Source organism: Mesoplodon mirus (assembly GCF_964341445.2).
Source record: "Mesoplodon mirus genome assembly, chromosome: 9".
Taxonomy (NCBI): domain Eukaryota; kingdom Metazoa; phylum Chordata; class Mammalia; order Artiodactyla; family Ziphiidae; genus Mesoplodon; species Mesoplodon mirus.
Genome location: NC_138985.1, coordinates 108,871,505 through 109,009,308, shown reverse-complemented (window position 1 = coordinate 109,009,308; position 137,804 = coordinate 108,871,505). Strand labels below are relative to the sequence as shown.

The 137,804-nt window shown below is 55.6% G+C and overlaps 5 protein-coding genes across 17 annotated transcripts; 2 read left to right on the top strand and 3 right to left on the bottom strand.

The window, feature by feature from the left end:
* Positions 1-3,396: 3,396 nt before the first annotated feature.
* On the top strand, positions 3,397-6,663 carry RARRES2 (retinoic acid receptor responder 2). 2 transcript variants are annotated; one of them, XM_082631798.1, is made up of 6 exons: positions 3,397-3,511; positions 4,447-4,644; positions 4,877-4,981; positions 5,937-6,032; positions 6,220-6,346; positions 6,536-6,663. In XM_082631798.1, exons 2-5 carry the CDS (start codon positions 4,471-4,473, stop codon positions 6,334-6,336), a joined length of 492 nt encoding a protein of 163 aa, XP_082487924.1. In that variant the 5' UTR covers positions 3,397-3,511; positions 4,447-4,470; the 3' UTR covers positions 6,337-6,346; positions 6,536-6,663. The 2 variants fall into 2 exon arrangements, with proteins under 2 accessions (XP_082487924.1, XP_082487923.1); XM_082631797.1 differs by having other exon boundaries at positions 6,217-6,346.
* Positions 6,664-6,883: 220 nt separating this feature from the next.
* On the bottom strand, positions 6,884-21,360 carry LRRC61 (leucine rich repeat containing 61). 8 transcript variants are annotated; one of them, XM_082631794.1, is made up of 7 exons: positions 21,200-21,360; positions 20,618-20,759; positions 19,114-19,235; positions 18,855-19,009; positions 18,278-18,430; positions 13,273-16,441; positions 6,884-8,392 (listed from the first exon to the last, which is right to left on the bottom strand). In XM_082631794.1, the coding sequence occupies exon 7, from the start codon at positions 8,229-8,231 to the stop codon at positions 7,455-7,457; it is 777 nt and encodes a 258-aa protein (XP_082487920.1). In that variant the 5' UTR covers positions 8,232-8,392; positions 13,273-16,441; positions 18,278-18,430; positions 18,855-19,009; positions 19,114-19,235; positions 20,618-20,759; positions 21,200-21,360; the 3' UTR covers positions 6,884-7,454. The 8 variants fall into 8 exon arrangements, with proteins under 8 accessions (XP_082487920.1, XP_082487921.1, XP_082487919.1 ...); XM_082631795.1 differs by having other exon boundaries at positions 13,273-14,097; XM_082631793.1 differs by lacking the exon at positions 13,273-16,441.
* An 8,016-nt stretch (positions 21,361-29,376) lies between these two features.
* Positions 29,377-34,412, bottom strand: ATP6V0E2 (ATPase H+ transporting V0 subunit e2). The gene is made up of 4 exons (XM_082632201.1): positions 34,209-34,412; positions 32,673-32,720; positions 31,495-31,612; positions 29,377-31,064 (listed from the first exon to the last, which is right to left on the bottom strand). The coding sequence occupies exons 1-3, from the start codon at positions 34,403-34,405 to the stop codon at positions 31,519-31,521; spliced, it is 339 nt and encodes a 112-aa protein (XP_082488327.1). The 5' UTR covers positions 34,406-34,412; the 3' UTR covers positions 29,377-31,064; positions 31,495-31,518.
* A 48-nt stretch (positions 34,413-34,460) lies between these two features.
* Positions 34,461-103,690, bottom strand: ZNF862 (zinc finger protein 862). The gene is given in 92 exon segments (XM_082632269.1): positions 34,461-36,893; positions 37,789-37,975; positions 39,580-41,694; positions 42,541-42,645; positions 55,745-55,901; positions 57,349-58,046; positions 60,832-60,982; positions 71,018-71,213; positions 71,430-71,506; positions 71,695-71,751; positions 72,068-72,285; positions 72,603-72,649; positions 72,754-72,896; positions 72,998-73,377; positions 73,380-73,471; positions 73,566-73,743; positions 74,161-74,277; positions 74,414-74,561; positions 74,780-75,137; positions 75,371-75,412; positions 75,661-75,785; positions 76,060-76,367; positions 76,568-76,718; positions 76,828-76,932; positions 77,182-77,334; positions 77,698-77,879; positions 77,882-77,898; positions 78,008-78,084; positions 78,086-78,108; positions 78,267-78,326; positions 78,458-78,484; positions 78,487-78,663; positions 78,867-78,963; positions 78,967-79,037; positions 79,130-79,321; positions 79,430-79,476; positions 80,021-80,184; positions 81,113-81,192; positions 81,328-81,396; positions 81,428-81,718; positions 81,959-82,011; positions 82,703-82,797; positions 84,364-84,509; positions 85,430-85,472; positions 85,474-85,532; positions 85,535-85,607; positions 85,609-85,673; positions 86,008-86,385; positions 86,633-86,688; positions 87,294-87,411; positions 87,512-87,588; positions 87,773-88,286; positions 88,391-88,666; positions 88,725-88,867; positions 89,212-89,335; positions 89,419-89,767; positions 90,253-90,413; positions 90,545-90,753; positions 90,755-90,774; positions 90,859-90,950; positions 91,044-91,165; positions 91,249-91,390; positions 91,633-92,056; positions 92,378-92,583; positions 92,791-93,024; positions 93,230-93,399; positions 93,486-93,579; positions 93,769-93,790; positions 93,793-93,842; positions 94,185-94,242; positions 94,246-94,294; positions 94,347-94,675; positions 94,677-94,786; positions 95,430-95,564; positions 95,893-96,149; positions 96,380-96,474; positions 96,596-96,785; positions 97,819-98,053; positions 98,288-98,387; positions 98,391-98,453; positions 98,651-98,712; positions 98,715-98,878; positions 98,880-99,152; positions 99,464-99,524; positions 99,702-99,819; positions 100,647-100,791; positions 101,180-101,349; positions 101,351-101,421; positions 101,700-101,823; positions 102,099-102,161; positions 102,502-102,751; positions 103,473-103,690. Coding segments are annotated over 92 exon segments (15,738 nt in total). The 5' UTR covers positions 103,640-103,690; the 3' UTR covers positions 34,461-36,841.
* Positions 103,691-106,511: 2,821 nt separating this feature from the next.
* On the top strand, positions 106,512-114,896 carry ZNF467 (zinc finger protein 467). Of its 5 annotated transcripts, none has more exons than XM_082631712.1 (5): positions 106,512-106,974; positions 108,928-109,003; positions 109,486-109,602; positions 110,419-110,532; positions 113,020-114,896. In XM_082631712.1, exons 2-5 carry the CDS (start codon positions 108,970-108,972, stop codon positions 114,528-114,530), a joined length of 1,776 nt encoding a protein of 591 aa, XP_082487838.1. In that variant the 5' UTR covers positions 106,512-106,974; positions 108,928-108,969; the 3' UTR covers positions 114,531-114,896. The 5 variants fall into 5 exon arrangements, with proteins under 5 accessions (XP_082487838.1, XP_082487837.1, XP_082487839.1 ...); XM_082631711.1 differs by lacking the exon at positions 106,512-106,974 and adding an exon at positions 108,307-108,614; XM_082631713.1 differs by lacking the exon at positions 106,512-106,974 and adding an exon at positions 108,307-108,675.
* Positions 114,897-137,804: the final 22,908 nt, after the last annotated feature.

The window sequence follows — 137,804 nt, the reverse complement described above, 5'->3', positions numbered from 1 at the left end:
ACAAGAGTGTGTGGAACTTCCCTGTGGTCCAGTGGTCAAGACTTCGCCTTCCAATGCATGGGGGTGCTGGTTTGATCCTTGGTCAGGGAGCTAAGATCCCATATGCCTCGCGGCCAAAAAAACCAAAACATAAAACAGAAGCAACACTGTAACAAATTCAATAAAGACTTTAAAAAATGGTCCACATCAAAATATAAATAAAATAAATACATAAAAAGAAACAGAAGGGGGGCTTCCCTGGTGGCGCAGTGGTTGAGAGTCCGCCTGCCGATGCAGGGACACGGGTTCGTGTCCCGGTCTGGGAGGATCCCACATGCCGCGGAACAAGCTGGGCCCATGAGCCGTGGCCGCTGAGCCTGCGTGTCCGGAGCCTGTGCTCCGCAACAGGAGAGGCCACAACAGTGAGAGGCCCGCATACCGCAAAAAAAAAAAAAAAAAAAAGAAACAGAAGGGTGTGAACTCAGAATTCTTTAGAGTAATTCTTCAGGCGGAAACCTGGAATTCCCTCCTGATACCCCTCTCCGTGGAGCCCACGTTTGGTCTATCACCAAACCCTTTTACTTCCCAGGCGCTCCTCTTATCTGCCTGCTTTGCTCCATCTTCACTGCCCCCATTTCTGCCACGTTCATTGACAACTGTCTTTGTCTCCTACCGAGGGCGTCCCGCACCTGGACGTGTCCCCTCTCGTCCACTCTCTACATACTTGCCAGGGTGAGTTTTCAAAAATGCTGTTTGTTTTGTGATTTTTAAACTTCTAAAAACGAATTTTACACTTTAAGCAACAAATTACCCAGACGGTATGAAATTGTAAAAATACGAAGGGCAGGCAGTTTCCTCTTTCCCCTTTACCTCAGCCAGACAGTTCCTCTCCTTAGAGGCAACTATTGCTACAAGTTTTTTGTTTTTCCTTCTAGAAATATCCCATGCATTTATGAACATATATAGACACCATGGTTCATAATGAGCACTTGACATGTGGCCAGTGTGACTGAGGTGCTGGAATTTTCAAACAAGAGACCGATGTTTCCCACATTGCTTCATTCACTGAATACTGAAAATATTTGGGCTCACTTTTCTCAATGGACTCTGTGCAAGTGTCATGGACACAGTTGTTAAAATTGTTCGGTATTTAAGTGCAAATACTATGAAACATCAGCAGTTTAGGGGGCTATTGAAAGAAGTAGGAGACCATGAATTTAAGAAGCTTTTCGTTGCCAACACTTATTGGTTGAGCCATGCAAGGGTTTTACTAAGGTTTACTGCACTGTTAATGCCAAGATTTTCTTTCTTTTTTTTTTTTTACTCCAAGATTTTCTTGAAACAAAAAAGAATGTTAACCAAATATTCAGCAATCAAAGATTTTAAATGTCAGTGTAAGTTTTCTCACCAATATCACACTACGTATGATCAAGGTACATCTGAAGCTCCAAAGAAAGGAAAAGTTCATTTGTGACCTGTCCAGACAAATATAAGAATTTCAAATTAAATCTTTTACTAATAGAGATCAATAATTATGACTTTGCATACTTTTCTCACATGAATCAATATGTAAAGGATTTTAATTAAGTAGACAGCATGATATAAAGTGGCTGCAAAATTTACAAGAAAAATTTGAAGAATAGTTTGTTGATTTGATACATTTATAGTTGCTTTTGAATTTATGCAATATTCTTTTGAATTTATGTCAATTATACTGAGTTGATACAAAAAGTAGTGAATGTACCTAACTCAGACAGGTGTAGTTTTGAAACTGATATGCTTTTGCTTCAAGGTCAGATTGATTCTCTGAGAAAAACATATACTAGTTTGTCCCTGTGGTAGCAAATATTAAAGGAAAATGTTTTGGGTACTCAGTTTGGTTATTGGAAAACTTTGCTAGAATGACTCGGATATGTGAATCTCCACTTTCAACTGTGATGCCCGGGAAGATCATTAACCACTACTAAGTAGCTAAGTGCTGTCACCGCTCCCCTGGGTTGGGACGCGTCACCTGGTGCTGAGCTCATGAATGTGCGTTAAGTAGCCCCTTCATATGTCCCCACCCGTGACTGCCCTGCAGTGGGTTGCCCGCCCCTCACATTCCTTTCTCCCAAAGGGAACTTTGTCTCGCTGTGTGACCTACACTGTATTTGCACCCAGCGCCCAGCCTCCTTCCTTGCCGGCTGCCACCACGCTGCACCAGCCTCCCTGGCTCCCCCAGGCCTCATACAGCCCCTACCAAAGGCAGGAGGACTTCTATCCCAGCTTGTCCTCAGCTCAAAGTTTTCTCTGGTCACCCACCCCCAGGACGTCCCCGGCACGAGGCCCTGGGCTGGGAAATGTGTTCTGCATGCGTATTGTCTCTCCAGCCCCCACCCCAGAAGCTCCTGGAGAACAAAGACCCCAGCGCTCATCTCTGCTTAACGATTGTCACTCACAGATGGGACTGAAATGTTGACGGTGGGATTTCAGCCGCCAGAACCGGCTAATTGAAGCCAAGGATCCTCCTGGCGCCCCCAGAGCACATTTCAAAGGAAGCTTTCAGCTCCACGTGGAGAATCCTGGCAGGGGTACATAGGGAAGAAAACCTTGGGCCAAACACTGGGTCATCTGTCACTTTCCACCTTCCACTTTGCTCGTTTAATCCTCAAAACAACCCCTAAAGGTAGGGTCTCTGACCCCCCCCACCACCACCACCACAGAGAAGGAAGCAGAAGTTCCAGGCATCTGGGCAGGTAACTGAGGTCCTCTCTGTGGGAGACCAGCCCTGGTGACGGACACACCAAGTCCCAGAGCTTGTTCTTATTTGCTCAGGACCAGCAGGAGTTGGACCCCTGTCTTCCCTGACCCCCCATCAGCCTTATGAATCCCACCTCACCCTTCACCCACGTGAGACGCTGCAGTCTGTCCCCACCATGGGTGGGACATGATCCTTCACGACTGGACATGTTTGCTGGTGTTGGAGGTGGTCAGACACCAGAGTCGCCTCTAAAGGAGACGCCTTCCCTCTCAGAGCGGCTTTAGGGAGCGGGAAGCAGGGGGAGGGATAAATGACTCCTCAAGGTCTCATGTGGTTTTGAGGATGTCTGTGTTTCTGGCAAGAATTTCCTGAAATCAGTGTCTCGGGGACGCTAGGGACTGGTCGCCCGGGAAGGGCCTAAGGAAAGGGCAGCCCTACCTGGGGGGCAGGGCAGTCCCACATCCCACTGCGAAGAGGCCTGGCCAGCCAAGCCGAACCGAGAAGGCCAACAGCTGGGGCTCCTCTGCTGGGGCAGCGGGAGGAGAGGGGAAGGGAGGGTGGGATGGGGAGGGAAGTCCCGGGAGGGCTGGCAGCCCTGGCGGGTGGGGAGGAGCCTCAGCTGCTGGGAGCTGGAGGGGGCCCAGGAGGTGGGAGGGGGAGGAGATGGGGGCCGACCGGAGAGAGACGCCGGAGGGGGTGCCGGGAAGAGGCTGACAGCCTGGCCAGGAGTGGGCCTCGGCCGTGGCCTCGGGAGGGGAAGCGTAGGAGAGACCCCAAGGCGCAAGAAAGGAGGTGAGGAGGGGAGAATGGCAGGACAGCTGGACGGGGAGGATGGGGCGGGCAAAGGGCGCAGCTCCAAAGGGCAAGATTGGGCAACTTGTCTGTGAGCCCTCTCTTCAAAGCAAGACCCTGGTAGCTTTTCACTGCGGGGGTCTCAGTTTCCACATCTGTGGCTTTCTGGTCCCAAGAAGACGGTACAGGCAGAGTTCCCGGGGAAGGTCCAGCCCTCAGGAGACCCCAGTCATGGATTGGGGGGGCGGGATCAGAGGGCTGGGAGAGGGCTGGTGGCAAAGGCTCTAGAAAAAACAGCCAGGGAGGGAGGGTCTGCTCTGGAAAGAAAGCCCTGGTGGGTCCGAGGAGAGGCCCCCATTTCTTGGGGGGGGGCTCAGAGGGCCAAGGGCACCGGGCCATTTCAGCACAGGGAGGGTTAAGCATCCTCCCACTTCCCACCGGCTCTTGGCCCCTCCCTCGTGTTTACATCCTCTCCAAAATATTCAGCCTCCAGCTGGCCTCCATTCTGGGTCTGCCCCTCCCCACCTCCAGGTGCGGGCCGCATGCTGACGGTCAGGGCCCAGGACTCCACAGAGCCAGCGGTCTGGGGACTGGGGTCAGAGACAATGGGAGAGAAGATGGGCCAGAAAAGCGGGGGAGGGCTGGAGGGGTCAACAGTGCTGCTCCCCAAGCTGCTGGCCTGAGGACTACAGCCAACTCAGCACCTCCCAGGACAGGGCCAAAGCCGCCCTGAGCTGGACCTGGGAACAGTGGGGTCAGGGGAGGGGGAGGGGAAGGGCTAGGGGAATACCAGGGCAATCTCAGCAAAGCGCCACTCCCTGTCCCTCCACCTTTGCCCAGAGCTCTACCAGATGTGGTCCCCAAGCCGCAGGGCCCGGGAGTTAGTGGCTCCGCGGCTGGCACATGAGCTGAGGATCCGCACATACCCTTCGCAGGGTCAGGGTGACTAAGGTGAAGCAATGTGGCAGCTGTTGCTCCCGCTGGCCCTGTGGCCGGGTGCCATGGGCTTGGGCAGGGCGGAGCTCACGCCGGCCCAGCACCGGGGCCTGCAGGTGGCCCTGGAGGAGTTCCACAAGCATCCGCCCGTGCAGTGGGCCTTCCGGGAGACCAGTGTGGACAGTGCCATGGACATGGTGAGCGACACCCCAGGGAGGGGAGGGGGATGGTCGGCACGTTCCCAGGGTTCCCAGGGAGGAGGTACAAGGGCACTTGGGCCCCGGCGGCACCCAGCTCTCCAGAGAAGGGCCAGCCAGCCCAGCCATCTCCTGGGACGCGCTGTCTCACGGCGGGGAGGAGGGACAGGTCACGTCCAGAAAGGGCGCTGCGTGCTCAGCTGGCTGCTGGCCTTCCTCTGTCTGTGGGTAGCCCTTCCCGGCCGGGACCTTTGTGAGGCTGGAGTTTAAGCTCCAGCAGACGAACTGCAGGAAGAAGGACTGGAAGAAAGCTGAGTGCACAGTCAAGCCCAGCGGGGTGAGTGAAGGCACACGCGTGTGACGGGGCATGTGCTCCGTGCAGGGGTGTGCAACTGGGGTTCAGTAGGAGATCCAGCGAGAAGCCTCAGGCTGGAGACCCCAGGGCGGAGCAGCCTCCCTGGCAGATGACTTGCCTGTCTCGGCTGGTGGTTGTGATGGTTGCAGGTGGGCTGGGGGCCTGGACAGGCAGGAGGAGGGACGGCTGGGCTACCCCGAGGACACATGCTCTTCAGAGTGGGTCCACCTTCCATGCCATCCAAGTTCCTCTCTCAGGTTTCGCATCACCGGTGGAAGGCCATGGTATGGGCTTCGGGTGGTCCCTACCCTAGGCCTGGTGAATTCCCCATTTCCTGTGTTTTCAAGTGGAGATGGCCCAGCCCGGGCTGATTCATAACAAGGCTTCACTGTCATCAGCCACCTTGGGGTCAAAGTCACTGCCATGGGGGCGATCCTGGGGCCGGGAGCGCAACCATCTGGTGTCCAGTCTCAGCTCTGCCAACCACCAGCCCTGTTACTTCCCAGGTTCTTTGAAGGCCTCAGTTTCCTCCATCTGTTAAGGGAGGGACTGGATTATACTAGTGGTTTTCTAGACTTTTATACCAGGACCATTGTGTTCAATTCAAATCTTACAAGAAGATACAAATAAATGTAACAGGACAGCAGAGCGGCTCAGGTGGAAGTCAGGTGGGGAGAACCCACCTGGACGAGGAGTCCCACCTACACACACGCGCACACGCGCACACTCACACACTCAGGGTTCATAGTTTGAAAACTGCAGGGTGGCTTGACTTCCGGAATTTCCCGGTCTGAGGGTGGGCTGAGCCTGGAACCACCTGGCCTGCCAGGGGAACCCCCGTTGTACGCTGCCCCCCAGTTCCCACTCTCACCCTCGGGGCCGCAGGCCTCCCCTCACTCACCCCTTTCCTCTCTGAGCTCTATGCCCCCCTCCCCAGAGAAAGCGGAAATGCCTGGCCTGCATCAAGCTGGACTCTGAAGATAAAGTCCTGGGCCGGATGGTCCACTGCCCCATAGAGACACAGGTTCAACGGGTAAGAGTGGGCGGAGGAGGGACCAGAGGTTGGGGAGGGAGCTGGTGGACAGAAACTGGGCCTGCGGGAGAGGTTGGAGGCGGAAGCCTGCATGGAGGGGCGAGGATGGCTGTGGGCCTGGGCCTCCTCTGGGCCTGGGGGATGGGGGCGTGGAGGGGGCACGGCCTGAGCAGCTCGGCTGCAGCAGGAGCTACAGGAGCGCCAGGAGGCCCAGTGCAGCAGAGTGGAGCGCGCCGGCGAGGACCCTCACGGCCACTACTTCCCGGGGCAGTTCGCCTTCTTGAAAGCCTTGCCCCCCAGCTGAGGCCTGACTGGTAGGTGGCCAGCCAGGAGGGAGGACGAGGCGGAGGACAGCCAGGTGGGGCAGGGATGGAGAGGAGGCTGGAGCTGTGGCTGACCTGCCGGAGGCAGGAGGAGAGAGGCTGAGAGCCTGAAGACAGCTGGGACGGGGCCCAAACAGCCTCCGTCATACCCAGTCTTAGTTTCTCTTCCCTTCCCTCTAGAATTTCACCTGGCTTCCTGGAAGCAGCGTGAGGGAAGTAACAAGTGAAAGCCCGCCCTCCCTTCTCTCCGCCCAGGTTGGACTGTCCCATTGTCCCTAATAAAAGTGCTCTAGAGCTGCGTTCTCTCCTCTCCTCGCATTCCCTCCCTCCCTCCTGAGAGCAGCAGGAGGAAAAGGCCCCAGTGCTCCAGACTCACAGGGAGAAAGCAGAGCCCGGAGTGGGAGCAGGATGCCTCCCATCAGGACGACACCCAGAAAGCTGCGCTCCTCCTTCCCCAGGAGAGGCCAGAGGCAGCGGGGACCCAGGCTTGTTGTCAGGGGCCCACGCGCAACGACAGGCAGTGATGCAAAGGAACACACGCGTATTCAATGAGGAGTGCACGGGTGGGCATGGCAGTGGAGGCTTCAGGGAGACCCGGGACCGGGGGGCACAGCAGAGGGTCACGTGGACAGGTCAACCTGGAAGATGCGGCTTCCACGCTCCGAGCTCTGCCGCGTCCTCTCCCAGGACGGGCTGGGCAGGAGGCTTGCCATCACTGCCTCTCACCTTTAGCCTTAGGACCAAGCAACTTTATTCCACTAAGCCTCAGGCTCAGGCAGCCAGGAGTGGCAGCAGCTATGGACACGAGGAGGCCGTGCCTCCTCCCAGGAGCACAGCGTAGGTACAGGACAGCCTCACACGGTGCCAGCTGCCTGAGGAGGGTCCAAGGGCGGTGTGTCCCTGATGGATGGGTGGGGAATTTTCCTTGAGGGAGGTGTGAGAGGGAGGGGAGGTGTGAGAGGGAGGGGGGCTGCTCTTAGGCAAGGGGGCCCATGTGCAGGGCCCATGTGCAGGGCCAGTGGCCAGCATGATGAAACCATGAAGACAAGCAGGGAGGCCACAGCGTGGCAACCCCAAGGGCCACGGCCACAGGGCACATTCAAAAGACAAAGGAGGTGGCGTAGGCGGGGCTGAGCGCCTGCTCGGCCTGGGCCAGGCTGTCCCTGGCCTGGCGGTCCAGGTCGTGACACTCCTGCAGCGTGTCCTGGAACTGGCGGCAGGCCTCCTCCAGGATGGAGCTGCTGCGCGTGGGCCAGGACTCCCAGTAGCCGGGCTCCACCCAGGGCTGGGCCTCCACGGCTCGTGGGCCGGAGCCGGAGCTGGGGCGCAAGGAGCTGTCCAGGTCCCGGCACAGCTGGTAGAAGTCACTGCCACGCCCGCTCACGCGCTCGCCGTCGATGACCTTCAGGCTGGGCAGCAGCTCTCGGACTGAGGCCCAGTAGGAGGGGCTGGCGCACAGCGGGTTGCTGAGCCGGGCCAAGGGGTCGCGGAGCCGCAGGCGCTCGAGGCCCCGCAGCGCCACCAGACACTGCAGCTGCCCAGGGCCGGCCAGCAGGTTGCCTGCGGCGTTGAGACTCTGCAGGTTCTCGCAGGCGGCCAGGGGCTCCAGCCCCATCAGCCGGTTGTTGGCCACGTTGAGCACGGTCAGCTGGCGCAGGGAGGCCAGCGGGCCCAGCTGGGTGAGCGCGTTGCCCGAAAGGTCCAGCCACTCGAGGCCCAAGCACTCCCCCAGGCAGCCCAGGTCCACCAGCCCCAGGCCCTGCAGCTTCAGCAGCAGGATGGACTCCAGGGCGAACTCGCCTGAGCGCGCCTTGAGCAACTGAGGGGTGACGCGCACCCCGTCGGCCTCCCCCGACTTCTCACCCCGAGACTCCATGAGACGAAGTGGGTCCAAGTGGCCGGGGCCCCGGCAGCTCCGTCACGGTGATGCAGGTGCCACTAGCGGTCAGGGGGCTGCTCACCGCAAAGGACACCCCGTCCACTCGGCCTGGGCTGGATGCCTGTCTCCGACACCCCCGCTCAAGGGCCAGCAGGTCCCTGAGGAGAAACAGTCAAAGAGTAAGCGGGTCTCTGAGCACCTCAGTGACCGCCCAACCTCCACCGCCAGGGCCAGAGACCTAGACGGCCCGGCGGGACCTGAGGACGGGAGTCCAGGGCGCAGGAGGGTGAAAAGCCCCTCCGAGGGAGGTGGGCCAGGCACAGGCCCTTGCCTAAGGGGGTCCTGGCTCGGCCCTGGTGGTTATGGCCATGCTGGGGGGGACTCAGGCCCGCCGTTACCCATTCTTTCCGTCTCCCGAATCTGCTCCGGAGACGCGATCTCACTACTTTCCTTTCTTGGTAACTGCTCACGATTGTCTGTATTAATTCTGAGGAGTTTCCTTCTAACCATTTACACTTATTTTTGAAGAGATAACAGGTCACCATCATCGCCAATCTCTTTTGTTTCCTTCCTGGGAGAGCCATGCATTGGCAAACACAAATGAGAGCACCTGGGCCTTCTTGACAATTTTTTTAAAAATCAGCAATGAATTCAAAGTGGTTTCCACGTTCCATGGGCCAACTTGTGACCTCTGGTGGCAGCTGTGGGGCCTGAGGGCTCAGCCTTCAGTCCTTGATGAGGAAACTGAGGTGAGGGAGGGCGGGGACAGCAGAGGCACGGGGAGTAAGTGGCAACACTCCCAGGCCCCTCCCCTTTGCTCCCCCGACCCTTGCCTGTCAAGACCAGCTCTTCACTGTGGCACCAACTGAACAGCGCCCATCGCTGCCAGCCAGACAGCATGGTTCCAGCTGCAAACACGGGCCAAGGGGGGGTGGGGAGGGGAGGCCGGGCAGTCAAGGAAGCCGTCCTGGAAGGAGGGCAGGGTGGCACCTATGTTGTATCCAGAAAAGGGGAGGGAGGGTACTTTCTAGTCGCCAGTGGCCATGGGGTGGCAGAAACCCAGGTGTCAGTGCAAGACAAGAGCACGAGGCAGGAGGCCAGAGGGAGGGACGCCGGCGATGCCGAGCCAGCGCAGAAGGGTCAGGGTCTAAGAAGAGAGGAAAACAAGCAGACCTCTGCTCCAAGTGGCAGCTCCCCAACCCCACAGACTCTGGCCGGGCCCAGGCCAGGCGGGGTGAGGCCTGCAGAGAAACAAGGAGCCGTTCACTCCTGCTGTTTACGAAACCTGGGGCTCCAGAGCCTCCGCCAGGCCCCGAGGCTGCGTTTCCATAGCAACACCACTCCTCAGGCCCCCTCCAAGGAAATCAGACCCAGAGCTCCTCCCACACGCCCCTGGGAGCTGGGGAGGCTGCTAACACATCCGACCCCCACCCCACCTCTGAGAAGGGGGCCCTACATCCTTCCCCAGCTCCCCTCCAGTCTGCAGCAGCCCAGCTCCCTCTTCACTTCTACCAACGTTTCTGCCCAAAAGGCATGGAGGCACCCGCTAAGAAACCTGGTCACTCTACGGAAGCATCTGCTGGGTTTGTAAGCAGCGAGCGATGCAGTCACCTCCACGTTGGTTAAACCTGCTCTGGTCCACAGGGCACCGGGCACCAGAGATGGGCCATAAAAGCACTAGCCAGAGACCAGGACCCTGCCCGAGGGCAAGGAGCGATGCGATGAGAGGAGGGAGGAGATCCTGTGCCCGGAACCTGGCCATGTGACCGGAGGCCGGGCTCCTGTCTCGCACTTGGGGTGTCCTGTGGCATCGGCCTAAGGAGGCAGCAGCGAGTCCAGGATGACGGGGTCCAGGCACCGTCTGAGAGCGAGGCACAACGGGCTAACCTCGGGGGGACACCACCTCTTCAAGTATCTGCGGGCCTCTCGCCAGGGGTACGCACATCCTCCCAGCCACTATTTTGGGGGTGAAAGCGGTCAGGAAGCCCTGGTGTACAGTCAGGGGCTGAAGTCGGGACAACACCCACATGCCCTGAGGCTGAACGGAGGGTACTGATGAGCAGCTGGGGGTGGGGAAGACAACACGCCAGGCTCCAGGGAAGAGCCACCAGCCCCCCGTGTTCAAATGCCCCTCCTCCGCCGCCGCTGCCCGGGGGACGGGCTGGGGGGGAAGCGATGCCCTGAGGAACCCCGTCAGCGATGGGGATGGAGGTGGTGCGCAAAGGGAGGGAAAGAACAAGGCGCGGGCAGAGAACGGTGCGCGCGTGCCCACGTCCTGCGGAAGAGGACGGGGGAGCGGGAAGATCGCACTGGGACTGGACATCAGGCCTCCTGTGCCCCCAAGGTCCCATCTGGCAGGAGCCACGTGCCCCGCCAGCACTTGGCCCTGTGCCCTCGGCCCTGGGTGCCACGCCCTTGTCTGCAGTTAGATGAACAGCACCGTAGTCACAACCTGATTCTCCAGCGTGTCCATGACCTCTGCTCGGCTCCTGGGCCCCATCTTACCTCAGATCTGCACACTTCAACCAGGCAGGGGCCCACACGCCTGTGCAAACCCAGCCAATGCAGAGGCCAGCAGCGGAGAGCAGGCTCCGCGCGACGCGAGAATGGCTCGTCCACGTGCAACAGCGTTAACGTTCCTCTAAAAAACCAGAATCACCCTGGTCCTCTTCAGGAAATGAGCGAACAGAGGCTGCTGGCCCAACATGTGTCTGTGAAAAGGACTCGGTCACACGGACAAGGCTATGACTAAAACAGGTGACTCCGGATCTCCGGGGCGGGGGGGCCCACCTTCCCCTGTTCAGAGCCAGCAGTTCTGAGTCTCAGTTTACCTATGTAGGGAATGGGCCAGAAGAGGATGCCGTGAGTCGCCAGGGCAGGGCAGAGCTAAGTCTAGGGAAGAAATGGTTCAACTCGGAGCAGCCTCGGGTGGACAGTCACCTGGCCGCTTCGGTGAACTGGGGCCCCTTCCTCCGCCCCATTCCCTTCCGACCACAACCTGGCGCAGGGTGCTTGGACCCGGCACTGCCGCCATCTGGGGCCGGGGTAAGTCTCTGCTGCGGAGGCTCCTCTGTGCGTCCCTGTCTTCCACCCACGAGAGGACAGGAGCAATCCCCCCACAAGCTGTGACAACCAAGACATCTCTAGGCGTTGCCCAATGGCCCCTGGGGGACAAAACTGCCCCCAGTTGAGAACCACCGCTCCAGAGCCCGAGCCCCCAAGCTCAGCTCGGGACCGTCACGCTTCTCAGCCCCTCCCTTTCACTGCTGTCGTCTTCCTCGCACGCCCCCACCCTGCTGCCGCGCCGGTCCAGGCCTCCCCTCTCCGAGAACAAGGAGAGCCGCTGGGGGGAGGCCACACAGCGAGGGGACAGTGCCTCTCCCAGGAGGAGCTCGAGGGGTGGCAGCACTGACCAATGCATGGCCCCCAGGACAGCTTTCGTTAGGGCACGTGACACCCCTGCCCCCACCTGACCTACCACACACGAATCTGCGAGAGAGGGACAGGACGCCTCCGGTTTAAGATGCTCTTAGGCGATTCTCGTTGAAGTCTGAGACCCACATGCAATTTAAGGCAGGGAGGCAGGGAGAGGTCCAGGGCCGGGCCCTGATCTCACCACCCAAATGCACTGGATGCAGAGTCCAGACGTTAAGGGGTCGCAGCCCTAGTCCCAGCCTCTCCCCCAGGGGCGCCGGCCTCTCCTCACAGGGAGCCTGTGCAGACATGCCCTCCAGCAGCCGGGGAAGAAGACATGGCCTGAGCAGCGCGGAGGTGAGACTTCACTTCCTATCGTGGTGCTCCAACCACTGAACACAAGCTGTATAAAGCCTTATTCAAGAAAACGCCATGTTACACTGAAAATACAGCATACTAACTAGCACAGAGGGTATGATCTCAAAGTAAAAAAGGAAGTATGTCAAAGTATTCACAGAGGCTGAGTGAAAGGATTACGGTGAATTTTCCTGCTTCCTTACATTCTCAGTAACTTCCGAACGTCCTACAGTGAATTGGTCGCAGTGACACAGGGGAAGCGAGGGGACAGGCTCCCGGGCTCAACCGCACGGCCAGGGCCAAAGTGCAAGTTAGGCCTTGGTGCCTCTATGCCCCCCCCTCCCCTCTCAAAGTCCCTCTCCCAGCGGCCCAGCACCTCAGCGGAGCTGGACTTGGGTCTCCTGAGTGTGCCGGGCCTCGCCCTTCCTTCTTTTCCCACTGATCCTACCAGAGCCTGGGCCCCATGCCCTCAGGTCCTGCACTCGACCCTAAAGGAACTCAGGCCGGTCTGTCACTGGGATACATGCCCTTTCTTGCTTCCTGAGACTGCTTTCACTGTAGAAAGAAGAAACCCCAAGGCTTCCAGCAGTCTGGAAACAAACTACAGGTGACAACGGCCACGTGATGACTGGGCGTCCCAGCTCTCCTCGATCACACGCCCGCAGGAGCTGGGCGGTGCCCTCCAGCAGGGCTCTTGGGAACCCCGGGATCCAAGGCAAAGTACAGACCCTAAGAAGACCGGTGTGTGTGTGTGGGCCCCTCCCTCTTAAACTGGCTACTCTATCATATTAGGGTTTCTCTCCTGTCCCGGAAGAGCGTCCACGGCTTACCCAGGCCCTAGGTGGCCGAGGATATCCCGCACGGCGCCTGGCTGCTCTGAGAACGCAGACCTTGAGGGCCTGCCGCCCCGACACACACGGACAAGCCGCATGTAGGGCCCCTTGCCCACCGACACTTTAAAGGAGCACCGCGGTCCATACGCTGCGTGGTACAATTCAGAGTCACCGATGACCAGAGCCCACCCTCCCGCCCACCTACCGCCACAGTGACTCCAGCAGTGGGCAGATGGAAGATGACATCTCCACAAAAACAAAAATGACAATCTGTCAAGAACTGAGAAACTGTCCTCATTCCTTTCAAACAAGTTTTGGAGCCTGGCTGTCCCTGCCTAATGTCCCAGGATGCAACACTGTGCCCCCTCCCGTCATCTACGCAGACTTCCCACAGGCAGCTTTTCAGGGCATCGGACCCTGCAGTTCAGACTCACCGGCCTGCCCGCCTCGGCCAGGTCTCTGCTGGGGAAGACAAGGGGCGCGGGTGTAGCTCGGGAAATGCTCCAGGTTGGTCTTCAAGAAGAGAAGACGCTCAGCCGTCTCCACTGGGAGAGGGCAGTCATGCTCCACGATGGCGGGGCCGCCCAGGGAGGCAAAGACACTTGCAGAGAAGGCCCGTCAGGGGGTAGGATAGATAAGATGGTGGCCAGTCTCGCCAGGTCGGGCTGGACGTCCCGCCACTTTTGCCAGTAAGCAGGGAGTCCTCCTGGGCACCCACTGTCTCGTTCTCACGCAGGTACTTCTTGTGGATGATGCTGGCCAGGTGGCTCTCCGTGGAGAGGGAAGCGCCGCTCCGCTCCGAGACCAGCAGCGCTCCCTGCTCTCCACCTGCTCCGGGAGGCTCCACTCCCTCTGGCCCAGCAGCAAGGACCCAGAGGTCCCGCTTCTCTGCTCGGGTGCTTGCCGGCCCTTCCCTTCGGCCCCAGGGCTCCCGGCTCCTGTGCGGCTCAGGGGCGTCCACACGCACAGCAGTGGGGCCCTGCAGGGAAGGGGAGGGCGGCAGGAGTACTCAGACACCACGAGCTCCTTCACCTCGTACACGAGAACTTGCTTCCAACGGTTGATGTCGGCCCCCTCGGGGAGGGTGGCCTCTATCCTGCCCTTGAAGCGGGGTCCAGCAGGGTCGCCAGCACGAACTGCTCACGGTGGAAGAGCTCAGGGAGCTGGTGGTCTGTGGAGAGCTGCAGGGCCAGGCCCTCGGCCAGCTGCACGGCCGCGCCCATCTCCCCGCTGCTCCGCTCCTCAAAGCACCCGCGAACCTGCGCTGGCAAGACGTGCAGGTAGCGCGGCTGGGGCAGCACCAGGCTTAAGGCGGCCTGCGCGGTGCTCGCCTCCCGGACCACCGTCTAGAAGGGCTGCGGGAGCTTGACCAGACTGTCCGTCAGGCTCCGCAACACGGCCGACAGGGCCGCCCCTGCCTTCCCCAGCTGCTGTTTCTCCAGCCACTCCAGCAAGGGGTAGGCGGACACCCAGGGATGCGAGAGCCCCAGGAAGGGCTGGTGAGCTGGGAGGAGCCTCCGGGCTTCCGCAGAGCCTTGGAAGTGGCTGCAGATGGCCCTAGCCGTGCCCAGCATGATCTGGACACTATGATGGTGACAGAAGTTTCCCACCAGGGAGTCGAGGCAGTGAGCAAAGCAAGGGGCGTGGGTGTAGCCCCCCATCCTCACGGCCTGCTCCAGGCTCGGGCAGCCGCCCGACACCAGGAAGCCCAGGTGCAGAGAGCTGTGGCCAAGCCACACGCTGAGCTGCCCCTGCAGCTCCTGTGGCCAGTCTCTGCAGCCCTGTCCAGGGGCAGGCGTCGGACCCAGGCATGACCTGCCTCCTCGGGCTGCCTGACGCCACCTGCCGGCCACCCAGCTGCATCACCCCACAGTGGGTGGCGACAGCCGCGTAGTCCACGTCCGCGACCCGGGCTGCCACAGAAAGTGAGGTGGACGCGGCTGCTCTTGGCCCACTGCATCCCCTGACGCACCTGCTCGCCCATTGCCCCGTGCAGCAGGGGCAGGGCTTCACGGGAGAAGGCGGCTGGAGATGGCAGGCGGTAGCGATGGTCCACCTGGGCCATAAACCTCCTGAAGAGCGGGGCGAAGACAAAGAAGAGGGGCCGCGCCAGGCTGCAGAGCAACTCGGCAGTGCTCTGGTTCCAGGCCCGTGCTCGGAGCTGGCTGGGGGCACATACGCCACCTCAGTCCTCCCCAGCTGCCGTCGGTGGGAGTAGGCAGGGGAGGCCGAGCCTGTATCAGCTGCTCGGGCCCGCCTGTCCGTCACCATCTTCCAGAGATGAGGCTTCCTGCGGCAGCATGGTGATGGCCGCTCCTTGGGGCACAGCTGGTGGCCCCCGTGGGCAGGCCCTTCTGCTTCTTTTCGGGCACCCCTCCCCGCTCCTCCCCAGGGCCGGCTGCAGCTGGCTTCCTCCCCACCTCCTGCCCGTGCTTAGATGCCAAGTGACGGACCAGAGCTGAAGGTTGGGACCACCCCTTAATTTTGCCCTGTCTGATGCTCGGTGGCACAGAGTGCACATGACACGGCAGACATTCCTGCAGTTGATGGTAAAGAAGCATCTCACGTCAGGCACGGGTCTCTGACCCAGGGTGTCCAGGGGGCCCGGGGAGTGCCCGGGACCCCAGCCTTTGGCCTCGGCCTGCGCGGTCCTCACCAGCTTCTTCAGGCAGAGTGGCTTCTGGAGGCTCAGCAGGGGCGGCTACTCACCCTCACCAGGAAGCAAGTGCCTCCTCTTCCGTGTCTTGAGGTGACGCACCTCTCTGGCCAGATGGGCTATGAGGATGTCGGCTGGCCTCGCCTCTTCATCCTCGCCGGGCTGGCCACTTGGACCAGCAGCAAGTCAGAGGGGACCTGACTGGAGCTGCGCACCGGGTCCCTCGACTTCCCTCCTGCCAGCTCCCCCTCCTCTCGCCGTCCATGGGCCTTCCACTTGGACACCTTCTTCTCAGGCTGCACAGGGCACTCCTGCCCCAGCACGGATTGGAGGCCACAGGGTCCGGAGTCTCCCTCTGGCTTATTCTGCCCAGCACCGGGGTGGCAATTCTCACGGGGGGCAGCCAGGCCAAGACCAGGCGTCCCCAGGGAGCAGGCTGCTCTCTTCTCACTGCAGCCCCGCAGCCCCAGGAGGCCTTCCTCCTGCTCCTCCAGGAAAGCCTGGTCAGGTGCAGGGACCCACAAGCTGCTGTGGAGGCGCAGGGTGGTCTCTTCCCCTGCAGGGATAGGTCCCTCCCACTCCTCTTTTGGGAGCCGGGGCTTCTGATTTTCCCGGGGCCACTGCGGCCTCCTCCTCTACGCGTACAAACTCAAGTTTGACCTCAGTCTCTGGCAGGTGCTCCCTGGCGCCCCAGCCAAGTTCAGAAGGGGTGTTGATAGCTCCGGTGTTGAACCTGGAGCCAGGAGAAGCCAGCGTGGCAGGCGGGGTCTTGGCTCTGATCACGGAGGAGTCAGCACACACAGGGGGCTCTTGCCCCCTGGATCCTGAGAGTGTATGTTTCTTGTGGGGCTTTTTGACTTTTCCGACTTCTGACGTGCTTAGCTTGGGGCAATGAGAAGACAGGCCCAGGCTGTCCTCTGGCAAGATGACAGAACACACGGCAAGATCTAAGGTAAGATGAAGAGAATGGCTCTCAGCCAGCTGCCTACTCACTTTGGGGCCCGCTGACGGGACAGTGAGGCCGGAGGGGAGAGCAGAGAGCAGAGGATGTAAGGCGTAGTAACCACGTGAAATGAATCCCAGACGCCGACCTCCCGGGTGAAGCCTGATATTCACTCCTCCAGACCCAACGGAGCAGCCCTTGACCGGAGCCCCCAGCCCTCTGCACAGGAGTGGTTCCTGTGTCCATCTTCTTTGCCACATTAACTCACATCTTTTTTCCTTCAATGCTTATCCAGAGCCTAGTAGGCACTGGCAGTCTTCCTGTGCGATGGATACAGTATAAGGTAGGCCAGGCCCATGTGTGCACGTGGCCCCCAGGCTGGCAGGGGGCAGATGAGAATAAAATGCTCCCACACACACGGCAGGGGAGACGAGAGCCAAGGTGCAGGGCGTGCAGGGGCGCTGCAGGGCTGGGGGACCCCGGCGGGAAGGACCTCACCAAGACGTCAGGCAGGCTTCCCGGGAAGAGCTGCAGATGCTGGGGCTGTCAGCACAGGCCACGGGGGTGTGGAGGCTGGTCTCTGCGTCCTGGGCACCTGGGCCATGCCTGGCACCCGCAGGGCCTCATAAACAGGCAACGTCGCTCGGTACCGGGGAGCGACGCGGCCCGAGGCTTCCTGAGCCTCTGTCAGAGCACGTGGTACGGGGCAGCTCCTGATGCCAGTGACGCAGGCCCCCGCGCCCCCTCCCCTCAAAGCCCACTCCTCTCTGGCTCCGGCCCCTGCTGCTCCCTGGCAGTGCCCCCGCCAAGGCCCCAGGGACCCCTGGTGCCCCACCTCAGCGCGATTCTCCGCACTACAGCACCTGCCCACGCCCCCCACCTCGAATGCTGCTGCCCGCAGCTACGGGACAGCACATCTCCTTGGCTTTCCTGTCACCTGCGACTCCTTTTCAGCCTCTGTTCCAGTCCCTCTTCCTCTGCCCGCCCCTTAATGGTGTTTCCCGGGCTTCCTCGTCTTCAGGCCTCGTCTCTCCTCCCACACCCTCTCCCGGACCAGGGCCACCTTCACCGGCTGAGCACTGCCAGCCCCTCTCGGCTCACGACTCCCTCGCAGGCTTCCCCTCACCTGCTCGGCCTACAGTCAACTCGAGCTCAGTAAACAAGACTCCTGTTCACCCAGATGCTCAGACCGCAAACCTCAGCACAACCCTCGACTCCTTTCCCCACCCCCGTTCATTTTCCTGCAGATAAGGTCAAATTCAGGGCTCTCAAAAGAAAAGACACATGAAGAAGTCAGAGAAGAAACATGCGGAAAGAAGAAAAGAAAATGAGAGGGAAGGAAAAGCCCAGTGAGCTAGGCTGTGTCTCCTTGGGAAAGAGAAGATTCAGAGTAAGATGGCATAGATCCTGCCCCAAACAGCTGAGAGTGAGGAGTGTGCGTCTCTTCAGACCAGAGCGAGATGCAGCTTAAATGAGGAGGTTTAAACCAGAACATTCTGACACTGAGTGATGTTAAACATTCAGAAGGATCACCAGGGATGGCAGGACAGCCTTTACTGGGGACGAGCCCGCTGGGCGGCTCAAGCGAGACTCGGCTGTGAACCAGGGTGGACAAATGCGACACCGAGGAGCCCCTTCCAGCCACAGGGGCCTCCGAAGAACCGAGAGGCAACCACCGAAGCCCATCACTTGACGACCCAGTCAGCCACCAACGAACCAGGGGTCTGAAGCTCAAGGGAGGTGACGTGGTGGAGGGGCTGGATCAAGGTGTAAATGAAGTACAAGACACTGTCGTGGTCCAGGGGAAGGGCTCTAGATGTCAGAGCCAGAGGGGACTAACCTTCGCTCTTATTTTGATTGAAGAAACAGAAACCCAGAGCAGCAACGTGATGCTCAGTGGCAGAGCGGAGGACCAGAGCAGTCCATAGGCTTCACTGCTCCCGAGAACACAGAACAGGGTACTGAAACCAGGCCTGTGTCCCACCTGCTCTCACTGATGAGGGCAGAGAAAAAGAAAATACCTGTGAGTTAGGCTGCAGCCTGGGCTACACCCCAAAGCCTTCGCCTGAGGATGCACTAATTGAACCCAGGGCACCAACCCTGTGCTGTTCCCTGACCAGACTTGTCCCACCAGTCCATCTGTATTCTGCAGATACCCTTGAGCCACATGACCATTTAACAATAATTCGTCAAATATCTACCATGAGCCAACACCGTGCCCTAAACATACAAACACAGGATAGTCACTGCTCAGCTGGCACATGGGGCTCAGGATGAGAAGACAACTTGGAAATGGCTACCGACACCAGGGCAAGGCAAGCAGGGTAAGTGCTGTGGAGCCAGGCCACGGGCTGACCGAGAGGCAAATCGAGTCTATGACACGGGAGTTTAGACTCTGTCTTGGCAGGGTCACTTACCCCACACTACTGCTTGAGGAACCTCATCCCCTGACAGTCCCCGGGGCAGGTCCGGTATCTTGGGCAATGACTGGCACCCCTTGCTCTTCACTGAAGCACACCAGGATGACAGCGGGGTGGACGCTGTGGAGAGCCAGCCTGGAGTCTACACGAATCTAAAATGTAAAATTTAAAAAGAAAATCACCCACAGAATCTAGGACTTTTGATTATTAGTAAGAAGTTGTTTGTGACACTTCTCATAACAGGTGATACACGCACCTGATACAGCGACAAGGTGGAGACTCGGGGGCCACATCGGGTGGGACCACACGAGGCAGGTGGCAGGTGCAGCCCTGGGAAGCAGGCGGGGAGGAGGGCAGGAGCAGGTAACGGAGGCGGGACTGGAGGGGAAGGGACACTCTGGAGAGCCATGCAGGGGGCAGATGATACTTGGGTTGCAGTGTGGAGGAGGAGGGGATACAGAGGGACATCCCAGTCCCTGCTAAATACAGTTCAGTTACAGATATAGTGATTTTGAGGTTCTTCTGGAACAAATCTTCAGGAGTAGATGTGACAGATACAGGGTCAGGGGATAGAAGTCTGAGCTAAAGATACAGATCCGTGTAAAAGTCTCCATAGAAACTGAGGGGAAACACCAGTGGGAGAAGAGAGTGGAGGGTGGTTGCCCAGGCAACACTGACACTGTGGGGAGGGTAGAGGATGAGCAGACTCCAAAGATGCCTGACAGGCAGAGGACAGAGACACAGAAAAACCTAAGTGATGTTAGGGAAGCCAAGGGAAGACTTTCCAGAAAGGACAGACAGGGTCCCTTCAGCAGATGAAGCAAGTGGAGCCCCGGGGCTATGCAATGAGAAAGCAGGGGACACAGGCACTTGCAATGTCAAAGGGTCACGCTTTGGGGTGGGAGGGAAAATGCTTGGCTCTCTCTCAAACGAGAGAAAAGGTACAGTGGGAAAAAAGGGAGGACGGATGGCAGGAGTTCCTGAGGGAGAGGGACTCAAGGCACAGGTGGGTGGGTTTATCCTTGCAGATGAGAAAGAAGCCTTTTTTTTTTTCCCCTGACACAGCAAAGAAGGACGGCTATGGTGGCAGGCAGGTCCGTGAGTGTGGGCAGGGGGAGGGCCCAAGGCAGTTACGCCCAAGAGCCTATAGATTCCCGAGGGGTTAGCAACCGGCTGGCTGAGCCTGAGACAGGAAGTGCCTCAGCACTTACACGTGTGCTGGCTCCATGGCTTAAGAGATTTCCTCCTCACTACACTCGCCAGGCCTTTTCCCACATGCATGCCCAGAAGCGCAGTGGTCACTTTTCGGTTTCTCCTGGGCCTGCGTCACCCTGGGGCCTCGTGCAGAGCTCAGTCCACCCTGGGCATGCGATACCTATGCCAGACCTTTCTCCGAGTTTTCCCTCTGCCCAGTGCCACCAGCCCCCTCTTTTCTCAGCCCCTGCACTGGGGGAAGAGGAGGTGGTGCCTGTCTGTCCATCAGACCCCAGGAGGCTTCAAAGCACTTGGTGAGCCTGCAAGTCCTCGGCTTCTCATTCCCCCACCCGCTCACCTATGAGGAGATGGAAGATGAAGAAAAGCATGGGACCAGAGGAATGTGTGGAAGGAAAAGAGTACAGCAAACCACTACACGGTTCGGGGTTTTGTCCCACATGCAAATTTGGCTACTTTTAAACCCTCAGAGATTTTAAATAACCAAGCTTCGTTAGATTTCACAATATGCAAAAGTGACATAAAATGAGATGTTTTAAACTACACACCAGCAGAACCCTTTGCTCTTTTCTGCGAGGCTGCTCTCCACAATGGATTGAGACCATGAATTCCAGAGCCGGTCTATGGGGTTTAAATTCTGGCTGCCACCCACCAGCTGTGTTCGTCTGCTACGTGTCTCGGTTTTCGAGCCTATACAACAAGGATAAAAGCATCCACCTCGCTGGCTTGTGAAAGATTAACGGAGTTAATGTACGCATATAGCAGTGTTTAAGGGCACTTCTTGGCACAGAGTGAGTGAAGGATACGAACCGCTGTCCAGTTCTGGCCTCACCGGGTGTTTCAGGTGCGGGGCACTGGGAAGGGGAGGGAAGCTGGGAGGGGGACACCTGGGCCGCCCGATGGGCAGGGCAGGTCAGGGAAAGCCGCCTCGCCCCCAAGTCTACGTCTGTGACCACAACGCCCCCTCCCCGGCTTACCTACGGCCAAAGGTCTGGCTGGCTAGTGGGGCTAGCGAAGCTGTGAAGTCGGCGCAGCTCCCACGCCGGCCGACCGCGCCCCCGCGGCGGGTAGTAAGGACGTGCCATCCGCCGTCCCGCTCGCTCCCACCCCCGCGCCGCAGCGGGACCTACCATGAGGCGCCAAGGGCCCTGCAGAGCTTGGTGGCCGGCCCAGGTTCCGGAGCGACCTCCGGAAGCGACAGTCAGCGGGTCCTCCGCGCCCACTCCTCTCCAGCGGTTGGTATGTTCCTCCAGCAGGCAGGCAGCGGCGAGTGCGCAGGCGCAGTGCGCAGTGCACAGCAGCCGGAAGCAGTGGTGTTACACCGCCTCCTCCGCCGGAAGTTGTGCGCTTTTCTCACCGGACCGGGACTAGTTCATACACGTTTAACAGCGCTGGGGTTTTTTTTGTTTTTTGGGGGGTGCGTGGGTGTGGGACTTTGTTTCTTTGTTTGTGTTTAATAGTGCTAGTTTAGCTGTGTGGCCTGGGAGGAAGCACTCGCAGGCGCTCCGGGCCGACGGTGGCCTAGTCTTCCTAGGAGGCCCCTTCTATCCCCGGCTCTGCGCTGCAGCAGCCCGACCGCCCGAGTGCAGCCCGGGGCTTGTGCGCACGTGCGGACGGAAGAGACCACGGTAATGCTAATGATCCGTGTGTCGGAGTCTCTTCCCGCCTTGAGGGCTCACCCAGCATTTCATGACACCCACCCAGGGTATCTCCTGGGGCAAATTCCCGGTGACACCGCGGGGGCCTCGCCGACAACCCAGGGGTCGCCCTTGTGCGCCTCCACCGAGGTGCTCTGCCAACTCCCCAAACTGAATTGTCCCGGGGCCAAAAAGGCGCGTTTCCCGGGCTGAGCGGAGAATGCCTCTCCTCACCTGGTCCCACCTGGACACCAAAGTAGCCAACTCTTGTTTCATAGGCTACCTTGAGCTGCTTTCCACCGCCAGAGTCAGACAAATCCAAGGCTTGGGCACCAGCGGGCCTTGAGCAGTCCTCCCTGCTCACCTTCCCAGGGCTGATCTCAGTTCTCTCCATCTTCCAGCGCCCCCGCTCTGGGCCCATCAACTCCAGGCTGGTGCAGTCCTCCAGCTTGAGCTAAAACTAGGACCCCTGAAATGAGAGTATATATCTTTGCCCTTTATCAAAGTTATTTTTAATCTTATTTGATTCTCTCCACGCCTCAGAGATGGAGGTATTGGTTTCTCCATTATACAGATGAGGAAACTAGACTCAGTCACACGGAGAGTTAAAGTAAGAGATGGAGGGAGCCACAGATGATTTCACAGTTGTACTGTCGCATGAGGGTCCGTATAAAATGGGCTCAGCGGGTCCCTTTGCAGTGTTAACCCAGAGGCACTCTAGAACCAAGGATGACTTGATTGCAAAACTGGGAGATACAAATAATAAACGGAAAAAACTGCTGTGAAGTGTGGGATCAAATTATTTGCCCACTTTTAAAAACTGGGTTTGTCTTATGGTTGAATTCTTTATATTCTTTATATACTTATATTTTGTTCAGTCCTTTATATATATTCAGGATACAAGTCCTTTGACAAATACGTGCGTTGCAAATATTTTTTCTTAATTTGTGATTCTTAATTTGTGATCCTTTATATATATTCAGGATACAAGTCCTTTGACAAATACGTGCGTTGCAAATATTTTTTCTTAATTTGTGATTAGCTTTTCATTTTTTTAACGATGGTTTCAAAGAGCAGTAGAAAAGATGGGGCTGTCTGATCTCACCACCATCCCCTCCAAACACACCGTCTTCTTCCCTCTCTCTTCCTGGCACTAGATTCTCTAGGATTAGGGGGACTTGCAGCTAAAATACATAAAGAAATTCTATAAACCAATAGGAAAAATATCCCCCCCAAAAAAATAATAGAAAAGCAATCAAACAATATGAATAGGCACATTAGAGAACTGGAAACCCAAATGGTCAACAAACATGAAAAGAGAGTCAGGCTCACCAGTGATTATTAGGGAAATGCAAGTTAAAACAAGATACCATTTCACACACATTATCTGACTGAAAAAATAAAAAAGGCTGAATAACAGATGAAGTCCAGGAGTTCATATAATGTTAGTAGGAGTGTAAACAATCGCTTTGGAAGGCCATTGGGCAATATCTTGTGATGTTGAAAGTAAACGTCACCCAGAACTGTGCTCTTTACATGGAGACATACATCCTAAAGAAGTTCCAGCACATTTGCACAGACATATATAGGGATGCTGATTGTTTACAACAGGAAGACCTGGAGTAATGCAAGTGTCATCAACAAGGGAGTAGAAACGTAACATGTATATCACCCTGGGCTAGATCCATCTGTCATAACACTGCATCAGTCAGCTACGTCACCATAATCCTGCATAATAAACACCTGAAAACCCTGACTCGGAACAACAAGCATTTATTTTTTGGCTCATTTGACTCTGCTTCTGCTGAGGTTTGGCCAGACTTGGCTCCAGGTCATTTTGTGATTAGTCTGCTCCCCATGTTTCTTCTCTGGGTAGGCTGCCCAGGGCATGCATTTCTCATGGTGAAGGCAGAAGCGCAAGCCATCTGCTCTATGGGCGCCTGGAGCTGGAGAAACCCTGGGAGCATGTACATACAAGTCCCATCAGTCATTGGTTGAGGAGTGTGCTTTGCTGATGGCAATAATTTCCTGACAGCACTTCCAGCCTTCGGCACAGGACATGAAGACAGTGCTGGCAGTTGGAAGTTGGCTGGTATGCATGCAAGTATTCGGAGCATGGGGAGATGCAGGGGACGTTGACTATGGCTACTAATATATGTATCTACTCTAGTCTATTACCAGTTTTGATCTTTGCTAATATAATAGGTACTGATGGGGTTACATTGTTGTTTCAATTTGCCTTCCTTGATTATAAATGATGAGGAGCATCTTTTCATGCTCAAAAGTCATTTCTACCACTTCTTTTGTGATCTGTCTGCTTGACTCCTTTTCTATGTACCTACTCTGTCCTTTTTATCTTGTTGATGACCTCTGTGTCTGTCATGAGTTGTAAATCGTTTCCCGTTTGTCATTTATCTTTTTTATTTAATTTTTTTCTTTTTGCCTTGCAGAAAATCTAAATTTTAATTTAAGTTTATCAAACTTCGTCTTCATCACTGCTGGATTTCTTGTTTCCCCTTCTTAGTTAGATCTTCCCCATTACAAGATAATTTCTTTTCTTTTTCTTTCTTTTTTTAAGCAAAGGAGGAACAGGTTCAGAGCAGTTATTTGAACTGGGACCCAAAGTCGCAGTTAGCAAGTTGGAGGGTCTGGATTGAAGATTTTACCCGACTCCAAAGCGCATGTATCCTATTCAGTTTATATGATTAAAAATTCAGGGGTCCAATCTGTCACGGTATCTTCGACTCAAACAACAAACAAACAAAATGCAAACTTTAACATACTTGTTAATCACATTAGTGTACATGGTCGCCTTGCTCTCACCGTAATTTTCACCCTTTCGTCCACCCTCACCACCAGAAATCATTCAGCGTCTAAGGGTTAGCAATTATGCTAACAGATGATCAGGAGAACAGGCTGGCTTCTAAATAAAAATAAACAGTTAAAACCTGTGGTGTGGGACTAACTCCGAACACCTCAAGAAAAAAAATGAGCTCTTTGGGATGGTAATCCCTCATTCACGGCTGGGCGGGAGGGAAGCTCCCCACACGCTGGTCCCGAGGATTCCCAGCGGGCGCGTCCCTCCGTCCCTCCGAGCAGCCCGCGGGTCGGCGCAGACCGCGCAGGCGCGAGCCCCAAGATACTTTCTTTTTAATTCCCCTGTGTTTTCTTCTGGTACATTTATAGTTTCATTTACATTTGTTAAATCTCTGATCCAGCTGGCATTTATTTTGTTGCCGGGAGGGAGAGAGTCCCGACACTGTTCATTGCCTTTATTCATCTTTTCCTCACGGATTTGCTTTGCCATGTTTATCAATTTGAATTTATTTCTGGACTCGTTTTCTTCCATTGATGTGTCTATTCATGTCCCAGCACCACTGTCTTCATTTCTGTAGCCTTTCATATTGTGACTTTATAATACTTTTAAATATCTGGGAGGGCTAATGTCCCTGTAAATACTCTGCTTTTGTCAGAAATTTCCTGTTTATTTCTTTCTTTCTTTTTCTTCCTTTCTTCTTCTTCTTCTTCTTTTTTTTTTTTTTTCGGCCGTGCAGTGAGTCTTGCGGGATCTTCGTTCCCCAACCAGGGATCGAACCTAGGCCCTCGGCAGTGAAAGCTTGGAGTCCTAACCACTGGACCGCCAGGGAAGTCCACCTGGTTCTTTCTTACATGTTTATTTTCCCTGAGAAGTTTAGAATTCAGCAGATCTAGTCTAGTACCCATTCTCTCTTCTCCCCTCACTCCCCCAAAGCATGTTTTCATCAAGAGATCACTACATTTATGGATTACATTAAGGACATTTGACATGAAGCGTAGAAATACAGATGCATACACAGGCCCCATGTATTTTTCATGGCACTTATTTCCCAGGTCCTATCGCACGTCAAAGTACTCAGGGGGCTTGCCACTTCCTTTTCCACAGGGTGGATCAGTGTGGTGTCCATGGTGGCAACAAGAAAGGGTGAAGGAAGCTGAGATCCTGGCAGAATGAAGGGTGCCACAGAAGTAAAGAGTTACTATGTAAAAGTCGTGTGATTTGTTGATGGCATTTTTTTGGACGAGGCAGGCACTTTAATCCATTCCCTCAGCTCACAGTGAAAACCTCTACGAAGCAGGCACTAGTGTTCTTATAAAACTGAAGCTCAGAAAGACCAACTAACTTTCACTCAACTAATAAGCAGAAGGAGCTGGACTTTGAACCCAGGGAGCCCAGGGCTCGATTCTCTATCTCAACCTCGAATCTGAGCTGAGGCTGTTCAGTCAACAGCTCCTGGAAGGCCGGGCAGAAAGAAAAAAGAGAAAAATATGTTTGCCAAATCAATTGCTGCAGACCAAGGGCACGGCCGTTGCACCTAGGATCACGACGGATCAAGGCTGCAGCCTCTGCAGTAACCCTTCCGGCCTCCCGTATTCCTGCTTATGAGACGGAGAGTGGGTGGGCGCAGAGAATCATCTCCCTAATGTCTGCGGGGCTTTGTCAGGGGAAGAAAGGCTGACCTTTGCAGCAGGGGGGAAGCCATGCTACAATCCCGGCCCTTAATCCTGAGGTTAGGAAGCTGAGGTGGGGCTTCTGCGGGTTTCTGAGAATATCTGTCCCAGCCCCTTTCCGGGCAGATGCTTGCAGGGTGAGCCAAAGTTCTACTGGGCTTGCGCGATGCTTCCCCCCCCCCCCCCCCGCCCTGCCGAGCCCCACCCCCACCCCGCCATCTGGCCTCTGCTGGACCACATGGTGCTGGGATTAGAGTCCGCTCAGGCACCCAATAATCCTCTAAAGCTTTGGTGTTTCCTTCTCCCCAGGGCATGGTCTCCAGGTCAGAAGCTCCAGGTCCTGCTGGGAATGGCTCACAGGGAAACCTGGTGCTCAGGATACCAGCTTCCCTCAAGGTTCCCCAACCTCCTGTCTGGGTTGATAAACTGATTAAATTTTTATCAATCACTTGAGGGGTTGAGATTCTAGAGTAGTGATTCCCAACGTAGGGGTGGGGGAGAGGGACTTGGACCCCCAGAGAACATTTCAAAATGGCTGGAGACATGTGTGACTGTCAGAGCCAAGGGCAGGGAGAGTGGTTCTGCTGGCATCCACTGGGCAGAGGTCAGGGGTGCTGCTCAACATCCTACAGTGCACAGGACAGCCCCGCCCCCAATGGTGCCCAACAGAGAACTATCCAGCCCGAACTGTCAGCAGTGCCGAGGTAGGGAACCCCTGTCCTAACAGACGTGGCTTTGGTCCCAGCATTCTATGGGTTTGTTTGCTCCGAGTGATTCTTACGCAGATTCGTTACATGGGGTGTGGCCTGAATGAGCATAGACTTTGGTCACCTGCCCTCACTCTTCTGGTTCCAAGTCAAGCAAAACGGTGGTGGCTGCCAAGTGACTTCATTCCTGGAAACCCCAAGGTTTATAAACAGACGTCACGTCCAGCACATGGCCAAGCCCCCTTTATTTCTCTGCTTCTCGTATTTCCAATGTTATCAACGAACCGACTTCTGTACAAAGCAACCCAAAGGTCCTCATCAAGGGCGTTGCTTTAGGTGCTTTATCAGGGAGGGGTGACCTGCGGTCTGCAGTAACAGCCATCTTCTGTATGTAACTTTTTCTCTCCATTGAGAATCTGGGCTGATGGGTGTCCCTATTATAGACTGGAATGTACCAGATCTCAGGATGTTGAGGTGGGAAAAAGTCATGGAAGATTGTTGGGAAGCCTGGCCTCAGAGCAGCATCCAGTTGGCAAGGCCCCTTAGTTCTTCGCCCTTTGGATTCCCCGAGCAATACCTGGCCCCTTGCTGTTGTCATTACACATCCTTCAAGGAGGTTTCATCCAGGCTCTGGTACCACCTGGAAAACCATCCCAATAAGGGCCACGCTCTAAGGCCACAACCTCCCACATCAGTGCAGTGCGTTGCCCTCCCAGTGGCGGCACCACCTGGTCTGGAGGTCTCCGTCCCTTGGGCGGCACTGCCCTCTGTCGGCCACCTTCTGTACGTGCAGCTGAGCTAACCCCACCTGCCTCGTCTTCAGTCTTGTCCGGTCAGTCCCAGGATGGTCTCCCAGGCTGCTTCCCGCTCTGCCACTAGGGGTGGTACAGGGATATCCCACCCCCAGCCACTGCCCATCTTCAGGGATCTTTTGCTACTTGTAGTTGCTCTGAGCATCTATGTCAGAGGCTGACATTTACTGATGTGCCTCCCACTTGGCAGGGGAAGTGGGGGTGGGAGATACTTCTTGCCTGAAACAAACAATGAGTCCGTCCACACCAGGCACTAGGAGACTTGACCAGCCTGGCCTGGCTTCTGGCCGCCTAAGGCCGTAACCCTGGGACGACCTGGCCCCATCGAGTTCCTGTCTGACCAAGCTCTGGGCTGTCAGAATTTACTGTTTGTTCTAGCCAATACCTGACCATAGGCCTCTGACGCCTAGCCCCTCCACCCTTTCTGAGAGCATTTACGACTGTGAATCTTTCCTCTGTCCCTCTGGGATGTAGATGTATCTCCTGCAACCCAGGAGTGGCTCCCAAGGACCCTTCCTCTGAGATGAAATCAGGAAGGCTAGGATCTCTATCCCCCAGTCTCTGTGGCCTACTCACACTTACGCCAACCCATCCTTTGTGACTTCTCACTCTCCTGGCTCTACTTGGCCCCGCTCACCCCTCCCCTCCACTCTCGTTCTCCTGTTAAAGTGCCCAGTCACCCTGCAGGGGCACGGACCCCACGGAGCTCACATTTCCCTACTGTCAGTCGTTTCGGAAGAAAACCTGATTTCCCCTCTGTAACTAATGTCTGGCTGTGTTCACTTCTGACAAGACCTGCTCACCCTGCAGTCCCCCTCGGGGTGGGGTGAGAGCTTTGAGAGGAGCACCATCCACGCAAAGCGGGTGGGCACAGATCCTGGGAGGGCGTCCCAAGCTCCGCCTCCCTGAACGGCTGCACAGGCAGAAAGGGAGGATGGGAGATAGTGTGCTGGGAGGGGGTCTGCCAGCCCTGAGCTGCAGCAGCTGCCCAGAGAGCAGGGGGCGCGCCCCAGGACCTGGGGAACAGAGGCCGCCACCAGTGGTTCCATGAGAACTCAGGGACAGACATACACCGCGTGTCTTCAGGCCGCATCTTCCTCCTGAAGACCCAACCCACGTATCTGACCACTAGCTGGGCGTCTCCATGGGGATGCCCCGGACACCACCAGCTTACCAGGACACACAGGAAACCCCAGGTCATCACGTGCCCTCTGTGGCCTGTCACTGAGAGGTTCCAGCCACCAGGTACTGGGCACCGCATTTGCCCACTGCTCACCAGGGTCCACCCCGCCTCACCCTCCCCCGACGACCAAGGCACTGGCCCCCTTCAGCTCCTAACTAGACCTTCCATGTGCCCACTCGTCCCCATTCTCACCACCACTCTCATCTGAGGCCCATTATGCACCCTGTAGAGATCATCCTGGAAACCAAGTTGGGTCACATCACTCCCCTGCTTCAATCCTTCTGTGGCTCCGCATTCTCTCTGGATGCACTCCTCAGGGCTCAGGGTCTCTCCTCCAAGCACCTTCCACCCCCAGCTTCCTGCAGCTCCTCCCAGGAGCTCTCCCCTCCGCTCACTCCATCCCCCTGCCCCAGGCAGGAAGCTGATCCCCGCCCAGGCCAGGCACGAGCCTGTAGGAAGGATGCAGGCCACGCTCTGGAATGTTGGGGGCCGGCTTTATTGCAGAGCCCCGGGGGCGACGCACTCTGTAATCTGGGGCACAGATGGGTGGTAGGCAAAGTTCCACTTGAACGAGTCCTCCGTCTTCCTCCTCCTGCCTGGCCTGGTTCTGGGCAAAATCCCGGACAGTGGTCTTCTCGCTCAGGTCTCAGGAAAATGCAGTCTCAGTGTCCACATCCCAGAGCTGCAGCTCCAAGCAGCTGCCAGTCCCCTTTCCTGGGTCCCAAATCCACCCACCGAGGAAATGGGAATCAGGTGGGCAGGGGAGCGGCAGCCAGCAAACTTGGCCTCGGCCAGGACTTTGCCACCAAACAGGAATTTCCTCACCGCTCATTAGTCACTAGACACGGGTCAGGCTTCTGGCCGCCAATCGAGACTCAACAGCCCCACTCCGGGGGGGCCACAGAGGTCAGCACAGGAAGGGAGTTGGAAAGGGGGTGGGTGGGATGTTAAAGGGAGGCCCCGATCTGAGCAACAGGCCAAGCCCAGAACCAAGAAATCCAGGTGAGACATAGCACGTTCTGCCACCGCTCCCAAAACGATGCCAACTAAACAGAATGCAATCAACTCAACAGGCAATAAATACAAGAGACTGGCTTCTGCCCCAGGGAGGCAACGTGGCACAGCAGAGGGGGAACTCCAATTAGCTCTGGGGTTGCGGGCAAGTGTCTGAGGTCTCCACCCCCACTCTCCCAGGAGAAGTGAGGCACGGCTGGGGCCCCAGGTTCCCTGCGCTCCGAGGCCTGCAGGCTCTCCAGGCGTCACCAGGCCGGGGGCTCCCCCGCCCTGCAGCATCTCAGCGTAGCCCAGCCCGCACCTCGCCCACACCTGGCCCTCCTCGCCCTCCCTCGCTCCAGATGACCTACGTGCTGCTGTGAGGGGCTCTGAAATCCACCCTCACCGCTGCCAGAGTCTAGGCCTGGCCTCAGCAGGAGCTGCCTTCAGTTTCTTCAGCTCCTGCAGTGCTCAGGCTGAGCCTCTGGGAAGGGAGGGAGGTGATCCAGGTGGGGAGGAAGGGGGAAGAGGGTAATCTGAGGAGATACCACTTCCTGAGCAAGCCAGTATAAGTGACTTCGTGACTATAAAGGGTGCGACACATACATGTTTCGATCCTGATCCAAATTACTGTGATGCTTTGGATCGTAATGTTTTGTGGGACTGGTTTTCCATTTCGCCAACAATTCCAGAAATTTCACATCGAAACGTGTCAAAAATTAAAGGAGAACTCCAAGAAAGGCCTTTGCCACACCTGACCGAGCCCCTCCGTCTCACAGGTGAGCAGGCCCACACGGGCAGACGCTTCCTGGGTCACACAGGAGGACAGTGGCAGGGCCCTGCCTCTGCCCCAGGGCTTCCTCCCTGGCCTGGCCCACCCGAGGCTCGGAGCATCCTGGGCTGAACGGCCTTCTCCCGTTGTCAGCTCCACCCTTGTCAGCTCCTGGCCTGGACACTTGGGAGCGGGCAGTGGGAACTTGAGGGCTGGACATCTGCTCCAGCCTGGCTCTGAGCTCGGGGCTTCCTGATGCCCAGACTGGCTGGGGAGGGCGGTACTTTCCAGAACCAGGCAGGTCTTGGGGGAGGGAGCACGGAGGGACTGGGACACAGTTGTAGGGGTGACAAAAGGGTCATCAGGGACAGTGGAGCCAAGGTCATCCAGAGAGCTGGGGCACCTGAAAAGCACATCACAGAACAAGTCACGGCCTCGCTGTGGAGACCCTTCTCTCCCAGCCCCGCCCTGGAGAGCCTGTGCCCGTCACCCAGCTCACCTCAGACAGCCCCCTACCCAGTCGGCGTCTCACCGCTCCCTGCCCCCGCCCTCCCCTCACTCAGAACAGATTCTGCAGCCGGCCGCCTCCTCTGGGGCCTGCAGACCCACAAACAAGGCTGGGCCCACATGCTCCCCCCAGGACCCCGGGTCTTCCGTCCATCCCTGCCGCCCAGCGCAGCACTGCGTGGGAAGGGAGCAGGTGCTCAGTACTTTTTTTTTTTCTTAATAAATGAATGCCTGAATCCACATGCAAAGTCTTACAACCCTGCCTGACCTCGTCCTCCCCCCGCACCCTGGGCCCTTCCCCACCCCTGCCCGCCGCCCAGCAGTACCTGGGGCCGAGGAGGCGGCAGTGGTCACTCCCACAGGAAGTGCACATACCAGATGGTCTCATTCTTCAGCTGGGGCCCGAACAGGGGGTTCAGCTGAGCCAGGATGGCGATGAGCCAGCTGCCGGGGACAGCACCGTGAGGGTGAGCCCAGACACAGGGAACTCTGCCCTGCACACCTCACCCCACGCCTTTGGTCACATGACCGACCCAGCAGCAGGGTCTGGGTCCTGGAGGGAAGGGTCTCACGGAGCCATCCACACTGTGGCCGGCACGGGGGGCTCAGTCTGGGGCGTGTGGGTTTGGGTTTCAGTTTGGTTTGATCTGATGTTTTGTAGATTTATAAGATCCCTGTGCTGGGGCTGGACCCTGGGATTAGGGAAGAGGTAAGACGGTCTCCAGGGGCACAAAGGGAAGCCATGCCAGCTTAACTGAGCATGAGAGAGGCCTCCCTCAAAACCAGAGCTTGGAATTATTCCTCAGTTTGGCAGCCAGGGTGATTTACCATGGAGCAACCTAACATAGGAGGACTGGGGAGGGATGGCAGAGTGCCTTTCTTGTAAAAGGGGAGGGGCGACCACGAATGGCAGTTTTAGAAAGAGAACATCTAGACACGACGGACCTGGAAATTGATTCCCTCACACTGTCCAGGCACTCGCATCTCTTGGAATGTTTTCTATATCCCAGGGACCTTTTCCAAGTTTGAAGACTACTGCTCATCCAGTGGTTCTAAACTGGCTGCATCACTATCACCCAGGGGCATGCATTAAAAATATGGATTCCCAAGTGCAGATCATGAGAATTGTGATCTAGTGGGTCCAGGGTGGAGCCCTAAAAGCTGTGTTTTTACCATCTCTCCAGGAGATTCTGATGTCCCATCAGGTACAAAAGGCACTGAGCTGGCCCAGCTCACTCATTTTGTAGATGAGAAAACTGTAGCCTATGAAAATGACAGAGCTTGTCCAGGTGCTACATTCAGAACCAGAACCCAGAGTTCATGACTTCCAGCCCATCGCTCTCTTTGCCTCTCCAACTGCCTCCTCTTCTGTGCTTTACAGCCTCAGCCTTTCAAGAGCTGAATGTGCCAGTACCAGGACAGAGGAGAGAGCAGGGCAGGGAAAGGAAGAAAGGAGGGCGCACAAAGGCCCCAGCTGACGTTGAGCTGGGAGAGCAGTACTTACAAGAGGTAACAGCAGACAGCGGTGGCCACCAGCATGGTGATGGTCACTCTGCAATGGAAGAGGACGTCAGGTCAGGACGGATGGAAGCATGCCCTCAGGAGGCCTGGCCAAGGCCAGAGAAAGAGCTCCTGGTGCCAGCCCCTTTCCCGTCTGATGCCACCTGAACACAGGGAGGCTGAGTTCTACTCAGGGTAAGAATTGCTAGATGGAAAATAAAAACGCCAAGTGTCACCTCTTGGGGAGGCCAACCTTGATCACATCCAAGTTACATTATGAATCTTTCCCTTCACCTATCTGCCTTCTCAGTCACCCACTGTTTCTCCATCTTAATGCAAACATGTTGGGAAAAGACACTGCGCAGAGCTGCATTTGCAGCCACCCACCATGGAGTGGCCTCTGGAATCCAAAGTTCATCGGGCAAAGGGAAGGAAGACAGAAGACCAGAAGACAGGGCAAGAGGCAAGGAGACCGTGAGCCATCTCTGAGGCCCAATGAGCAGTTATAATGAGAACAGCAACTGGCTACCTTGAATCTACTCAAACGCTGGAGACAGAGGCTTTAAATGCAGGAGGAAAACTTCAGAAGGAAGAACTCACCAAGGTTTGCAGGAGAGGCGCAGCATGCAGGATCTTAGTCCCCCAACCAGGGATCGAACCCGTGCCCCCTCCAATGGAAGCCTGGAGTACTAACCACTGGACCACCAGGGAAGTCCCTAGCCCTGCAGATCTTTAAGAACAGAGGCAACACCCAAATGCAGCCTCCAGCCAAAGCTAAATCTAACCCAAACCAGGCCCTAGGACCTCTGATCTAAAGTACTTGAAGTTGGTGCCAGAGCAATTAGCATTTGATCCATTCTTTCAACATGACCAAGCACCGTGGGCCAGTCCTGTACTGGGCAATGGGGTCTACAGTAGTGAACAAGACAATCTTCCACCTCGAGGAACTTGTAATCAAGGGGAGAGAGCGCTTTACAGCTGAAGATGATACGAAGCAGAAACTGGTAAATGGTGCAAGAGGTAGAGAAGCCTCTTAGGGAACCTTCAAAAAATAATGATACTGGCTAAAAATTATTCAATACAATATGTGCCATGCACTTAAGAGTCTTATATACATTATTTCGTGTAATCCTCAAAGCAGCCTTAAAAGGCAGGTATCATCATCACCCCCAATTACCTAAGAAGAAATGAGGCTTGAAGGTGTGACAGACGCTCAAGGTCACAGCTGGGCAGGAGTGGACAAACTGCATCAGTGTCTAGCCATAGCCTTTACCTTTACAGGCTGGAGGGGGTGACCCGTTAACTGTCTCCACATTTCTAAAGCACGACCATCTCTGCCCTTTGGCCCCAACAGTCTGCCTGTTCCCTGCTGAACGCGGCCCAGCACAGACCGGGGAGGAGGAGTGGGGCGCCGTGCGCGCGCCTGGACAGTGCTCGCTGCACCGCGGGCCACCGCCGCCGCCCGCGCAGCCGCCGGGGGAGGGGGCGGGCGCGGCCGCGAAGGTGTCCACAGGGAGGCCGGGCCGCGCGCGATCCTTACCCGCGGTTGGGTCCTTTCGGCACGAACCAGGGCCCGGCGATGCCGATGAGGCCCCAGAACGTGGTGAAGATGATGACCGGGAGGGCGAAGGAGTGCGCCGTCATGGCCCGGCGCGGGATGCCCAAGCCAGGATGCGAGTCAGAATTGCAGATGCTCCGGTGCGCGTTGGTCCGGCCGGGGCAGTGAGCGCCGAGCATGCGCAAAAGGACCCGGCCGCCTAAGAGAGCCCCTTCAGCGAGGCCGACCCGCGCAGGCGCTCCAGCGCGTCACTCGGGGTGAGGGCGTGGGCGGGCTTTGCTCTGAGCCAGAGATAAATTAGCTTTGCGCAGCTCCTCCAGTTTGCTACTTTTGGTTACGGGATTAACAAGACAGAGGCATGTGTCGAAATAAACTCTGCTTTATTCAAATAGCAAAAGGCTGAGAATCAGACGGTTTTTTTTTTTTTCTTTTTTTTTGCGGTATGCGGGCGTCTCACTGTTGTGGCCTCTCCCGTTGCGGAGCACAGGCTCCGGACGTGCAGGCTCAGCGGCCATGGCTCACGGGCCTAGCCGTTCCGCGGCATGTGGGATCTTCTCGGACCGGGGCACGAACCCGTGTCCCCTGCATCGGCAGGCGGACTCTCAACCACTGCGCCACCAGAGAAGCCCCAGACATGGTTTTTTAAACCATGTTTTGAACATCTTTGAAACCAGAGGAGGAGAGAACATCCCTGGGCCAATCACCTGGGGTGACCTCGGCTGACAGACACTTGGATGAGAGAAACGGCCCATCTTCACACTGTCCTGCTAAATGCTTAGCGCCCTAGTAAGTAACTGAACCTGGGCTTCGAGGGAAGCAAAGGGTCTGGAGTAGATTACACTCCAATGTGTCTGGCTAGAACAGGGGGTCGGGGGTCCCTCCTTCCCGCCTGGTCTCTATGGTTACTGAACTCAAACTGTCAGTTAAAATGCTGGTCACTCAGAATGTCAGCCCTGTGGGCAGCAGTCTATGGAGATCACAGGTAGGGAACGAGGGTGGAGGCATGGCTAGGACTCTGGCCAAAGGCAGAGAGCTTGCTCCTTCCATCCCCAATGCCCTTCAGCTTGTTTTTTTGTGAGGCAAAAATAGGAAGGCTATCCAACAACAGGGTCTCCAGGCCCTGGGGTCTGAAATGCTGCAAGTCTCTTGAAACAAAACAAGATGTCAGCTTGGGCAAGGGGTCTCACCACAATTCAGCCTGGGGTCCTGCACAAAAATGGTTAGCGTCCTCTCTGCCATTAGTGAACAGAGGGAACCCAGGGCATGCCTGTGCCCCTCGAGAGAGTGGACAGTGCAAATCCCTGTGATAAATAGCATTTTCAGTCGCCCCCCCAACAAGGGGCCCAAGTTTCTCACGAGCTGGCATCAGAGGCTTCCTCAGAGCACAGATGTGGAGAGGCAGGGGCGTCCCTAGCTGGCCTCCACCTCCACGCCTAGATTCGCACAGGGAATTGTGCGTGTGGCACTCAGGCATGGCGCTGCTCACAGGACTAGCCTCTTGCTCTGAGGATTCTTAAAGGATGGAAGGTGCCATGGGGAGGATGCCTGCGAGAAAGTCACCTCAATTTGAATCGCTATGGATAGGGTGGGGACTATAACCCCCACTTTAAAGGGCCCTCCTCTCTTCCATCCCACCAACTCACACCCGCGGCGCCTGGCCTAGTGCAGATTCCTGAACTCCCCACGGTGACCTATGCGAATGGGGGAGGGAGGCCTGGGCTCCATCTTGGCCACGTGGACAGTAACACCGCCAGGGTTCAAGCTCCAAGGGCCCGTGGTACACCTCAGCCCCCAGAACACGGGGCTGTCAGGGAGACAGTGCCACAGGTGAAAAGACAGAAAGCGAAAACGGAATTCCTGGCTCGAAGCTGAAGAAAAGAGGAAAGCGATGGCGCTAAGGCTAAGTGCTAAGGGTGGGGTGCTGGGAAGGGAGAGTCAGAGACACCGGGAACCAGGGGTTCTGCCAGACAGTGAGACACTCGGTACCAGCATCTCAGGGGCTCTCGGCACCTTCTAGGAGTGGGAAGTGGACAGATGGCTGCTTGAGGGCCAGGCTGGAGCACTACTTCCTGCCCGTCTAAAACAAGAGAAAGGCAGCGGCAAAGAAGCCCGTCCCTCTAACCTCCCCTCGTTTCCCACCTGTGGTTAGGAAGACGGGACCCAGACACTACATCATCCTCAGCCAGATGAGCAGCCTAGGAGCCTGCCCAAAGCAGCTGCCCTGGAAGGAAAAGTGCTTTACTTCAGGGTGGAAGAGGAGATGGGGTGATGGGGAAAGGGCAACGGGAACCAAACAGTGTGGGACACCCTTCTGTGCCGCCAGGGTGGTGGTTCTCATGCTTGGGTGAGCCCACGAAGTTCCTGGGGGGCCCTGCTGGAAACAATCCCGGGGATCTGATCAGGTGGGTCTGGGGTGAAACATTTAAACAGACACCCCTAGTGATCCTCAAGCTGGTCCCCAGAGCAACTCTGGGAAGAGTGGACTGGACCATTATGCTGAGGGCATGTCGAGAGAGCACCTCTTCCCATAATAAGGACTCTGGTGGCAAGGGACAAGGACAAGGGCTGAAGGCAGCCTGAGGGTCGTCTTTCAGAGCTGGAGGCGCTGTCATCCATCAGTCCTGTGGCAGCTGGGGTACCAGCAGGCACTTGGATTCTCTCCTGCCACTTCATGGAGAGGGACACCAAGGCACAGAAAAGAGGAAGGGATTAATCATGGTTGAACCACTGCCTGCAGCAGAGTTGGGACAGGATCCCAAGCCCCCCAAGTGCAAACTTGTCCTGTCCGCTCTGCTCTGTAGAACACCCGGGCTCAGCACAGCACAAGGGCTGCGACTGGTGGAAAACGCCAGGCCCCCTCCAGGGAAACACTCCTCCCCTGTCTGGGAGCTGCAGGAGGATAACCTTTCTTGATTGCTCTGTGCCAAGGGGTTCTGCTTGCCTCATCCTAAAGGAAGGCCCTGGGAGGAGACAGAGAAAGTCTCTGATGCGAGTCTCCCATTTGAAGTTGAGGCTCCCCTGCTTCTGCCATGGAGCCCGGGGATAGATCCCAGAGCCAGGCCAGCTGTTCCTAGACCTGCTCATCCCATGTCCCTCACCATGTGTCTACCCCACGCCACTCAGGCTGTGGGCAGCCCGCTGGGATGCTCCCCAGCTACCCAGGGGCTGGAGTGCTCCTTTAAGCCCCTTACCCCCAACCGTCTCTCCCACTTCAGAAAAGTCCTCCTGACACCAAAACATGGGGCAAAATCTTTCATGATGGAACTATCTCCTGAAGCACCTTAAAATGAGCTTGAGATGCGAACCCTTCTGCATACTTAAGTGCTGTGAGGTCGGGCCCAGCCTAGGGGGGGCCTCGGTAAGCAGGCTGTGCGCCTCCTGACCCCCTGCCTCCCTGGGATGTGGGCTGAATTATCTTGTCACTGCCGCTTCCCAGTGCTTAGAGAGTCCCCACCAAGCGAAGACTCTAGGGCAGCCTAGAATCCCAGGGCCTGTTACCATGATCACGAGGGCCAGGGCATCAGGGGGTCTCCAAGGCAACCCCTCAGGGTCCTGCTCTTACAGGAGCGCTTTATCAGGACAGCCCAGGGCCTCTTGGCTGGGGTGGGGACACAGGAGTCCGTGGCGCGGCTCTAGGACGCAGTCCGTCAGGACCTCCACGGGTTCCCTGTAGGACGGGATGGGCGGCTTCTGGGTCACGGCCTCCTCCACGCGGAGCGCTCCCATCTTCTCCTTCCTGAGCTCCGCCCCTCGTGCGGGAGGAAAGGGAGGGTACAGTCAGACAGAGGAAACAGATCAGGTGATAATCCCCTCCCCACAACCAACTGCACCCCAAGGTATGTTCGGTGAAGAACCCCTGGCAGAACAGACTGGAGACGGACAGGGACTGCTCTCCGTAGGCCTGAAGGAGTCCCACTCTGCTGACTCTCACCCTGGGGCAGCAGAGCTCATGGGGGGGGGCAATTTTGCTCCCAGGGGACATTTGGCAGAGTCGGAGACCTTTTTGATCGCTACAATGGGGAGGGTGCTACTGGTACCCAGTGTGTGCGTAGTGGGAAAGGCCAGGGGTGGCCAGGCGCAGGACAGGCACCCACAGCGAAGAACTACCTGGCCCCAAACGTCAGCAGTGCTGAGGCTGAGAAACTGCCTGGGAAAGAAGGCTTTATCATATACAGTCTGGCCGTGTTCTCTGTTTGCTTCAAACGTACTAGTCCCATCGCCCTATGATTACAACTTGCAGACGCGCACAGCTGATGGTGTGTTCTTCCACCCTCACAGGTCGGGCGCTGAGAGCAATGCGCTCACCAAATGCGCGGGTGAAGGACTCCCACGTTGGAATCACCCTCGTTCCTTCTCTCCACTTCTACTGCCCCCGCCCTGCACCCACCCCCCAGCTGCAGGTCCAGGGCCACCATGCTTCCTACAGAGCGTCTGTCGACCCTGAGGCCAGTCCACTGCTGATGATCACAGACCCTGGGGTAAGATGAAAGCAGAAGCAAGAGGACAGAGACCCGCTATAGGAAGACGCCAAGAGAGAAAAACCAGGGCTCTGTCACTGTTCAGTGACACAGGAGCAGCCTGGAGAAGCTCTGGTTTTCTGTGGTGTTCAGTGACTACTTGAAAAGAGGAACATTTCTTACTTAAGATTTCCAGTAACTTGGCCCCTGGGATAATGTCACTTCCCCCTCAAGCCCAGTCCCCACCTGGCCTTCCAGGCTAGGTGGGAGGCTTTCCGCATGGACCCCTCTTCCCTGCCTGACACCCCCAGCCTTCTCCTCCACACAGCACCGTCCTCACAGCCCCTGTGACCTGCACCGACCTCTTCCCTCTGCAAACAGGGTCCGCACAGCCCCACGGGAATGTGGCGTCTCTGCTCTCACTGGTCCAGTCCCCGAGTGGTTTCTGGTGGTCGTCTGAACCTTTAAAGAGCCATGGGCACTACTCACCAGACGCTGTTCTAAGCCCTTCACATCTATTAATTCGCTTTACAGGTGAAAAACCACAGCACAGAGAGACTAAGTTGCCCGAGGTCACATGCTACACAGCGGCAGGACGAGAATTTGAACCTGGGCAGCCTTGCTCTGGAAATTCCTGCTCTTAGCTCTATGCCCTGTGCCCTGCAGCATGGGCGTCCTGCCTTCTAGCTAGATCATAATCTCCTGGAGGGTAGGTGTCCCGTCTTGAGCACCCACTGGTCTAGCAAATGGTTGGGCACGTGACACCCTAGAGCAAGCCCACTGTGACAGCTGACCGGAGCAGACTCTACCAGGCTGTGAGCTCAGCATGGGGCTGGGAAGCTAAGATTCTCTTCCTTTGCTTCCCCATGTCCGGGAACTCTGCCACGCATACTTACTTGTGTGGGAGCGGGGTGGCACTTGGGCACAGGTGTAGACGTGGCTGAAACGCCGACCTGAGGAGGTCAGGTACCAGTGCTGGATGGCGGGCTGGGGGTTGTACTCTGTGACCGCCACACCATTCACCGCTGTCATCATGAGCATGTTGATCACCTCGTTGGAGAGCTTGGTCCTCTCATCGGTCCTGATCCGGTTCATGGCACTGAATCCGCGCTCACAGCAGGAGGTGGAGACGGGCACACAGACCACCACTGCCACGAGCCTGCTGAGCAAGGGGAAGCGGCAGCCCTGGGCCAGGGCGTTCCTGCACAGCATGGAGAATGGCATGTTCTTGGCGATGGCTTTCAGGCCCAGCCACTCCTCCAGCAGTGCTTCCTCGCTGTATCCTGGGGGCAGTGAGAGTTCAAAATATCTGGCCAGGGCAAGAATATCATCATTCCCAAAGCCGGCCAGTTCCACCCCACTTGGCCAGGCCATGGCGTCAAACACCTCCATGTTCTTGAGCTGCGGGGGGCGGTCCACGTCAAACCTCTGCTGGAGGTATTGAGTCCCAGTCAGGATCATCCTCTCCCTGTCCGCCTGGAACCGCTGCTCTGCCATCTCCATTCTGTCCAAGAAGATGCCGTGGAGCCGCCCATCCCTGAAGCCGGCATTGAACTCTTCCTCTTTGGGTCCTGCCTGGTGACGGAGAGTCTCCAGTGCTACGTAGGCCCGTCCCAGCGTGGAGTTCACCTCCGTAATCAGCACGATCTCCTTCTGGCACACTTCGGACAAAGGCCTGTAGACGCTCAGGAAGTCCAAGAGGAAGTGGCAGAACTTGACGAAATGGAAGCCCTTCATCAGCTTCAGCATGCCTCTGGCCCTGTGCCCGACCTGGCCACCTGCTTCCGCCACGCTCTGGAGGTGCCTGGCCAGGGCGGGCCAGCTCACGATGAGCGCGTGCAGCGTGCGCCTCTTGCTGGCCACCCACCTGACAGCATTCAGGTCCTTCAGGCGGATGATTTCCTGCTCCAGGGGGGCCGCGCCTTCCTGCAGCTCATTCAGCCTTTTGTTCGAGGACTGATAGAACTTGAAGACAGTTCGGATGTGCCGGTCACACTTCTTGACCAGGTCGATGCCTCCACAGGCGTCAACCACGGCCAGGTGCAGCCGGTGGGCCACACAATGCACCGGCAGCAGCTGGGGGATGATCTCCTGCAGCTTCTCCACCAGACCTCCTCTGCAGCTCAGCATGGTTGAGCCGTCGGTTCCCAGGCCCACCACCCAGCCAGGCTTCCGGAAGGGGATGTCCAGTTCGTCCAGGGCAGAGATGATGGTCTCAAAGTATCCATCCACCGTCTCGCTGTAGAGTGGGGCCAGAGTGATGTAGGACTCCTTCACCTCCATTCCCTTAAAGTAGCGGATGTAAATACCCACACAGGACTGGTCGGAGGTGTCTGTGGCGCTGTCCAGCAACACGCTCACACACGGGGAGTTCCGGACGTCCTCAAGGATCTCCTTCTTCAGAGTCTCGGAGATGTATTTGATGAACTGAGTGCAGGCGGTGCGATTTCGGTACTTGCCCAAAATCATGGTCCCAGTGCTTTGGAGGAGTTGCAGGATCTTCTCAAAGTCGTTCAGGGGCCTCGAGTGGTACGCGATGGAATAGGCGGCGTTGAAAAAGTGCTCCATGTCAGCCATCAGGTCACTGGAGATCTCGGGGACGAGGGCGGCCTGCGGGGTGTCTTCCTTGACTTCCAGGGTGTTGACACAGAGCTTGTGTGCTTTGCTGACTTCATGGTACTTTAAAGTCTCCACTTTAAAAGGACCCGTGTAACCTCGGACTAACCGGGATGATCTGTCGTGGAGACTAGGTCTTTCTTTGCAAGCTGAGCAGAAGAGCTTGGTCTCTTTGGGGTCAATTACTAACCATGGGAACTGCCCAAACCATGACCTCTGAATTGAGCGGGGTCTGTAAGTCCTCTTGATTTTCCTCCGTCCATCTGCTTCTACTTCACAAAGTCTGGGATTGCAGGAGGAGGTGCACGTCTCCATGGCAGGAGCTGGGAGCAGTGCAGATTCTACAGCCGAGGCCTGTGTGTGTGCCTCTCTAACGGCCACCGTCGTCTTCTTCCCTTTGGAGCAAATCAAACTGTGTTCGGTTTTGCTGCCCAGAACTCTGCAGCCTCCTATCAGCTAAGACACCCCAATGCAATAAGTACCCCTTATGCAAAGCAGAGAAGATGAATGTGACCCACCTTTCTAGAAGTCAGCAGTGGCTTCTATTTAAACCCTTTCCCATTAGTTTCTCTGAAAGCCAGTCTGTCTCACCAAGGGTTGTCTGCTAATCCTTGTGGCTTCTTCAGCCAGCCTCCCCATCCCTATCCACATAGCTACCCTGAGATCATGTGACATCAGGTGCTAGTAAGCTTAATTAGCACCTTGGCCACAGATGCTGTTGGATGGTTTTAATCCTCTTTCGAGGCACCACAAAGAAATGAGGCTAAACATCCAAAAGTCTTCTCATGAGCCTTGGAAACAAGGGAGGCACAGAAGTGTACACAGTAGCTACTAGCCAGTAAGTTACTGACAGAGTTCCACGAACTGCTAACTCTCACAGACCAACAGTCCTGTCACTCAACACCAGAGGAGCGGGGAGAAGGCAGCAGAGGCTCCAGCCGTGGGTCACGGGGCTCCTCATGGCCAGCGTCCACTACGCGCTTCCCCCATCAGCTCTACCACAGTCTCCCCATTTCACTTCTGCTCATCAAAGCTCCTTATTTTTCCCAAACGGTCCCAGTTTCTCAGATTCTTCTACACTGTGAAGGCACAGTTAGTTTCTTATTCACGTTTTTCTACCAATACAGGGCCTGGTGCACAACAGCTCCAGCACGAGGATGGCGGAACGAGCACTGTGTGACTTGCCACAGCTGCCTGGGCCCCCGGACATACCCTTCAGAACCCAGCAGGTCAAGACCCACCTGGAGGACGGCCTTTCCCCCACTTCGGCCCGTCTGGGTCCTTGATCCAGGGTGCAGCTCTCCGCTCCAGTTTTGAGATCAAGTCTGGTTTGGCAGCAGCAGGCCCTGTTGCAGGGATGAAGAGTCACAGCGACATCACAGCTCTGGACTGTCAAGTCAAGCAGCCCATCTGAAAGGTCCAGGGAGGCCTCCGGGTGCATTTCCTCATAAAATCTTTCCAACCAGGGGCGCGATGAAAGCATACCCATCTAGGGTGCCAATTTAGTCTTAAAACCCAAAGAGGCACCGAATTAGGGTGTATCCCTTAGCTCCATGGCTCATCTATGGGAGCATGAGTCAGCTAAATGAACCTAGAGGGGAAAGGGTGAAAACAGGAAGAAATACAGAAGACAAAACAGAAGGAGAGAGGACAGGGATGATAAAGAAAGCCACATGAGGAGTGGGAGAGGGCCACCAACAACTGTCCCATGCATGTGCCCCTCAGCAACACCCACAGCTGGCCTTGGTGCAGGTGGCTAACTACACGGGGCACCTGAAAAGCCCCTTAACACTGTCTGCCACCTGCAGCGGAACCTGAAATCCGACTAGAAGAGATTCGTGTCTTTGGGTTAAGCACTGCCCTTTACTGAAAATATGAATAGTCTTCAGGGCTATGCGAAGAAATTGCTTTCTTGATTTAAAGTAAAATCCATTCATCTCTACTTACATGCTTTGTATGTATCTATGTGAATGGGTGCATAACCTTTCTTTGGAAAGACATATACAAGCCACTGGTAACTGTGGGCACTTCTGTGGAGGAGCTGAAGGACAAGGTAAAAGGGAGATTATTTTCACTATTCATCTTTGGATCATTCAAATATATTTATATGTTCATGTGTGTGTATGTATCCACATATTTACTACTAATAAAAACATAATACATTATCAATCTGTGGTAGATTGAACACTTATTCATCTTCAAACATCTCTAAAATGAGGGCAAAGGGATAATAATAAAAAGAAGCGTAAGCCCAAGAGAAACATTGTACTAGAAATGTTAACACATTTTTACAAGAAGGAAAGGAGATAAAAGAGAAGAACTAACAGAGCTGGACACCAAATGCCAGCAGAGCAGGTAATAAGGAGAAAGAAGTGAACCTGACCCCAGAATCCCCAAAAGAGCCAGGACCTGGAGGCACCAGGTGCAGCAGAAGGTGGTGGGTAAGGAGAGACCGGTTCAAGGCCAGGTCCGCTCACCTATTCCAGGAAGCCAGAAAATACCACCACCCTCCCCCAAGGAGGAGAGAGAGGTTGGTCTACAGAAAAACTTAACCAGAAAGGTTCTGGGCCCTGGGATGGTGGGGTGAGTGAAAGATGAAGGAGAAGAGCTGCCATGCAAACAGATGAAGACAGTCTACAGACCAGAAGCTGTGTTACCCAGCTCCAAGAACACCAGCTTGGTGTACAGCCAAGCAGGAGACCAGAAGTTTTCTTTGGAGAAATGGAATTGCCCCTCCCCAACCCTCCTCCCCAAAAGACCTACGGATCCAGACTTTGCCGAGCTCTTCAATGAAACATCCAGGTTCACAGCTGGTCACCCTACAATGTAACCTACCCCTTGAGTCCCAGGCATGCACACAGAGCTTCCAGCCAGTTTTTAAGGCTTTACTCTTAAATGTGAATGAACCTAAAGATATTTACTTAAGACAAACTGCTAACAAGTAGGAAAAAGGATTGAAGGAACTAGAGATACTGCAGGAAGCAAAACAAAATTTCAACCCCCTCCCCTCAAAACTAGAACATTCCCACAGAGAAAAGTCATGATAGTTATCCATGAAAAGAGCAATAAGGGCTCTTAGTTTAAAATATGACAGAAAAAAATGTTTTAAATTAAATAGGATTGTTAGAAAATAAAACGGAGGAAATCTCCAGGAAAGTAGAACAGAAAAGACAGAAACAGGAAATAGGAGAAAAAGAAAAAAATAAAACAAAACCAGAGGCTTAATTTAAGAAGTCTAATATCTAACTAATAGGACTTTTTGGAAGAAAGAAAAGAGAAAATATAAAGGAAGAAATAATACAAGAATGTTTCCCCAAAATGGAAACTGTGAGTTTCCACGTGGAAGGGAAGCACCAGATATCCAGAACAAAAGATGAAAAAAACATCCGTATCATTAAGCACTGAATACTTCAAAACACTGGAATAGGTCTTAAAACTTTTCAGAGTGTTAAAACAGGCTGCATTCAAAGATTTAGGAATAAAAATGTATTTAAACTTCTCAACAGCCCCTGTAAAACCTAAAAGCAATGCTTTCAAAATGCTGAGGAAAGTCATTTCCAACCTGGAATTCTATACCCAAACCAAATTATCAATTATCAATTCTGAGAGCAGAATAAGGGCATTTTCAGATATACAGTCTTTAAAAAACTTCCTCCTATGAACCCTTTCTTAGGAAGTTACTGAAGGATGTGCTCCAACAAAATGAAGATATAAACCGAAAAGAACCAATAGATCCAGGAAATAGGAGAGAGACGAAGGAAAGTCTAAGCCCACAGCTGTGCAGCAGGCCTAAAGTAGAACTAGTTTAGATAGAGCAGAGGAATGGAAGACCCAGTGAACAGAAGTTTCCAGAAAAAAAAGTGAAACCGATAGGTCACAGGATGTTTGATCATGTGGAAAAGACTCTTCAAAGGAGTTATATAATAAATACCATGGAGAGTTTGAGAAGAACTGGTGATAGTACAGAAAACTAGCAAAGTAAAAAAATAAGAAAAAATTTCAATTCCTGGGGGGAAAAATCCTACAACAAAGGAAACATCATCATAATATGTCACTTTGATTAGAAGTAAATAATACATAATCATAATTAGGCAAATAATTTATATTGAATTAACCAAAAAAGTATGATATACCTGTTCTGACAGGATGGAGGGAAGAGAAGTGGGGGTCTGGGGTGATGTAAGAGGGCCATATCTTCATCCTCCACAGTAGGAATCAATAGATAATATCTAAAATCAATAAATCAGGAATAGCAATAAACATATGCAACAGGATATTAAAATGTGATTCTGTCTGCCTGTTTTGGCTGAAGGCCCCCCAAAATAGGAGCCAACTCTCCCCCATTCCAAAGCTAGACCACCGAAGCCAACTTGGAAAGAGTGGCTGACACACTGGGCTGTAACCCAAGCACTTGCCACTAAGAGGGAGTCAAAGCACTGGGAGTGAGGAGGTCAGGAAGCTGGATATTAGAGATGCTTTGGAAAGAGCTGTCAAGTGTACTGTGAGCCATCCACACCACCATGGGGAGGGGTGGGGTGGACTGGGCTACTTTCCTCTGACCTTAAGCCTAATGGGAATGACATCCTGACCTGTATTTCCTGGAGCTGTGGGGCTGCTCAGGAATCCAGGCCTGGAAAATACTAAAGGCATAAACTGACCGATGGTTCCTTGGTGGTGGCCATGTTGGGAAGAGCCTACATTCACAGGGCTTGTCAGAGCAAAGGATATATAAGTGTTTTCCATGGTCCAGATGTGAGCCCTGGAGGGAAAGAGAAGAGGCCCAGAGCCACTTAAAGGGACCGCCCCTGTCTGCCTATTGGTGATGCTCCCCTAAGGAGCCCCTATGGGGCAGACTGCCAAAGCAGACACTACCCACTGTAGTGAGAGATCTCCAGTAACGGGGGTTTGGGGGAGTGCAGAACCCACAGACACACTTGGAGAATCAGCTTTCAATTATCCCAGCTACATGTAACTGGTATCAGATTACATGGATGTAATTCTTGTACGTCTCCTCCCCACCTACACACCACCATTCCCAGCCAGGATGGAGGAGAAATCCTGGGACAAGCTGGGAGGTAGGAGGAGAACTTCTTTCTTCCTGTCACAAGATTCCAGATTCTAGACCTAAAGCAGGTTGAGGTGGGAGAGGCAAGAAACTTCCGCTTTAAATGAAGTCTAGATTTTTAACCACGACACAAGGACTGGACTTTTGTTTCCTAATTTTTTTTTTTGGTCAATTTTTGATATCATTTAAAACCTATAGAAAAGTTTTAATAATAAAACAAGGAACTCCAATCATTTGTATTTTGTTCCACTTTTGCTTTATCATGCCCATGTGCCCTCTCTCCCTCCTTCCTTTTCCTCTCTATATATGTATAATATATAAATACATATATATGTATATGTGCAGGCTGCGCACTGGAGTTACCTGGGAAGCTTTAAAATATATAAGTAATATATATATATATATATATATATATATATATATATATAATATTTTTTGGACCATTTGAGGCTAAATTGTTTTCATTCCTCCCTTTATCCCTAAATACTTCTGTGTGTATTACTCAAGAAAAAAGACATTCTCTTAACCGGGTTTGCAAAATTCTAACACGAGCTCCATGACCCCAACCCTTGCCTAATCCCTGCCCCTTGGAGTGTGACTGAAATGTGTGAACTGATATCACACCCATAATTACGTTACATAGCAAAAGAGATGTTGTCTGGGTGATTACTTAATGTAATCACACTAGCCGTTTAAAAGCAGAGGAAGTCAGAGAATCAAAACACCAAAAAAATTCAATGTATTATTGCTGGCCTAAGGATGGAGAAGGCCATGTGGAAAGGACCTGGGAGCAGGCCCTAGGAGCTGAGAATGGTCGGCAGCCAGAAAGAAAATGGGGACCTCAGTCCTACAACCACAAGGAACTTGATTCTGCCAACAACTCAACAACCCAGTGATTCAATCCAGAGCCTCCTGATAAGAGGCCAGTCTGGCACACTTAATTTCAGCCATGTTAGACCCTAAGCAAAGAACCCAGCTAAGCCCACCTGGACTTCTGAATTTCAGAACTGTGAGATAATAAATGGGTGTTTTTTAGCCACTAAATTTGTGATAATTTGTTATGTGGCAACTGAAAACTAATATATCTTATATAGTCAAAGTATAATGATCAAAATCAGAAAAGTTAACATTGATATAACACTATAATTTAATCCACCATACTGTTTTCCACAGTGACTTACCATTTTATATTCCCACCAACAGGGCATAAAGGTTCTATCCTCAGCAATAGTTGCTGTTTTCTATTTTTTTGATAGTAGGCATCCTTATGGGTGTGAGGTGGTATCTTATTGTAGTATTGATTTACGTATCCCTAATGATTGTGATAGAGTATCTTTTCATATGCTTATTGGCCATTTGTACATCTTCTTTGAAGAAATGCCTATTCAAGTCCTTTGTACATTTTTAAATCAGGTCTTTTGTTGTTGCTGAGTTTTAGGAGTTCTTTATATATTCTGGATAGGAAACCCTTATCTGATATATGATTTGCAAATACTTTCTCCCATTCTGTATGTTGCCTTTTTATTATATTTATATGTATGTCTTTTTTTTTTTTTTTTTTTTGCTGTACGCGGGCCTCTCAGTGTTGTGGCCTCTCCTGTTGCGGAGCACAGGCTCTGGACGTGCAGGCTCAGCGGCCATGGCTCACGGGCCCAGCCACTCCATGGCACGTGGGATCTTCCCGGACCGGGGCACGAACCCGTGTCCCCTGCATCGGCAGGCGGACTCTCAACCACTGCGCCACCAGGGAAGCCCCATGTACGTCTTTTGATGCACAAAATTTTACAATTTTCATGAAGCCCAACTTGTCTATTTTTGCCTTTCTTGCCTGTGCCTCTTAGTCCATCTAGCTAAAGGTTTGTCAATTTTGTTGATCTTTTCAAAGAACCAACTTTTGGTTCCATTGATTTTTCTCTAGTTTTTCTATTCTCTATTTATCTCTGCTCTCATCTTTATCATTTCCTTCCTTCTGCTAGCTTTGGGTTTAGTTTATTCTTCTTTTTCTAGTTCCTTAAGTTGTAAAGTTAAGTTGTTGATTTGAGATCTTGTTTTTTTTTTAGTAAATTTATTTATTTTTATTTATTTATTATTTTTGGCTGTGTTGGGTCTTCATTGCTGTGTGCAGGGTTTCTCTAGTTGATTCACTTCTCTCTTGCTGCTTCCACGATTCTGTCTTTGAAATTCTGATTATAGTGTGTCTCAGTGTGGGTGTCTGAATTCATCTTAACTGGAGTTTGTTGAGCTTCTTGGATGTCTATATTCATGTCTTTGATCAAATTTGTAGAGATTTTAGCCATTATGTCTTTCCCTTTTTCTCTCTCTTTTCCCTCTGGGACTCCCACAATGTGTATGCTGGTCCACTTGATGGTTTCCCACATGTCCCTTGGGCTCTGTTCACTTTTCTTTGACCTTTTTTGTTTCTGTTTCACAGGCTCCATAATTTCCATTGTCCTATCTTCAAGCTTGCTGATTCTTTATTCTGCCTGCTCAAATGTTTTTGTATTCCTCTAGTTAATTTTTCATTTCAGTTATTGTAGTTTTCAGCTCTCAGTCTTCTTTCTAGATCCTTCTTAGGTTTTCTCTCTTTATTTATATTTCCATTTTATTCATATATTGCTGTCTTGGCTTTCTCCACATCTTTCTAAATTTCTTTGAGCATTTTTAAGACAGTTGTTTTAAAGTATTTATCTAGTATACCTGCCATCAGGTCTTCTTCAGGGACAGTTTTTATTGATTTAGTTTCTTCCTTTGAATGGGTCATACTCTCCTATTTCTTTGTATGCCTTGTGATTTTTTGTTGAACACTGGATATCTGAATCTAATAATGTGGTAACTCTGGAAATCAGATTCTCCCCGATCCCCAAGGTTTGCTGTTTTTATTGTTTTCGATTATTGTTATTATTTTAACATTTTTAATCATTATAGGCTATCTCTGTGCCAAGGATCAGCCTGAGGTGTAAGCTTAAAGTCTTCTCAGATCTTTTGGAGTCTTTCCTTGGGTATGCAAAATCACTTTCTAATTTTCCTCCTATATGTTTTTGAATGTCCTAGTCTTTAATGTCTGGTTTTCAAAAGGGGGAAAAGAGAAGAATTCAGAGGAGGGGGAGGAACTTGCAAAAATGGGGGAGGTGCAACAACACTGGCTGCTTACTTCTTTGTCTGCACCTCTGTGATGAGAAGCAGAGATCGGTGATCAGAGCACTGATCCCTGATACTTAGAGGACAGCATCCTTTTTGCCCACCCTAATTCCTGCAATCTGTGTGCAAGCCGCTCCAGGAACATGGCGCAGCATGGTACAGCTGCCTGCACCATTGTAGGGGTGGGAGATGGGCAGCTGCTAATGTGTTAAGAGCTGAAATTGACCAAACTTAACCACAACTTACTTTCCAACTCTCCTCCTGTAAGTTGCAAGCCTTTGACAGATTCCAGAGTTCCAAAATAGTTACATCAGACAGATTCTACCAGTGTAACTGTTGTCTAGGTGAGGAGACAGATGCCTGGTGCTCCACCATCTTCCCAGAGTCCTCCTCCTAATCAGGAAATTTTTGAAGAGTACTGGACTGGACATTTTATTAATTTTATTAATTGAAATTAATGTGACTAAAAAGTGACTGGAGGACTTTCTGTTTACCTGAGTGTGACAAGTCAGGCGCCCTGCCCCAGGTTTCACCCTGTAAAGAGAAACCAGAATGGAGGCCACAATTTGAACAGACCCCTGGACCAAACACTCATAATCACATAACCAAATCTTAATCTGTCCTGATTTCCTCAAAATGCTGACTCTGGTCTTAAGCAAAATTTAAGTTTCCTTCATGTCAGTGTGACCTTACAGCTTCCAAGCCAATCAGCTACACACAAGAAAAGGTACACAGTGCTATGACCCTAAAGAGAATATAATCACAATTAAAAAACAATGTACTTCTTCATTCATGCTTTACAAATTGAGCTTTAACTGCTGAGAGCCAAGTTTTTAACCACTTTGGGTTTGAAGTCTCCCAGTTCATGAACAGTTTGTTTCTTGCTCAATAAAATATTCATATCAAGTAAAGCTCTTTGAATTTTCTTTTGGCAATCCAAAGGGTGAGAAAGAAAGAAAATCCCCAAAGAGTTGCTCCAAACAAGTGGTGATGGAAAAGAATGAAGCTGTTTTATGACTAAATACTACTGAAGTTCATGCTTTTAAAAATAATGTCTACATGTGTTACTCAGAAATAATGAAACAAGTTACTGGAAGAAACAGCTAAAAAATTTTGGGGAGGAGGACTTGGCAACAGAGAATGGTAGGACAGGGAACTGTCATTTTTTGTTATATGTCTTATGAGAACTACTTTGATTAAAGAAACATAATTATGAAGAAATATTTTTAAAGATTTACTGAAAACATACGTGATACTGAGTATCTCTGGATGTGTTTGCCTAAGTTATATTACCCTGGGGATTGGTCACCTTTGATTGCCCCTAGCACCACCACACTGGCCCCAGAAGTGCTGTACCCCAATCACACCTCTCTGAAGCTATGGCTGAAATGTTGCCAGAAACCTTTTCTTCTTGTTCTCTTCAGAACAAGTGAAACAGAAGGGAATTTTCAAACAGATTTTCCTATGTCTTAGTAATGGAAAAGTGACTAAAAAGACATAACTATAGCACGGCCATACACACACACACACACACACACACACACACACACACACTCTCTCTCTCTCTCTCTCTCTCCATAAAAGCCCATAAAGATGGCTTGGCCTACAAAGACAGATTCTGATCCTTCCAGGCTAAATTCAGCCCAAGGTTGGCAGGCCTGCCAATGAATCAGTTTGGAGACGGTCACTCTGGCACCTTGCCTTGGTTCTTCTCTCTCTAGCTCAGCACGGCCCCCACTTGGAGGCCGTATATGGCTCACCATATAGCAGCTGGCCTCCTAGACATCATATGAGCCATTCTAACTCCTGTTCATCTCACTGAGGGCTCTCCCGCTTAGTTTTGCTTTCCACTTAGTGACATGACTTCTTCCCCCAGCTATGTGAGGTCTAGCTGTAGTTGATGACCTCACATGGAGAAAAGACACTGCCCACCTGAAGTGAGTGACCTGCCACTCAGCAAATGATGACACCTTTCCTAGTAAAAACGAGGGTTACCACATAGTCCCTATATTGGCTTTTCTGTTTCTGACAAATATTAGTTTCTTAACAGTGGAATGTAACTGAGTTTTCTTTTTTTGCAGGGGAAGAAAGAGACATCACCAAATATGGCCAAAGTTTGAAACCAGAATTTAAAGTACAGAAATAAAAGAACAGTTGGAACTCTACAGAGTGATAAATAGTTCTGAGCAAAAGCAAGTCCACAAAAGTAGAGGTTGACACAGGAAAGCATTAAAAACAACATAAACCTCTTCTTTTCTCCATAATCAAAATGACTGTCCTCTGCAAGTTCAGCCCTATTGATAAGAGAGCTGGTGAGGCCAAGGAGGCTGTTGACAGGTAAGTGGACCTAACCTGGAAACTACCATCAGTTGAAAAGCTTTAGTCGACGCAATTTAACTGCCACACAACCGACAAATTAATATTAAATTTGACTGCATCAAATTGAGACTGTCATTTTAAAAGCAGGTACAATAATTATAAAACCTAAAAGAACAAATCTACTAGTTGTAAATCCTAATAAGAGCAATGGAAGAATTAGCTGGGTTTCCTCAAATGATAAGAGCAAAAGGAAATCAACGGCATGAATGTGCTGCAATGTAGCGTGATGACCACCAGACCACAAAGACCCATGACCTGACCTGAGCTGGGCTGAAGCAACCACAGCCTCTCACCCCAGGGCATCAGCCCCTTTCTGCATCTCAGTTCTCGTGGAGGCGGAGGCAAGAGCACTAACAGTGACCTACAGGGACGGTCTGAGACAGCCAGACCAACTACTAACCCTCTTGCTAGGGGGACTGGGGATAGGAGTGGAGACTTCTAAAAAATTCTAATACTGCTTGAATTTTTAAATAATCTTTTATTATCCTTGGTGCTATTGTTATTTTAATATTAACAATGATTAGCACAAATCTTGAAACTAAAAGAACTGGAGTCCAATTGGTAATAAACATATACAAAGCAGGAATTTTAGCCGAGTCCAATGCACATGCAATGGGTGGAATAGTAAGAATTTCAGTTTAGCCATTTTCCAGCTAAATGGGTTGGATTCTCAAAGCTGTTGGGCTGTTTTCTCACCTGAAAATACTACTACTACCTGCTTTACAGGTTTCGTTTAAGGATTAGAGAGCAGATATGCAAGACACTCAACATAGCCTTTGGTAGGTGTTCAGTCAACAGCAAAAGCGCCTATTATTATTTCCAGACATAAGAATAAAAGAAAACATAAAGGCTTCCTGTAACACCCAATATAAGCAGATCACAGTACTTCAATTAAAAGATAATAAATGTTAAAAATGGATGCGAGTGGACTTCCCTAGTGTTCCAGTGGTTAAGAATCCGCCTTCCAATGCAGGGGATGCAGGTTCGATCCCTGGTCAGGGAACTAAGATCCCACGTACCGCGGGGCAACTAAGCCCGCGCACCTCAACTACTGAGCCCACGCACTCTGGAGTCCGTGTGCCACAACTAGAGAGCCTGTGCGCTGCAACTACTGAGCCCACACGCCACAACTAGAGAGCTCGCATGCCACAACTACAGAGCCCACATGCTCTGCAGCCCACGGCCACGACTAGAGAGCCCACACACTGCAACTACTGAGCCCGTGTGCTCTGGAGCCTGTGCACCACAACTAGAGAGCCTGTGAGCTGCAACTACTGAGCCCATGTGCCACAACTAGAAAGCCCACGTGCCGCGACTACAGAGCCCACGCACTTTGGAGCCCGCAGCCACAACTAAAGAGCCCACACACTGCAACTACTGAGCCCGCGTGCTCTGGAGCCCCTGCGCCACAACTAGAGAGCCTGTGTACTGCAACTACTGAGCTTGCGCCGCCCCAATTAGAGAGAAGCCTGTGTGCTGCAACAAAGAGCTCGCCTGCCACAATGAAAGACCCACGTGCCGCAACTAAGACTCGATGCAGCCCAAATAAATAAATAGGAAGGAAGGAAATTAAATAAAAAAAAACAAACCAAACAAACAAAAAGAGATATAAAAATTGGATGGGAGATTTTTTTTTAAAAGGCTAATAGAACTTTTCTTGGCTGCAAGAATTATGATGAGGTTTTCTTTTCCAAAAATTGAGGTCACTCCAAGGAGAAGTTCTATTTACAAAAAATAATTAAAAGATAATGCCAAATAATATTAGACTTTCAATTTTTAAAATACTTGTCACAGGAGGATAAAGTATTGGAGGAAAAAAACCTTGTCAAAGCAAAAATAATAATTAGGTCCACTATATTTCAACACTGTTTTACATCCCAATTATCAGCTTGAGGCCCTTTAAAAGGTTATTTTTAAACATACAAATCCTTTACGTTTGGCCCCAGTTATATCCTCAAGGCTCCTTAAAACGCTTTTATATCTCAAGCATGAAAAATCATCTCAACTGGAGGACAGGTGAAGGATAAAAGCTGCAGACCTAATTAAAGTAGCGAGAAGGACTCACACACACGCAATTCCGTCCCTAGACCCCTGTACCCATTTTAGTTCCACGGACAACTGAAGAGGACAGCCCCATCCTCTGTAAAGCCTTCCCTGACTCCTGCCCTCAACCCTCAAGCAAAATTAGTTACCCCTCCCGTGATTATACTTATTGTTCATCCAAACAACACTTAACTGAGGCTGAACTGTCCCTTAACTTCCCCAGTTAGTTAAGATTTCCCCACTTCCTAACATACAGAAGTTAAAAAGAAAATGCTGCTGTCTGGCTGAACAGTCCAAGTCAGGCCCAGGATGTGGGAGACACACTGTTACACCACTATCACCCACCACTCTCCCCATGACTTCCCACAGGGGTCCAAAGGGCAGAGGGCATCACTGCCGCTCACTCCTTCAAAGGAGAACCAACCTCTTGTAAGTGGGTATGTATTTCTTAAAAACAAATTTCCCTCTCGCTCTTTCTCTATTTTTATTTATTTATTTATTTTTGGCCGTGCCACATGGCATGTGTGATCCTAGTCCCCCAACCAGGGATCAAAGCTGGGCCCCCTGTACTGGAAGTGTGGAGTCTTAACCACTGGACCACCAGGGAGGTGCCTCTCTCTCTTTTAAACACTGTCAGTGGTAGTGATGCTCTCTGAAGGTGCACTTGGTACAAGTGCCCCGGCCCAGAACACGATTACAGCACCTCTCTCCTCATAAAAGAAACAATTTTTCACAGGCTTTCTGAATGTTTGGGGAGCCATTTAAAAATTGTGAACAGTGATAAAAACAAGTAGTATATAGGTCAGGTATGTTCAGAAAATAATCCATATCTCAGCTGCACATGAAAGGGCAGTGTGTAAGCTGGGGATATGACATCAGGTAAGCCACAAATACCCCAATTTCCTATTCTGTAGAAGTCACAATATAGGTCGCTGTGGGAATTCCTAAGTTATGTACAGCAGCCTGTTCTGCAAGGTTTCTGTTACAATATATGCTAGTAAAAAAAATAATAAATAACAGCTGTATAAGATGAAAAGTTGTCTTTTTGGTGCCACATGAAAATCCTGGGTGTCTGATGGAAAAAGGAGGCAAAGAGAAGAACAAGAAGCAGATGCAGGAGAGGAGCCTCTTCTGGGAAGGTAATGAACAGCACATGCTGTTCTTCATTCTCCAGCGCCTATAACCTAGCGACACCCAGGCCGAGACCGCCCACCATGCTGGACCCTGATGAAGCAGCCGTGGCACAAAGTAGAGGGCGGAATCCAGGAATCCTCCCAGAGGCCCCTTCTTGCCTCCCTGCCTTTGCTCACGCTGTCCCCACCTCTGACACGTCCAGATGCCTGTCCCTGTGCACCTGGTTTCCAACTCAGTTAAAATATTTCATACTCTGTAAAGACTGTCCTTATCCCTCCCTCGGATGCCTGGCCAAATTAAGTCACTCTTTTCAGCAGCCCCAGGACACTTTTCCTGAATCTCTAATGGAGCTGGCGTTACTGCATAGTTTCTTGTTAAAGTGTCTGTCTCTCCCACAAACCTGCCAGCCCCTTGAAAGCAGGGACCGTGACTCGTTCACATCCATCCAGCACGTAGTAGGTACTCCATAATGTTTGGTGGAAGATGGATGATGGATGGGTGGATGAAGAGGAGATAAAGCACAGTATCCCAAAGCAGGGAGAGTTCTGAGACGCAAAGATATAAGCACTCTCTGCCTATGCACAGTTGAGAGGGCAGAAATGGGAAGACGATTACAAGCCACAGCTGCCCTCGTGGGTCCCCATGTCAAGTGACGGTGGCGAACAAAGGTCGACACGGATCTTTACCCAGGGATGCTGACAGCTCATAATTCATCCGCATCACGTCTCTGTACAGCTCCTTCTGCTGCTTGTCTAGCGTGCCCCACTCCTCCCGGGTGAAATACACCGCCACATCCTCAAACACCACGGGGACCTCCTCAAACAGCCCCTCTTCAGAAGGATCCTGCAACAAAGAGTAGCAGTCACTCAATACTCCTCTCACGTCAGACACCCAGCGGGATACTTCCGGGGTCCTGCTCAAGGCCTTTTTCTCCTGGGAAGCCTGCCAAGAGGCCCCGATGCACTCTGAGGAATTCATTTATCCACCAAAAGTCAAAGAAGCGAATGTGTGCGGCCCAGAATGAGCAGGTAAAAACCAAATGAACCTCAGGGTTATTCCAAAAGGAAGGAACGATCCTTCCTCTTCTTTCCTGGAAGGAAAGGAAAACGCACTGAGGAACAGGGGTCTTGCAGAGCCTCATGGCTGCACCCTGTCCTTTACAGCCCCAAGGGGCGCCTTCTACTCATCCACGACGGCAAAGGTGGCCAGCTGCCTCTAGAAGCCCCTGCTAAGGTTCCCCACCAGGATGGGAAGGAAGAAGCAGTGAAAAAGAACTAAAGATGCTCATATTCAGTGACTAGGTTAACACACACCTTACTGCTAAAGGAATTCAGATTATAAAAGGTTAGACCTGTTTATTAGCTTCTGATACTAAAAATTAGAAGGAACATGAACATGCAGGGAAATGAGCTTTGTCACTTTTCTGGATTCCATAAGAATTCGAGCTTACTAACTTTATGCATGATGGTTAGGCACGCGGAACGTCTGAGCTCTTCTCAGCGGAATACTGGAGGGGCTGCTCAAAATGATTTGTAGCAAAATCCCGCTTACGTGCAAGAGTTGAGAAAAGGGGCCAGATCTGGTTACTCAAAGATTCCAATTAATACAGTTTCTTTGCAGGCCAATTTTCCAAAGAATTAGAAAACAAACCTATTTTATTTTACAAATTAAACCTGAGGTGAGAACTAGAGTCTGTGAGGGTCCACCAGCGCTGCAGGGAGTAGAAGGAAAGCACTGGGCTGGCGGTCAAGGGCTCTGGGGGGAGGTCACTGCCACAAGAGCCCTTGTTCTCTGGCTGCGTCACTCCCCCCTAAGTCTTAGTTGTTCCCCAACAAGATGAGTTTAACTAGGTTTGCTCCACCCACCTCAGAGCAGCATTAAAAACATTACATAAAAGAACATGTCTGAAGAAACTGCAGTGTTTAAAAGTGCTACATGATTTTGAAGTTAACGTTGAAAAAATTTTTTTACATTGATTATTTAAGAGCTCTGTGGCTGTTTTGTGGCTGTGGATTATTTCTTGAGTTCTGTGGTCATTCTGGATTCTGGATAAAGATTACCGTTCTGGATTTAGGTGTTCTCTTTATATCAGAAGTTAGAATATTCTGGTCCACTAATTATGCTTTGTTATCTGCCACAAGGAGATGATGATAGTAGGGCTCTTGTCATAAATAGAGGAGATAACACACGTAAGGCACTTCAAACAACACCTAGCACGTTATGAGCATGTCAGCTTACGGTAACATTATACCGAATCCTTCCCCTTGGGCAATCATTATAAACATATTACCTGGCCACGGGGTTCAGCAGAGTCGTGACACAAAATGGTAACGTCTGGGGAGCTGCGGATGTCATCAGCAATTTCTTTTTGCCTGAAATCGGGAATGCAGTCTAGGTACAATGCAGGCATTGCTCCACTCCCTCCAGGGGCCTCCAGTGCAGCTCCTGAGCTGGGCAGGAGCTGGGCCATGTTATCGTAGACCCCCAGAGGCCCCGGGGGGTAAAATATGGGATAATCTGCAGTGAAGAGGTGCCCCGGACTGGCCAGTACCTCTCTAGACACATCGCGGATGCTCCGGAAACGGGCTGCCCAGCTGGGGTCCCGAGCTGCCAGGGCCTTGACACAGAGCACGTGGGCCTTGCTCTTGGCGTGGTATTTGAGAGTCTCCACCTTGAATGGTCCTGTGTAACCTTCTATTAACCTTGACCGCTTGTCTCTGACGGACGGGTACTCCCGGCAAGCAGAGCAAAAGAGAGCCGTCCGCTCCTCATTCACGACCAACCACGGGAACTGCGCAAACCATGACTTCTGGATGGACCGGGGCCTCAACGGTTTTCTGCTTCTTCCTGTGCAGTCTCCCTGGATGCTGCCAACCTCTGAGCTGAAATGGGAAGGACAAGCTTTCTTCTGAGGAGGCAGGTAGAGTCCAGCTTCTCTGGCAGGACTTTGCATGTCCATTTCTTCTATGAAGCCCATCTTGCTTTTTCCTTTAGAAAAAAGAAACAAATGGCATTTTCTCTGAAATCCTATAGGTCGAGTCACTGCAACTCACAGAGGTGCTTAGATCTATGGACCGTGAAAGCTGGAACCACACCCACAAAGTGACAGCCTGCACCCGTGTTCTCTTCTCTCCAGCCCCCAACCCCCAGGCCCACCTTGCCTAACACAGAAGAAACCAAACGGGCTTTAAGAAAACAGGTTTTTTTTTAATATAAAGGACAGATATACCTGGCCAAAAAGAGATCTCTGTAATTTGATCTCTGCAACCTAAAACAGTGGCACAATCTTCCGGAGAGCAGACTTATTTATGGATGAGAACACTGAACTAAGAGAAGGTAGGGTTAAAAAGGTAATTAAAGCAAACAATGCAGCTGCACACTTGGCAGGAATCCCCCTCCTTGGTACCCCTGCCAGACAGGCACCTGCACTTTGCTCATGTACCTTTAGAGCAAGAGAGCAACCTACCTTCCGGGCAGACAGTTTGGTCCCCAGAGTTTTCCTTGAGCTGCAATCCACCTCTGAGTACCTTCCCCTCAGGAGTGCTACTTCAGCCCTCTCCCACACCACAACCCTTCCAGGAAGTGAAAAATCCCATGACGTCACTAAGACTTTTCTTCTTTAAGCTAAACCAGCAGTTTCTTTATTCACTCCTTGGTTGAAATGCAGCTTAGACAACTCTAACTCCTCTGGAGCCATTTATTATGCACCAACAAGTTCAGATGCCCAGTGGGCAGGGACTCAACAGTATTTGCTCCGGGCCAATGGACCAGTCAGTCTACGAAACTGCAGCCAACCACGGAAGCACAAAGCTACGAGTAAAGAGTCAACAGGCTCAAAGTTAAGAGCCAAGCACAGGAAGAACAAACCAAAACAAATTCGTATCTGTGAAGTCTAGGGCTCCTTGTGGTCCATCTGAGATAAATCACAAGGGAGAACAAACGTCCGCAATTCGATTCATCGGGAAACCTGTTCCACCTCCCTTTTCTCCTGTAGAAGGGGCTGGGTTAATGCGGTCATCTTACACAGTGACAGAGGCCATCTGGCCTGGCTCTGGGCAAGCCAATCCCTGAACAGGACATGCTTATCAAAGGAGGAAAGCAAACATCAGTCCCTAGGATTCAGCAGCCATCTGTTTATTCACCCATTCATTGCATGATTGTCTACGACGCAACTACGTGCCAGGCATTGTTCTTGGTACTGGACTACAGTAGTAAGTAAGACCAAGTTATGCCTTCATGGAACCTAGAATATATAATTATATATAAATGTCTACTCTCAGGTAGAAATAAAATAAAGGGAGATGAGAGTTTGGAGCATGACATTGGGGGAGGTGTGTATATCATAGACGGGGTGACAGGTGGGGGAAGAACAGCATTCGTGTGTAATTGCTGGGGAACAGGGAGAGGCAGAGGATGAGACTGGAGCCTTGGGACCCAGCTTCCTGCTCCCTACCGCCAGCTAAGGACCCCTCCTCCCGGGCGTAGGTCCGCACTCACCTTGGTGGAGGCTCAAGAGGCTCCTCTGGCCCTGGACATTGGCTAGCCACTGCTCTGGCCCTCACTCAAATTTATAGAACAGCTCTGGGTTGGCAATAGTTGGTCCTGAGTCAGGAACAGAGAGATGCACTATGAGGTCGGATCCAGGTCACGCAGGCTAAAAAGGTATGAAAACTATTGGTCCAGAACAGAGGCTCAAACTCAAATGCTGAGGGGGACCAGACAATAATCTGAGGAAACCAGGCAGGGGTGGGAGGCTGTGGATCTGAACCCAGGTGTGGGGTGGCTACTCAACTCCAGGAGGGGCCGCCAGCTGAATACAGGGTCAGCATGGCCAGACCATCCCAGTTTCCAACAGAGGCCAGAAATCATATTTCTATGTGAAAATCCCCCCATGGCGAAATATTGACAACTTATTTAAATATTTTAAAGAAGCCAAAGAAAAGAGATGAAAGAAAGAAAAAAAAAAGGTGTAGGCCAAATCTGGCCCACAGCTGCTACTTTGCAACTTCTGGTTTAAAAGAATCATTGGTTTTCAAACCATTTTTAGTAGATGGTAAGAGCACAACCCCTCCATCCACACAGAGCTGAGACTGTTGCCCCCAGAACCCTGAGGGGTCAAGATGAAAAGAAGCAAAGAAAGGCATGGCGGATGGTCATCAAATTGAAATCCGAAAAGAGTACATATGCACGTACACACGATGAAATACAATCCTCTCTGTCCATGGTCTAGGAAGTCTACCCACAGAAGCAGAGAAAGGACATTCAGAAAATAGAAAAGATGAAAACTACCTACATGGGCACAAAGTTTCAAGTTGTTTTATTTCATTGAACCTCTGTGACAAGCCTGTGAAGAAAGAAACCAAGGCTTGAAAAGGCTAATGGGCTTGGTCCGTGCCACATGGCAGAGCTGGGACTGAGACCAGATTTCCAGGCTGCAGATCTGATGCTCGTTCCACCACCACCCACCACCTCCAATGTCCTCTGGGCACTGAAACAAAGTCCACCCTGCAGTGCCACAGTCCACAGGTGGGGCTGCCCTTCTGGCACGCTGGGATATTCTGAAGCATCCAGGTCTAGCCTTGACACGCCCAATTTCCCCACTTCTCTTGGCTAATTTAAGTGGAAAAGAGAAAGGGTGATGTGAGAATCCGTGTGCAGTTAAGTCAGATATGGGACTGAGTGGATAAACAGTATAAAGATGCCTGGAAAAAAATGGTCAGATTCCAGAAAATTCTCAAGTATGTCATAGTCAGACACGGTCGGGAATACTGACCTAGATTCAGGCAGTGGGGAGGTGAACAGGAGTCCATACCCAGTGGTGCCACCAGCTCGCCAGAACCACAGAGCTCCTTCTGTTGCTGACTCAGCAGCATCCACTCCTCCTGAAGCAAATACACTGTGATGTCATCAAACGTCACAGGAGCCTGCAAGGAAAAATGACACCAGCTAAGCACCAACTTCTTCCTTAGTCTTCCACACCTCAGCTCACAACCACCTGAGGACACCCCTACTCTGGGAACAGATCAGACTGGGGGAGGGGGCATTATCAATCTATGTACAAGACCTACACCGCATTACTCGCACCCCCTGGGTGCAAGTCACAGTGGGAATGAGACCCATTCTTCTAGGAACAGCCACACACTGAAATAGAAGTGTCATAAGGAAGGCCAGCTCTGGACTCTCACACTCCTCTCCCTGCACGTTCCTCACCAGCCTTCCCACGGGATCCATTACTTCTCAGCCAGTGCGTCAGCAACAACCAACAGCACTTCTTTTGCAAAATCTTCAACGTGGTAAATCCTCACTTAGGAAGATGTATCTGATTTCTGGAAGTAGTCAACCGTCACTGAGAACTATGTCTGTGGATGTGGTCAATTATCAAGACAGGCAAAGCTTTAGAGCTGAGAACTATATTCCACGGGGCTTATAAAGGAGCTCTCTCTGTCCCACCAAAAAAGGGCGAGGAAATTCAGAAAATGTTTCGGGGAGTTCTGGATTAAGATGGCAGATTGAACACATACACTGAATTTTGCTTCCTCCTGTGAGTTTAAAAAGACACTCTCCCCCTGAAAAAAACTCCAAACAAAGCACCCTCTAAGGACTTCCCTGGTGGTCCACTGGTTGAGAATCCGTCTTGCAATGCAGGGGACGCCGGTTCGATCCCTGATCAGGGAGCTAAGGTCCCACATGCCACGCAGCAACTAAGCCCGGGAGCTACAACTACTGAGCCTGCACACCACAACTGCGCACCGCAACGAAGAGCCCACACACCACAGCGAAAGATCCTGTGTGCCGCAACTAAGATCCGATGCAGCCAACAAATAAATAAATAAATGTTTTTAAAAATTGTTTAAAAAAAAAAAAAACCCGCTAGGATGGACAACACAACAAGGGGACAATAGCAATACAATTTTGTTAACTGAAAAGCAGATGAAAAAGTAATAACTGAGCAGATCCAAGAAAATCATACCCTCACCCAGCAGTGGGCAAATGGAGAAATAACCCCATTTACATTGCTAAATCCTCAAAAGACTCAGGATCTGGCAGCCCCAGGAACCTCTGGCCTGGGAGTGAACGCAGTGAGGCTAAAATAATAAGAATTTGGGGGAAGCTGTTCGGAACAAGTGCCTGCCCAGATCCCCTACACAGGCTCCAAGTTGGCAAGTCCCTCCCTTCCACACGCTCAGAGCTTCCAGTTAGAATTCTGGTTTTCCACTGTTAAGCGTCAGCAAACAACTGGACTACCAGACATCTGCGGAAAGGCTCTAACAGGTCTGATAGAGATCAAAACAGATAGGAGGTGAGCGAGGGTGAGGAGGAACTGAGGAAATGGAAGTGGGACATGGAGAAAAAAACCTTTAAAACACAAAACTATCATCAATAGCCTCAGAGAGGTAAGACATTGCAGCCATGAAAAAAGCGGTTATAAAAGAAATAATCGGAAAACAGAATCTGTTGCTGTTTACCCTTTTAAATTTCATACCACCACCATTTATCAGCTAGTCAAAGAAATAAAAAAACAAATAAAACTATCAACAAAAAGGAAATCCCTGGGTTTCCCTGGTGGCACAGTGGTTAAGAGTCTGCCTGCCAATGCAGGGGACACGGGTTCGTACCCCAGTCCGGGAGGATCCCGCATGCCACGGAGCGGCTGGGCCCGTGAGCCACGGCCGCTGAGCCTGCGCGTCTGGAGTCTGTGCTCTGCAACGGGAGAGGCCACAACAGTGAGAGGCCCACATACTGCAAAAAAAAAAAAAAAAAAAAAGGAAATCCCCGAACCCCCCAGAAAACAACATTTTGGGAAATAGCATCCTTGGAGTAAGTATAAGTCCTTCCAAAGTGACAACTCTGAAGGGGACACAGTCATTTCCATTTGTAACAAGTTCTAGTACGTTTGTTTAAAATTGCCTGTAATTTTATACTCAAACTTAAAGCACATGAAATATCTACTTTAACTTCAACACAGAAGCTTCCTGAGAAAAACAATACAGATAATTCTTATCAGTCACTATTGATTTGTATATTTTAAAATAAGTTGAGTATTTTTCTTACGAGTCAATATATGTTTACTGCAGAAAATTTAGACAATAAGCAGAAAAGATGTTTTAAGATCACCCACAATCTCCTTACTGAAAAACAACTACTATTGACATTTGGTATGTAACCTTCCAGTCTTTTGTCTATGAATATGTATAAATGAACAGTCTTAAAAACAAACATGGAATTGTACTGCCAACGTGTATGTGCCAATTGTATGCCAATGTGTATTTTAAATAACTATTTGCTCTCAGAGTGTCTTCCAAAGCAAAATGTGATTATAATTCCAGAAACCTGCTGCAGGATGGGCTCCCCTGAGAGCGGGCGGGTGGACAGGAAAGAGGCACACACAGGGCTTCCCTGGTGGCGCAGTGGTTGAGAGTCCGCCTGCCGATGCAGGGGACACGGGTTCGTGCCCCGGTCCGGGAAGATCCCACATGCCGTGGAGTGGCTGGGCCCGTGAGCCATGGCCGCTGAGCCTGCGCGTCTGGAGCCTGTGCTCCGCAACGGGAGAGGCTACAACAGTGAGAGGCCCGCGTACCGCAAAAAAAAAAAAAAAAAGAAAGAAAAAAGAGGTGCACACAACATATGGCCTAAGGAGAGCCAATGTGGGGAGGGGGCAAGAAAACCCTCGCGATTATACTGAAGGCAGATCCTAGCAGGATGACTGTATACCAGGACTACAGGGCAAGTTGTTCCGATCAGGGCAGGTTAGAGTTTGTGACCAAGGGCAAGCAGGGTTCCCTATTCATTCCCACCCACACTGTCTTCCTGAGGGAACAGGTGGGCATAATGAAAGCCAACAGACCCATCACTTTATGAGTGCCACAAGGATGAAGAGTATGGCCAGGGCTGAATGTTTAGATAATGAAGAACTGTCTCCCCAACGAGTAACTACGCTAAGCCTTGCACCTCTCTTTTAACCAGTATCATGGCAAGAGCCTTCAGATGACTGCAATGTAAAGAAAACACAAATCTGCTTGAATAAGAGGAATTTCTTACCTACACAGAAAGCAAGGAATATCTCTGGATGTTCTATTTTACTGATTCCCACTGTCTATAAGGTAGAGCTCCGAGTTCTCAGCCCAGCACCAAGTCCCCTGGATCTGAACCTAACTTACCTTCCTAACCTCTGCTCTGGGTATTGCCCCACCTGGAATCTCTACTACAGCCAGATTAGTATAACTGCAAACACTCGGGGACTTCCCTGGTGGTCCAGTGGTAAAGAATCCGCTTTCCAATGCCGGGGACGCGGGTTCGATCACTGGTCTGCACGTTAAGATTCCACATGCCAAGGGGCAACTAAGATAGCGTGCCACAACTACTGAGCTGGCGCGCCTCAACCAGAGATGCCGTGTGCCAAAAACTAGAGCGCACAGGCTCTGGAGCCCACGTGCCACAACTAGAGAGAGAAAACCCCCACGCCACAACTAGAGAGAAGCCGGTGCACCGCAACGAAAGATCCCACATGCCTCGATGAAGATCCTCCGTGTGCTGCAACACCCGACGCGGCCAAAAATAAAATTAAAAAAATTAAAAATTAAATTGCAGCCACTCAACGTATCTTGTACCTTTCCTCCCTCTTCATACCCAGTCTTTACATTCCCTGACTCTGCCGACTTCCTCCCACTCACCCATCAAGTTCCTACTCACATTCCATCTTTTTCTCACAAGGGACTTGCTGCCCACCTAGCCCAAGCACTTCTACTTCTCCTGAGCAAGGAAGGCTTTATACCCCTCACGGTGCCTGGCCCACAGGAAGCCTATGCTGATCATCTTATTTTATAACCCCCTTCACCATCACCACCCCTTTCCCCACCACCACATTATACAGAAAATATTTCATAGGCATTTAATTCATTTTTTCATTCAACGTATTCTATTTGTTTCTGTGTGCTTGGAGATCCTAAGATATAAAAGACACTATCTCTATTTGTCAAGGAGAAAAACCCATCAGGAGCTGAAAGACAACTGTGATATAAGTGCAATAATAAAACTGGGTCAGGGCTTCCCTGGTGGCGCAGTGGTTGAGAGTCCGCCTGCCGATGCAGGGGACACGGGTTCGTGCCCCAGTCTGGGAAGATCCCACATGCTGCGGAGCGGCTGGGCCAGTGAGCCATGGCCGCTGAGCCTGCGCGTCCGGAGCCTGTGCTCCGCAATGGGAGAGGCCACAACAGTGAGAGGCCCGCATACCGCCCCCCCCAAAAAAAAACTGGGTCAAGAGACAAACGAGAAGGGAACGATCGCTTCTAAGGGGGGTGGGGTGCCAGCGGTGGCTAGGAAACAGAGATGTTGAGGCAATAAATACATACACAGTAAATACTCCTATTTGGCAGCAATGACAACAGCCTCCCAGAGGGCACATGAGGTGTCAGACTGGTGTTCTTCACAGCACCCACACCTATAGCAAAAGGGCTCCTGTAGAGAAGCTATTTAGAGTCATTCAGAAAATACTGAGAACCTATTACATGCCAGATACTGATCCACTAGCCTAGCTGGGGATAGAGCAGAGAGTGAAGTCAGCAAACAAATAAATGTGAGAACTTTATACAGTGACAGGGCTGGGAAGAAAATAAAACAGGATAATGGGTTAGAGTGATGGGGAAAGGTCTTTGTCCTCTATCCATCATTCTGCCAATGGCAAGCAAGATACCCCACACTTAATCCAATAGGCTAAGACCGCTTTTAGTTAATAAATATCACAAAATAGCATCAAAGGAAGATTCTAATAATACACCAAGCTACTACCTCAGGTGGACCCCCAGTCTTCCAGCTTTGAGAGAAAAAAGTGACATTCAGAATGGAACTTTAGAAGAGCACAGCTATTCCACCCAGGCCTTAGTTACTGTCACTCATCTGCCATACCGCTTACACCGCTAGCTTGTTTTGCAATTACTTTATTTCATCTTTGGATAACACCCTCATTCCCTAGGTTAAAAAACTGATGTACCTGGGAAGGGTGTCCTTTTGAGACACCTTACAATCCTGATTAGAATCAAGGGTGAAATTTCCAGTCCCCAGTGTTTTCAATTAATGATTGGGCCTGAAATGGACATAAAATTTTTCCTCTACCTCCCAAAATATTTGTATTTCACTCTTCTCACACCAAAGGCTAAGAAAGCCTACAACTGAACAGAATACCTTGAAATCAACCTCAAATCACTAATTCCAATTTTCAGTGCCAATTGTTTTTTTTGTCTGTTTTGTTTTTGTTTTTGCGGTACGCGGGCTTCTCACTGCTGTGGCCTCTCCCGTTGCGGAGCGCAGGCTCAGCGGCCATGGCTCACGGGCCCAGCCACTCCGCAGCATGTGGGATCTTCCCGGGCCGGGGCACGAACCCGTGTCCCCTGCATCGGCAGGCAGACTCTCAACCACTGCGCCACCAGGGAAGCCCAGTGCCCATTGTTTATAGCCCTTCTTCTACTGCATTTTGCTCCCCCTCTGTCCAAATTCAGGTTCAGTCTAAACTAAACCTCAGGATATTACCTGAGGGTGTGAGCCATTTCCTTTACTTTTTTGGTATCCCCTAAAGTGCTTAGCATGAGGCTGGCATGCAGTTCACCTTCAATCTTTCTCTGGTTAGGTTCTGTTGAGCTTTATTGTCTTGGACTGTTTATAGGTTGTTTCATCTGGAAAATGCATCACTGTAGCTTGTGGAGAGGATGGAGTACGGAAGAGATGATTAAGCAAGGAGTAACTTCTTTTGTAATTCAGAGTCCTTCCCAGTCTTTCCAGGAAAAAGTACAGCATCAAAATAACCTCACTATCCTTTCTGTCCTTTGTCTGTTGGACAACCCTTCCAGGCTTGTCCATGTTATTGAAGTGAAAACTGCAGGAAAGCTCCTGGAGGAAAGTAGTCATTTCATATTTATCCTTGTACTCCCGGCGTCTCCATCAACTTAAGTCACAGATCACAAATGTTTATTAAATGAGCAATTTTTTTTAAAGGAGAGACTCAGTATGCACTCGAAAACGTTTGTTGAGGAGATTCCCTTTGTGCCAAAGAAGAAACAATCCTCAAGAACTGGTATCAAATATATCCAGAAAGATCTCGGTCCCCTAAGGCTGCCAGTGTCTCCGAATCAAGTGCCTGCGACCACGCTCGTCTTTGCTGACACTGACTCCGAGCTCTAGCAATCCTGTCAAACCCATTTAACTCTAAGTTCAAGCACTTTCCCCCACCTTTTCTTTCAATTCACAGCCTCTTGCTCAAAGCCTGAAGCAAGTTTATGAAATGTGCTTCTAAGCAATACTCAGAAACTCCACGAAGTAGAGAAGCTAGAAACAGAAATCGGCAAGAAATATGCCAGATGCCTTGTCTTTTTCTTCTCAGCCCTTTCTTGGGAAGGGGGATCCAGGCAGGGACAAGCCCTCATCCTGCCTCTCGGTGACCCCTATGCCTGGCTCCCAGTGGGGTCCGATCCAGCCTCAAAGCCTTAAAACACGCTGGGCCTCTCCCAAACGCCAGTGGTGGTGTGGGAAAACAGGAAGCACTTTCGCACTACTACACTGAGCGGGTCACCCACCCAGCGTCAACCGGGCGGCGGCTCGGCGGAGGGCTGCTAGGCCAGCCGCGTGGGGAGGGAGCGGAAGGCTGCGCGGGACTCGCCCGGTGTCGGCCGCCCAAGTGCAGAGCAAGAAGCGGGCGAGCGGGCGAGTCCTTCCCTGCAAGGCTGGCTCATCGGCGAGGACTCCGCCTGTACCGCCCGCCTCGCCCAGATCAGGGATCTACGGGAGGGGAGTGGGCGGCCCCAGGGCCCTTCCAGGCCTACCTTCCCCGACTCCCTGGGCTCCATGGCCCTGCTTTCGGTGGCCCGTGCTGACCCCGCCACGGCCTCCAGGCCGCCCCCTTCCCCCGCGGCCTGGCCTGAGGATGCCGTAGCCGCGACCACCTTGGGGGCCGGGACCCCCGGAAAGGAGGGCGCCCCGGCGGGGAGGGAGCGCGGCCCGTAACCGGCTGTCCCTGGTCAGAGGGGGAGGTGGCGCTCGCGGAGCCAGGAGAGGCGCGCAGCTGGTACTTGTGTCGCGCCGAGCGAGCCGCTTTACGGCAGCAGCCTAGCCCGAGGCGGCGGGGCATCATGGGAAGCGCGGTCCAGGCTCGGTATGCGGCTCCCAAAGCTGCTATTGCTCCGGGAATACGGGGTCCCGATTGGACGAAGCAGCTAGCTCTCCGCCCTTCCCGCCTCCCTCCCCCGGCGATGGTTACTAGGTAGCGTACCCACGACGCTCTCCCAGGCCCTATAGGAAGGGCAAAGTACTCTGATTGGGCTATAAGATTGCTCGTGCTTGCGTCTATTCCCTCCCATTTTTAGGGCGAATGTCAACCTTGAAGATTCCAGACTGTATCTAATCAAGGAGGTAAATACTTTTTGTAACATTCATTCACAAAACATCATTGGTTGCCCGTCATGTTGCCAGGCACTGTGCAAAGGTTTGGGAATGCTCAGTTGAGTCAAACAGAAACTTGGCCTCCAAGGAATTCAGTCTATTGAGGAAACAGACCATAAACATAACTACAAAATGAAGAGACAGTTCAACGAAAGAGGTAAACACAAGACTCTATTAAAGCACACTTTGTCACCTTAGGTTGCGGTCGTGGGATGATATGGGGTAGTTAGTCGAGGATTTCCTGAGGAGGTGCTGCCTGAGTTGAATTAAAACAAGAGGTAGGAGTTAGCCATGTAAAGAAGATGCTATGGTGTCCCCTCCAAATTCATGTGTTAACTCCTATGTGATGGTGTTTAGATGTGGAGCCTTTGGCAGGTAATTAGGTTTAGATGAGATCATGGGGGTGGGGCTCTCATGATGGGATCAGCGTCCTTATAAGACGAGACACCACAGAGCTTGCCCTCTCTCTCTGCCATGTAAGGACACAGAGAGAAGGCAGCTGTCTGTAAGCCAGGAAGAAAGTTCTCACCAGAACCCGACCATACTGGCACCTTGATCTTGGACTTCCAGCCTCCAGAACAGTGAGAAAATAAATTTCTGTTGTTTAAGTCACCTGGTCTATGGTATTTTGTTATGGCAACCTGAGCCAACTAAAACGGGAGGAGGAGTGTTGCTAGGAAGAGCAATTGGGCATGAGAAACAGCCTCAGCAAAGCCAGGGAGGTGAGCAAACAGTGTGTGTAGGGAAGGTGTGTAAGACAGGAAGTGGTGGGAAATGATGCTGGAGAGACACGAGGGATGGATGTGGAAGGCATTGTGTGCTGCCTTTAAGGGCTGGAAGTAAGTTTTTAGCTGGTGACTGGTGTGGGCAAATTGCACTTTAGTTATTGCAGAGGAGAAGGTGAATATAAAGGGGAAAAGATAGAAGAGAGAAAACCAAACTCTAAATACATATATTTACTCTCCATTCTCTCATCTTTAAAAGTTGTAAAATTATATAAAGTAATAGTAACAATGTGTTGTTTTGCTTGTAATATATATGGATGTAATATGTATAATAATAATACAAATAATGGATAGTAAACTGCAGAAATCTTAAATGTACAGCTCAATGTATTTTTACATGTGTACCATATAGTCAACACCCAGAGCAAATATAAAAAATTTCCAGTACTCCAGAAAGTTTCCTTGTGGCCCTCCCACTATGTATACATAGGGGTAAAACTGCAGAAAGTAAGGAAATGACTATCATAAAAGTGTTGTCCCACTTTTGCACAGCAAAGGAAATCATAAACAAGATGAAAAGACAACCCACAGAATGGGAGAAAATATTTGCAAACGAAGCAACTGACAAAGGATTAATCTCCAAAATATACAAGAAGCTCATGCAGCTCAATATCAAAAAAATAAACAATCCAAAAATGGGTAGAAGACCTAAATAGACATTTCTCCAAAGAAGATATACAGATTGCCAACAAACACATGAAAGGATGCTCAACATCACTAATCATTAGAGAAATGCAGATCAAAACCACAATGAGGTATCACCTCACACAGGTCAGAATGGCCATCATCAAAAAATCTACAAACAATAAATGCTGGAGAGGGTGTGGAGAAAAGGGAACCCTCTTGCACTGTTGGTGGGAATGTCAATTGATACAGCCACTATGGAGAACAGTATGGAGGTTCCTTAAAAAACTAAAATTAGGGGCTTCCCTGGTGGTGCAGTGGTTGAGAGTCCGCCTGCCGATGCAGGGGACACAGGTTCGTGCCCCAGTCCGGGAGGATCCCACATGCCGCGGAGCGGCTGGGCCCGTGAGCCATGGCCGCTGAGCCTGCGCGTCCGGAGCCTGTGCTCCACAACAGGAGAGGCCACAACAGTGAGAGGCCCGCGTACCGCAAAAAAAAAAAAAAAAAAAAAAATCCAGAAGTGATTTGGAAGGCATTCCCAGGAGGTTCCAGGAGCACCCAGAACGGAGCCAGAACCACAGCTCTCCAGGCTCAGGGCTGGGGGAGTCAGGGTGGGCACAGGGCCCCCGAGGAGGTCCGCACCAGGAGAGCGAGCGAGGAAGGGAGTGCCATCAGTCTTCTGGGATAAGGCTACGTTTAAAATGTGGAAAACCTCCATCCCTCGAGCCTTCACTCGCTGAACGGTGGGTTAACTTAGCTCTTCCGCGCCTTTCTTTGTCGTCCTGGCTTGCCTGCCTTGAGGGGTGCAATGGGCCGAGGGGCAGGCACCAGGAGCCGTGTGGAGCCACAGCAGGGAGAAGCAGGACCAGGGCCCCGTGGCAGGGGTGGAGGCAGGCCGCAGGCTCCAGAGCCCAAGCCCCTCTGCCGTCACCGGACCAGATGGCAGGTGTGCCACCACCTTGGTGAAAACTCACCCCTGGCTCTGATCAGCTGTATGCCGGTGAGATGGGCTTTGTCCCTTGTGTCCTCTGGGCCTTGGCTGGGTTCTAGGCTCACAGCCACAGGCCATCACGCACCACCGCTCGACCTGACTCCCCCAGGCCGGCAGCCCCCCTCTCTGCTCACCTCGGGCAGGACGTTGATGCTGGACGGGCAGTGCCCACTGCAGTAGCTCACTTCCACCTGGTCCAGGTAGCAGGGGCCCTTGGTGAGGTTGTGGAGCTCGTGAGGCACCAGCAGGAGGGCTGCTCCTCTGTGGGGAGGGGCACGTGAGTGGCAGGAGGTGAGGGCAGGGCAGGGAGAAGGCCGTGATGAGGGGATTCTGTGAGGGCAACAAGAGTGTGGCCTGAGCAGAGCAGGTCGGGGAGGGGGTGGCCAGGCGTTTCGATGCAGCACTGGGGGGTCTTCACTCTGCTGATCCCCATGGTGGGCAGGATTGGAGAAGGCGGGCCTCCGTGGGCAGGCATGGGAGTGGTTTGGGAGAAGGGCCCAGAGCAGGGAGAGGCGCGGCAGGAGGTGCCCGAGGTCCCCTGCATACCCGGAGTCTCCTGGCGGCAAGTGGAACAGCAGCTCCCCAGAACAGCAGCTCCCCGGCTCCTGCACGGCCACCTCACCCTGCAGAGGGAGTGGTCCCCAGTGCTCTCAGGAGGATGGCCCAAGGCCCCACACCACCTGCTTGAGGCTCCGAGACCAGCCTCTGGGGAGGGACCCGGGCAGGAGCCCGGGGAGCCCTCTGAGAGGGCAGCAGGGCTGCAGGTGGGCACCTAGGCACAGATGAACAGGGGGCAGTGCTGGGGGCAGACGCTCCTCCTGCGGATGCAGCAGCAGCTCTCACAGGCCTCCTGCCTCTCGGATCCGGGCTGGGGAGAGTGGGGAGAGCCTCTTCTCCATCCCTCCCCTTGCAGACTTTTCTGTTATCCCACCCCAGCCCTGAGCCCAGCCTGGGGGCCTGGCCAGGGCAGTGGCCTGAGACTGGCGTCGGCAACAAGAGTTTCCAGAGGGGAGGTGGGCCTCCGGGGGCCAGAGACTGTCCCAGTGTGATGGCTGATGGCCAAGCTGCCCACTGCCGCGCGCCCGGGTAGAGGGGAGGAGCCAGTGGGGGTAAAGGGACAAATCGGTGGACCAGAGGCCTGGGTCAAGAAGGGCTAGGGGGCATGGAGGGCCGTGGTGTCTCACCGGGTGGGGACGCCCCTGGTGCCAGCACTCGCAGTGGTCTGCAGGCACGCAGGGGCCCTCCTGGCTGCGGAAGTGCCCGCGCCGGCACACACAGCCCGGGGCCTGCCCCGCACTGCAGCTGCCCTGAGTCTCCGTGGCGTTGGGCTCCCAGCACGTCTGCTCACAGGGCCCCAGCTCCCCGGGGGCCACCTGCTGCCACATTTCTCCGGGGGGGCCCTCTGCCAGGGAAGACCACCGAGCCCACCACTCGGGTCAGCCCTGGGTACAGCCTCAATTCTCCCCCCTCCCACACTGGGCACCCTTGGGTCCCTGCTCCTGTCCCCAGCGCTGCCCACTTGGCTCCAGCAGCCTCAAGACTTCTGGATTTCCGAATATACCTCTCTGCTCTTATCCACCCTCCCAAATACTAGTGGGGCCCAGCTTGGTAAGTGGAGGTAGCACCGCCTAGGACATGCAGGCCCCTCTCCCCTTATCAGGGCCAGCCTGGCCTTGGCTTTGGAGGGACCAGCAGGGATCTGGGCAGCCCACATCTCACCCCGACAGTCAGCGAGGCGGCAGCTGAAGGCTCCACCTTGGCAGACACTGGGACGACAGATGCTCTTGTTCAGATGCCTGCCGTGCCTTCCTCCCCACGCCCGTTCTCAGCAACCCCTCCCTCCATCCCCACCCACGCTCCCAGCCCTCACCAGCGGGTGCAGTTCTGGGTGAGCAGAGTCCCTGGGGGCAGCTCCCGGCCCTGCTCTTCAGGAGTCAAGCTGAGGTCCCAGGGCAGAGAGAGCTGGGTGCAGGAGCACTGGGTGGGGCGTACACACGTGCCATTGCGCAGAAGCTGCCGGGTGGGGCAGGCTCCGGTTACACTTGGACCATCCCCCCTTCCCCCCACCTGCCTGCTCCCTCACAGGAGAGTCAGGGCATGGTTCCCACACCCACCTGCCCTCCAGGGCAGTCACAGCCAAGCTGGCAGGGTTCCTGCATGCAGAGGGTGCCAGGCTGCAGATGATAGCAGAGGCGCGGGCACGAGGTCACACAGGGGCTGAGCACCTGGCCAGGTGGGCGCTCTGGGGGGAGCGCAGAGAGTGAGGTGGTGTCCCAGGGAGGGGGCTGCCTCGGGACCTGCCGCCGGCCGTGGCGATCAGCTGGGACGGCCCCGGGCTCGGCAGCACAGCAGGGAACAGCAGGCACCCAGCGCCCTGGGTGCTCACTGGGGCAGGGCTGCAGGTTACATTCCTGCCGTTGCTCCGTGTCCTGGGCCTGGCACGGTGCCCCCCCAGGGCCTTCCTTGCAGCTCCGATGTCTCTGGGTGGTGCCCCAGCACAGCGAGCAGAGCAGCTGCTCCAGGCTGACCAGGGCCCGAGGGCTGGACACTCATGGGGGCGGCACACCAGGGACCCGTTACCACAGGTGCTGTGGCCGCGGAGTGCAGGAAGGGCTCAGACCCTTGAGAGTCCGGGTGAACAGAGTCTCTGCTCCCCAGCAAGGCCCATAACCCTGACCTGGCCCGAGCCTCCCATCCAGAGGCCGCTGGGGGGCAGCCACACCAGTTTTTGCTGTCCAGCCACCCGCCTCGGCCGGGGCCAGCACCCATGAAGCACTGGGACTGGGGAGGCCACAGCGGCAAGAAGACTTGGGCACACAGTGCCCATCCTGTACCAGCTGGCCAGGGGGACAGCGGCAGCCTGGGAGAGCAGGTGGGGAGGACGAGCAGGGTTCGGGGCTGGGGCAGGCGCACGTGACAGATCCCTCTATTAGCCAGTTGGAGTCCAAAGCCTCAGGCAGCCCTGGAGCACCCTTCCTCCCACCCCTCCCCCCACGTGACCTGTTCTCCACCTGCCCTGGGTGTGGGCACCAACCTGGGAAACTTTGAGGCTTCCTGAGAGCATCCTTAGGACGCAGCCTGTCTTGACTAAGGCTCACTCGGGCAGGACCTCCAGCCGGTTGCTGAAAGTGACCCAGAGATCCACTCTGCTGCCCTATAACTCATGACCCAGCCGTCTGCCCGCCCCAGGTCACAAGCTCTCTGGGAGCAGGAGGCAGCGAAGCAGGCGCGGGTTCCCCAGCGTTCCCGGGCTGGGCTGGGGGCGTGGCCTGGCTACCTGGGTGGCACCATCCCTGCAGACACTGCACGGGGACCCAGAGGTCGGCACAGCTTCTTGGGCAGTGGTCGGCACAGTCCAGGGTGGGCACGGGGTCCCGGGCCTCGCAGCCCTCTCCTGCGGACCAGAAGGTAGGAGTCTGTGTCGGGACTTTGTGAGTCCCGAGCCTTCCCTGGGCACCTCCAGGGCCAGAGGCAGCACTCCCCTCAGGAGCCATAGCCCTGGCCCCTCCTCCGATGCTGGAGCCGGCTACCCGGGCAAGGCCCCGTGTTGCAGCTCTCAGTCTGAGCCCATGGCCCCTGGCAGCCTCCTCCAGAGGGGCCCCCAGCCTCTCTCCAGCACAGCTGGAACCCTCCACTGCAGGGTACCTGGCAGCGGCTCCAGGCCCCCCAGGGACTCCACTGGCATCAATCTGGGGAGAAGAAACGGAAGTCAGTCCCCAGGCCCGGCTCCTGCCTCCAGCTGAGCCCCCTTCCTCCCCTTCCAGCTGCTGACCCTCCAGCCTCAAATCCAGCAGGCCCTGGGGACTAGCCGGAGGGCGAGCGGGCCAGCTAACTGCTGGGACGCTGGAGTGAACAACGCGGCCCAGCCCTACCTGGCCAGGCCCGAATCCACCTCATTCCAGGCCCTTCTCCCTGTGGCCTCCGCCCCTCCCATCATCTTGGCAGGCTCCAGGGTCTGGGCAGAGACGCTGCTGGCTGAGTGGCACAGTGCAGAGGTCTGGATCCCCGGCCCGTGGCCTCCCCGTCTCGGGGTCCAAACAGAGGCGGCGGCGGTGCTGCTCTGAAGCCAGCGTGGGGACCGAGGTGGAGGAGGGGCCAGCTGGGTCCCCGGGCCAGCGCTCCTCTAGGGCAGTCCTGGAGGCAGAGGCCAGCATGCCGGGGAGCAGGCAGGGCCCACAGGGTGACCAGTCGGACCAGCGGCTCAGAGGCAGAAGACCTAGGAAGGGCGGCACGTGAGCAGCCTTCCCAGGGACCCTCCCCCAGACCCAGAGACCACAGTAGATAGGGAGGGAGGGGCTCAGGTTGTGACCAGGAAGGTCCGGAAACAGGAGAGGCTGAGGGAGGCGTAGGGGGCCAGGGCAGGGTGACCAACCATCCTGGTTTGCCTGGGACCATCCTGGTCCTAGAAATGAAAGTTTCAAGTCCCAGAAACCCACCTCTCCACCCTGGGCAAACGGAGTCAGTTGGTCCCCCTGGTCCTGAGTTACCTTGACAGCCTGGTGTGCTGCAGCTCCCCACGCTGGCATTCACTGTGGGAGGGGGCAGTCAGGGTGGGCTCGGGAGGCAGGACCCAGCCCAGCACGGCGGGCAGGGGGCTCACGGAGGGGTAACCTGGGCTCTGGGCTCATTTGGAGCAGGAGGAAGCTGGGACCGGGCCTGTGGGGCTTAGCTTGGCCTTCTCTGCATGGGGCAGGCTGCCCTGGGGAACTCCTCCCCCTCCCGTTCCACTCTCTGGTCCCAGTGCTCTGGTGCCACCTTCCCCGCCTCCAACACTCACCACTCTTTGCAGCCCAGCTGCAGGTGGTCCCTGGGGGCCAGGGTCACCCCAGCTCCTTCTCCTGAGATGTGCTGGCAGTTACACTGCTTTGGGGGAATGCAGCCGCCAGCCTGCTCCAGCAGCCCCTGTGCAGAAGGGGACACAAGGACAGGGCTGTGTGGCAATCATTTCGTCACCCTAGTGCCAGCACCGTGCCGGGCCCACAGCAGGTGCACGTGTGTGGTGCGGAGCCAAGGCATGGCTGAGCGGCCACGAGGCAGAATGTGAGAGCTGTCAAGGCCCCGAGTACCGCAGGTTTGCAGGAGAGGGGTTCATCTTGGACGTCACGGAGGGAAGGAGGCGTGGGGGTGGACAGGGGATCCCTCCTCCTGGGGCGTCTCCCCTAGCTCCACGCCTCACCTCGGGGCAGTAGCAGCCAGGCTGGCAGGGTGGCAGGTCCTGGCAGAGCCGACGGCTCAGGTGTGTGGCACAGAGCCCAGCGCGGGGAGAGCCACAGGCCTGGAACTCAGAAGGAGGTGCGCAGCTGTCCTTGGCGGGGAGAGGCAGGCAGGCTGGTGGGGGGCAGCCCAGAGACACCCTCTGCTCCCCAAGCCCAGAGAGCACAGCGCATAGTCCCATCACATCCCCTTGAGGTGACCCAGTAAGAGTGCAAGATTGTCCCCCTGCTACATGTAAGGACAGACCAGTGTCGCCCCGTCCAGCACCCACTCAGCCCCTGTGGGTGCCTCCAGGGATGGGTGAGAATGGTTTGGACCGTGGGGAGCCAGGGAGCTGCATGGGGTTCGGGGCCTGGCACTAGCAGGTGCTCCAGGGATTGGCAGATGGGAGGCAGAGGGGCAGAGACGGAGGGCAGCTAGAGCAGGAGGTGGGCAAGACCCACTGTGCCTGGGGGCAGCTACAGGCGGACCTGCGGCTGCAAAGTGGGAGAACTGTGACGGCTTGGGGGCGGGGGGCCGGGGAGGAGCAGCTGTGAGGAGAGGGCTGCTGAGGGCCAGGCCGGGGGTAGCTGGGCTGCCGAGGGCAGGCTCAGTGCAGGCGCGGGCAACCGCTCTGGGGTCCTGGGGACGCTGAGAGCATCACTCTAAGGGGAGCCGGGCGGCCCAGTGGGGAGCCCGGGAGGGCCCTGTCAGCGTTCAGCTCCCTGGCTTCTTGCTCCTGGGGCCTCACCAGAGCAGTTGCTGATGAGGCAAGGCCGGAAGTGGCCATCCAGTCATGTGCGGGGGGCCCTCCGGGCGCTGGGCCCTGGTGTCGGTAGCAGTGCTGGACCAGCACCTGGCGTGAGCATCGCGTCCAGCGGGGAGCGAGGGAGGAGGAAAGGGCCTCAGCGCGGAACCAGGACACCTGAGTCTAACTCTGCCGGTAACTGTCTCCTGACTTGGAGTGTCCCTTCCCCTCCCTAGGGTTCAGTGTCACAGCTCTAAGTCAGGAGGCTTAGAGGATGCCAGAGGCCACAGGGTCTGCGGAGGTGAGAGCTGACAGGGAAGGGGAGGGGCATGGGCTCCAGGCAGGGTGAGTTCTAACCTGGACATAGTGCAGGAAGGTGCCTTCGGGGCAGTGACAGCCCTGCTCGCAGCCAGCGGAGAAGTAGCCCACCTGCCAAGTGATGTGGGCGCAGGAGGAGGGGCAGCCCTCGCCGGGCTGGCACTCCCGGTACGGACGCCTGGCTGGGCAGCCTGTCTCTGAGGCAGCACCTGCGTCAGTGCCCAGCTCCAGCCCCGCTGCCCTCGCTGCCTCCTGTGCCCACCCCGCGGCCTGCCTCTACTCACCCCGGCGCCAACCCCCAGACAGGCCAACAACACCCTCCCGGGCCTGCCCCTCAGGGCCCGTGCCACGCTCACTCCTGCGGTCTCCCCACACCTCGCGCAGCCTGAGTCTGCTTCCTTCCTCCTTCACTTGTCCATCACTGGCCTGGGTAAGGGGCAGCCTGTGGGGATGGCGTGGGAGAGGTCAAAAGGCACCTGTGAGTCAGGGTCAAAGGCCAAAGTGGGAATCAGCTCAGTTGGAGTGTCCAGGGCAGAGCCTGGGCTGGGGCTCAACTCTGCAGACCTGGGTGCAGCAGATGCGGCTCTGGCAGGCGGGCGGCCTGGGGCAGGGCGGCCAGGCACAGCGCCGGGAGCACAGCTGCTCCCCTCCTCCGCACGAAACACTGCCATCCTCCCAGGGGCCCCAGGAGCCCCGCACCCTGGGCCCAGGGCAGTCGGGCACCTCCCAGCACTGAGGATGCCCACCACACAGGTGCTGGGGACAAGGAAAGCGGCTTCAGAAGACAGGGCCCTGCCCACTTCCCCGAGGGCCCTACTGCCCAGCTGGCAGTCCACCCCCTCCCTGGCTCACCCTCCTGGCTCACCAGTTGTCACACGGTCCAGTCGCCACCTTCCCGGGCTCCAGGCTCTCCCAGGAGCTGAGCACAGACCCTGCGGACCAACCGGCTCTGGTTCTCAGGGATCCCTGAGGACACAGGAGTGGGGGCGGGCACTTCAGACGGCTCAGCCCCATCAATCCCTCCTTGTACCCTACTGCATCCTCCCTCCCTCCCTCCCTCCCTCCCTACCAGACTCCACCCCATGGGGACCTGGATCCTGGACACAGGAGATGGAAGCCCCAACCTGGACCAGCCCAAGGATGCAGGAGTTGCCCATTCCCATCCCACAGCCCCAGGTTGGCCCCTGTGGGCAGAGCGGCAGGGGTCAGGTAGGCGGGTGGTGCCATGCTCGGGGGGGCCGTTGGGAGGGGGAGGGGAGGCACTGACCCATGGCTCCGGGGTGCTACTGGCAGCGGCATTGGGCTGGGGACACACAAAGGCCGTCCCGGGACAGCTGGCCAAGGGGCACCCACAGCTGGGCTGGCAGCCTGTCGAGCCTGGCTGGCACACGACCCCGGGGGACAGGTCCCGGCAGGAGAGGGGGCAGGGCCTCCCACAGGGGAGAAGCCACCTGCACAGTCTACAGCAGGAGGGAAGCAGAGAGGGTGGGTGCTGAGGGGGTCCACCCTGGGGGATCCCGACTGTCGGGCGATAAGCCCTCCTGCTATGCCCACCACCCGCTCGGACCTTCATCCTGCCCCAGTTCCACGGGGTGAGTGACCTAAGGGCTGTCCCTCAAAGAAAGTGACACGCAAGTGTGTATGTGGGGGGTGTGTCAAAGGTCAGAGGCAGCATCTCCTAGCCTTACAAGGGACCCCCCCCAGAGCTCCACAGAAGCCCTCACCTGTGCATTGAGTAGAATTGTCCTGGCAGGGGCGACTCTGCCTGTGGCCCCCAGGACAGGGCTGGCCTCCCTCAGAAGTGGGGGGCCAGCTACATGCTCAGCTCCGATGGGACTGCCCCAGGCAAACGTCACAGGGAGACCACAGTCCCCATGGGCCCCAGGCTCCATCCACTGTGCCAGGAAGACAAAATCATCCAGCTGCCTTAGGAGGCCCAGGGGGTCCCAGCCTATTGGGATTGGAGCAATCTAGTGGGGGATCTCACCTGGGCACTCAGAGGGGCTGGTGCAGGTCTCCCTCTGATGCTGAGCCCCTGCCTCCCCCGACTCCCCGGGGCACGGGACCCCTCCATGCTGAGGAGCCAGGCAGGTGCAGGCCCTGGAGCGGGTCCTCGTCTGGCCCCGGCAGGGCTGGGAGCACACCGTCCTCTCTGACCACAGGCACCAGCCTCCAGGCACTGTGGAGGCAAATGGCGGGCATTGGGGTGCAGCCATCCCTCCCCCAGACCCAACCCTCTCTGCGCCCCCGGGCTGCTTCTCCTCACCCCCCGGAGCGGGGTGCATACCTGGGCAAGGCAGGTCTGTGCAGGTCAGCCTGCCCTCTGAGCAGGTGCTGGGCGGGGCCCGCAGGCACAGGAGGGAGAGGGCAGCTCAGTCCCGCCGGGTCCTCCTAATCAGCCTTCCCTTCCCTCCGCCCGGCCCCATTTCCCTCTGAGGTCTCAGTCACCCTCCCCGTTCTCTAGCGCCTCCAGCCCCTGCTCCCTGTCCCACTCAGGGCCCTCTCAGGTGTCCTACGGACTCTGCCCTATGGGGAAATGATCACGGGTCGCTCAGGGGCCAGACAGTGGGAGGAAACACCACACCGCCGCCCCCTTCCCCCTCACAGCACACGCCCAGACCTCCAAAGTCTCCCAGAACTGCGGAGCTGGCTGCCTCAGTTTCCCCACCTGTCAGACAAGGGGTTAGGGGGCCTGCCACATCTCCTCAGGGCTTGTGGGAGCCTAGCGTGCATCCGCTGAGACCGGGAGAGCTCAGGCGCACGAGACACAAAGCGGACTAGTCCTGTCCTCACCCCTGCACCTGTCCCTGCATCCCGCATCCTACCCACACGGTGCCTTCACCCCTGCGTCTGCGTCCTGCCCACACGCCCGCCTCACCAGCAGTTGCAGCCATCGGGCCTGGCCAGTTGAGCGCCGGGACGGTGCCGCTCCCCGGTCAGCAGGCCCAGGCAGCTGCAGTAGCCGGGCTGCACGCAGACAGCGCTGTGGGCACTCAGCACCTGGCCCGGCGGGCAGTAACCGCCTGGCTGGCAAACGCAGTGCTGGGGGACAGCAAGGGAGGGCCCCTGTCAGCGGAAAGCAGGGCCGAGGGGACCGGGAAGGGGCGCCCGGGAGGGAAGATGAAGTGGAGGGGGCGGGGGGCAGAGGGGAGAAGGTGCGAGGCTCCAGTTCAGAACTGCTACGTTCTACGCTCAGTTTGTCCACCGGAGTTTCTCCTCCAGGGGAGGAGGGGAGGAAGAGGAGAGCCTGAGAGGAGCTTCCCTGGGCGGAGTGGCCTCCAAACGTGAACCCCATGGAGGGCTGAGTGGGGACCGAGGCATCTCCCAGACCTCCTAGAACGTACGGAGCAGGCGACTGGAAAGCTGGGGGGAGGGGAGCGTTTGGGAAGGCGCTGGGGCTCCCTGGGGGAGGCCGGGATCCCGCACCGCCTCCCCGTCCTGGGAGCCTCCCGACCTCCCCGGACTGGTCGAGCAGGGCCTCCAAGCGCTTCCCTTCTCCCCAGCCCTTCTCTCAGCATTTTTGATTCGGGTCGGCTTCCTCACCACCGCGCAGGCGCCGTAGGACACAGACCCCGGCGGCCTGCCTGCGTCCCTCTCCATGGTCCTGGGCGGGTGCTCAGAGGATAGCCCCACACCCCGCAGGCGCATGCGCACACGCGCGCGCACGGAGGCAAAGCCCGTGAGCCGATACGCCCCTGGGGTTTACGATGATATAACGGGATGATTGCCCTTTCCGATATGTTTATGCTGCTTCTGTCATAAAACGTTTAAATTGAGAAACGTATGCAGTAAGGAAGGCAAGGGCTGCTGGGTGAGGCTCGCTCCCACTTCTCTCTGGAGTAAGTGGGACCCTGATGGGCGCTGACCCCGCCCCTTCCCACCACTGCGGGGCAACCCCAGGTCAGAGGGGCCACACCCCAAAGCCACACCCTGCCGTCCCGCAAAGTGACCCTCAGGAACCCAGACTCACCACGAGGTCCTCACAGGAGCGAGGACAGGGAGGGCCACAGGGGCTGTACTCGGCCCCTTGGATGGCGGTGCAGTTGGTCACTGGGGGTAGGGGACAGGATAGGCAGAGAGCTGGGTGGGTCGCCCACCCCGGCCCACCCCGGCCCGTCTCCCCGTCATGCTCCCTGCAGCTTTCCCGCCTCTGCTCCTCGACCCAGCCCCGTCGCCGGCAGGTACCTGGGCATGGCAGAGCCTGGCAGGCGGGCCCCTGGGCCCGAGGGTCCTCGCAGTAATCCCCCAGGCCCCCGGGTGGGGTCCGGCTCCGGAGGCCGCCCACACAGGAGTGGCGAGGGCTTGGCTGGTGCAAGGCGGCAGGCATCCACGGGGCGCAGAGGCCACATCGGGGCTCCACGGGACTCACGGTGACACCCCAGCAGGAGGTGGGGCTCCTCCTCTGCCTCAGGGCCTGGGCAAGGAGGTGGGGCTGAAGCCAGTGGGGGCAGCGGTGCCAAGCAGGATGGTGTAACGCCGGGGGGCCTGGTGCAGAAGCGGTGCCGGTGGCGTCCGGCAGGGCCACAGGAGGCTGAGCACTGGCTCCATGGGGTCCAGGGTGACCACGTGGGCTGACCTGGGGGTGCACAGCAGAGAGAGGCAGAGAGAGAACAGAGCAAGCGGAGGCTGGAGGGACCCAAAGGGCTGGGGGCAGAGTGTGATGCACAGGACAAGAGCATCCCTCCCCCCTGCGCCCACCTCTCCCCAGGGCTTTCCTCCCCAGCCCCCAGCCCCGGCCCCATGCAGACCCACTGCGGCAAGCAGGGGGTACAGAGGGAGCTTGCAGGGGCGAAGTCAGGAGAGACCCCCTTGTCACCCTCCTCACAAGGCCAGGAGGTGCAGGTGGTGATGAGCCCAGAGTCACAGGAGCTGGAGGAGGAGAAGCAGAGAGTCAGGGCGCTGTTAGAGGCTGAATGTGTCCCCTCAGATTCATATGTCGGAGGCCTAACATGTGAATGTGACCGCAGAGTGTGACCTGACTTGGAGAGAGAGTCTTTACAGAGGTAATCAAGTTAAAATGGGGCCATTAGGGTGACCCTAATCCAATATGACTGGTGTCCTTATACAAAGGGGAAATTAGGACATAGGTGCACACAGAAGAGATGATGTGAAAACACAAGGAGGAAACGGCCACATGAAGGCAAATTGGAGGGATGCAGCTACAAGCCGAGGAACACCAGGAATTGCCCACAAACTCCAGAAGAGGAAAGGGGCCTGGAACAGACGCTTGCTCACAGCCCTGAGGAGGAAGCGGCCCTGCCGACTCCGGGATCTTAGATTTCTAGACTCCAGAACTGTGATAGGACAAACTCTGTGTTCAAGCCACCCCGTCTTCGGTGTAGCTGAGGCAGCCTCAGCAGACAGAGACGGGAGGGAAGAGGGAGACTGGAGGGGAGGGCACGGGCGAGGGGCACAAGCAGGCTTGGCCCCGGAGAGCTGGTCGCTGTGCCTGCAGGAAGGGGTGTCTCCGAGGCCCATGGAGGCCAACACCCCCTGCCGCTTAGGAGAGACAGAGGGGTCCTTGGGGTCTTGGGGCCGTTGCAGGGGGAGGTGGTCTCACCAGTTCTCACATGGACGAATCACAGCACTGCCTGGGGGGTGGAAGCGTCCCCCACGGGCAGAGGAGCAGTTCTGGGTGGGCACACACACGTTGTTCTGAAACCAAAAGCCCTCCATCACCTTCCGGTTTCCAGCCTGGCCTGCTCTCTCCCCACCTGCCCCCCACCATCAGAGCTCAGCGCCCACTTGGCAGGCGCCCTCCCTCAAACACCATGGACCCTCCTTCCAAACATCAGTCTCTCCCCACTTCCCAGCATCAGGGAAACACAGACCACCAGGTTCAGGGGCCGTGGGGAAGGGCACAGACCCCCGATTTCTGGGAGAAAATACCATCTCTACCTGCAGGACACAAGACTGAACTGTCAAATCCATGAAATCAACTAACAAAGTATGAAAAGTGCAATTCATACAAAACGACGTAAAAAGAAACAAAACAAAATCAGATGAAACCACATGCACCCGGGGTTTGGACAAAAGCTGCTAGGGTCTCAAATTGAAAACCGCAGCCATCCGCCAGCACACGATTCGAAGTCAGATGTCCTGAAAGTAGCAGCCCTGGGAAGCAGTTTACCATCTCACAGACTCCCATGACCAGGGACACTATTACCCCAGTTTTACAAGTGGAGGAACTGAGGCATAAGACTACTCAGCCCGAGGTCATAGAGCTGATAGTGGAACAGCCTGAGCCCTCACTGGAGTCCGTCCCTACCAGGCCCCATGCTTCAGCAGCATCTCTGGAAGCCCTCCCCACTGCCCCGTGAGCTTTTGTCCAAACTCCACCATCCCCCGCTGCATTTGCCCGCCCTGGTTCCCACCACCCTCCAACTGGAGTGGCTGCCTCCCTGCTCTCTGACAGTCTAGTTGGACCGCCTCCTCCGGGAAGCCCACCATCCTGGACCCCATCCCCACCAGTCTGCATCACGTGCTCTGCAACATGCAGAGCTCACTTCCTCTGTATCACGTGGGTCTGTCTTTATTGTAGGGGCTCTGGGTCTGCTTTCCCCAGACTGGAGTCTCCTTGGGGGCAGAGCCTGCTCTTCCTCACAGCGTAGCCCAGCCCAGGACTGAGCTTACAGTAAGTGCTCGATAAATAACTGGTGATAACGTGGGAGGACAGAGCACGCAAGCAGGCACGAATCTTAAAGGATTTCCAGACCGGGCTTCCCTGGTGGCGCAGTGGTTGAGAGTCTGCCTGCCGATGCAGGGGACACGGGTTCGTGCCCCGGTCCGGGAAGATCCCACATGCTGCGGAGCGACTAGGCCCGTGAGCCACAACTACTGAGCCTGCATGTCTGGAGCCTGTGCTTCGCAACAAGAGGCCGCGATAGTGAGAGGCCCGCGCACCGCAATTAAGAGTGGCCCCCGCTTGCTGCAACTGGAGAAAGCCCTCGCACAGAAACGAAGACCCAACACAGCCAAAAATAAATAAATAATAATTAAAAAATAAAAGGATTTCCAGACCAATCACCATTTTACAAACAGGAAAACAGAGGCCCATACCTGAATGCCACTCGCCCGGGGTCACGTGCTGGTCACGGGGCTGGCGGAGCCGAGCCACGCGCCCTGAGTTCTGTCCGCAACCCTGCAAGGCTTTCCCCGTCTCCAGACCCCCACCCACTACCCCTACCCAAGCCCCAAGGAGGTCAGGCAGAGAACACTCACCAGAAAGAGCGTCCCAGATGGGCAGCAGCAGCCAGCGTGGCAGGGCTGGTCAGTCCCTCTCGGGGCACTGAGCTCTGCACAGGAAGCAGGGCCCTGTGCACAGTCCAGCCACTGCTTGCCCGGGGGACACACACTAGGCACTGGCCCTGGGGACACAGAGATTGACAGCTCAGCCTAGGCACATTCACTTCTCCCCTGGGGTCCCACCTGGGAGAGGCATCAGCTCCGGGCGCGGCTGGGAAGGTCACGGGGCTGCATGGGAGCTCAGGGAGCAGGGTCCCCGGGGTGACAGGGAGGGGTTGACAGGGCCGTGGGTGGTGTGGGGATGAGAAGTAAGGGCAGGGCGTGGAGGAAGAGGTGGGTGCCTCATCTGTTCAGAAGGAGTGGACACTAGCTTGAGTCTCCTGGATCCTTCTCTTGAGTATTTCCTCCTTGTTAGTTTTCTCCAATAAAAATGTTTTAAAACCCACTTGTCAAATGTGTGGACATAGCAGAAAAAAAAATCGAAGAGAGAAAAGGCAAAAGAGAAAGGGGCAGGGGGAGAGGAAGAATGAAGGAGGGAATTGGGGGAGGACCAGGGGACAGAAAATAAAAAGAAAGAACTGAAAGGAAAGAAAAAAGAACGGAAAATTGAAAAAAACAGAGGGAACGGGGTTAGCGCGCCCTCTACTGGCAGATCCTGGTATCAGTTTTGAGTGTTGGGTGCTTCAAGGTTTCTGAGCAGAAAGCAAGTGCACCCCAGGAAGTGAATTACACTCAGGAAAGAGAAACAGAGGCAACTGGAAGGAGAACGTAGAACGCCCCCACTCCAGGCTCTAGTTCCATCATAAATCGCCTGTCCCAGCTGAGCCACAGTCTCCCCATCAGTCAAATGAGCACGAAGGTCCCTACAGAGGCCTGCCCCTCCAGGCCTGGCAGCATCCAGTTCACTTCAGCATTCCCACGGCCCAGGCCTGGCCGCACAGAGGCATGCTGAGCCCCCCGGTGTGTGGGAGTCCACACCCGTCCACCTCTGGAGCCACCAAGCCCCACCCCCATCCCGACGCTGGTACCCACCAGTAATTGCAGGAGTCCAGCCGGGCCACTGCTCCAGGTGTATAGAGCTGCCCGGCGCAGCTGGCAGGGGCACTGACTCAGGGACAGGCAGCTGGCGTCATGCAGGAAGAGGCCGGGGGACAGGCGCAGCCAGGGGTGCAGACGCTGGTGCACTCCACCCCAGGGCCCTGCGCCAGGCACAGCCGAGGGCGTGGGCCCCCCCTCCTGGTGGCACTGCTCAGCTGAGCAGAACACCATGTCGCCTGGGCACTGGGCTGGACGGGAAGACAGAGCGGGTCTCGGCAGGGGCAGGCGGGAAGGCCAGCGAGGTGGAGGGCGGGGGGGAACCTGCACGCAGGGGACAGGTGGCAGTCAGTCAGAGGGACTGAGAGTCGGATGAAGCCCCCTCCCTCAGGGCGTAGCCCTGCCTGGTCCCCGGTGGCTGGGGGCTGGAGGAGACCCAGGAAATCGGGCAAAGTCTCTCTTGGCTCAAGGCATGGCCTGTCCTGGAGGCAGGGCTCGGTGCCTTGCAAAGGTAGGTGGCGAAAGGTCAAACCCCCAGGGGCCGGCGGGACGTGCCCGGTGGGAGGATGGGAGGGGACTCGGCACCTGTGCAGGGCTGCGTGCTGCAGTCCCTGGTCTGGCTGTGGGGTCCCTGGCACCCGGGGTCCCCAGGAGCTGAGGCGGAGCACCTGTGCCCACGTGTCTGGACGCCTGCACCGCAGGGCGCTGAGCAGGTGGACCAGGCGGCCCACAGACCCCAGACGCCGGGTACTGCCAGGAAGAGTGGAGTCGACCGTGACGGACGCAGGAAAGAGGGGGCCGAGGATGGCCGTGCGAGGGTCTGGCGCTGTGTGGGCTGGCACCGTGCAGGGTCCTGACTGCAGCTTCGGCCCCACCAACATCCACTCCTCCAGAGAGGCCCCCAGCACTCCCTCAGGCCAGGCCCACCCTGTTCATCTCCTGCTGGGCTTCCTGGGGCTGTGACTGGGCGCCGGGAGAAGCTTCTGGACAATAGCTAGGCTTGCCCCCGCCCCTCCCGAAGGGTCATTGTCTTCAGTGGCTGCTCACTCCACCCGAGGGCCCCAGACACACCAGGGACAGAGGGGGCCACATCTGGGTGCACAGAGGGGCTTCATGGCTCCTCCTGGGTGGCCTCTCCTGGGCAGGACGTGTCCCCAGGGTTGGGGCAGAGCCAGAACAGCTGCGCCAGCCTGGGCCCCCCTCCAGGGACGAGGGAGCTCCGGGAGCAGGCGGACCAGGGACTCCAGGGTGTCCAGCTCAGCGCCCCTGCAGGGAAAAGGGCAGGACACTGCACGGGGCCTTGCAGGGCGGGGCGGCTCGGGGGACCTGGGTGAGCTCCGAGAAGCTATGGGGGCGACGGAAGGGCTCATGAGGATGAGTGTGGCCTCTGCCCCTCGGGGACCTCCACCGTCAGCCCAGATCTCCCTCTCGGAGCAGAGCCTTCGCTGAATCTGGTTCACTGGGGCCCCACCTCTGTCAGTGGACCTGGCTGGCACCTCGACATGTCCACTACCCATCCTCACATTTTCTCCCAGATCAAAACTTCCAGAGCCTTCTAAACAACTGGCCTTCGTTCAGCCTCAATGTGGAAACCCAAGAGTCCCCTCAGACACCCAGCCGCCCTTCTCCACCGGCCCCTCCTTCCTTCTCCTGCTGCAAGAGCCTGGCCCAGACCCCCCGTGGACCCACGCCTGCACCCCAACTCCCCTGCTCTGCCCGCTGCCCCGTCGCCCTGCGCACCAGTGGGACGCAGAGACCTCTGCTGGGACGGCTCTGCCTGAGCGGCCCCAGCAGCGGAAAGAGAACAGTCCTGGCCCCTAAGAGCTTCTGACCGGCCCCCTCCAGGCCCCCGCTTAGCCTCATGCCCACACCTTGCTCTCAGACACCCTGCGCCCCCCAGGCCAGCCTGGGTCCAGGCCCTCGAGTCCTCCCCCCACAAAGCGCCACACGTCGAGGCCAGCTCCAGGGCCACCTCCCGGATGGGCTTTGCTGACCACCCAGGCAGAGACATCAGCAGGCAGTGCTCAGGGCGGGGGTCTGGAGGAGGGAGGTGGGTGCCGGCAGGGCCGGTGGGCTGCTGCGTGCACACCTGCCCTGCACGCTGGCAGCTCCTGCCTCTCGCCTTCACACGGGCCCCCGGAAGCGGCCGGAGGGCTGGAGGGAGACCTGAGGAGAGCGGCAGCCTGGGCACCTGCCCTCCTCTCCCTGCCCCTCAGCCCCGCCTCCATCAGCCTGCATCCTCCAGCCACCACCCTCTCCCCTGCAGGCCCCTCAGCTCTCCCCGCTCCACACCCATCCCCTTCCCTCTCCCATTTCCCTTCCTCTCCCTCACTGGCTCTGTCCTGCACGCCTGAACCTGGCTCTCAGGCCAGAGCCACAGGAGCGGTCGCAGGGACCCCAGGAGGGCCAGGCTGACCAGCCGCAGGCCACGGGGCAGCCCCCTGGTTCACACAGCAGAGCCTCCTTCCCACACACACTGCAGGCGGGGAGAAGCCGAGGCAGGGGGTCAGGACTGGGGAGGGAGGGGGAGGGGGAGAGGAGCGTCCCCTGACCCGGGCCCTCCCCACGGGGCGGAGGCCCTGACCATGGGCTGCAGTCGTCCAGGAGGAAGGGCACCCCCGGCTGCTTTGCCCAGCCGGCAGCAAGACTCCTGGAGGAGGAGCCCCGGGGGGCAGCGGCATCCGGGGTCGGAAGGGGAGGTGGACGCCCCACACTCCCCTGAGGGCTCTGCCCACAGCACCCCGGCTTGCTGGGCCCGCCGCAGCTTCTGTTGGTCTCGGGATCCAGGCAGGAAGGTGGGCACGGGTGCACCAGCCCCATCTGGCACAGCTCAGCACTCACACGCAAACGGCCCAGCCCACAGTCTGGGGGGGGGGATGGGCACCCGGTAGGGTGGGCAGTGGGAGGCCAGCCTCACCCCTACAGGGCTTCCCCCTTGGATGCGCCCACCCCAGCCCAGCTCCCTTACCTGTGCCACCTGTGCAGGACTGCAAGCCACAGGGTGCCCTCTCTTGGGAGGCCCCAGGGCAGGGGGCACCACCATTCTCGGGCGGGGGGTCCACACAGCTCCTCCGGAGACTCCGATGGCCTCCCCCACCAGAGATGCTGCAGGGCCCCCAGGCCTCCCACACGGCCCACGCCCCGGCCACTGCGGGGGACCAGGTGAGCCCAGGGAGGTGCGACCGTGCTAGAGGGAGCAGGGCCAAGGGGCAGAGAGGAGCCCGGGCAGTGGCCAGCGGGGTGGCTTAGGGCAGCACCCGGGGACTCCGCAGCTTCCCTTCCTGTCCCAGGAAACCTCCCCTAGGTGGCGGTGACCTGTGGAAAGATCTCTAGGGCTCTGGTCCCTGGAAAGGGTCTAGGATGGCGGGAATCCTGGGGCAGGGCGCCCGCGTAGCAGCAGATAGAAGGCCAGCTGTGGGGCGGAAGAGACCCCGGGTGGGAAACCCTGGATGGAAGGAGAGGCAGGGTGAGGGCCCCCGCCTCAGATCCACAGAACGAAAGCGCTGCAGGGCCTCCGGCTCAGAGCCCAGGACCAGGGGCGCAGCCTGTTTACACCCTCGCTCTGAGGAGGACCGGCCGCTGCTCCAGTTCCCACACTCAGGAAGGAAGAGGGCAGGGCTGGGGCTTCAGACAAGGCCTTCGGGAGGTGCGGGGCTGGGACGTCATGGGGGGCTGTCCTCCTAGAGTCCCGGAGCCTGGACGCGGGTCTCAAAGGACAGCAGGGGCACTTCCCCGGTGCAGGTATCTCACCTGGGGGGCTGGGGAGGCTTGGGAGGGGATACCTGTTACCTGGGCAGGCAGCTGCCCCGAGGCAGGGGAGGCCACAGCAACTCCCGGCGCTGGAAGGCGAGGCCCAGGCCACAGCTACGGCTGCAGCTGCTCCAGCCAGACCAGGGCGCCAGCCCACAGTCCACTGCAAGGACGGGTGGGCCGGGTTCAGAGGGTGCTCACCCGGGAGCACGGTCCTCGGGGTGTCCCCTGCAGCCCGGCACATACCACAGCCGTCCTCGTCCGAGCCATCCTGGCAGTCGGGCCGCAGGTCACAGCGCCGCTCGGCTGGCAGACACTCCCGGCTGCTGCAGCTCAGCTGACTCTGTGAGCAGAGGCCTCTGGAGGCCGGCAGCCCAGGCAGGGCCATGGTGGGCACCGCGAAGGGCACAGTGCTCGGTGCCCGTGCCAGGGGTGGGGGAGGGGAAGAGAGCCACACAAGTGATTCTGGCTGATAAACCGAGGATGATAAACCGAGCCCCCTCAACCCCAAGCCAAGCGCAGAACAGAACTTGCTGAGCAAGGCTCTGGCCTCCCTTTCCTCCTGATGCCTCCTGCACCCAGCACAGGCTTCCCTCTACTATATGCAGGTGAGATCACGGGTCTTTGGTCCACACGCGATCTCACACAGTCTCTCTCTTTGACAACAGCTCTTGGAGTGTCCAGAGAGAAGCCAGAGTGTCTAGAAGAACAGTTCACTCCCCCAGGTATCCCTTCCTGATGGGTACCCTCTGGAGTGCCCCTTCCTATGACTGGTTAATGCTTGATCTCTCTCCTCTTGATTGGAAGACTAGGCTTTGAGCACAGTGATCTACCTTTTTTTTTTTTTAGAAGATGTTGGGGGTAGGAGTTTATTAACTTATTTATTTATTTTTGCTGTGTTGGGTCTTCGTTTCTGTGCCAGTTGTGGCAAGCGGGGGCCACTCTTCATTGCAGTGTGCGGGCCTCTCACTATCGCGGCCTCTCTTGTTGCGGAGCACAGGCTCCAGACGTGCAGGCTCAGTAGTTGTGGCTCACGGGCCTAGTTGCTCCGCGGCATGTGGGATCCTCCCAGACCAGGGCTTGAACCCGTGTCCCCTGCATTAGCAGGCAGATTCTCAACCACCGCGCCACCAGGGAAGCCCCGTGATCTACTTTTGAGATCTGCCGCTGCCGGGTCATGGTGCCCCTGCATGGCTCAGAGCACGGGGACCAGGGAGACCAGGAGGTCCATTCACCGTCCACTGTGAGGAGGAAGGGCCGACCAGTGGGGCGGCAGGCCGTGAGGTTGGGCCGGGGACCAGTGCCTTCCTCCCGCCGGCTCTCTGTAGGCCCCGCCCACCCCACTGGCCTCCTGGTGCCCGGGACCCCTCACCTGGGCAGGCGGCCGTGAAGCAGGCCTGAGTCTGGTGCTCGGGGCCCGGGCAGTGCCGCAGCACTGGGAGACTGGGCGGGGAGCGGCGGCGGCTGCAGCCCTGCACCTCGGGCCCACACACCTGGCTGCACGGCGCCCATGGGCTCCAGGGGCCCCAGGCCTCACAGCGCTGCTCTTCCCGGGAGGGCCCTGCCTCCCCCGCCAGTTCAGTCAGGCTGCCCATCGCACACCTGGGGAGGGAATGGGGTCAGGGTGACTTTCGCTTTGGGGGCACAGTGGCTCTGCCTTCTGCACCACCCATTCCCCACCCTCACCAGCTGGAAACCGAGGCAGAGGCCATCCGGGTAGGAGTATTCTGGGCCGGGAAGCCCTGTCCTGTTGGGGCCTCCTGGGACTGGCAGCCCCTCTGAGGGGAAGAGGAGAGAAAACAGGTGGGAGTGAGGGTCACCTCCCAGGCCCCTGCCAGCCGTGGCCTCCATCAGGGGAACAGTGTGCCTACCAGAGCCCAGCTCATCCTCGCCCTGCGGGCAGTCGGGGAGCCCATCGCAGAGCCGCTCAGGGTTCAGGCACAGCTGGGGAGCCAAGCCACAGGGGAAGAGGCTGCCGCAGTGGGGCAGGAGCCTGCAGAGGAGGGCGGGGGAGACGAAGGCACGGGCTGGGGGTATGAGGTAAAACCCTCAGGGGACACAGCCTGGCTCAGACACCTTTGTGAGGGGTCCAGGAGGGGCAGGCCACGGGGGAGGAGAGGGGGCCTGTGGACAGCGCCCAGCCGCCACCAGGTGGCCAGGCCGTGAAGGTGTGACTTGCGGGGACACAGAGGGGACCCCCAGGCCTCGTAGGGGGAAGCTGGGGGGAGCCCCGCAAACTGCCCCCCCCCCCCCGCGGCAGAGCCACTCACTGCCCACCCTCTAATGCATCCAGTCCAAATGTGGGCAAAGACAAAAGCCCTTTCTTCTCTCCGCCAGGTTGGGCGGCCGCGCAAGTGTGTTCAAAGAGAGTTTCCGGGAAAAGATTCAAGGCGGACAAAACTCGCTCAGACTCGGCGGCCCCCAGACCCAAGTCGCTCGCTAGCGAGCGCCACCCCGAACCGCAGGGGGCGGAGGCCCGTCGGGTGGGGGCGGGAGGAGAGGGCGCCCCGCCCGCTGGGCGCGCGGCCGCGCCGGCCGGGCGCTCACCGCAGGCGCTGAGGTCCCCGTCCGAGCCGTGGGGACAGTATGCGGCGCCGTCGCACAGCTGCGCGGGGGCCACACATAGCGGGCCGCGGGCGCAGGGAGGGAGGTGCGGCGCGCAGGGCCGGTCGCGGCCGTCCTCGTGGTCCTCCTCGCCGTCGCAGCGCCAGCCCCGCGGGGCGCACACGCCGCTGCCGCCGCTCGCGAAGAGGCCGCAGGGCGGCGCTGCGGGGGCTTCCGCGCTCCACCCCGGCGGGGCGCCCGGGGATGGATGCCTGCAGGCCGCCGGGCCCTTCCACCGCCTCCGGCTCCGCTCCCCCTCCAGGCCCTTCCGGCCCCCTACCTGCGCCCGGCCCTCCCCAAGTCCAGCCGCTCCCGCTTTTTGCTGCCCTACTGGTTTTCCAAAAGCTCTCCCGCCGCATCCAAGAATTCCCGTTAGACGCCAGTCGGTTTAGAGGGGGGCCTTGAACTTCTGGGAATAAAGTCTGGACCTTTTCAGTCCCCCGCAAACGCTCTTCACTTCCGGTGTCTCCAGGAGGCTGAGCCTGGGACCTGCTCCTTCCCACCCCCAGCATCTGCCCCAAGGCCTCCCTCCGAGGCGCTGTCCCCTCCCTTCCAGGCCTCCGACCCCATTTTCTCACCCCCTTCCCTCCAGGAGACTCACCGGGGCTGACGCTGGCCCGGGGAGTAGGTGCAGTCTCCCTGGAGACAGCGGAGGGGCCAGGCAAGGCACCAGCCGGGGGAGTGGGCAGTGCCCAGGCCCCTCGTCGGCTCCCTCTGGGCAGTCCCAGATTCCATCACACAGGTGGATGGTCCCCACGCAGGCACCATCGATGCAGGACACCTCCCCAGGGGTGCAGTTCACTTGCCCTGTAGCCAGAGAAAGGCGCTGGTCCCAGGGCACTGCCCCTTCTCCTCACTGTTTGGGGTGCCCTCACTCACACACCCACAGGTGCCCATTTCTCAGCTGGAAGCTGGACTGGTGAAGGAGGGGAGGCAGGCAGCTGGGGACCCACAAGATGGGTCTCTCGGAAGGGGACGCCTGGTGGGCTGGAGTCCGGGGTAGGGACCGCTCACCCCAACAGGAATCCTCGTCAGCAGCGTCCGGACAGTCAGGGTGCCCATCGCAGAGCAGGGCGGGGGGCAGGCAGTGCCCGTTAGCGCAGGCCAGTGAGTCCTGGGGGCACGGGCAGCCCTGCTCATCCGTCCGGTCTCCACAGTCGTCCTGCCCATCACAGATCAGGGCCAGGGGCAGGCAGTGGCCGGAGCTGCAAGACATCTGCCCCTCCCCACGGCCTGGGGTGGCACAGCCTGGTGTGGGGAGGGCAGGCAGGCTGAGGAAGCCGACAAAGGGTCCCAGAAAGCCTCCAAACCCAGAAACCAGAATAGCCCTGCACACAAGTCGCAGCTGCTGCTAACAGGAGCAGCAGCTTAGGAAGCCGCCCTAGGACGCATGCTTCCGTTACACTTTCAAGGACTAACCCGCCACTCGGCCACTGCCACCCGGGCCACTCACCCTCCTCGTCTGAGCCATCACCACAGTCATCCTGGTAGTCACAAAGCCACCCGTGGGGCACAGAGTGCCCGCCCTCCTGGCATGGGGCCTCTCCCTCCGCACAGCCAGGCACCGGCTCCTCACCGCGGCTACCGTCATCCCCACAAAGCCACTGACTTTCCTGGCACGTGCTGAGGACACAGTGTCCTGGGATCAACTGCAGCACTGGGCTCAGCCAGCCCAGGGCACAGAGCTCCCTCCGAGGCGTGCCACTCACCAGTTGCCACAGTCTTTCTGCAGTACGGTGCCCGGGGGGAAGAAGCTGCCTCGCCACTCGCAGGGGCAGGAAGCCGGCTCGAGGCAGACTCCTCCTGAGACCACAGAGGGCAGGGCTCCGGCAAAAGGGGCGCGGCAGCCCTCTGTGCCAGCCCTGTCACCATGCCTTGTGGGCCCCTCCCCTCTGCCCACTCTGACCCTACACACAGTGCAGCAGAGTCCCGTCAGGACAGAACAGCCCTCCACGCGGGCAACGGCCTGGCAGTGCCACCCAGGCTCAGGACCGTGGTCATGGCAGGTGGGGGGAGGATGCTGGGGCCACAGGCCTCATACCCCTGGCCCCCTTCACACTGCAGAGCTGGGTGGAGAGGAGAGAGGCTTGGGTCCCTGAGGTGCAAGGGCACCAGGATGCAACAGCAGCAGGCGAGCCAGCCTGAGGCGACGCTCAGGGAGGGCACGGGGGGGCGTGGCGTAGACTCTTGCCAAGCCCCTCCAAGGCCATTTGCAACGTGCACGCTCCACAGAGCCGCAATTTCATCGTGTTTTGTTCATCTAGGGAAGTGTCTGGCGCACAGTACGCACTCCACACGTATTCGCCCTTGAATGAATGAATGGCTGGCTCTCAGGCTAGGAGACGTATCCTAGGAGCTGAACGCGTGGTGGGATTGGGCATCGGGGACCCTGGGCGGGGCACACTCACGGCAGAGCTCCTGGCTGCACCAGTGCACGTGGATCCCGTGCCAGGAACACTCGTCTGCTTAGGTGGCGATGGCCGAGCAGAGACACTCACAGTCGCCCCCTGAATCACGTCTGAGGGAGGGAGCGCTCGGGCCCAGCCCTCCCCCAGGCCTGCTCCTCTCACCCGCGGGTGTCATGCACACACCACTCGAAGTGCTGCTCTGGGGGCACCTCCGCATGGCACCGGGCAAAGAGCGGCTGCAGCATCACCCCGCAGCGGGCGCGGGCCCGGCTGGCCCAGTGGGCATTCACACCACGGTGGACCAGCCAGACTCCTCCGCAGCACCCAGCCTCTCGAACCGCCCCCACCCCGGGTTTCCGCAGCTGCCCCTCCTCCCTTCCCCCTTTCCTGCCCATCCTCACAGCGCAGGGGTGCGGCAGGTCCCCTGGCTCGGGGCAGAGAGGACTGAGGCACCAGGAGTGGGCAGCCAGTTCAGCTGTGGACTCCAGGCAGGACTCCCTGGCGGCTCTGAAGGTCATTACTGGTGTCTCCATCAAAGTCTCCACACAGCCCAGCCACCCGGCCGCGGAACTCGGGGGACAGCTGCACCAGGACCCGGGTGCCTGGACGGAGAGGGCAGCAGGGGGAAGGATTGTGGAGACAGGATCTCGGAGGCCTTCTTTAGGGCAGGGGTCTGGGAGAAGACCTAGGCGCCTGTTATGTGGGCCTGCTTGACCTTCCCAGGTAAGTACCACTACCCACCAGGGAGCACTGGCTCCCTCTTTCGGGGGTGATGGTTGGTGGGGATAGAAGAGACCTACATTTGGGGGGCTAAGGGCAAGAAGTGAGAGCCTACTTTCCTAACTAAACCCAGGTTGGGGGGGTGTAGGGAAATTCTCCAAAGGGCAGGATTCCAGACTCCAGGACGGCCTGTGACACCCACCAGCCCCAGAGGCCTCAGTGCAGGCGACTTTTTCCCACAATGGGGGTTATTTTGATTTCCTTTGATTTCTCAGTAACGGTTATTTCTAAATCGCCAACTGCTTGGGTTTGGGTGGTGGGATGTTAGGAAATTTATTTTTATTTCTTCTCTCTAAAACTTGGTATTTTTAAACTGTTTCTTTGGTGAGGAGGTATTGCTTTCATAATGAAGAAAAATATAATTATGAAAACATAATTTGGAGACTCTGACCACACATGAGAAGGAGGAAGAGTTTGTGGGGGGGCTTCGGGGTGGGAGTCAGATGGCTGGGGGCGGGGGCTGCCCTCCATCCCAGAGCAGGGTGAGGCCCAGGCAGGTGGTGAGCTGCAGGAAGAGGCCAGCATGGCGCAGGCTCAGCCCGGAGCCCGTACAGACCTTGGGGGGCATTACACTCACTCCATTCACTGTCACTGCCTGGTCTGTGGAGGAAGAGAGACATTCAGGCTCAGCCTTGGGATAAAGGGGCTCCAGGATCCCCACGAGGCCCTCCTAGCCTCCCCTCCAACCTTTCCTCTGCTTCTCTAGCTGTGTGACCTGGGGCTAGTCATTAGACCTCTCTGGGCTTTAATTTCATGGAGCCTTCCAGAATTATGATTCCCAGCCAAGAGAAGAGGCGCCAGCCCTACTGCACTGATGGCTAGCAGTGGGGAGACACGGGGAACCCCAGACCTCAGCTACCCATGCAGAGCTGTGATGCCACCTGGGGTGCCCCTCCCTGGCAACGTCACCCTTCAATGTCGCAGCCACCTCTCAGCACGTGCACAACGGTGCTCTGCAGCCGCATGGTCAGCGCCTTGGTGCAGGTGAGGCCGCTGGCCCCGCAGGGCAGGTCCTGGGCAGAGACTGTGAAATGGCCGCTGGCCTCTCGCACCAGCAGATACTTGCAGGCCCCGGGGAAGGTGAGGGCCAGCCCATCAAATGTCACATAGTGGGGGGCACCTGATGCCTGGCACCGTCCATCGCACCGCTGGCCCATGCAGTGCCACTGCCGACCCTGGCACACCCTGCGGGCGACGGGGAGAGGGGAGACAGATTCACGAAGACAGGGACCTGGAGCTGTATCCAGGGGAGGCAGCCGGTCCAGATTCCAAGCAACTCCAGACAGACCCTCAGTTTGGAGGGATGCTGAGGATTCCCGTTGTCCAGGCCCGTCTGGATATCCCACCCACCATCACCCCAGCCCCTAGCCAGGGGTCACTAGGTCACAGGGTTACAGGTCACGGGCTGGGCATACCAAATGTTGTAGCCCTCCTGGATTGCAGCGTTGGGTGGGTACCACTGCCCACGGTGATGGCAGGGACAGAGCTCGGGAGGTATGCAGCCCTCATCCTGAGCAGAGGCAGGGGACAAAGGGCTCCTTGGAGGACTGCCTGATCCCCCCCCCCACCAGTTACACACAGGCAGGGGTCAGGGCAGGGCTTTGGTTAGGGTAGCCCCCTCCAGGACTTACCAGCAGCATGGTTCCTGGGGGACAGACAGAGCCCCCCATGCTGCCTGGGGGGCAGGCGCCATGGGCACTGGGGCTGTCACAGGTGAGGAGGGAGGCACCAGGGACGGAGACGAGCCCACGGGGGCAGAATGCCTGAGGTGGGGCGCAGCGTTGAGCAGTGCAATTCCATAGGCCCCTCTCCTGGCAGATGCTGCCAGAGGTGGGGAGGCAGGTAAGGGCCAGGCCCAAACCCAGACTCACTTCCAGGCCCCTGACCCGCCCTGGGAGAGCCTCAGGATCCCAGAGGTCTGGAGCCCCTAACGTTGAGGGAAAATCCAGCTCTGACACTGGAGACCTGAGCGTCTCACCCCCAACCCCAGGTGTCACAAGCACAGGAAGTGGGACTGTTTCCAGCACCTGGCCATACCTGGGATAGACACTGTCACCCTTTCCTGCCCCAACTCCAATAGAGGCCATTCTCTGGGCTCTGGGGAGGGGCAGAGATATTGAACAACCCTACTCCCAGCACAGGTAGGAAAAGGACTTCACTGAAGTCTCACTCTCACCCACCAAAGCCTGGATCTGGCACAGCCCCTGTAAGTCTGTAACTTGCCTTTATTTCCTAACCCATTGAAGAGCCTCTGGACCACACTCAACTGGAATTCAGAGGTCGGGGTTCTAGTCCTTCATCATTAACAAGCTATGTGACTCTGCGGGCTATTTAGCCTATCCAAGCCTCAGTTTCCTCATCTGCAAAATGGCAACAATTCTTCCTCTTTGTACTTTACTAGGTTATTGTAAGACTTAAGTAAGATTAAATAAGGTAATATACGTGAAAGTGCTTTATAGGCCCTAAAGTGCTCCACAACTGAGGGGAAGTTATCAGCATTTTGTCATTCTGACGTGCATGCCATCAGCCCGGAACCCACAGAGCTACATCCCCGGCCCCTTTTCTCTAAGCTCCACCTCTTCACCCCCAAACTTTTTTTTTTTTTTTTTTTTTTTTTTTGCGGTACGCGGGCCTCTCACTGTTGTGGCCTCTCCCGTTGCGGAGCACAGGCCCCGGACGCACAGGCTCAGCGGCCATGGCTCACGGGCCCAGCCGCTCCGCGGCATGTGGGATCTTCCCAGACCGGGGCATGAACCTGTGTCCCCTGCATCGGCAGGCGGACTCTCAACCACTGCGCCACCAGGGAAGCCCCACCCCCAAGCTTTTTGCCTCCCCCACAGGTGTGTGCTCTTACCAGCGGTTGCAGTCCTTCATGGTAGCACTGCCAGGGGCATAGCGATGAGCCCCAAGCTGGCAGGGGCATGAGCCAGGGGGCACACACTGGCCCTCAGGGTCCCAAAGCAGCCCCAGGGGGCAATTACAACCGGCCACACAGCTGCCCAGCTCCCCACAGCCTTCAGTTTCCCCACAGTTCCGACCGCATACTGGGGCACACTCCTGGTACTCCTGGCCACCAGGACACAGGACAGCTGGGCACAGAGATGCATGCAGGTCACGGGCATTGCCACTGCTGCTCTGCCCACCCCTCCGGGCCCGACAGTCCCTACGTCTCTGAAAGAAGGCAAACCCAGCAAACTGCCGAGGTCAGAGGTCCTTCTGGGGACCCTCCCCTGCTGCAAAGCCGTTGGATCCCACTGAGCCATTCTTAGAAGGTGCTGGAAGAAAGAGCCTGGGGATGGGGCTGGCCGGCTGAGCAGACTCATGGCAGAGGGTCTGGTCTCTCCAGGAAAGCAGGGCACCCTCCTGGGCACAGTGCCGAGCATAGGCAGCGAGCACGGGGCACAGGCAGTCCCTGCCGGGGGTTCAGCTGCACACAGCTGTCAAGCAGCGCAGGTGGAACCGTTCCCTGTCCACCAGACCGTGGCACTCCTTGGAGGGAGATGAGGAAGGAGGTCGGCTCCTCCCCCACGGATTCCCCTGTCTTCTCTGGTCCCCACTGCCACCTCCCAGTTCTCAGCAGCCCTGGCACGGCACCAGGGCCCTCCCAGTAGCCCCGGAGGAGGGCAGGGCAGGTATTGACCCCATTTTACAGGTGCAAACAGGAGGAGTGCCCCCAACCTGGCTACCTGGAAGACTGGGCCATGCAAGATGGCACAGGCTGCCCCTGCAAAAATGTGACGCTGAGTGGGGTGCTGCAGCGGGAAAGTGGGGCGCTGTCCTCTGAGGGGCACCTTCCCTCGTCTGCCACTTGGAACTTGCTAGCAAAGGCGGCAATGCTGGTCTCCACGTCGCCAGCAGGAGTCAGGAAGTCATCCTGCTGGTTCCAGGCCCTCTGTGGCTTCGCCCAGCCACTCGCCCTCCCTCCAGCACACCTGGAGGGCATGGCGGGCGTCCAGGGTGATGTAGGCTGCAGGGTCAGATGCTCCCCAGAGGACGCAGGCCCCAGGCCAGCGCAGCAACGCTGAGGCCCCCGGGGCCGCTCCAGGGCAAGACCACATCCTGCCCGTCCACCAGTACTGCTTCTGCAATAGGGGGTCTGTGAGGGGGCCACCCCCAAAGGGCTGGGCTGGGCTGATGACAGTGGGGGGAAGGCACATTGCAGGATGGGGCTGTGAGAAGGGGAAGAACCTGGGGTAGGAGGGGGGAGGGCCTGTGTCATGGTGGGTGCCCACCCTGAGCAAGGGGAACTGGAGTGACCCCTGGCAGGTCACGCATCCCACCTACAACCCCCACGTGACCCTTAGCACCCACTTTGCCTTTGCCCTTGGAGTCAGTGTGCAGGAGGGGCTGGGACTGGGTCCTGGCTGTCCAGAGCTGGGAGGGGCCTGCCTGCCTTGCTCACCCCAAGAGGCCTTTCATATCCCCCAGAACTATATGAATTGTATTTTCCCCTCAGGACGGGGCAGAAGATGCCTTGGAAGATTCCCACAGGACTTTACGTCTGCTTCAGAGATGGCAGAGTGAGGGGGAAGTTGAGGCAGTGATTTTGGCTGAGGGAGTCTGGCGGGAGAGTTGGGCTCAGGAACCACAGGGCGGTGTGGATGGGAGGTGCTGGACAGAGCCCAAGTCCACAGGGAGAGGAGAGATGACAGGAGGCCCCTGGGGCCTGAGCCACACTCCAGAGGGCTGCTGGGAGCAGAGGGCCTGGTAGGTAGGTACCCTGAGAGCCGAGGCTACCTGAGTCCCTGAGCTGGACGTGGGTGTCCCCCAGGGAGACCGAGATGGCGTGGAGGCAGCTCCCAGCGTTGCAGTCCCCGTGCTCCAGTACAGTCGGTAGCGGCCTCTTTACGAAGTCCTGGGGCCGATGGTGAGGAACATGGTGGCGGTGGGGCAGACCCTGAGAGCAGCTCCTGTTCTACTGGTCACGTACGGCACACACTGGGGGCAGCTTCCACGCAGCACGTACGCTGACCTCCTGCCAGCCAGCCAGACTCTGTGAGGTAAGGGGCTTAACCCTCACCAAGGGCTGGCATATGTGACGTGTGTGTGTGTGTGTGCGTGTGTGTGTGTGCATGCTCACGTGCACCCGCATGTGGAGGTGTGTGTGTGTGCATGTTTGGGCAACATGTCCCCTCTCCCTCCTCCCTGTGGGTATGTATGCTCATCTCTATGTTTGCCTGTGCACACACACATGCTAAATCTATGTGCACACGTGTGAGCATGTCATGTGCGAGCTCCTGTTTGTGTCTATGTGTGTAAGAAGGTGGCCTGGGCCTGGAGCTGGGAAGTCACCTAACTTTATTGGGGGAGGGCCGGGAGGAAGGAGGGCCCTTATTTCCCCTGGGGTTGTTTTACAGGAAGTAGCGTGTGACAAGCCCAGCTGTCCCGTATGTGAGAAAGGACCGTGAGGTTGGGTTTTGTTTTGTGCCCCTGGGCTGGGGTGGCGATGACAGCGGGACTTTCACAGGAACCTAAGGAGGAGGCGAGAACCCAAAGGGCAGGCTTGGGGGTCTGCGGCTGCCATCTTCCCTCCAGAATCGTTTCTCTCTCAGCTTTTCCCTGGACGACTGTGTGTTCTGTTTATTTAGTGGTTTGCTTACCGTCCCTTCTCCCCCATAGCACCACTACGAGGGCCCCCGCTCTGGCACGACACCCCGCTCCCGGAGTTGGTCCTCTCCACACCTGCACCAGGCTGAAGCGGCGACGCGCGCGGCCGCGGCAGGAGAAGCTCCGCCCATCGAAGGTGAGGTAATGCCCGTCCCCGCCCACCGCGGCCCCGGCGGGGCACGGCGCCTGCGCGCAGAGCCAGCGGCCGTCCTGGCCAACGCTGTGGGCGCGAGGGACGGGAGAGCGCGCTCCGGATCGGCCCCACGGCGGAGTGGGGGATGGGAGGTGGAGTGGAGGGGGGGTGGGGGGTGGAGTAGAGGGGCTGGAGGGGGAGGGACCGAGCTGGAGACGCCCTCCCAGCCCCCCAAAACCCTGGTCCCTCCCTCCCCGACACCCCCTTCTCCCCGTTAGCACTAGAAGTCAGCTGATAGAGGTCACTGGCTAGGTTTTTAAGCAGGGCCGTCACTTATGCCTTGAGAGGTCACAGGTCTCTTGTGAGGGAGGCCCCAGAAGGGAGGCAGGTTGAGGAGATAACATAAGGGAGGGATCAGAGGGGACCAGGGAGCCTCCAGCCCCAGCGAAAAGGCCAGCAAGGCCCGCGGACCCACCGCGGGCTGCACAGCTGGCGCACGGTGTCACCGGGGTCGCAGCGCCGGCGTCGGTGGTAGCAGGGCCGGCGGGCGGCAGGCACGCAGAGGGCGCGGTCCCAGAAGAGGCCGGGCGGGCACTCGCAGCCGCTCACGCACTCTTCCCCGCAGGACCCCTCGCCCCCCCTCGCCCACAGCCGAGCAGCTGGGCGGGCAGGCCGAGGCGCAGTCCGAGCACAGCCGGCCCCCCAGGCACAGGCGCTCTGCGGACACAGGCGTGGGTTGTGAGGCCCAAGGAGCTCCCCTCCTCCCGCCGGATCCCGCTGCCGCTGGAGAGCCAGCAGGCCTTGGCAGCCCCCCGAGAGGGGCGCTCAGGGGTTGGCGGACCCCTCAGGAAACAGGAGCCACGTGAGGGCCCTCGGTCAGTTCCCAGTTCCACAGGGTGGGGAGGCCAGAGGCTGTGCACCGAGGGGCAGGCGGGAGCCCTACTGCAGAAGCCGGGCGGGCTTCCTCCAGCGTAAGTGGATGCGCCGCGCCGCACGATCCTGGGCGTAGCTGGCCAAGGTGGGGCAGGCGGCCTCCAGCCGCTCCTCCCGCCCACTGCCCGCTGGGGCCGCAGCACAGTAGGCAAAGAGGCAGGCCTCGTGGTACTCAGCAGGGGGCACCTGCCGAACCGGGGCAGCCCCTCAGCCAACCAGCCTTCTCCAGTACTCACCAGCGCCTCCCTACTCTTGCTTCCAAAACGCCCTGGTTTATAACCAAACAGGTGAACACTGTAAGGGACCTTAGAGATAATGTATAGGAGTCTCCCAGAGGGGGCGCCCTGACCGACGGCCCAAAGCAATTTGGTGGCTGGACCAGGTGCCTCGTTTGGCACCTCCCCAGCACTCCCCCTTCCCACCCCTCCAGTGCCTGATGCCATCTCCACCCTCACCCGTACCTGGGCATGGCATTGTCTGCATGGACCATCCAGCAGCTGATGGCACACATCCTGGGCTGCAGCCTGGTGGCACAGTGGTTAGGAATCCGCCTGCCAATGCAGGGGACACGGGTTCAAGTCCTGGTCCGGGAAGATCCCACATGCCACAGAGCAACTAAGCCCGTGTGCCACAACTACTGAGCCTGCACTCTAGAGCCCGTGAGCCACAACTACTGAGCCCACGTGCCTAGAGCCCGTGCTCTGCAACAAGAGAAGCCACCTTAGTGAGAGGCCTGCGCACCACAACGAAAAGTAGCCCCCGCTCGCTGCAACTAAAAACAAAGCCCACGTGCAGCAACGAAGACCCAACGCAGCCAAAAATAAATAAATAAATAAATAAAGATTTTTTTAAAAAGAATTCTGCCTGTCGGGGGAGCAGGTGACGGCCAGGGCTGTGTCTTTCCCGCAGGCTGGGGTCTGTGGACCCACCGGGGAGTTTGTGGCTGGAGCAGCTGTGCCAGGGCTGGGAGCGGCCATCCCGCCAGCTGTGTCCCCAAGGCCAGGCACAGCACTCCTCCAGGCTTCCCACAGAAGCGTTAGCTGAGCCTGCCCTCGGCTGGCACAGCCATGTGGCAAAGCAGTGGCCCTCAAGGCTGGATTCAGCAAGGGCTGTGCTGGGTAGAAAGAGAGAACGGGCAGAGCCAGACAGTCAGCCTGGACCGGACTTCCCCACCCCAGGCAGCCTGGACCGGACTTCCCCCCCCAGGCAGTCTGGACCGGACTTCCCTCCCCAGGCAGCCTGGACCGGACTTCCCTCCCCAGGCAGCCTGCACCGGACTTCCCTCCCCAGGCAGCCTGCCACCTCCAGGAAACCCCGGATCTGGGCTAATCTCAGGCGCTTACCCAGGGTGCAGTGGGTGCCCCCCCCCCGCCCACCGCAGCCTGGGCAGCAAGCCCTCATCGTCAGGTTCCATGCAGCAGGCCTGTTTTCCGGGGGCCTGGGTCCACCAGGTAGGGGGAGGGAAGAAGATGTTAGTGTTCAGCCCCATCCCTGGGAATGGCCTGGGACATTCAATCTGGTCACCTACTCTCTGAGAGGCTTTATCGTGTAATTTTCCCTTCTTGGTCTCCATTTCCAAAGCGAGAATGATCTCGGGAAGGCGGACTGAAGGGTGGGCACGGGGAGCAGGCATCTTGTCTCTCCCTGCGCTGCCCACGGAAGTGCCCACTCATCCCCCACCCCCACCCCCAGCCTCCGCCCCTCTGGAGCCCACCCACGACCTGCTTCCCAAATGGCCACTTCTCCAGGTCACCACTCAGTCCTCCCCTACTCTAAGGATGTCACCCCACGGCTCTCTCCTGCTCGGCAGCTAGCCCAGGCTCCATGTCACTCACTTGTAGATGGGGCATAGCCCCGCACGGCCACTCCAGGTCAAGTCCAGTCGCCAGCCCCAGCGCTGGTAATGATGGAGGCTGGTGCAGGGCACCAGGTCCTCCTGACGGGGGGTTACTTCCTCCTCCACCAGGATGGTCTCTGTCCGCTCACACCACCGCCTGCCCATAGATGGGGACCGACAGCTGCGGCCACTGTCCCCATCTGTCCGAGAGGCCCTATCCTGTGACCCCACTCCCGGTGGAGAGTTAATTAGCTGAGGAGGAGGCTAAGTTAAGGAGGCTGAGAGAAGGAGGGTGCGGGAAGGAGTCTGGCTGCCCCAGAGGGTCTGGGGCCTGGGGCAGGAGGGGAAGGATCTTAGTCCGAGGGGCCCCAGGGTGGGCTGCTTACCCATTAGCCAGTGCCCATGCCGTCCCAGAGAGGAGGGCAGGGAGCAGCATGGTGACCCCCAGGTCACCTTTGGGGGCTGTGAGGCTTTGGGGAGCCAATGCTGTGGCAGGTGAGCAGAGGCTGGGGCTGGCCTCCCCAGCCCCACACTGCTGCTACTGCAAACCAGATTGGACCTGACTACACATCACGCAATCCCCTCAGAGGCCAGCTCTCCCTGGAAACAATCCCCTTCCGTGTGTGTGTGTGTGTGTGTGTGTGTGTGTGTGTGGTGTGTGTGTGTGTCCCAGGTCACAGCCAGACAAACTGGGCCTCTGATAGTGCGCTCTCAGGCCCTACCACCAATTAACGTGGACAGGGGCAAGCCACACTCTCTTTCTGGGGCTCCATTTCCTTACCAGTAAAAACCTCAGGGGCCTCCCAGGGAATCACAGGTGGGACAGGGGCTCCACGAATACTTTGAAATTGTGTGTGTGCATGTTCTTCTGATGACAGTTCCATCACTTTTATTAGATTCTCAAGGGGGGCCGTGCCCCCACAATAGTGTTGAGTCACAGGGCCACGGCCTTCCCGCCCTCGAATCCTGAGTGCACGATCCTCTCCTCTGTCCCTTTCCTGCTTCTCCTGCCCCCTCTCCTACCAAGCACTTGAGAAACGAGGGTCAGTGAGCAGAAGGAATGGGGTTTCCAGGGCGATTGCACTGTTTGCGGACAGGGGGATGACGTGCGCCCTTCCCTCTGCGCGGTCTGACTTCTTACTGAGGGTGAGCATCTGTGGCTGGTGGGGTCCACCTGCTCTCCTAGGGTCCCTGGGATCCAGAGCCAGGAAGCCCAGACAGGGGAACGAGAGCCAGCCTCAGGGAGGAGTGTTTGGGCTAGCAAGTGCGGGGGCAGGGGGCAGAGGGGCCCGCAGCCAGCTCCCCCAGCCCTGCAGGCACGGCAACCGGATGGGGTAATCCGAGCAGAGCATCCTGTTGGAAGAGGGTTGGGCAGCAGCTCGCTCCCCAGGGGAATCCTGGTTACATCCTGGTTACCGGTTACCAGCTCTGAGGACACCCAGGCTGGAGTGTGGCCTGGGCCTCAGATCCCGTAACCCTCCAACCCCTAAACCTGACGTGCCTCCAAGCATCCCACACAGTCACCCCACCTGTGGTGGGCAGGGTCGGGGGGAGGCTGCCGGGAACCAGAGCCCTGCCAGGCATTCTTCTGGGCTGACCCTTGGTCCTGGGCCAGGAGAAGGTGCAGTGAATCCTTCAGGGAGCTCTCGGAGGGGGTCCTCAGAAAGGTCCAGGGTCAGGCCATGGACACCCAGCTGTTCCCAGCCTCTCACACATGCACACCTGGACACTCTCCCTCTGGCACCTAACACACACTCGCACTGCAGGTCTTACAAGGACAGACCGAGGTGCTCGTGCCCCATCCTGGCACACAGTGATGTATTCTGCTCCCAGGGCCGTCCTGCAGCCTGGTGAGCAGGCCGGACACTGAGAGGCTGAAGCAGCCCATACAGAAGGTAGAAGAGCCCTCCACAGCTGATTCCCAGGCACCCTGTGCTCTTCCAGGCACCACCTGTTCCAGTCCCCCTCATCCTAAGCATCAACAAATGCTGATGTGCCCCTGCTGCATGCCGTGCTTCTCTGTGCCCTGGTACCCCCTCCAGGTGATGGGGTGTGGAAGCCAGAGGAGGCTGCTCTTCACACCCAGTCATCCCCACCCCTCCCGGAAAAGCCACACGTGGATTGGGGAGAAATACAAGTCACATCCTTCCCTCTAAAGAGGCCAGGAGGGAGGAAGCTGGAACCCAGAGGAGATTGGAGGAAGAGATTAGAGAGGGAGGCCTGGAATACCCAGCCCACATTTTAGATGGAGGAGGATGGGATATGGGGAGCTTTCAGGGGTTGGGGTGCCCAAGTGGCAAAGCTGAAGAGAAACATCACACACAACCAGGGGCAGGGATGTCTGAGGGCTGAGGGCACCCCTCCACACCCGACTGGCAGAGGTTTCCAGCCGGGTGGGAGGATCCGCTCCCCACCACGCCCAGGGGACTCTCCCCTCTCGTCAGCAGCGGCTCCCCTGGATGCCGCCCTGGGGAGTCTTCACCCCATCCGACTCCGGCCTCACCCCCGACGCCTCCTCGCCAGTCCTGCCTTTTCCCAGATGACCTGGTTCAAAGCCCCCACCCCAATTTCTACCTCAAAGGTCATGTTCTTAGCAGGCACTGGGGCCCAGCCTGCTCTCCTTCGGGCTCTCCTCACCGCCCCCAAGGGACCCGGCTCCCGCGGTGGGTCTAAGATCGGTGGGGGGCGGGGTGGGGTACGGGTCTGGGTGGATCCGAGTGGGATCAGGGTGGAGAGCGGGGGCAGGGCCGCAGTTTCCCAGGCCCACCCCACCGACCGACAGTCGGGGGACTCGAGCGCGGCGCAGACACATTCCGGCGGGCACTTGCAATTCAAAGACAGCAGCGCAGACACTAGCTCCCTTCCCCTTAACAGGCCCCCTCCTTTTCCCCCCAACTCCACACCGCCCCCCGACGCCTCGCGCTCCACCTTTCCCCTGGCTCCTCCCTCCGCGCCTGCCGGCACCCTCCCTCGCAGCCCGAGTGCCCTTCCTCCCTGCCTCCTCTCCCTCCTCCACCCCTTCCCCCCCCCCGCACGCCTCTCCCCCCCACCCCTCCCCCTCCCCCGTCCTTAGCTCCCACTTTCCATCACCTACTGCGGGCCGTCGTTCCTCCAGACCCTCACCTGCCCGCCTAACCCGCTGGGCACCCTCTCCACCCCTGGGCACCCTGTCCCCGACCTCCCCCACTGGCTGCCCCGCTGCCCCCTCCCACCTCCTCGCTCCCCTCCCCCTCCCGGGCGCCGCTTCCCCGCTCCCGCTCCCTCCGCGTCTTTTCCTCTCCCCTCCCCGCGAAGTTTCGGGGCTGTCAGTCTGTCAGTCTCCGGGCAGTCCGCACCCGGACTGCAGGCGGCGGGCGCCATCGCGAGCCGAGCCCGCGGGGGCAGGAGGCCGGGGCGCCGGGGTCCGGGCGACAGCGGGGAGACTGTGGAGGCGCCCAGGGCGGGCGCTCCGCCGCTTCCCCGCCACACCCGCACTCGCAGCCACCGCCCGTGCGGCGCAGGTGACAGCCCCGGGGGTGCGGGCGCCCGGAGCGCAGGAGGGGTGGGGTGGGGCTGGAGGGGAGCGAGGGCAGAGGAGCGGCGAGGGCCGGAGGAGGGAGGGGTGGGACCGGGGAGGAGGGCCGGCTGGGGGGTCGGGGCTTCGAGGAGAGCGGAGAGGCGGCATCCGGAGGGATGGGCGGGGGCTGGGGAGAGGGGGCCGGGTGGGAGGCAGGTGGGAAAGGGTGGGGGGCCCCCGAGGGCGGGGAGTGGGGCGTCTCCGGAGGGGGGGCAGGGAGTGTGGGAGGGGGCCGAGGTGCGGGGATCGGGCGTTTGGGAGGGGCGCGAGAAGGGCGCTGACAGGTGAGCCCGGAAGCTGGGAGGGGGTCGGGACGTGGAGTGAGCTCCAGGTGGAGGGGCTCCCGGGGACAGACGGAGGCGGGGAGGGGGGTGGGAGGGGTCTGGGCGACTGGAGAACTTGGGAGGGGTGAGAAGTCAGTGGGGAGCAGAAATGGGGAACGGAGCCCCGGAGAGGGAGGGGAGGGACGCGGAGGTGGGTTGGGAGGCAGGGCCGGGGAGGGGCAGGGCCGGCGAGGCAGTCGGAGGGAGCGCTGAGCCTGAGACCCGAGGCTCGCTGGGGGCCGGGCGACTAGGCGGGAGCTCCGGGGGGCGCGGACTGGAAGGGGGAGGGGAAGAGCAGTTCTGGGGAGTGGGGACCAGGAAGGAAGGGAAGCGAGAGCCCGCTGGGGAGGCAGAGGGGGAAGGGAGACGGGGCCTCGGAGGGGAAGGAGAGCTGCAAGAGGGAAGGAGGGAGGGAGGGAGAGGGTGGTGTGGGGAGAGGAGGAGGAGGGCTGGGGAGCGGGGGGGGAGGGAACTGAGGTGAAGAGAGGAAAGGAAACCAGAGTGGGGGAGGAGAGGGAGAGGGGAGGGAGAGCCGGGAGGAGGAGGGCGGTGTTGGGGAGGAAGGAAAAGAGGAGGGGGAAAGGAAGGGAGAGGGTGTGCGGCCGGGGAGGGGGAAGGAGCCGGGGGAGAACCGGGAGGGGAGGGAAAGGCGGCCCCGAGCCTGGGGAGGGGGAGGGGAGCTCTGCCGCGGAGGCTGCCCCAGCGGAGGGCCAGGGGGGCGGTGGCTGCGGAGGGCAGACCCGAGGGGGCCAAGAGGGGTTGGCAAGCAGGCTGTGGGCAGGGGGAGGAGCCGGAGGGGCGGGGCAGGGGGCGGGGCTGGAGAGCCAGCCAGCTTCCGTGGGGAGAGAGGGCGGAAGGCGGAGGGAGCGGGAGAGGGGAGGGTGGAGGGAAGGCTGCCAGAGAGACTGGGGGGGAGGGGAGTCTGCTGGGGGAGGGGCAGGGGACCCGCTGGAGGAGGAGCCGCGAAGGCGGCTCGAGGGCCGGGTGTCCAAGCCTGGGAAAGCCCCGCGGGGGAGGGGCGATGGTTTTGAGGTAGGGTTTTGGGGAGGTGAAGCCAGAGTTATTCCTGCCTCCGGTGAGGACCCTCCTCCGAGGGCCGGCCCAGTAGTGATACTCACCTCCGCCCCTAGGCTGGCTCCTATTTCACCGGCTCCTGCAATAACAGCTGGAGGGCCTAGGAGACGAAGTTCCCCGCTCTCCCCTCTGGTCTCCCACCCTCCACCCTCTCCCCAGAGAATCGGTTGATTCCTGACACCCCCAGGCAAGGGCCCTGGGGGGTGGGGAGCGCTGAAGGGCTGGTGCTGGCTCTGAGAGACCTGCAGGTGAGGGTGGCAGGCTGATTTCCAGAGCTGACCTGAGCTTAGCTTGCAGAAATGGCTTCAAGGCCTTCGCCTTGGTCCACCTTCAAAGGTCTCTGCTTTCTGAAATCCACGTTCCCTCATTTCCCTCACCTGTACCTGAGGACATCACCTTTGGAGCTCCTGGAGATAGCTGACGGGGAGAGGTTGGGCAGAGCCAGCACCCAGGTGGAAGCTGACTGAGAAGAATCTGAAGAAGGTTGTATTTCTCCTTAGGGTCTGTGGCCGGATCCCCAGGAGGAGTTATCCTGGGTTGCCATGAGAGAGACCTTCGAGGCCCTCAGGTCCCTGGGTGAGCCAGAAGAACTGAAGGAACTTGGATGGGGGGCAGGGGAGTAGGAGGATTCAAGAGCATGTACGCCTGCTGCTTCCCTAATTCAGACAGCAGAGCATCCTCAGGAGGTTGCAGCCCTGATACCCCGGAGACCCTGGGAGCCTTTCTTTAGGGCAGCATCCTTTTCGGTTTCATCAGGAAGAATGCCTGGTCCATGTTGGAGGTTGTGCTAGTACTCACAGAACACCAGGATATTCAGTCTATTCTCTCTCTTCCTTCTGTCGCCTGTCCTTGACGCAGTGCAAGGGGGCTGAGGTCGATACCTGGCCAAGCCACTGCAGGGCCTGGCTGTCCCTTGTCCATGCTAGTTAGAGACCCTTCCTTCTTGAGCACATGGGGAAAACCCATTGGGTGGGCTGGGAAGGGGAAGACCCCCCCATCTTTGATCACCTCTTCTGTACTTTGTGCTCTACTTGGACCCATCCTTTTGCCTGTAACAGGACTCTCTGTGGGACAGCCGGAGATGGCCCCCCAAAGTGAGCCTGGGGAAGAGTCCCATAATGCCCAGGAACAGATGTCCCCTCCCCGGGAAGAGAGAGCGTTGGGCAAATGCTCAGGTAAGTAAGTGGGGACCAGGGAAGGTGGCTCAGGGCGGAGTCCTCCTTCCTTTGTTCGTCAGGTATTTATTGAGCACCTACTAAGTGCCCCATGCTATTCTAGATATTCAGGATACCTCAGTGACCAAGGAGACAAAGATCCCTACCTTCCAGGAGCTTAATCCTAGTGAGGGCAGAGGGTCAACAGACAACAAATGTAGAAATAAGTGTACTTATAACCCGTGTTAGAAGAGGCTATGTGCTTTGGGGGCGTAAAGCAGGGTGAAGGAGCCTGAGACCACTGCAGGTAGGGGTGGGGCAGGCTGGAGGATTAAATAGTGGGGTGAAAGTAGGCCTCATTGGGAAAGTAAGATTGGAAAGAGGTGAGGGAGGCAGCTAACAGATACGGGGAGAAGATGCCTAAGGCAGGCGTGGACCTGGCTTTCTGACACCCCGATCTCCTCTAATGATTTGCCTTGGAACTGGAGTCCATCTGGTGGCTGGGAGGTTCCCCATCTCCCCCTCCTAGGAGCCTCATGTAAGCCTCAGGGCAGGGACCCTTCTTTGCTTCCACTATCTTACACACACATATTCCAGAAACTCCTCACAGCTGTGGCTCTTGCAACCTGCACGGCCTTAGCAGCTGCCCTGCTTGAAGGAGCCTGAGGCTGCCCTGGGGCAGCTGGGAATTCAGCCCCTGCAGGTATGATGTGGGATGCAATCCTGCCGGTGGGGCTGGGACCGGGGTGTCAAAAGCCCCTGCTTCCTAGCGCCAGTGGGGAGCTCTGTCCATCTCTGATGTCTGCGGTGTCCTTGAGGTAGCCTGTTCTCTGCCAGGGCGTGAGGCCCCCAGACCAGAGGAAGGTCCCCCCACTGAACAAGCTGAAGCTCCCTGCAGAGGAGGCCGGGCATGTGCACCACGGAAGGCTGAGCCCATGGGCTCCTGCCCAGGTGAGTCTTCCCAGCTCTCCATCCCACCAGGGGGCCAGGCGGAGGGAGCAGGGGCCTGCCAGCTCCCGAGCTGCTATCTGAGGAGGCAGCCGCCCCAGGCCCTACCAACCCAAGATGAATCAGGCCCTGGCACCTTTCTGCTGTAGAGCTTCAGCACGCAGAGGGAATTCTACATCCACAGACAACAGGAATTAGAGAGGCTGGCCACCAAAGAGAAACACACTCTCACCTCAACATCCTCCAGAAGTCTTAACTTCCCAGCCTGTCTCCCCCAGTCAAAGTTCATTCCTGTTGACAACTTGAAATATGATTCCCAGGAAGACATATGGCGTTGATCAACCTTTTCATTGTCTCTCCCCAGACATGCTCCTTCCCCCACATCTCCACTGATCTCGGTTCTACGCACACGCTCCAAATCTGTTGTATTTGACGCATCTCCCCCATACACAAGGCGATCAAACAGTTCGTACTCTCTCCACAGTCCTACCCATCGCTTCCTTCCACTACCACCAGCTTTATCACCTTCTGCCTGAGTGATGTCACTTATTCCACAAGGGCTTATTTAGTGCCCACTAGGTCCAGGCTGTGTTAGGTAGAGCGGGAAGAGGGGGGCTCTAGAGTGACACAGTCCTGGTTTGAATCCTTGCTCCACATTTTTTGGCTGAGTGACGTTGGATAGGCTAGAGGAGCCTCAGTTTGTTCACGAGAAATAAGAGTAACTTCTGCACAGGGGTTTTTGTGAGGTTTGTGAGAGTGTATATACAGTGCTTCATCTGCAGTTGGCACCCAGTACATGGTGGCAATCCTCATTTTTATTAGACGCACAAAGAAACAGAACACAAGATGTCTGCCCTCCAGAAACTGAAATCTGATACCAATATGAGCTAGAATAAAGAATTAAAAGAACAAATAACAATAAAGGCATGTCACAAGGAAGTGTAAAAGTGTCAACAGTTAAGTGTTTATATGAGATCATCGTGCGTTTGGATTTGTCAAAGATTTTGTTGATTTGTGCTTCATGTTGAGAGAGGTGTAGACTTCAGCTTGGATGAGGGTGAGGGTGGAGGATGGGAAAACATTCTAGGCTGAGAAGAGACTTCGAACTAGGGAAGCTGACATGTGACTGGGGTTACAGAAGACCAGCTTGCCAGAAGAGAGGGGTTTATGCCTGGGAGTATTAAGAGAGTTGGACTAGGTTGGCGTGAGCCTCAGATGCAGCCAGAACTTACTTTATTCTCTAAATAATGGGGAGCTATTGATGGTTCTTCAGTAGAAGAGTGGCACAATGAAAACGAAAGCGATATCACAGTATGATAAATAGTTGTTTGGAACTGATGGATGGGTAAAAGAAACTAGGAGTAAATCTAACTGTGATAGTCCATGTGTCATGTAACCAAGGCTCAGACTATTACAGACTTTTAGAGCCAGACAGGACCTCCGATCAGCTGGTACAAAGGTTCTCAAACAAGAATCACTTTGGGAGCTTGAAAGAAAGAGAACAGATTCACGGGCCCGGCTCCCCTAGATGCATTTTGTGAAAGTTGCCCAGGAGATTATGACATAGCACCAGATTTAGGAACCGTGAACTGGTCCAACCTTTACGCCTAAGCAAGCTAACAAACTTAGTTCAGAGAGATTAAGTGACTCAACCATGGCCACACTGCTGCTTAGTGGCAGAGGAGAACCCAAGGGGACACTCCCGGTCTGGGTCCTGAGCTCCTTCCTCTTGGCTGGGCCATTGCGGTGCCCAAGAGTGGGCAAAGCTCCAGGGGAACCCATCTCCAACCTGCTCCCTTAAGAGGGCCCTCCCTGCTTCTCCAGTGGTGGCACCATCCATGGGTCCCCCAAGTCCTGTAAACTCAATCCTCTTCTTAAACTGGGATTTCCCACCCGGCCCTAGAAGCAGCAACGAAGGGCGTATGAGCAGGGGGAGCCTTTGAGAAACCACAGGAAGGAAGGCAGAGGTTCTCAGTGGCCACGGGGAGGCATCAAAGGTGAAAGTCAAGGTTCCAAGTCCAGCCCGCTGGGAGAAGGAGGCTGTAGACCTACTGTTGACACTAGCGGGGTAGATCTGGGAAGGTGGGGTGTCTGGCGGTAAGCCTGCTGAGCTGTAGCCAATTCGCAGGACACGCAGGGGAGTTGCTCAACTGGAGATGAGAGGTTGAGGTTCCACAACAGAAAGATCTGGGGGGCCACGTGGACATATGAGCCAGGACAGGAACCTGAGGACTGAACCTTGAGGGAGAGTAAGGGGAGGCTACTCCATAGGCAGGGAGGCAGGCAAACCGGGGCGAAAGCGTCCCCGCAGCAGAGAGCCCGGGAGGAGGACTTGCAGTGATCTTTGGGTTTGGTCATTCCCAGGAATTTCCCAGTGGAAAGAGCAGAAGCCAGACTTCAGGGCTCCAGGAAGTGGTGGTCGTATTGGCAAATAAACGGCGCATAAATAAATGTGGGGCTTAACAGACTCGCCTTGTTTTGATCTTTCAGGGGAGGAGTGGATGATTCGGCAGGTGAAGGTGGAGGCGGAGGATCACGAGGCAGGAGAGGAGGTGGAATGGCCCCAGCATCTGTCATTACTCCCCAGCCCCTTTCCCGCACCTGACCTGGGGCCTCTGGCCGCCGCCTATAAGCTGGAGCCGGGGGCCCCAGGGGCACTGGGCGGGCTCGCGCTGGCGGGGTGGGTCCCGACCTCCTCGGAGAAGCCCTATGGCTGCGGGGAGTGTGAGCGCCGCTTCCGGGACCAGCTGACCCTGCGGCTGCACCAGAGGCTGCACCGCGGCGAGGGCCCTTGCGCCTGCCCGGACTGCGGCCGCAGCTTCACGCAGCGCGCGCACATGCTGCTGCACCAGCGCAGCCACCGCGGCGAGCGGCCCTTCCCGTGCTCCGAGTGCGGCAAGCGCTTCAGCAAGAAGGCCCACCTGACCCGCCACCTGCGCACGCACACGGGCGAGCGGCCCTTCCCGTGCGCAGAGTGCGGCAAGCGCTTCAGCCAGAAGATACACCTGGGCTCGCACCAGAAGACGCACACGGGCGAGCGGCCCTTCCCCTGCCCCGAGTGCGAGAAGCGCTTTCGCAAGAAGACGCACTTGATCCGCCACCAGCGCATCCACACGGGCGAGAGGCCCTACCAGTGCGCGCAGTGCGCGCGCAGCTTCACGCACAAGCAACACCTGGTGCGGCACCAGAGGGTCCACGAGGCGGCCAGCCGCGCCCCGTCCTCCCCCGACGCGCCCGCCTCGCCCACGTCCCCTGCCCCGTCCCCCACTCCGTCCCCTCCCGGGCCCAAGCCTTTCTCCTGCAACGACTGCGGCCTGAGCTTCGGCTGGAAGAAGAACCTCGCCATGCACCAGCGTCTGCACCGTGGCGAGGGGCGCCCTTTCGCGTGCGACGAGTGCGCGCTGGGCGCCACCGTGGACCCCGCCGCTGCCACCGAGCCCTCGGCCTGCGCGCCCCTAAGCACACCGGCGCCCCCGGGCGCTCCCGCGAGCCAGCGGTCCTTCCTCTGCCCGGACTGCGGGCGCGGCTTCGCCCACGGGCAGCACCTGGCGCGGCACCGGCGGGTGCACACGGGCGAACGGCCCTTCGCCTGCGCGCAGTGCGGCCGCCGCTTCGGCTCGCGGCCCAACCTGGTGGCCCACTCCCGGGCCCACAGCGGCGCCAGGCCCTTCGCCTGCGCGCAGTGCGGCCGCCGCTTCAGCCGCAAGTCGCACCTGGGCCGCCACCAGGCGGTGCACACAGGCAGTCGGCCCCACGCCTGTGCCGTGTGCGCCCGCAGCTTCAGCTCCAAAACCAACCTGGTCCGCCACCAGGCCGTCCACACGGGTTCCCGCCCCTTCTCCTGCCCTCAGTGCGGCAAGAGCTTCAGCCGCAAGACCCACCTGGCGCGACACCAGCGCATCCACGGCGGCGGCGCCGCCCACCCGACCTCCGAATCCGACCTCCTGGCTCCCGCCTGGCCCACTCCCACCGAGGTGGCGGCGTCCCCGCTCTTTTTCTGAGCCTCGTTCTAGGCCGGACCCTGCCTTTGCCTCCTTTTGTTCCCTGGTTCCAGAGACCCATGCCCGACGACATCTCCTGGGCGGAGGAGCACAACGGCCCGGACAGCCTCTGGCCATTTTCCTTCCCTCTCTGTCTTGCTGGGGAGAAGTCTGGAAAGTAGAACCGGCTTTGACATTCTGGGACAAAAAGAGTGCTGAGAGTTCAGTTCAGGCCTGAGTTCCTGGAAATCTCCCACCCAGAGACCCCATCGGAAAGCAGACATTTCCCGGACCACGCCTGACCAAAGACTGAGTCAGGAGCCTCTACGAGGGAGGGAAAGAATGGTGATCTGTGTACTGAAAGTTTCATTAAAATTACAATCTGAAGGTTCTGGGGCTGTGAAATGAGTTGGGGGCATGGAACCCCAGACCTTTCTCATCCACTCACCCACCTTAATCCACACACAGACACCCCTTGCCTTCCTATCCTGCGTGAGTTAAATTTAGCCAGCTGCTGGTAATGGGCTTTATCAAATCAAAATATGATTCAGCTAATTGCTAAATCACCATCTTGCTCCCGGCCTTTAGCTCAAATGGACAAGGGAGAAACATCAGTATACGTTTCTCATGCCAGGTGTCAAAGGCTAGAACTGTAGGGAATGCAAAGAGAGGGGACAGGGTGCCCCTGGCCATTCCTATGGGGACAGTGTGCCCCCAAGGGCTCTGGAGCTCCAGGGCTCTGCCTCTGTTTGCAGCTCTCCCAAGGGGATCTCAGAACAGCCGCCCCACCTGCCACTCTGCCTGGCAGCAGGAGGAAGGACGTTAGTGACAGATGAAGGTTGCTTTCGCATCCCACTTTCCCATAGGTTCTCTCTTTATCATGGGTGCAGACGTTTCTGTAGCCGTGCTTCCCCTGCCTAGACTGGCAGGAGAGCTGGGCTGGCTGGCAGTGACTGGGAGGGTAGGATGATGGGGGAACGGGTTCGACTTGGAGTGAGAAGTCTTACCTTTGACCTTTCCTCAGCCTCTTGTAGGACTTGCGGCAGAGTCCTCATTTTCCTGGGCCTCTGCTTTCTCATTAGAATAAGATTGCTGATGTTGATGAGGGCTGAGGCTTTTTTTCCAATTCTAATGGCACTATCACCAAAAATAACCCTAGCAAATATTTATTGGGTGCCTACTATGTGCCAAGCCCTGCACTAGGCACTGGGAAACAATAGTAAGCAAGACAGACAGGACCCTGCCCTCACAGAGCCTGCAGGAAACGTGAGGAGTGCGGCACAGAGGGCTTTGGGAGTGGCGTCCCAAATTCAGGAAAAGTCAAAGGAGGTTCCCAGGATGAGGACACCTGTAAAGTGAGCCCTGAAGGATGGGAGCAAAGAGCAAGTGGGTAGCCCCTCCTCCTGGTCCTTTTCCTGGGTTCCCACCTCCTTCCTATCCCAGTCTTATAAGTCCAACTGGTCTGAATATGCAAGACCTGGGAAATCTTAGGTGGGACCCAGCCCCACAGCCATTCTGGTGATGACCATCGTGCGGGGGGAGGCGGAGAAAGACAAAGAACCAGGCGGCCCTTCTGAGTCAGAGCACAGTAGTGAACAGAGGACAGTGCCTCTTGCCTGCTTGGGGCTTCAAGACCGTCCCCACGGCTTAGCTAGCTCCTTCAAGCACCCACACCAATGAACTGGCACCCAAAGCACACACGCGCTCCATTCCTAAGTTGTTGCCTTTCCACTTTGAGAAGGAGGGGAATTGGTCAGCGAAGGAGCCAGCCTGGTGCGTTTTAAATACAGGTTTCCCCAGCTATCCTAAAGTAGGGCGTCCCTATGAAACCTTCCATAAGCTGAAACATGGTAAAGTGGAGAAGCAATCACTTTAGGACACATTTTGCTAATGGATGCACAGAACAGATAGAGAAGAAGCATAGATGCTCACAGACATAGTTCAAAGCTATGGTGGCTTGATGCTGGCATGCTGAGTGTGGTTCCCAGGAAGGAGCTTTGCAGGGTCTCTCTCATTGCTTGGGGTACGCTGCCTCTATAAGGGCAAAACAAATGCTGGATGCTATTTTCACTTTTCATAAAAGCAAAAATCCTCTTCAGATTCCTTGCAGTTAGCGAAAGCAGGGACTAATGTAGGTCTTTCATAAAAGTGAAGTGGCGTAATTCGAACTTTCAGAAAGCAGGAGATCCCTGTAAGCCCCGCAGCCGGTGCGCTTTGTATCAGAAAATACTCAGATGCTCCAAATGTTCCTATTTTTCGTCTAGGTAACACTATGCTTGGGAAACTAAGTTAGTGATAAAGAGGCTGTTGGGCAGCGATGGAATCAGAGCAAAATGAAGTAAGTAGACTTAGAGCCTTAATCCAGGCTTTAGTGAAGTCTGCCTATCACGTAATTAGTAAGACAAAGAACTTTCCGAGTGGCCTCCTCCTGTATCTCCTTCCTCTCCGTCTGCAGGGTTGGACAAGAACTGCCAGTTAGAGTGACCTGCTGGACATCCCTGCGAATCTTTTTTTTTTTTTTTTTTGCGGTACGCGGGCCTCTCACTGTTGTGGCCTCTCCCGCTGCGGAGCACAGGCTCCAGACACGCAGGCTCAGCGGCCACGGCTCACGGGCCCAGCCCCTCCGCGGCATGTGGGATCTTCCCGAACCAGGGCATGAATCCATGTCCCCTGCATCGGCAGGCAGACTCTCAACCACTGCGCCACCAGGGAAGCCCTCCCTGCGAATCTTGAGTCAGAAAGCTTCCAGATGTTCCCCTGGCTCAGCCGGCTGGCTCAGAAGGCAAGGAGACAGGCACTGCAATCCTCCACCCAGAAGGACTGGTGAGCTTTGGAGTCCACCCAGCCTTGCGTAAACGTTGTAGGGAATTGATCAGAAGATCTTGTCCTTGTGGCATTTACAGTCCAGATATAAGACAAGCAGCTGGTTGCTTTGGGGCCCAGAACGCTGGGTGCTCTGGGACACTCCGAAGAAGAAAAAGCCAAGATTCCTGACTCACAAACCTAAAGCTTAGATGGGAGAGAGGCTTGAGTTTCATAAAACACCTGGCCCATCATATGTGGTGGTCTGGGCCCAGGTGTTCTATTCTATTCTTCAGGATACAGGTATTGGAGGAGTTCAGAGAAGGAGGAGGGCCTGAGCTGGAACAGTCAGGGATGGCTTTGCCAGGAGGAGGGTCCTGGTGAGTCTGGAAGGTGGCTACAACCGGAAGAGACCACGAGGAGGTGGGAGGGACCAGGAGGCACTGGGAACCATTAAGTGCTAAACCTTATGTTGAGGCACCGGGCTGCAGGGGATCAGGTATTTGCATAGTTTGAGATGAGAACAGGTCATCCAGCTCAGGGCCTGTGCAGAGGGAACTCACATCTCCAGGGCGCCCTGTTCCAGGTCCTCTGCCAGCGATGCATCGAACAATCAGGACGCTCTTCTCCCATAGCCCTTCACCGAGCCAGTCCCAGCACTACACCTCCTTGTGTCAGCCACCCCAAAAGAAACTATCGAGGGACGAGAGACAGGGCAGGCAGTATGAAAAGGGGTTGTTGTGATTACCGCTAATCATAATGGTAGCTAATATTTACCTAATACTTGCTATGTGCCGGGGCCTGACCTGAGTTCTTTACATATATATTAACATAGCCAAAACTCACAATAACTACCATTATTATCCCCATTTCATAGATGTGGAAACTGAGCACAGAGCAATTAGGCCATTTGAACAAGGTCATTCCTTCCTTCCTTCCTTCATTCATTAAACATGTATAGAGTACCTGCTTGTGTGTCTGACACTGTTCGATGCTGGGAATAGTAATAATAGTTATAAACTAAAATGTGCCCAATACTTACTCTGTGCTAAGTACGCTACAAGTTAAGGGCTTTACAAGTGTTGCTCTTTTTTTCTTTCCACCACCCTATGAGTGGGCATCATTGTCCTTGGTCAAGTTTTTCTGATGAGGTAAAAGAAGCTCAGAGAGTCTAAGTTACTTGCACAAGTCACACAGCATATGTGATGAAAGCAACCCAGTGGTCTGATCCCAGAGCCTGTAATTTTTTTTTTTTTTTTTTTTTTTTTGCAGTACGCGGGCCTCTCACTGTTGTGGCCTCTCCCGTTGCGGGGTCCAGACGCGCAGGCTCAGAGGCCATGACTCACGGGCCCAGCCGCTCTGCGGCACGTGGGATCTTCCCGGACCGGGGCACGAACCCACGTCCCCTGCATCGGCAGGCAGACTCTCAACCACCGCGCCACCAGGGAAGCCCCTAGAGCCTGTACTTTAAAAAAGCACATTTTACGTTCCCACCAGCAGTGCACAAGGGTTCCATTTTTCCTCGCCAACCCTGGTTGTTTTCTGTTCTTTTGATAGTAGCCATTCTAACAGGTGTGCGGTGATCTCTCTTTGTGGTTTTGACTTGCATTTCCCTAGAGCCTGTACAGTTAAACACCAAGCTCGGTGTCTTTGCAGAGAGGACCCTCAACGTTCCTGGTCCTCAGGGCGCTCAGTGGATGGATCTAGTGATCAGTGTGGAGGGGAAGCACGCAAAGGGCCATGGGATGAAAGATGAAGAGCAATGAGGTACACGTGGAGGGTCGGGAGGGGCCTCTGGAAGGTGGGGTGACTTGCTGAGATCTCACCTCCTTGGACTGGGCTCTCGGCCAGCCGGGTACTGTGGTCACATTCACTCACCGTGTTAAGGAGTGTCTGTATCCTGGGGGAGGGAAAGGGGTTCCTCCCCTGGGCCCAAGGCAGCAAGCCACACTTCCAGGGGGCAGACCCCTGAGAAAAAGCAGGAAGCAACTGAAAGCAAGCTCGTGTATTGGTTGCAGAATGTTCCCTTTCCAGAAGTGATGGTGAATTATGGAGTCACCCTGAGGCAGGGATATGGGAATCAGTAGGAAAGGGTGGCTATCAGCTGTAACTGGCTCGTAATTGGGACAAGAGCCTGTATCACAGGCTTTAGTGACACCGCCCAGTGCAGCCCGTCTCTGGGCCCCAGTATCTGAGAATCGCCTGGCTGTTGCCTGCCTGCCTTCCCTGCCCCACAGGCCTCTCCCCTGTACACACGGGGGGTGGCGGGGTAGGGGGCTGAAAAGCCCGGGTCTGTGCTGCGGGACTCCTTCACCAAAGGCGCTGTGTTTGTTTCCTAGGGGCCCTGGAACAAAGCACCACACAAGGAGGATGGAAAACAGCAGACATTTATCCTCTCAGTTCTGGAGTCCAAAAGCCCAAAATCAAGGTGTGGGCAGGGCCACGTTCCCTCCGAAGGTTCTGGGCTGGGTCTGTTCCAGGCCTCCCTCCCAGCTTCCGGTGTTGCCGGCAAGGCTTGCTATTCTTGACTTGTAGCCTCGTCCGTCCAACCACTGCCTCCTGTGCTCACATGGCCTTTCCTGTGTGTGTGTGTGTGTGTGTGTGTGTCTGTCTCTGTGTCTCTTCTCTTCTTATTTTTTAGATTTTGGGGGTAGGAGTTTATTTTTATTTATTTATTTTTGCTGTGTTGGGTCTTCGTTTCTGTGCCAGGGCTTTCTCTAGTTGTGGCAAGCGGGGGCCACTCTTCAATCGCAGTGCGCGGGCCTCTCACTATCGCAGCCTCTCTTGTTGCGGAGCACAGGCTCCAGACGCTCAGGCTCAGTAGTTGTGGCTCACGGGCCCAGTTGCTCCGCGGCACGTGGGATCCTCCCAGACCAGGGCTCGAACCCGTGTCCCCTGCATTAGCAGGCAGATTCTCAACCACTGCGCCACCAGGGAAGCCCCTCTTCTCTTCTTAGAAGGACCCAGTCGTATTGGACTAGGGCTGCCCCAGTGACCTCATCTTAACTTGACTGCATTTGTAGGGACCCAATTTCCAGATTAGGTCACAGTCCCAGGTCCCAGGGTGAGGACTTCAGCCTATCTCTTTAGGGGACACATTGCAACCCATCGCAGGGAACTTCACAGAGATACTGTGTGAACCCTGGAGGAGGAGAGACTGACATGCAGGCTCCCAGCGCTGGGAGGGGATGGCCAGCTCCACCCCGGAGGGAAGGGGGCTCGAGCGGCACAGCTCGGATCAGACTCGACTTGTGCTCCCCAGAGCGCTTGCCTTCCACGTGACAGGCTGGGAAACTAGCTCTGGAGATACATCAGAGCGTTCAAAAAAGCTCAGCGATAATAACCGAAATGTCTCTTCGTGTTCCTTTCTTCTATAGTCATGTTTTAAATGGATATGTTCTTACTTCTGAAACAGTAAAATAGCTTTGACATGACTGTAAACAAAGAAAAAGCACAGTTGACTTTTAGGAGGCTGTAGGAGCAGCTGAGAACTGAGCTATCTTCATTCAAACGTGACTGTTTTGTTTAGTGTCTCTGAAAACTGTGTGTGTATGTGTGTGTGTGTGTGTGTGTTTGCACGCGCGCATGCACGTGCCTATTCTAGGGTTTAGTTGTGGGGAGACCTAAGATGGAGGAACGGCATGGGGCTGAGTGTGCCTTGGGGGTAAGTGGGTTTGACGGGCAGGGGGTGCCGTTCAGAGAAATGGGCTGTGCTGGGGCGGTGGGGGGGGGCTTTTGCACAGCATCTGGAGGGAGAGAGGATGGGCAGACCGAAGCGGGATTAATTGGTCTGCAATAGTGAACCTTTTTTCTGCCCCAGGAGACTGAAAAACCCTCCTCGGAGTTGTGGTGGGACCTGGCATAGTGTGGCCACAGCATGGCAGATGCCCTTCGGGAGGAAAGTAATTCCAAGGACCTGGTGGAGAGCTTCACCCCACCTTAGGGTGGGAGAAACAAACTACTCTACCTTATTGGTGTTTCGTTAACCAGAGACAAGTCTGTATTTCACAATCAGGGGTGACTACTCTGTTGCAGATGGGTGACATCCTATCCTTTCCTGGGAGCAGTAATTTGGGGAAAGGCTGCAGAGCGCTGTGCTGTGGCCTCAGGTGGTGGAGAAGCTGGGGGTCCTCACGACAGGGCATTGCCGGAAGCACTTCCCCAACTACCTGACAGAGAACAGAGCTCCGGGCTAGGAGGAGGTCAGCCTCATGGCAGGGACGTTCTTGGTCAATACCAGGACTTGGATTTACACCATAGGCTTATGTAACATCATTACATAAGGTCATTAGGCGCATTTCAAGCGGATTCTGCTTTAGGCTCTCCAGATGCCAGACCTGGGCTCCCCTATAGCCCGGCCAGGCAGCTCCTTTCCCTCACTGAGTTTCTCCGCTCAAGGTTTCCCTGGAGGGCTTTCAGGGCCCCTGAGACTCGGCCCTGTGGCCCAGCTTCCCCGCAGAAGGGCTGTGTTTTGGTGGATGAGGCAAACTCTCTCCGAGTAGCTGGTCCTCAGATCATCTCCTCCGGGACGCGAGCCCGCACGTCCGTGGCGTGCTTGTGCTCCCCACGCTGACGGGTCCTGGATGCGCGGCTGCCCAAGCCCAGGCTTGCCGACCACCTGGACTACTGATACCTCCTCCCCTCGTCTGGCCTCCAGGTCCTCCCACTTTCCAATGTATCCTCCAACTGGTAGGGGGGTCTTGCTTTTAGCTTGTCATGCCCCAGCCTAAAACTTTCATTTCCTACCGTTTAAACGCACCTTCTTCACTAGGCGTATCCAAATTCGCAGCAGTTGGTGCATTGTCTTAGGTTTGCTGTGGATGCATCTGTCTTCCTCTGTGGGTTGCGAGCTTCCCTGGCATCCAGCCCGGCTCCCGTCCCCCAGCCAGCACTCCATAAATATTTGGGGTTTTAATTCAGAGCCCTCTGCAGTTGGCCCCAACAAACCTTTTTAAACTTATTTCCCAAACCTCCTGTGTAAAAACCCTCCCCAACCTCAGCTGATGTTGCTGTTTTCCCCTCATCTTGCCGAGTCTTTCCCACCTCCCCTCTTTGCCTCCCTTGGTTTCCCCATCATGAAGTGCCCGCCCAGCTCAACTTCCCTTTTATTTATTTATCTTTTAAAAAGTTATTTATCTACTTATTTATTTTGTACAGCAGAAATTAACACAACATTGTAAATCAACTATACTTCAGTTTTATTTTATTTTATGTTTTATTTTTATTGGAGTATAGTTGATTTACAATGTTGTGTTACCTTCTGCTGTACAGCAAAGTGAATCCGTTTTACACATATGCATATCCAATTTTTTAGATTCATTTCCCATGTAGGTTCCACTTCTCTTTTAAATCCTGCCTCGTCTTCCAGCCCAGATGGAGGCCCCCTCCTTGGGTGGGGCGGTGGTCTTTCCCGAGGGCCCAGCCTCAGGGGTCTCCTCCTTTAGGTACTCAAGGCCACCTCGGACGCCATCTGCAGTGCTGTGTTTCCAAATACCTAAAACGTACTGAGCGCTCAGCGTGACCTAGGCTCTTAGCTAATTCTCCAAAATGCCCTTGGCTTATCCTCAGTTCACAGGTAAGGAAACTGAGGTATAGAACAGTTGAGCTCTCAGGGATGTGAGGGCTTCGTCTCCCCAGGGAGACTGGGGGCAGCTCCAGGTCGGGTGTCTTGTTTACCGTGTGGACTCCTAGGACCCGGTTCCCTGGGTACTAGTTGAACGGTGTAGCTGGAAAAGGAGCCCACCCATCTCTCCCCTCCTGAGAGCCTTGGTGCCTAGAATCCACCTTTTCAGAGTCATAACTTCGGGCTAAGTCACGGTAATGGCCGAAGCATAAATCCTGGAGACAGAATAAAATTCAGCAATCCATCCCTCCCCACCCCCCCACCCCCATCTTCCCACCCCACCCTCCCCACACCCCCCACACACCCCCACACCCCTGCCGGAATACTTAAGGCTAAATTGACTGCTCAGGTGCAACTCTCAGAGTTAGATGTCAGGTATATCTCACATACTTTACGTCTCCCCCGTTTTAACAGCCAGATGTAACGTATGGCTTTTATTTGTGTTTCCTCCAGATATACCTATACCTACGTTACCAGATGAGAAGACAAACACACAGACCCAGAAGAGGCAAGAGCCCCACTTGGGAGAGCGGACCCGAAGGGAAATCAAGAACATTGGTGTTGGAGAGGCCTGGGAATTTTCTAGACCAGCGGTCCCTAAACTTCTGTGGACCACCAAGCAGGTTGGTAAGACGTTTGAAATGCTCCCCAGAAAAACGTGCAGAGAAATGACAGTTTGCGTATAATTTCAGAGGGCACGTGGACCACTCCACCCCAACCCCAAGCCCACCTGTGGCCTTCAGAGTCTCTGAAGCTCTGAAATTTTAACCCCTCATCCTGCACGTGAAAGAACAGAGGCCTGGAAAGGGAGAGAGGCCCCCAGCCCGGGACTGAGGGTGGGAGAGAAGGGAAGACAGAATTCTTGGTGTGGCCAGGGCAGGCCCTGCTGGCAGGTGTCCGGCTCTCCGTGTGAGATCCTTGGCCTAGGCTGCCCCGGCCACAGGAGGAGCCTAAAGGCAATCTGGAAACTGCGATGGGGCCAGAGGAAACACCCCGGCTCTGCAACCCGCTTCCTGTTCAGCAGGCGTGGGAGGGTCGGGTAGTCAAACCCACAGCTAAGTGAGCTGCAGGCCTGGGAGATCAGGAATCATAATTAGCCAAAGGACCCAGACACCTTTACCTCTGGGCCCAGACCGAAGCCCCCCCAACCTGGCTGGGCCTGGGGGCTGGAGTACACCCCTGGGAGGGCCTAGCTGGGCGGGAACCAGGAAGCCCAGTGCCTCCCTGCCCATGGGGTACCCCCTCCCCGTGAACAGTCTGACCGGGGCTTTTCATTTCGCAGCCGCAGCTGCCGGCACACCCCTGTCTCATCTGGCTTTGTTGTGCTTTGTTTCAGGAAGGAAACAAAGCAGCGATCCTCACCCCTCACCCCCGCTTCTATTCTCAGTCAAGGTCACAGGCTCCTCCTCTGCCCCTGGGGCCAGCGCTAGCCACTACCCGTCAGGGTTTAGAGAACAATCTTCCGAGCTTTCACCAGCTCTGTGACAGTGGTTGTTTGGGGAACCATTGCTGAGCGGGACAGGGGAGATGCCCCAAAACTCGAACTGACTATCTGAAGTCAAGTAGTTACTTGAGAATTCCTGGGAAAAATCAAGGGCCTATCCAGCGTCCCTGTGGGGACTGCCTTTTGCAAATGCAACTGGTTCATTAAATGAGCTGCACTGGGTGGGTGGCAAGCAAGAAGCAACTTTATGTTTTCTTCCATCGTCCCGTTCAAGCCCATCCTGTCAGACCCGCCTTCTCCACTGGACCAGGTTTCACTCCTGTGCGACCTTCACCCTGATACCGAGCGACTGAAAACAACCACCACTCACGTGCTCACAGTTCTGCGGGTTAGCCACGTGGGCTGAGCCCTGAGAACAGGTTTTTGGCCCGCCCCACCTGGGGTCATACCACTGTCATCTTGTGGCTTTGGGGTTCAACAGGACCTGGACGGTCCCAGCTGGCCCCGTTCACAAGTCTGGTGGTTGGTGCTGGCTGTGGGCCGGGCCCCTCCTCTCCTGCTCCAGCTTTCCTGCTGCTTTATTCACGTGGCCTGTGAAAGCGGCCTCTCCTCAGCCTCTGCATCTCCAAGTCCCCACTGTCACCGTCAGTCACATGACTGACCGACTTTCTCAGTTCCAAATTCCTAGAGGAGAACATTGGACGGGCTAAGCTCAAGGCAAGTTTAGCCAGGTTTGGTCAGCCGTGACCAGGAGGCTGACGTCACCTGGTTGTACTACGAGCGCCATGTTCTGCCCTGTTTATGGGAGAGATGGAAATTCCCAGGGAGAGGGGTGGCCGTGAGCCCCCAGGCTGGACAGACAAGCCCAAGAGGTGTCCGCTGCGGGGGCACTGCGACCAGATCCAGCCCCGTGCCAACTCTTATACTGACAGTTCCCACAGGACCATCAGGCTGGTTAACTCTGAAATCAGTGGCAGTTACTTAGAAAGCTGCTTCGGCAGAGTGGTGGGGCGGTAAGTAGATCGAGAGGGTACGAAGGTAAGTTGGAGGGAGAGGAAGTGGAGGCCAGATGTACAGGCTGCTCGGAATAGACGTCTGGTTCTTCTTCATCCAGCACAGCTGTCCTTCCAGGAAGAGCTTCCCCCTTATTCTTCCTGCTTCACCGATGTGGCCGGGTGAAGCTGCCACGTGCTACAAGGTCCTGCCCTCCGTACTGGCCAATTGTCCAGGTGAGAACCCAACATCGGCTGGGCCAGTTGGGGCCCTTTGCAGGGCACTGAGCTTTGCATCAGAGACTGTGTGAGTCAGACCCTCCTGGGGAGCAAAGGCCGTACTTGTCAAAGTCAGAAGCTTTTGTAGGCCGTATTTCTTATCATGCGGACGAGGCTAGTCTTCAGGGAAGGCGAATGGAGCTGACCACAGAGAAAAACAAGGATGAGAGATGGAGAGAATCTTGGCATCAGATGAACCATAGATTCTTGACATTCCCGGGGCCAAATGGCATTCCTGGCTTTCTGTGGCAGCCACGGAGATGCGCCGCTTGGGTTTCCCTTCCAAACCAACTCCATTCCGCTGTGGGTGAGTGTGGCACGGTCGGCCTGCAGAGTCCACCTCAGCTTGTGAGCCGAGACCAAGCCCTCCCCAAGAAGTCCCCAGCCAACCTGGAGTGTGGCTGGGAACTCAGGCCTGGCTATTTCTGCCCACTGTGGACCTCTGCTCTGCAGCGCCCTGTGGGTCAGCTGAGACTCTATGCCTCGTGGTTTGAAGTCCCACCTGCACGATTCTGCTTCCTCACAACTTTCCTTTCTGAGGTGTCAGATCCACACTGTGCCTAAGACTGTTTTATCCCTTTTTTAATCTTTCACAGGAATTACCTCCCAATATATCTCTTACCCCCTACCTCTACCTGCTTCCAGAAGGACCCATCTGACACCCTTTCCCGGGAATTCAATGAGCCGATACATTTCCCTTTACATCTTGGTTAGTTGAGTTGGGCTTCCGACCTTGCAATCAAAAGATTCCTGACATTCTACCCTTGACTTACATAAACAGTATTAAAAACATGAAGTAGGGCTTCCCTGGTGGCGCAGTGGTTGAGAGTCCGCCTGCCGATGCAGGGGACATGGGTTCGTGCCCCGGTCTGGGAGGATCCCACATGCCGCGGAGCAGCTGGGCCCTTGAGCCACGGCCGCTGGGCCTGCACGTCCGGAGCCTGTGCTCTGCAACGGGAGAGGCCACAACAGTGAGTGGCCCGCGTACTGCAAAAAAACAAAAACATGAAGTAGGTCCTCCAGCCCCTTGCCCAGAGCTCCTTCCCTTCTTGGAATCCCTTATTCTTCACCCACCACCAGAGGACCCAGCTGACCTGGTTTCCCATTGAAAGAATGGCTCTCCTGGCCCCTGGCTTTTCCCCGCAGACTGAAGGAGGCTGGAGCCCAGCGCTCGCTCCATCAGCGGTGGGAGCCGGAGCTGTGGTCCAGAGAGTCCATTCTCGTGATGTTCAGCAGAAGAGAAAAGCACAGATCCATGAAAACATCCACTCCTTCTCTTCTTAACCACTGATTCTCAGAAGATGGAGACTTGCCCCTCGCCATTCCTCCAGGTGAATCAGCAGTGGAAGGGCCTAAGACCCCTGCTTAAAGGGAGCCCAGTTCAGTGCAGGCCTCCAAGGGGGTGTCAGAGTCTGACACTTGCAAGTTTCCATCTGGGGTCAAGGTTATTAACACCACACCTTGCCCAACGTCCAGGTGGTAACCATCCCCAGTGATGCCACTATGCAGAGCATCATTGCATTGCTGACAGCTAAAGGAAAAGAATGTGGGAGCAGTAGCCCTTCAAGGTCATCTTCATCAGCCTGCTTTCCAGAACCATCCTCCAGACCAAACCAGCCACAATGCCACAAGGGCAGAAGTGATAACTGAGGCCCCGGGGCCAACGCCTGCAGCTAGGGATGCAACTCTTCCTGGACCACCTGGAGCCATTTCCAGGCAAGCGTGGGAGACCCATGCTGGTGAGGCAGCCTTCCCTCTGGACTTGGAAAGATGAGTTCTGATGGACTGGGCTCCAGCAGCATCGAGCAAGAAATGGAAGAGAAGGAACACCTTCCCTGGAGTGGGGCTTGTGAAGGAAGAGGAGACCCCTGGAAGGACCGTGACAAGAGGACTCTGCACTCTTACATGGATGTGATTCAATGTACCTCCAGTATGACTGGGAAGAGAGGACCCTTGGGGGAGCTTGTCTGGCACCGGTGCGGCCCTTTCGCTCACGCGGCTGAGCAGGTGACTCACTGTTCTAGGCATCCATTTCCTCTCGGCACAATGAAGATGTGACACTTCACTGGACGAAATGAAATAGTGCATAATAATGACATGATGGAGCACAGGGCCTGGCGAATTCTGGGTCTAAAATTAGCTAATGTTACTGAAAAACACATTGAATCTTATTGTATAAAACTCATCCAGGGCAGGACTATTTTCTGAGCTTTCCAACCTCAGTCCTTACAGAGCGTCATGGTTGTGAGCGGCACATAGTAAGTGCTCAGCGAATGGTAACCAGCGTTGTTCTTTTTTTTTTTATTATTATTATTTTTTTTTTTTTTTGCGGTATGCGGGCCTCTCACTGCTGTGGCCTCTCCCGTTGCGGAGCACAGGCTCCGGACGCGCAGGCCCAGCGGCCATGGCTCACGGGCCCAGCCGCTCCGCGGCATATGGGATCCTCCCAGACCGGGGCACGAACCCGCATCCCCTGCATCGGCAGGCGGACTCCCAACCACTGCGCCACCAGGGAGGCCCCAGCGTTGTTCTTTTTTTCCCCCACCGGAGACAGGAGCTTTTTATTTTTTTTATTTTATTTTATTATTATTATTTTAATTAGAATCACTTGGGGAGCTTTTTTTAAAAATATTGAGCCTTCTTTTAATTTTTTTTTATTTTTGGCTGTGTTGGGTCTTTGTTTCTGTGCAAGGACTTTCTCTAGTTGTGGTGAGTGGGGGCCACACTTAATCGCAGTGCACGGGCCTCTCACTGTCGCGGCCTCTCCTGTTGCGGAGCACAGGCTCCAGACGCGCAGGCTCAGTAGTTGTGGCTCACAGGCCTAGTTGCTCCACGGCATGTGGGATCTTCCCAGACCAGGGCTCGAACCCGTGTCCCCTGCATTAGCAGGCAGATTCTCAACCACTGCGCCACCAGGGAAGCCCCAGGAGCTTTTATTGGTGCTGATGGGGGTAGGAAGGGCCCCCAGGAGCCTGGAGGGGGTGGGAGGGCTGAGTCAGTCAGCAGATGCCCAAGGCCTGGGCAAGTGGGAGTGGCTTAGGGCACATTCATCTTCTTAGGATTCTGTGGCTCCTTCTTTGGGGAAGGGAGAGAGCGTCTTGAGGGGGAGCAATTCGCAGACCAGAGAGGGGGAGGTTAGGGATGGCTGAGAGCTCCTAACCTGAGAGAAGGCACCGCAATAGGCAGCAACCTTCTGTGTGGAAAGCTGGATCAACTGGTCAGTAGGGGAAAGGGAGCAGGGCACTGGGTTGGTGATAGAAAAGAGCTGGGGCGAGTGACAAGTAAATGCTGCGGACGAAGGTCAGGCCAGCGCCAAAGACACATTCCTAGAGAATACAAGGTCTAAATTAGAATGTGGGCTCAGCTAGGAATCATTATATTTCAACAGCAACACAGAAAGACAAGGCCACCAAGTAAATCACGTTACAGCTGAATCCTTTTATGGACTCTTGGAGACTTTGGTAAAATGTCATTGGGATTATGGGTTTTTCCCCAGACTTGTGTAACGTTGTTTCAGATCTTTTTTTTTTTTTTTTTTGCCGTACATGGGCCTCTCACTGTTGTGGCCTCTCCCGCTGCGAATCACAGGCTCCAGATGCGCAGGTTCAGCGGCCATGGCTCATGGGCCTAGCCGCTCTGCGGCATGTGGGATCTTCCCGAACCGGGGCACGAACCCGTGTCTCCTGCATCGGCAGGTGGACTCTCAACCACTGCGCCACCAGGGAAGCCCTGTTTCAGATCTTAAAATCCCTTCAAGCGGGTGCCAGAATTCTGTCTGAAAGTGTGCCTCAAACATAAAAAAGCTGAGAGCCCTGGTATAGCAGGTGAGATGGTCTGGCTGGAAACCCGGCAGAGGTTGGTTTTTATTCTGAATCCACCACTTTTACTGCTGTGTGGCTGCAGGCAAGGCTTTCACTCTCTCTGAGCCTCAGTTCCCTCCTCAGTGTGTGTGTGGGGTGATTGGAGGATTATATTAGGTAAAGTTTGTTGTGGTGCCGGGCACATTTACTAGCACTTAATAATGTGAGCTATTGTGGGGTACTTTTATTTTCTTCTTTATACCTTTGCCTTTCGCATATTTTCTATGACTTTTAAAAATTATCAGAATGAAAGTAAATATACTAAAAGAAGATGAAGCTGACTACGCAGGCACATTAGTTATGTCCTGCTACGCGATGGATAACCGTACACTAAACGGTTTAAAACAAGGCAGTTTCCTGACAGTCTCTGGGAGTCTGGAGTCTGGGTCTTCTGCTCAGGGTCCCCAGTTCTTCAGTCAGGGTGTCAGCCCAGCTGCATTCCCATCTGAGGCTCAGCTGGCAAGGATCCGCTCTGAACTCACTGGGGCTGGCAGAATCATGTCCTGTGACTGCAGGGCTGTGCTCCGCGGCTCCCTGCTGGGTGTTGGGTGGAGGCCACCCCAGACGCTAGAGGTTGCCTGTAGTTCTTCTGCAAGTTGCCGTGTTCATGTGGGCTTCCCAGCATGGTGCCGGCTTCCTCGGGCCGGCCAAGGGCCACCCCCCAATCCATGCTCTTGTGTACCTGGGAGTCAGGTAAAACGCTCCCAGGGGGCGGCCTGGGAAAGAAGCTACAGTAGGACCTCAGCACCTGCGGGTGTGTGAGTGTGAATGTGTGTGGGTGTGACAACGTGTCAGTTTGATAGGTGAGTGTATGTGAATGAGTGTATGAGTGTATGAAAATGAGTGCGTGTGTGTTTGCGTGTGTGTAGATGGGCACATCCACCAGGTAGTCTGAGACTGTGAAGATGGGTGGATCATAACTGGCTGCTTGTTTAGTTTTTTTTTTTTTTTTTTTTTTTTTTTTTTGCAGTATGCAGGCCTCTTACTGTTGTGGCCTCTCCCGTTGTGGAGCACAGGCTCCGGATGCGCAGGCTCAGCGGCCATGGCTCACGGGCCCAGCCACTCCGAGGCATGTGAGATCTTCCCGGACCGGGGCACGAACCCTGTATTGGCAGGTGGACTCTCAACCACCGCGCCACCAGGGAAGCCCTGTTTAGTGTTTTTGTAGGTGAACGTCAGCATCAGGTCATTTTTGTTTGCCTTAAACACTAGCTCACAGGCGTCACCTTTGCGATTGCTCAGCAGAGCGGAGGGAAAGCCTCCTGTATGAGTGTTCCAGAATATTCTCTTCCATGTACTGGGACAGCTCTATAAACAGAAGTCACAGCAAAAGTGGCAAGGTCCCAAGTGAAGAACCGTGGTAATGAGAGAGTAAAGAGAATGGGGTGGATTTTAGGAGAAAAGTTCCCTGTGAGAAATATGTGTAGGTTTCGGGGATGTAGCTCACGTGAGGGGCACTGACTGTAGGTCACACAGTCCAAGGTCCAAGTTCATGTATCGTCTGAGTATGCTGACACTGCAATGTCCCTCTTGGTGTAAGCATCTCTCCACCTCTCTCTCTCTCCCCCCAAACCCTACTCTCATAGCGCTGATAACATGAAGTCTCATCCCCACAGCAGAGCTGCTTTTCATCAAGCGCATGTCATGTAATCAGCCTGCAGTCAGGCTAGTCTGTCCACCTCGGAGAGCAGGTGAGGTGCTGCGTCGGCCTCCTGTGTGAGGATGAGCGAGCAAGGGGGCCCGAGGAGATGAGGGGTCCAACCTCTCAGACCCAGGGCCGGACACCGGCTCAGGGACGGTGCCAGAGCGTCCCGGGAGTGGGTGCAGGACAGCCGCCCACACTGCCCTGAGGAGCAGTCAGGTCTGAGAGCATTAGCTTCAGGATCTCTAAGATACCAGAGAACATTAAGAGTCTAAATCCCACCTTTCACTGCAGGGAGATTTCTTTTATTTTGTCTAAAATTTCCCTTTTCCAGTCTCAAGGGGAGGCCCTCTGAGTGGTCACACCTAACAAGCCCTGGGCACTTCGCCTGTGCTGGGCACCACGTGGGCGTTGAGGGACGAGCTCACCAAGCGTCAGCCGTGGGTAAACAGTAGGTCACCTGACTCGCACGCAGGAGAGCGCCAGAGGTGGCGGCTGAGGCTCCCTTCCTGCCCCTGCGCTGGCTGTGGACACAGAGGCTGCCACCCGCCCAGCTCACCCCACACAGCCGAGGATGCTGACGGGGCCCGGTGGGCAGCAGCATGAAGACCAGTAGCCAAGCCATCGCCAGCTCTGCAGTGGTCCATGGCCACCTCACCCCTGGGGCCGCTTGAGGCCCCTCTCCCCAGGCTGTCCCCTCTCTCCCTTCCTGGGGGCAGGGACTTGGACAAAGACTATGGAATCCTCACCGGCCCCTCTGCTTGGATTTCCATCCCTTTCCCCAGGGTCAGGGAGGAGACTCGACGTCCCACGTCCCCTCAGCCATGAGCGAGGTGCGCTTTGCAGGCTGGAAATCGTAGTTCCTGGCAGACACCTCTCCTTCCCTCATGTTTTCCCTGGACCTGGGGACCCTGAACTGCCTGACACAGTGAAACAGTGAGAGGCGCTCAGCATCCCCTAGTCTTGATGAGAGCCTTGAACCTGAATCCAGTCATGAAGAAACAATGAGTCAAAACCAGACAATGGGGTGTTGTATAAGACAACTGCTCTGACATATTAAGAACTGTCAATGTCCTTAAAAAACTAAAAATAGAGTTACCATATGATCCAGCAATCTCACTCCTGGGCATAAATCTGGAGAAAACTCTAATTAGAAAAGATACATGCACCCCTATGTTCATAGCAGCACTATTTACAATAGCCAAGACATGGTAGCAACCTAAATGTCCATCAATAGATGAATGGATAAAGAGGATGGGGTATATATACACAATGGAATATTACTCAGCCATTAAAAAGAATGAAATGACACCATTTGCAGCGATATGGATGGACCTAGAGATTATCATACTAAGTGAAGTCAGACAGAGAAAGACAAATATCATAGGATATCACTTATTTGTGGTATCTAAAAAAAATGATACAAATGAACTTATTTGCAAAACAGAAACAGAATCACAGAGATAGAAATCTTATCAAAGGGGAAGTGGTGGGAGAGGGATAAATTAGGAGTTTGGGATTAGCAGATACACAGTACTATATATAAAGCAGATAAACAACAAGGACCTACTGCATAGCACAGGAAACTATATTCAATATCTTGTGACAACCTGTAATGGAAAAGAATTTGAAAAAAGAATATATATATATAATGTGTATATATATATATATATATATATATATATATACACAAAACTGAATCACTGTGCTGTACACCTGAAATTAACACAACATTGTAAATCAAGTACATTCATTTAAAAAAAAAGAAAAAAAGAATTGTCAATGTCATGGAAGAGAAAAGAGTAGGGGTGGTTCTAGATTAAAGGAGATGAGAGATGTGTCAGCCAAATGCAATGCATAACATTTAGTTGAATCTTGGACAAAAATAAATTGTAAATCATTATTGGGACAATTGGGGAAATTTGAATGTAGACTGCAATATGCAATGAGATTATTATGTCAAAGTTAAATTTCTTGGGGGGTGTAGTAGTGTGATTATGTAGGAGATTGTTCGTAGGATATAGATGATGAAATATTTCAGAGAGAAATGCCATGATGTCTGCAGTATACTTACAAATGGTTCCGCAAAAAAGAAAAAAATGTGTATACATATGGGGAGAGAGAGGTAAAGCAACTGTGGCTAAATATTAACAACTGGTGAATTCTAGATGAAGCGTGCTTGGATGTTTGTAGTACCATTCTCTCACATTTTCTGTATGTTTCAAATTAAAGGGAAACATATCAACTCCACTACATGATATATATTTGTAAAATTGATACAGATATGTATTGTTAATGCTAAATGTCTTTCAGAAACCATTCGACTTTCCCTGTCCAGAGCCTTAAAATCCATATTCAGTGATCCTATTTTAGGGGATTTCAAAACAGGAAAAAAGCCATGGGCACTGCAAGCCAAACACCAAACAGTGAAAATATGTCCAAATAAACGATGGCGCCGCACTCAGTTGCATGAAATATTGTCCAGTGATTAGAACTGTAATGTGAAACAATCCACACAGTCACATGCAAACATTTAGGATAGACTCACTTCTGGCTGCAGGAAACACGGTGGAGATACCAACTTTGGGCTTTGCTAATCAAATGGACCTTGCCCAATAAAATGTGAAAATTGAGAAAGGGTGTTGCTGGCAGGGGGAACAGCAAGGAAGAGTGTGACTGTTTGGGCTCAGGTGTGCGTAAGGAGCCGGGCTGAAGCATAAGTTCTGTGAGAGAAGTCAGTGCGTGGTGACATTGTTCAGCTAAGTCGAGGCCAGCCCACGGAAGGCTCTGGATGCCGGGGTAAGCGGAGGGACCCAATTCTGCCGTCCGTGGGGAGTCTCTGGAGGATGCTGACCCCACTGCCCGCCCCCAGCAAGGTGGCAGCAGCATCCAGCTCTGCTTTAGGGAGAAAAACCTGGCGACAGTGAGACGTGGGCTGACCCCACACCCAGGACACACAGGATGACCTCATGGGCTGACCCCACATCCAGGACGCACACACAGGGTGACCTCATGGGCTGACCCCACATCCAGGACACACACACAGGGTGACCTCACGTGCTGACCCCACACCCAGGACACACACACAGGATGACCTCACGGGCTGACCCCACATCCAGGACGCACACACAGGGTGACCTCACGTGCTGACCCCACATCCAGGACGCACACACAGGGTGACCTCACGGGCTGACCCCACATCCAGGACGCACACACAGGGTGACCTCATGGGCTCACCCCACATCCAGGACGCACACACAGGGTGACCTCATGGGCTCACCCCACATCCAGGACGCACACACAGGGTGACCTCATGGGCTCACCCCACCTCCAGGACGCACACACAGGGTGACCTCATGGGCTCACCCCACCTCCAGGACGCACACACAGGGTGACCTCATGTGCTGACCCCACATCCAGGACGCACACACAGGGTGACCTCATGGGCTGACCCCACATCCAGGACGCACACACAGGGTGACCTCATGGGCTGACCCCACATCCAGGACGCACACACAGGGTGACCTCATGGGCTCACCCCACATCCAGGACGCACACACAGGGTGACCTCATGGGCTGACCCCACATCCAGGACGCACACACAGGGTGACCTCATGTGCTGACCCCACATCCAGGATGCACATACAGGATGACCTCATGTGCTGCACAGTGGAAGCTTTGAGGGTCCTTCACATTGTTTAGGAATAGAAGGGGCCTATTCATGGCTTCTCAGCCTTCCTTTCAGCCCTTGGACCACACTGGTTGCAGCTTTGATCTGTAATTGCTTGTCCTCCCCTGCAGGTGGCGCCGAGGCCCTGGAACTGAAGCCCAGCAATTGCCTCCTAAACTGGAATTCAGAAATGCAGCCACACTGCCTCGGTTTGACAAAGTGGTCTCCATGCAATTTGATGGATGGTGAGAGGCATCCCAGGCTAAGAAGAGCCTCCTTTTCTGCTCACAACCACCTGAAAGTCAATATATAGGTGACACAGGGCCGGGCCTCAGTCCAGACCAATAGAATCTGTGCAAGTGTGCCCCAACCTGACCCCAATGTGCGCCCAGGTCTGCTGCTCTAGGGTCTTGTCCTTCATCACCTTAAAGTCCAGCTCACCACCAAGCCAGAAACATTTACAACATTGAGAGTGGAGAGGGTGGAGTGTCTGAGCCAAGTGGACACAGATTCTCCAGGACTAGGATAGAATGTTTCTAACTTCTCTCCTGTAATAATGCGTGACCAGCCTCTTAACAGGGGGCGAAGCAGAAACACAGCGCTGAACCCCAGGTGTCAATGGTATTAGCTCACAGTTTCAATTAGAATCCAAGGGTTCTATAAACTCTTGGAAAATTTCAGTGAATTCATTCCAATACCCTCACTCTCTGGTGTCTCAAATCCAAATAAAAGTGTTGTTCAGATATTCAATACATGTTTATTGAACCCCTACTATGTCCCTGACCCAGTGTTGGTGCAGAAATACAACATGTATCCGCCCTCATTCATAGAGCTTAGATTTGGGGGTGGGGAGCATTCAACAAATAACGCACAAATAAATGTTTCAGGTTAGTAGTTTTAAAGATAATCTTTTTTTCTTCCTCTCTGAATTGCCTCAGACTTGAAGGTGCAGCTTTCAGTGTGCTCTTGCTCTGCATGTTTTAGGATCTCACTTTGCTCTGAAGCCAGATTACCCAAGCTCCAAGCACAGCTCAGTCCCCTAGTGGCTGTGTGACTTTGAGCAAGTTTCCTCATTTGTAAAATAAGAAGGAGATAATGGGGGCTTCCCTGGTGGCGCAGTGGTTAAGAATCCACCTGCCAGTGAAGGGGACACGGGTTCGAGCCCTGGTCCGGGGAAGATCCCACATGCTGCAGAGCAACTAAGCCCATTTGCCACAGCTACTGAAGCCGTGCTCTAGAGCCCGTGAGCCACAACTACTGAAGCCCGCGTGCCTAGAGCCCGTGCTCCACAACAAGAGGAGCCCGCGCACCGCAATGAAGAGTAGCCCCCGCTCACTGAAACTAGAGAAAGCCCACGCGCAGCAACAAAGACCCAATGCAGCCAAAAATAATAAATAAATTTATTTTTAAAAAAGGAGATAATGATAGTATTTACAGCTACGTAAACTGTTGTGAGGAATGAGGAATGAAGGAACTCACAAAAAGTACTGGTTTTCTTCATATAAATTTTTGTTGGATTTATTCCTAGATACTTGAATTTTTGTTACTATAAAAATGTTTTATTTTCTTTTTTAAAAAAATATTTATTTATTTGGTTACACCGGGTCTTAGTTGCAGCACGCGGGCTCCTTAGTTGCAGCATGTAGGATCTAGTTCACTGACCAGGGATCGAACCTGGGCCCCCTGCATGGGGACCGCAGAGTCTTATCCACTGTGCCACCAGGGAAGTCTCCCCCAATTTTTTTTTCTAACTGCCGTTGTTGGTATATGCAAATACAACTTACTCTGATACATTGGCCTTTAGCCATTTATAAACTCTCCCATTAATAGGTTATCTATAGATGTTTTCAACTGTCTATATATATAGTCATATCACCTGTGAGTAATGACTCCTGTGTTCCTTTTCTGATCGTCAAACCTGCATCTTCCTTGCTCACTGTTCTGCCTAGGACATCCACTGCAGTGCTGAATTACAGTGTGAAAGGCAGCCTCCTTTACTTGTTCAATGTCATCATTAAGTATTATGTTTACTGTAAGCCTTTTTTTTTTTTTTTGGTAGATACTCTTTATCAAATTAAGTGATGTCCTTTCTCATCCCAGTTTACTTAGAGTATTTATGGATGTTGGCTCTTATCCGATGATCTTTATGCAGCTACTGAGATGATCTTTCTCCTTTATTATGATGGCGTGTTACCACTAGTGATTTTCAAATGTTAAAACCATCTGTGGGGCTTCCCTGGTGGCGCAGTGGTTGAGAGTCCGCCTGCCGATGCAGGGGACGCGGGTTCCTGCCACAGTCCGGGAGGATCCCACATGCCGCGGAGCGGCTGGTCCCACGAGCCATGGCCGCTGAGCCTGCGCATCCGGAGCCTGTGCTCCGCAACGGGAGAGGTCACGACAGTGAGAGGCCCGCATACCGCAAAAAAAAAAAAAAAAAAAAAATCTGTGAATCTCTGCAATAAAACCAACTCAGTCATGACGTTTTTTTCTTTTTATAAACTGCTGCATTGTTTGATAATACTTTGATTTTTACTTCTTTGAACATTTTTGGAGATTAGCCTGTGACTTTCTTCTCTTGTACTGTTCTTCTCAAGTTTTGGTTTCCGGGTTATGCTAGTCTCACAAATGAGTCAGAGTATTCTATATTTTTCTGTTCTTTGGAATGCTTTGTGTATTAGTGAAATTACCTTCTACTTAAATGAGGTAGAATTTATCAGAGAAGACTTCTAGGTCTGTACTTTTGTGGGAAGATGTTTGACCACTGATGCAATTTTTCCAATGTCGTGGGACTAGTCAGATTTTCTATTTCTTCTTGAGTCTGTTTCGTTAAGTTGTATTCTTGTGGGAGTTGTCTGAGTGTTCAAATTTTTGGCAAAGTTTGAAGTATCTTTTTATCTTCATACAATCTGTAGCAGCATCTGTAGGAGTGTCACCTTTTTCATTCCTGACACTGGTGATTTGTGCCTTCTTTTTTCAGTGATGA

What these genes read in the sequence shown, in the direction of transcription:
- RARRES2 (XM_082631797.1), top strand. Translation starts at nt 4,471, where the DNA reads ATGTGGCAGCTGTTGCTCCCGCTGGCCCTGTGGCCGGGTGCCATGGGC. An exon ending in TGGACAGTGCCATGGACATG is followed by an intron (nt 4,645 to 4,876) that starts GTGAGCGACACC and finishes GTCTGTGGGTAG; the next exon opens with CCCTTCCCGGCCGGGACCTT. An exon ending in TAGAGACACAGGTTCAACGG is followed by an intron (nt 6,033 to 6,216) that starts GTAAGAGTGGGC and finishes GCTCGGCTGCAG; the next exon opens with CAGGAGCTACAGGAGCGCCA.
- LRRC61 (XM_082631791.1), bottom strand. Translation starts at nt 8,231, where the DNA reads ATGGAGTCTCGGGGTGAGAAGTCGGGGGAGGCCGACGGGGTGCGCGTC.
- ATP6V0E2 (XM_082632201.1), bottom strand. Translation starts at nt 34,405, where the DNA reads ATGCTCGGCGCTCACTGCCCCGGCCGGACCAACGCGCACCGGAGCATC. An exon ending in CCGAAAGGACCCAACCGCGG is followed by an intron (nt 32,721 to 34,208) that starts GTAAGGATCGCG and finishes CTTCCATTGCAG; the next exon opens with AGTGACCATCACCATGCTGG. An exon ending in GCTGTCTGCTGTTACCTCTT is followed by an intron (nt 31,613 to 32,672) that starts GTAAGTACTGCT and finishes TGTCCCCGGCAG; the next exon opens with CTGGCTCATCGCCATCCTGG.
- ZNF467 (XM_082631712.1), top strand. Translation starts at nt 108,970, where the DNA reads ATGAGAGAGACCTTCGAGGCCCTCAGGTCCCTGG. An exon ending in AGCGTTGGGCAAATGCTCAG is followed by an intron (nt 109,603 to 110,418) that starts GTAAGTAAGTGG and finishes GTTCTCTGCCAG; the next exon opens with GGCGTGAGGCCCCCAGACCA. An exon ending in GCCCATGGGCTCCTGCCCAG is followed by an intron (nt 110,533 to 113,019) that starts GTGAGTCTTCCC and finishes TTGATCTTTCAG; the next exon opens with GGGAGGAGTGGATGATTCGG.